This window comes from Barbatula barbatula (assembly GCF_947034865.1).
Source record: "Barbatula barbatula genome assembly, chromosome: 2".
NCBI lineage: Eukaryota > Metazoa > Chordata > Actinopteri > Cypriniformes > Nemacheilidae > Barbatula > Barbatula barbatula.
Window position 1 is genome coordinate 30,883,923 of NC_136767.1, and position 124,358 is coordinate 31,008,280.

The window sequence follows — 124,358 nt, forward strand, 5'->3', positions numbered from 1 at the left end:
ACATTATTTGAGTGAGTGCCTTTTGCTTCCAAATTTTCAACAGCTATTTAGATAAAAGATACAGAGATTTACTTCCCGTTACAGAGCGTGGTTTCTTTCTGTAAATGGAGTGTAATGGAAATAGCGCAAATGTCTGCGGATGCAAAAAGTGAAATACTAAACAAATGCTGCGATAAGAGCTGAGGGGCGAGTGGAAAACTTAAAGAGGTTTTTGGGATCCGTTGGTATGTTTTAGTGACATTCTTCGAAATGATGTTGAAGTTTCAATTGTTTGTCTTGTAATCATTTGTAGCGTCCATGACCCTGACCGCTTATAATGTACATGTTGTCTAACAAGATGGAAAATATGAATATACAGATTTGATTTAAAAGCTTAATTGTAAAACATTAGATATAATGGACTATATTTTATCTCAATAATATTTGAATAATCAAATATTATTTAGATATTAGTTATAATATTTGGACTGATTTAAATGTAAGAATCATTATGTTGTAGGTTTTTAATAACAGTATTGAGAATTATGTTTTAAAAGAAAATCTTAAACATACGGAAGGATTAGAACTTGTGTTTAATTGTCAACATTTTTATAATTGAATGTATTCAATCATATATTATTTATATATCTCTTCTATTTAACTTTTTAATGAATTATAGATCATTTATTTTTAAAAATATATGTTAAATTATTAATAATTATTTCTGTATTAAGTATTTGTATTTTATTTAGATTTCAGATCAAATGTGACCTATGTTTTATTAGATTTTTCTTACACCATCAAGTACATCGAGAGTCTTAGATGTCTTTCGGCCAGAACAATCAGAGTAAAAAGTATGAAAACACAGAACTAGGAGCATAACAAAATAGATTGTATTTCACAGGAATTAAAGGGATGTCGTCCATTTTTTATGCATTTAATATGTTTTAAAAGTATTTTATTTAAATACAATACAAATAAATAATTTACTTTAAAGCAGTCCGAAACATTTCTTCAGAACAGATACAAATTTCTCATATGTATTCACATATCCCCAGTTCCTCTCTCTCTCTCTCTCTCTCTCTCTCTCTCTCTCTTTCTCTCTCTGTGCAGTACATGTAGCTTTAGTGCAACTACAAGATGTTCAGCAGACCATTAAATAAAAAAATAAAAGTAAACAGACCTGTTAAGAAATGTGATCCTATTATTAAGAGCTTAAAGGAAATTCTTCCACACATAATCCACAATTTCAGATTTGCAGTTATCTTTCCTCATTCATTGACCCGCTCTCCTGTACATGATACAACTCAATATGAACTTGTGTGAGAATATAATGTCTAGTGCCAGCAACCAAAGAGCAACAAAGGTGCAAACAAACACTGAACATCTCAAACGAGCACAGACGTTATGAAGAGACGAGTCTTTAATCTCGTTTTGATCTCGATGTGATCCCGGCAGCTTTATGAAAGTCACACCACGATGGGCAAGAAGTGTGTCGCTGTGTTCCTCCTGCGAGTCTTTCTCCCGCGGAGAGGCCTGCCGTGAGCGCTCAGACCCACAAACATCTGGCGCTTCTTGTTCTTCCACTGGGCAGATGCGTATGTGTTATACCCGTTCTCCTCGATCCGCTCTTTCAGACGACAGTTCACACCGTAGTTTCTCTGGAAATATACAGAGCAGACGGGGTTCTCAGTTGAGTTTCATTTACGCAAGTATCAACTTAATCTAACGTGTTTCTCTTAAGAGACACGAGATTGGAATTGTTGAGTATGGAGGTGTAAAATGAACATAACGTAATCTGGATTCGGGTCAGTGTGATTAGAAACGTTTGAGTTGATATTGAGATCTTCAATAATATTGACTTTTTGATCTGAGCTCACATTGTTGACATCTCTTCTCAAACTCTAATGACAGAGACATTTGTGACATTTCTGCTTAATGAAGTTTCCATTGGCTCTCCATTTGTTCATCGATGTCTAGGAGAAATACTCGAGAGATAATATAGAGCTCTCATTTTGTATTATTTCGAGTACTCACCGCCCCATACAGCTCTCCCTTCTTACTGATAGCCAGATAGAGATTACTGCCCAGACCTCGGATGGCGACGATACCGATATCCACTGATGTGATCTGCAGAATACCTGAAACACACCACGAACACATGTAAGAATCGCTTCGTTTTCTAGACATCGATGAGATTAAACAGAGAAAAAAGTCTCATCTGCAGCTCACATATTTCTCTTGAGAAAAATTTTCAGAAGAGATCAACAATGTGTTCAGATTTGTCTACACAAGGCAATATAATTGAAGATCTCAATACGAACTCAAAGTACTCGTTTCTCATCAAGTTTACCCAAATCAAGATTATTCTACCTCTACAGTCTACATTTATTGTACACCGCCGTACTATTGGGTCTCATCGGGTCCTCTTTTCATTTCTCCTAAACAACTTTAGGAGAAACATCTGAGACTGAAAGCACAACTCAAAAATCCATCACGTCTCCAGAGCAATACCATTTTCATCTGGTCTCTCTCTCTCTCTCTCTCTCTCTCTGGACGTCATGTGATGGCTGGTTATCAGAGACCGATAACCCCTTTGGTTGGGGGTGTGAACCCTGGGGCTGGGGGTGGTTTGCTCTTTGATCAGTGTAATGGTGTTGAAAGACATTATCATCATGACAGCTAAAGTTGCTGCTCAGAACAGTTCTGTTGCCCCCTACTTAGGGAAAGACACACTGGATGATGTTTATAAAGCCACACACGCTTCTAAATGACTTCGTTACGCTCTATTTGCTCTTATTTGTGCGACATTATGATAACGTTACATTTGTGTCCACTTGTGATGTTTGACTCAGTTACATTGTAGCGTGCATTGCATTTAAACAGTTTTGTTACATTTTGTAATGGATGCTGTTGTTAAAAAATCATTTTTATCGTATAAGATATCGTAACAATTATAAGGGGTCAACAGGTTTATATACTGTTGAGTCTGTAATGGATGTGGGGATGTGAAAGAGTAAATGTGTGCTTGTGAGCACAGGTAGTGTCGGTGTGTGCGCGTGAAGTCTCGGGTTCCAGGTATCAAGTGAGACTGTAAAACTATCTGACTGTTCTGTGTCCTCTCAGCTCAGGATGAAAGCATGAAAGAGCGAGAAACACAGACAGCGTGACATTGAGATGGATTATAGAAGCTTCAATGATCGGTGATCAAAGAGCAGGGAGACACCAGACTGCAGATGAATGGAGCTCTCCCACACACACACAGAAAGAACGGCTAACAATTTCTAGTGAAAATATGATGTTGACACACACGCCTGCCGTATGTTTAAAACCACACAGGTTCACATCTATAGATCTCATGTTCGGCTCCATTAGACATAGTGTGTGGATACAACTGACCAAAACAGGTTTTATCTGTTCAACATTTTTCAGTCACTAACTTTGGTTATATTTCATAGTTTCCAAAATGTGAAAAAATCAAAACATTAAGTAGGTGTGTCTAAACTTTCAATTACTTGTAATGTATCTACACACAACTTTTCACTTTATGTTCTTCACATCGATGCCATCGCAGAACCGAAGAACCTTTCGTTTGACATAATCTAAAGAAGCTTTTGTAAAGCAAAAATCACGAAACGCCTTTATTTTTAAGTTCGACGTCAATGACGACCCTCAACAAATCCAGAGAGCGCACAGCGAGAGAGAGAAAGCAAGCCAAGTCATTACAGTCAATCTGTTTGTAATCGGCAGTATATTTAACACAATCCAAACACCTGCATGACAGAGAGAGAAAAATCACAGCAGATGTGGAGAAACACGGCGGGAGGTCAACATTAAACGCTCAGTTTTTCTTTGCATGCTGCATGTTTTCTCGAGCATGCCACGCTTGGCTGCACGTCGTTACTCAACGCTGGGTTGGAGTTGTTTTGTGGAGGTGCATTTTCCACAGCGCTCTGCCAAAATCTACTATTCTTTATAGCTATCAGTGTCTGGTGCCTGAAAATGTTGTTTTTGTCATGAAAAACAAAACAAACAGTTGTAGTTTCTGAGCAAAGCAACAGACAATGTTGCATCATGTCTGTCGGTACCGATACACAGGAGTCTGCATTCGTTTTATTGTGTCGGTGGAGACGTGAAGCCATCTGTAGAACACATGGCGGCGGTCTCGCTCTGTACTGGTGGTCTCCTGGACGTCTGGCTCATGCCTGAAGCATCCGTGCTGACAACTACAAAGACGATGTTTGAGGACATGATAATTGAGACGCAACACACGATAACTACATGAGATAAAGATTAGAGTTCCATTTCATTTATTCATTTGGCAGACGCTTTTTAAGAAAGTGACTTACGAGTACGAGAGCATTCAACATTTTGTTGACACATTTTGTTCATTGAATGACATTTAGTGTGTGTACTTCTAAAAACTGTCAAAACATTTGCAGTCTTTCTGAGAAAACAGATCAAATATATTGATGACTTATGATCACGTACAAATATTTGTGTTATCAGATGCTATATATGAGACCACCGCAGAGTTTTGGTCTTGTTTAGTTTGATTCATATATCGAAATTAGCTTTCATTTTTAGATTCAGTTTTTATGTTAATAAGGTTTTAGCTATTTTCTTTTCTGCTTTTGTCATTTAATTTTTTCTTAGTTTTTTTCTATATGCTGATTAGATGAATTAATTTGATGTGTGTATTATTTTATATGAATTTTTGTTTCTTTTTATAATTTTGAGTGCCTTAAACTTATTTCAGTTTATTTCTGATAAATTAAAATGTTTCGTTTTGTTTACGTTTTTCTTTTAGGATATGATTTCATCGAATAGAAACGTTATAACGTTTTTGGACCACCTTGGACCACCCTTCCCCTAACATCACCTTATTTGTGCCTTGGATGACAAAACCAGTCTTAAGGGTCAATTTCTTGAAATTTAGATTTTTACATCATCTGAAAGCTGAATAAATAAGCTTGTCATTGATGTACGATTGGTTTTTAGGTGTGTTCCCGCCCTGTTGAAAAAAACAACATGGGTTAGGTATGTTTTGATGCTAGTTTGTGCTGGTTTAAGACGGTCACATGCTGGTCACCATCAAAACCCACCTAACCCAGCATATGCTCTTATCTGTTCAACGGGGCGGCCATTTTTGTAGCCGATTTTGCTTCATCCACAAAAAAAATACGTTTTTATATATTTATGGTTTACAAAACATCTTCATGGAACATGATCTTGACTTAATATCCTATGATTTTGGGCATAAAAGAAAAACCGATTATTAATTTATGTCAGAAATAACTTTTGCCTGTGTGGTTTAGTTATATTTACACATTATTAACATCAAACGAGGTCTCATTAGTCTCCGACACACAACAGACAGGATCAGGATGTTTTAATCTGGAATTCCAATAAAATGCTATAAGTCTCTCGTGAGGACAGACCAGACGCCGCGTTAAAAGCTCTCGCTGTGTTACAATCATTTGTAAGAAACAAGAACAAGCGGTGAACGCAAAAGCTAATTTCATTTCATAATGAATCCCGCGAAAAGCTATTTCTAAAGTTTTCAGATATCATACATTGTTTAACATTATTGTATATATTAGATTGTGGCTGTAAACCTGTACATGACGTTTTCGTCAGTGGAACACAAAAGAAGATATTTTGAGAAATGTCTCGGGGTTTTGTGTTCATACAATTGAAGTCAATGGGGTTCAGCGTTCTTCTAAATATCTTCGTGTGTGTTCTGCAGAAAGAAAGTCATTCAGGTTTAACATGACATCCGGCCTATAAATGATGAAAGAACTTTCATTTTCGGCTGATTTTTTCCCTTTCAGTTTAGTCGTTCACTAATATTAATATTAATATTAACCAATGCAACCTGTTCGATTTTCGTCTGTTCATTTTGCATCACGGTCATCGGCATGATGTCACACACCTCACAAAACCCTTTGTTTCTCTCGTTCCCAGCCAAAGCCGGGATTTTCAAACGTGTGACATCATTCAGAGGCATGTCAAAGGACTGTCTTTCCCAAAGCATGTCTTGCCTGAGGAGAGCATCACTTCTGCAGTATCCATTTCCATAAACACTGGACCTGCGCTAGAAAGACTCGTGTAATTTCACCCGCTCGCCATTATTCTTCTGTCCGCATCCCATTGGTGATGGTGAATAGCCGCTCACCTTTGATGTGTCTGCGGTGATATTCACATCACGCCATTTATGAAACCTTGTCCGCTAACAGAAGCTTCTCTGTCTCTGGGCGGATGTGTCGATAATGTCAAAGGTAAAATAATCTGGATTTGAGTAAATGTGATGAGAAATGTTTGAGTTCATATTGAGATCTTGACAAGTCTGAGCTCAGTTTGACACATTGTTGACATCTCTTCTCAAACATCGACTCTTTCTCAGGATATATCTGAGACGAAGATGAGACTAAGCAAAAAAAACCTACGAGCATGAATTTTTCTCCCCTGAATCGCCTCAAAATATCTGATGACGATTCGTTTGACTCAAGTATGCCCGTAAAGACCTTCAGCTTAATCTGAGGTTTGTCCTCTCATGAGACGCTTAAAGTGAAATGCAGTTAATTAAGAACACGTGTGTCATCGCTGCCGTTTCTCATATACACAAACAGACGTTTGTACATTCACAGAAGCATGTGTTAACTCCTATAGACATAAGAACAAGCAGCTGTGCTGAACACCACTTCAATAAGAGACATGCTTGTGAATGCTGTAAATGAGTTGTGAAATTGGAAAAGACTCGCTCAGTGTGTGTGTGTGATGTTATCAGACATGAGGATATCAGTAGGAAACTAACACACACTCACACACACACGCACACACAAACACACACAAACACACACAGTATGTGATAGACATTTCCTATGTGTCTCACGGCCTCAGTAACAAACACACACGGTAATAAAACAACTGACTGATACAAACCAAACAAAACTGCACTTTAAAGTGTTACAGTAAAAAAACATTACAGTAAAAAATGTGTTACAGTAAAAAAGTGTTACAGCAGATATCATTGTGTCATATGTTGCTCCTTTTGCATTTGTTATGTGAATATAAACGTCCTCTTTATGATAAACTTTATGATAAACAGTTCCAATGCATAAAATCATTACGATCATTTTATTCTTTTTGTGATCAACATTTTTATTGTTTTCCAAATGAAGGGGGGGAGGGGGGGGACGATCATTTTATTCTCGTATAAAAATCTTTTGAGACTTATCATCACATATCTGAGCAATGTTTGAGACAATCGTAGTTAGACCACTTGTAAGACGTCACTTTTGAATAAAACTGGATGTATGTCAAATTTATTATCCAAAATCCAAAACTATTTGGATAGATTTTACTATATAGTAGCAAGTTGTTTTTACGAGAGAAATATTTGAGGATCAGGAGACTTGAGCAAAAGTCTGAATTTCTTCTCCATTTATCTCATCACTCTATTCTTTCTTATTTATTGTTTTATATCATTTATTAGTAATTCAAGGCACCAGACACAAATACGTGTATCTAAGAGAGATGACCCCCTGCCATGGCCTGGAAATGGAAGGGATGTCACACGCACACGCACAGAGGAAACAGGAAGACTCTTATCTGCACATGGACTCCATATGAGCAAAGCCTAATAAAGTTGTGGTGAAACACATTCTGCATCTATCTCAAATACAAATCACTTCTATAACAGACGCTGTACAATATATTTATAACCCTTGAAACATCAGTCTTTGGGATATGTTTATGATTTGTCACTTATGTTTTCTGTGCTGTATCCGTCTAAAAGGTGTCTGACAGTATTTGGGTTAATGGCTTTCAGATTTCTGGTTGTCAGTCAGGACACCACTAAAGCAGATATTACAGCCAACCGCACAATTCCTCAAACGCTCAATTCATTGTGTGTTTTATTGACGCAGTTCAATATTATTATTCCTGTGTCGCTCCACATATCAACTCACATCCAGACATCATTTAATGCCCAATAAGATCAATAAGTAACACTTACTGTATGAGTCGATCACGATTAAAGTCTGTAATGTAGATTCAGAACGAATTGATGCCATTTTTTTTATTGTCATTAAAAATAGACTTATAGATCTGATAAAAATGTTTGAATGTTTTGTAAATCATTTAAAGTTGTTAAGTGACGTTTTAATATTGCAAAAACATTACGTCTAGAAACTTTTGTATTAGTCTGAAATGAACCTCAAACAAACGTTTAATTAAACATTCAGTTATATATTTTCATATACTGTACATATTTATAAACCTATATTGAATTTTACATTAACTACACATAAAATAATAATTTAAGTGTTTTTGATTAAATTTTATATCATTGTTTCTGCTTATTGAACAAACTTCATAAAAACTTGATATACTCTTATATAACACAAAGTGCTATAGTCCTTTTTTTAAATCTATTTTAATTGAATTGAAAAAGAGGTACATGTACACTTTTATTTGAATCCTGAGCTTCCTTTGAGTTTTAGAAAAAATGTGTGAACTCTCCATACGCATCTCCTAACACCCTTTAAATTCAACATCAGAATGATTTTTCTTCTGACCCTAAACTTTGAAAGACGACTAAACTCATAGGAACTCACTGTAGGGGTCGTCTTTGCTCTTGGTGCCGTTGACTCTCCCGTCTTTCCCGATCGTAAGAAAGAACTTCTGGAAGGAGAAGAGTTTCCTCTGGCGCACGTCGCCCTGCAGGTGAACGTAGCTGCGCACATGCCGCCCGGAGGTGGTGGAGTTGGTGACCCTGGGCGGCCGGTTCGCCCGACACCCGCTGCGATGACACGCGGCGCCGGACGAGAGGACCACAAACACCAGCAGAAGATAAACGACACACACGGTCCTGCATTCAGACACGGCGTTACTCACTGTCCATCTCATGGTATTCCACACGGAAGAACATGCTGCTCATGAAACGTGCATGGATGCCCCAAAAACATGAAGCAAACTAAAACGGTTCTCATTAGACGCCCTTTTTCCATTTGGGAATCATCAAAGTGCTTACTCCTCTCGCAGTTCCAGGTAATTATTCCACGGGCGAATGTCAAAACCAGCCGGTTCCTGGCATGCCTCCTCCTGATGTGATCTTCTACCTCCAGCGAGGTTTCTCACAGCGTTCCTCAGCCCTCCCTAATCTTGCCTGTCATCCTGACTGCCTTCCTCTATTCGCGCACACACCGCTCGCCCCTCCTCGCCGGGCCCCCCCCTCCAGAATTCCCTCCGTCTGTGGTCTGTAGGTACAGGGTTTGTCTGATAGGGCTTTTGTGAATGACTGTTATCTGAAACTCTTTGATAGTGGACTGGAGAAGAAAAGCGCTGAAATTGGCGGACGAACCGAGCCGGAGGGCACCTTTGATCGGTCCCGTCTGAAGATAAGAAGCTTGCTAATCGTCGTGTTTTTAAAATGTGCATTCGCACGATGTTGTGTCCATGGCTGAACACCTTTGCTTGAGAGGAAACGGTGTGATTTACACAGCCGTCCCTTGCATTGATCTCTCAGTTTGTACGGATGAACTGCGGCCGGTCTTCTTCAACGCTGCTCAAACATCACTATCTTATCATCATTTCCTGCGCACTTCATCCTCACAGAATCCTTCAGCGCTCGTGAACGGCTGACAACCCAAAAGAAAGAAACAAAAAACAGATCAGATCGTTTTTCCTAGACATCAATGAAAGTCAACGGAAACTTTACGTCTCGTCTGCGTCTCGGATATTTCTCCTGAGAAACAAGGGTCTGAAATGACGCAAATGTGTCCGTCATTAGAGTTTGAGAAGAGATGTCGACAATCTGAGCTCAGATTTGTCAAGTCTGCAATCAAAAGTCGATATTGTTGACTGAAACATTTCTCATCACATTATACCCCAAACTTCCACAATCTACATTCAATTACGCATTCATACTCTTCATGTGTTTAAACCATTAGACTCTCATTTGTTTCTCTTTTTATTTCATCTTAATAAGACCGAGTTGATACGTAAACGAAACCCAACCCTCCATCAAATCTCTGTGTTTGTGTTTTCTCTGAATGTTCATGCCGCGGTAAACCTGATCTATTCCAAGTCACGTACCGTTCAGACAGCTTCAGCTGTCCGTCTGAGGATTTATTGAGGATAAAACTCAAATAAAGTCAAACGCACGACTGCTCTGTTTGAGATTTAATGGTGGTGGATTTGGTCAGAAGAAAACACCCAGCAGTCGAAGCAATTGAAATGTGGCATTTCCTCCTGTTTGTTCAGGCCACATGTAATATAAGAGAGATTTAGAGTTTGATCTTCTCTCTGTTCTCTGAGTGTTTGGTTTATCTGTACCCATCTGTGTCACTGTGAAATCCAACCAAACAGCCCACAAACGTGACTTAAAACGTGTTTAAAAGCAACTTGATTTATCTCGAAAGAAAATGTGAGATTTGCGTACATGTGGATTTGAGTCAATTTGATGAGAAATGTTTGAGTTCATTTTGAGATCTTCAATAAAATTGACTTTTGATTGCGGACAATTCCGTGAAAATGCCAACTTTACAATGAAAAAACTTCAGTACTATACTAACAGCTCAGAAATCAACATTTGGTGATTCAAATACCCAAGTCAGGCCTCTCTTCAAGTCTTTAAAGCATTTGTTTTATTTTTAGTGCATCATTTTTCATAGCCATTTCAGGAGTGTCACTTCCACGACGGCACATATTCCTCATAAATGGACACGTGAAAATTAAATTAAAGTGACGCTTTATGTTCATCCCTTCTTCAGTTGTTGGGAATTATTGCTTCAGGTTTGTGAATTTGTGAATAAAGTTTGTCGTCTTCCAAAAATGGTGTCCTTTTATGTCACATCCGTAACGCATGTTTATATTTCCCTTTTTTAAAATAGAAAACCTGCGCACATAGACTGATGTCGTTCAGACGTTTAAACTCTATCAACAATGGTTTAGTCAAATACAAACGATGGTTCAGTATATTGGTAACAAACACATTCTCTGAGTGTTGTAATGTCACATCCACAACGCAAAATGTCACATCCGCGCTGGATAAATCTGAGCTCAGTTTTACACATCTCTTCTGAAACTCTGAGGGAGACAAATGGTAGATTATTTTGCTCAAGAGAAATATCTCAGACTGAAGCGGATGTTTCCATTTGATCTCACTGACGTCAAGGAGAAATAATTCAAGAGCTTAAAGCGATCTCTCATCTGTGATTTTTCTTTCTTACAGGATCTATATGGGATTTTTAGATCGGTTAAAACTGGTCAGGCAAAATAAGTCTCATCACTTCGGAAAGAAACATCACACCCGTCCTCAACATGCTTCACAATATGATGTATAATTCACGCTTGTAGCGCACACGGTGGTCATGCTGTCTGATGTTTGATCTTTAAGTGAAGTGTTTCTTTAAAAGCCTACGACCATAACAGTAAGAAACATTGTAGATGGGATCTGTTTTGCCTATTCACAAGGTGTTCTACGCGTCACTAAATGTAAATATTTAATGCCGTGAGTGTGCGCTGAAGGTGTCGCAGGTGTCCGTTTGCAGCGATCGCTTCTTGTTTTGCCTCCTCGGCACACGTTTGCCACACATTCATCCGAACCTGCAGAACACAAAGAATGTTGATAACCAAACAACACTGAACCCCATTGACTTCTGTCGTGTGAACACAAAACCACAGAGACGCTTCACAGAAAAACGGTTCACAACCACATGTGAGGGAATTGTTTTTGGTGAACAATCCCATTTCAGTTTACTCGTGTATTTCTATCGACGTACGGCCATCAACCCCAAGGGTGAAGCTACCCAGTTCCGGTGAACTAATATCTTGGCACGATCTGCTTTTAGTTGAATCTGAACCGTTGAATCAGGTCTCTCTCTCTCTCTCTGACTGAATTATTTAGTGAGACACAGGAAAGGGAAGTCGCCTCGCTGCCATTTAAGAATCGGCCGTCGTATCTGAACCCCCGGTGCTGAAAGAACATGACCGTAATGTGTGATTATATAACCCAGCTGAAATCAAGGTTAGCTAAGGTGCTTTGTCACCAAACGCAGGATATCTATAGGGCATTAAGATGGCGTGACGCCGCTGACAAACCGTGAGCGCTCAGTGACCCAGCGGACATCTCCACGGTGCCAAATGAGTCTCGGGTTATAAGGAACAAATGAACCGGCTGAATCCGGCCTAATTTCACCTGACCTGTGTAACGGAGCCCGAGCTGGCACGGTTTGGATTGCAGAGTCACTTCTTCCTGTTTTACGATGACCTGAAAATGGCAGAACAAGCGATGACTGAGACACATTTTTTACATTTGAGCATTTGACAGCCACTTTCGCACAAAGCAAGATTACGAGCATCAAAACTATGAGTTTTGTCATAAAATTACAAATGAATTGGAAACGCTTTTCAAAAAGGTTGCAATTGTTAACATCAGTTCATTGTTTTGTCATTTACTTACCCAAACCTTCTTCTGCAAAGTGGGAGGAGTTTTGGCTTCTTACAAAGAAATTATTTTTGTATAAAGTTGTGGGGGTCTCTCTTTAAACCATTCATAATTGTTACCCAGTAAATTACAAACTCTCTCATATAGAGTATAATAGTATTTGTCAGAAGTATGAAGAAACAACTATTCATTTATTTTGTGATTGTTTTTACTGTAAAATATTTTGGGGTTGACTTTTCAAACTTTGATAGTAAAAATCCTCGGATGTTTCGAAAAATTATACTATTTGGTGGTTCCATGAAGGTAGACCCCTTTTATAAAAAGTTAATTTAGTACTTTTATTTTTGTTTTATATTCACAAATGTTGATATATATATACATATATACAGTATGATATATAGGCTTAAAGAAACTCTTAAAATTGAATTGCTTGTAAGACTTTTGTGGTGTAGTTCTTATAAGATTGTATAGTATATGAGCTTGTGTGTGTATATATACTGTACATGTGAATATATATTTGTGCTTTTTTACTATCTTTCTTTTATAATTCTAAGCAACCCATCTTGTTGGTTATTTTTTTGTATGTGTAATTGTTATTTGTCTTGTTAATCGGCATTCATATTTAAAAAAAACTCCTGCAGAACACAAAAGAAGATATTTTGAAGAACCAAACAACATTGAACTTCATTAACTTGCATATGGACACAAACCAACTGGGACATTTCTCCAAATATCTTCTTTTGCTACAAACAAGCTTGGTGAACAGAAGAGCAGACACAGATCTCGCTTGCGTCATGACTGTATTTATTAGACATGAAGCACGTTCGGTATAAAACATTCAGAGCTGATCATATAAAAGCTGAAGAGGATTGAACCTGCAACTCCTCCGTCCACAGTGATCTTGTTAGCACCAGATGATGAAACACAAAGCATCACGAGGTTCTCATGAAGCACACAAATACAATATACACAACAAAACACCACATATACAGTGCAGACATCCATTAACACACATATCCCGAGAAAGGATTACACACAGTATGTGTTTGCGTTGGGTTAAGGGGTAAATAAAACATTTGTTTTGCGTTAATAATATTATAGAAGAGTTTATTAAAACTCTTTAGTAACGTTCATGGAATTGGTTGAAGTTTATTCGATAAACATGCAATAGTTAGGGTTAGAGAATAAAGTCACAAAGACACCGATATTGTAATAACGTATAACACTTCACAGTCTTTAACGCAACACACCAAACTGACAGATGTCTACGTAAAGAAAAAGATGCAGTCCTGTCTGACAGTATTCAAAGAAGAAACGTGATGAGACGGAAAACTATATTTAAAAAAGTTTGAAAACGTCAAATGTCCAATGCGTCCAAGATTGCTCCGAATATTAAACATGGAAAAAGAAAACCTCTCAAAAATAGACTATAATATATGTTTGAAAATAACATGTTGGTAGTTCCCAATCTTAAGATCGTCCAACCAAACTTCAATGAAACCAAAATGTAGGTAGAATGGCCCTATTCGAACGAAATAAGCGCATGGTCTAAAGCGAGGGAACTTAGGGGGTCTCCGAGTCCACTCTTGCTAGTTTAAGGATGGAAAAATGGTCGGTGGGTTGTCCGGAATTTGCATAAGCAAAGACATTTATTCATTTGGCAGACACTTTTATCCAAAGCGACTTACAAGTAGTTTTATACAGTGGCACATTACTGCAGAGCAATCAGGGGTAAGGTGTCTTGCTCAAGGGCCCTTCAGTCATGACCTACTGGCACTGAGATTAGAACCGGCAACCTTCTGATCACAAACCCAACGCTCTAACCATTAGGCCATGTTTGTGTGCTGCTGTGTGTTCCCCTGTGTGTAATGAGCAGAATGTAAGTGCGCTGTGCATCCGCCTATATAACTAACGCGATAAGTCTCCTCCAGCACATCCCAAAGATTCACATCGGGGTTAAGGTGTTGACTCTGCGATGGCCAATCCATGTGTGAAAATGATGTTGCATGCTCCCTGAACCAATTTGTGCCCGATGAATCCTGGCATTGTCATCTTGGAATGTGCCCGTGCCATCAGGGAAGAAAAACTCCATTGATGTAATAACCTGGTCGTTCGGCGGTCAGCTGACCTCATTCTTTGGGCACATAACATTGCTTAGACGTCCAAACGTCCAATTGCTTAGTTAAATCCAGGTGGTGACTCTTTTTGGACGGGCAGTGTAGCATCTTTTTTATGCGCTTTTCTTGGTTAACTGACAGTTCCTGACTGGTAAACCAAGTGATATGTTCAGATAACGTATTTAAAAAAAGTGCAGAGAACGACATATAGGCGGGCATACAGTAGGACTTTTAATTTGTCATTTTCTGTGCTGATCTTTAGGGGAAATCTTATTTTGCGAAAAGGAAATAAGCACAGTGTTCATCCGAGCTGATTTCCATGTACTTTATTTTGCTCGCGCAGGCGGTATTCTCGCGTTCAAGTATAAAAATGATGCGTATTGGAGTGGGAGGTATGTGTTTGTAGGGTACCGTGAACCCGTGTGGCAACGTGTCCAGCAGTTTCAGCTTTGGGTCCACGAGCCGAGCGTGAGCCCGCCGTGACCTCCGCATTACATCATACACGTGACGCAACACTGCTTGAGGATAGAACGCAGAGAACATCGACCCAGCAACTTGAGTTTCTCACAGAAACGTGCTGACATGCTGTTCTTCTTACAAACCGGCCCTGCACACAACACAAAAACGAAACCTGAACATCAAATAAATAACTAAATAACAGACAGGGGACGGTAGAGCAAATGAAGCAAATGGCTTTATACGATTCTTTTGGACCGAACAGAATTAAACAAACAAAACTTGAAATAGAAAATGTTCAGATGTAGGACTTTTGTAATGTTTGGAGTATGTGATACTGTGCCATAAAGAATGATGCAAAAGAGGTTTCGTCATACACTGTTCGACAACGATTGAAAATGATGTCATTACATTCACCTGGCTCAGTTGTGCATTGGTCTGTATTGCAGGTCTGAACGCTGTCTGGTTGTTTATTCTGTGCACACAGTGATGTTTTCTCTTCTTCTTCGGTCTCCTGGTTTACACACTTCACAACACGCTTCCGATGTCCTCCACCGCAGCTCCTGGAGCACTGAGATCACACGAGAAGAATATAAGATCTTTTTAATGCTGAACTGTCTTGAAATGAGTCGATGTTAAGAGATGTTTAAGTTGATGTTTAATAGTCATTTCTGGAGTCAGTTACCTGGCTCCAGGTGTCGGACAGCCAGCGGGTACAGGGCTGCAGAGGACACGGTTCGGTGCTGTCGGGTTTGATCGTGATGTTACAGCGATGATACTCAGGACAGTACACAAGCCTCTTCCTCCATCCCTGACCACAGCTTTCAGAACACTGTCAATCGTATTAACACACACACACACACGTCACGGGTTCATGTGAGCAGACTACAATTCATATATGAAACTATGGCACATGCTTTTATTTACTTGCATTTTATAAATATCCTTAATGCGACATTTAAGTTATAACAATAGACTGAAATGTGTCTCCTTAATTCATTTGTCATTTGTTAAATCTGACACAAAAAAAACATCAAATAAAACACAGAAACCGAAATGAATATTATTTGAGAAACTTATTTCAGATTATTCCTTTATCATTTCTTCTGTTTAGTGTTTGTTTTGTTTAGTTGAGGCGCTTAAATCATTTACTGAAAATACGTAAAAACTTAACCAAAACTAAAGTAAAAATACATTTATGTAAACGATAGCGTAAAAATAAACCATAAAAGCACATAAAAAGTCTAAAACATTCAACTCAAATTAATATGTATGAATATATAAAAATAAAAGCTATTTTTAATGTGAATAAAACTACAATAAACCTAAAAATATAACAATAATAACAGCTGTTCCAATAACTCTTATTCATAGAAATGATTGTTACCTGAAACTATATACTATACTGTACATATATATATATATATATATATATATATATATATATATATATATCAAAGCTTACTTAAAAAAACTAAATAAAACTTAGTAATGTTGACTAAGCAACAAACAGAAAAAACGATTATCAGGAAATAAATAAAAACAAACCTAAAACAACAATTGAAAAACCTATAAAAAACTTAAATAGTAGTATATCGAATAAAGTAACAAGCGCAAAACTAAGCAACTAAAACTACGACTAAACGTAAAACTCCTGCAAAGCCCTAAAATAAAATTAATATTAAAACTACAATAAATAAATCAAAATAAACAGTTTTCAAATCCATCATAATAATCATTCCTGAGGTGTAGGAGGTAAAGATCAGGTCAGTACCTCGCCCCAGGGTGACATCTTCCACTGTAGACAGGACTGAGTGCTACAGGGGGCGCTGCTGGACGGTTTGTACGACAGCGCCTGACAGTGAAACGGCCTCAAAGGACATCTGCTCTGTGAATCGATGCACTGCACGTCACGATGCTTCACATCACTGACACATCCTTCAGGACACTACAGAGACAGACAGAAAGCCGTCACATCACATTTCGCGTCAGTCCGAGATTCATTCAGAGATCCGACGTCACCTTGCTCCAGTTTCCAGTCCTCCAGATGGCACACGGCCGCAGGTTGCACCGTTGAGCAGGCTCTGGTTTCTTCACGGCGCCACAAACTTCATCTCGCTCTGAACTGCAGAATACAGACCGCCACATCGCGCCCAAACCACACGTAGCAGAGCACTGGAATGCAAGAGCGTCGTGAGTCCTAAACAAACCTGGCAACCACTTAGAACATCCTTAGCAACCATCCACGCGTTATCACTTTAAAAAATCTAAATTTACTTAGAAATAATAACGTGTGCTTTCTTACATCACTCCAGTTGCCCACTTCCCACGATGCATTTCTCCTGACGGGATCTGGTGCGTTCAGGTTCTCATAATCCCCGGTGCTGTTGAGCCCAGCCGCTTTAGGCTCTTTGAGATCTCTGTTGAGATCTCCCGTGGCGTTTGAGGTCTGTCTCAGTATCTTCACTGTATGGACGCCCTCTCGTTCTGTGACGCGTGATGCTGTCGAGTGTAGTTTTGGATTATATGAGCTCGTCAGACTTGATTCCCACTTAAAAATTGAAGAACTTAACACCGGGGTGACAGTGGTTTGATGTGTTTTGGTCACTTGTTTTGTTGGGTGGAAGTTTGCGTGCACTGGTGATGTAACAGTCGTCATGTGGAGAGACGTTCGAGCGGTTGTTCGGACAGATGATGGCGTACTTGTAGGGATGATATCATCCTCTCGTTCCTCCTCACCAACTATGTAATCATAACCGGGCATGTACGTTTTATCGGGAGTTTGCAGGTCTGTGCTCCCTTCCTCTTCCTCCGTGAGAGCTTTCTCATGACCACCGATGTCTTCCTCAACAACCTTAACCAGAATAAAGCCTTGATCTTCCTCATGGAGAAGGTCAGATGCGGTTGTGGCTGATAGTGGAGTGCTGGTTTGTGTTGTATAGTCGGTGATGGTGGGGTTTGGTGGAGTGGTTGAGATTTTGGGAGGGACTCTTGGACGAAATCGAGGTCGGAAGGGGGAGCCGGTCCATTTGTCATTGGACGAGCAGCTCTGGAGGTTACACAGGATCGTAGAACGCGGTCGATTGGCACGGTCGCACTGTCCCGGCCGCCTGGCGACACACTTGACGATTCTGGTTTTGACGCCTCCTTCACAGGACAGAGAGCACTGGAGGGCCAAAAAAGTTGGTAAATTAAAAAAATGATGCATAAAACATCCATAAAAAAAAACATAACACCCACCTCCGTCCAGTTCGCCACCACCCATTCTGACCCGCACGGCACGTCTCGGTTACAAGGTACCGCGGGTTTGGGTTTGAGCATCTGTCTGCAGTCTCCGGGGTGAAGAACTCGCTCCTCTCCAGCAACCGTACGCACACACAGAACTGTGCGCTTTCTCACTCCGCCTGGGCCGCATGTAGCCGAACACGCCTGCCATCCGCCAACCCACCACCTGAGGGCAGCAGTGAGTCAGTGCTCTTCACTTGAACTATTCACTCTAATTGTCACGTAGCATCATACCTCGCAGGACAATCCATGTTTTTACATTTGCGATGTCGGTCGTCAGGACGCGTACCGGGGTCACAGAGCGTTTCCTCGACCACGCCCGCCTCTGCCTCAAAACAGCGCACGGGTTGATGCTGCACACCTGTTTGAAAGAAATTTGTGCGACAAATTCGTACTGCGCTCATAAATCAAGCGCACAGATCGGATTATGATGGATATATATTTTTCAACAAAACTAACGTCCTTTAAAAGCAGAATTACTGATGTAAATCATAAATCGGTTTAATTATGGATTGAATTGAGATAAATCTTACCAAACCCACAGGTGGCGCTGCAGTCGGACCATGCTCCATGCTTCCAGGTGTACTCGGGTTCAAGAATTTCATTTCCAAGTGGGTGACTTCTCTTGATGGTGTACTCGTACTTTACACCGGGGTTGAGCTCTTGAAACAACAGCTGCACAATTCGCATCCGCATCATTTGACAACGCAATGTTCTCCAAGCACCCTTAATATTCCAAGTCAAATTCTCAAGTAATTTCTCAATTAGATCTTTATCGTCTCCTAATGATTTTTTTTCATTGGCGAGGTAAAACAATGTAATCCTTTACTCTCAAATTTCAGTATATTTGTCAGTACCTGAATCATGATGGGTCTGGTCGTTGGTCCTTCCGACGTCAGGTTCTCCATGTTGCCGCTGCGTTCATAGTAAAACTTGGTACCGGCTACCTCATATTCTCCGTTCCACTGAATGATGTAATTCCCGTTAAGGTAATACACATCCGAATCGGCGTCTCGGATCGCCAGAAAATTCCCAGCCTCTTTCACCTCCCGTATGAGGACATCCCGAGCTGCCTCTGGTATCAAAACCAGGTCCTTATAACCTAAACCATCAAAGCTCACTCATAAACCCAGAATTCAAATAACGCCGCAGATATTGATCTAGTCGTGCATCAGCTTTCTTTTTACGCACCGCACAAAAGGACATTCTTACTAAGTGTCTTTGTCTTGTTTTGTAGTGTAAATATCGAAAATATCAAAATGCAATTACTCGACAAGGAAAGTGACCGAAGATATTTGGTCTTGTTATATGAAAAATAATATAAGAATGAAGTAAGTTTATGGTAAAAACTGGGGTGAGAAAAAATAAACTTGAATTAGGTACTTGAGAAGAAGGTCAAACTAAATTTCAAATTTTTCTCACCCCATGGACAGATTTTTTGCTTGTTTTTAGCCTAAAATATCTTTGGTCACGTTTCTTGCCAAGTATTTGTATATATGATTTAAGACGTTTTAGATAAAACAAGACCAAAATGCTCAGTAAAAATGTTATTTTTTGCAGTGCGGTGTTTCAGTAAGTAGATACGCATGTTGTCAGGTGATATCAGATACCGATCAAATACACACCAAATCCATCTTGTTCCACAAAGGTCTGCTTCACAGTTTCACAGGCGGATCCATCGCCGAGACATACACCACAGCTGTCCTCTTTAGCATTAGAATTGATGCCAAAGTCACATCCCACCTCCTGAAGAAAGATTAGATGCATTCAAACACGTACGTCTGTTTTCTTCACCGCTGCAATAAAAGACCAAACCTTCCCGTACAACGCACGGACACAAAATATATCGTTTATTTATAGCACACGATTCAAAGACGGCCATAAAACATCGAGTAAAAAGCATCATTTATTACTTGGCCTGATACATTTCAAAGTGTGTCCTAAGTATCCAAATACTTAAAGTTATAGTTCACCCAAAAATAACATTCTTTCATCATTTACGTAATCACTTCTTCAGAACACAAAAGAAGACATTTTAAGGAATGTTGATAATAAAACAACACTGAACCCCATTAAAGCCACAATATGGAAGAAATCTGTTATAAAAATATCCAAAAATCACTTGCGCGGTGTGATATATGTCATGCAGTTGTGTACTTACATAATCCCGAATGTTCCCAAGGATGTGCAAATCTAGAGAAATTCCTATTTAATAAAATGGCCCGTCCCTCGTCTCCCTCGCATATCAGTGACTTAATATCCGCTGCTCCGCACGATCCTCAGTTTCCGGTTGTAGAAACTACGGCAACACGCACATGCGGAAGTGGTTATATAGCATCCGGGGCGCAGCATCTGTTGTTGTGTTATAATGGATCACGATTACTCTTTGCGAGTAAAGAAAACCCACCCAAAAAGGCGTAAACGTGGTTTACTTTTAAACGACGACTGTATGACGCTACCAAATCAACTAAAGAAGTACAATATCATTCGCGGGCTATCGTAGCATCACATTCCACGTTTCTTGCAAGCTAATTCATTACGCTGACATAAAACACAATTCATTCATGACCTCGTCCGTGAACATGATGGTGTATCTTCATACGCCTCTGGATGGTGAAAACGACATGTCCCACAATTCCACTCTCTTACATAACGTCCTTTAGCTTCGCTTTTGTTATTGTTTTGAAAGTGCACCATCTAGCGGTCCAAATTGACATATTGTGGCTTTAACTTCCATCGTATGAACACATTTCTCACAATATCTTCTGTTGTGTTCCACTGAAGAAAGACATTTACATTTAGTCATTTAGCAGACGCTTTTATCCAAAGCGACTTACAGATGAGGAAACATTGGAAGCAATTATAACAACATAGGCCACAAAATACATAAGTGCATCAAACTAGTCCATTAAAGCCTAGCACAGTATAAAAAGCTAAGAATAGTGAGGTTAGTAGGTTTTTTTCTTTTTTTTTATTATAAAGAAGGAAAGGGAAGAGAATTAGGACACGTACAGATTTTAAATGACGTGAGGGAGAAGAAATCACGATAGAAAATGAACGGAGGACACAGACAAACACCAAAGGCATGTAAAGGAAGACATACCCAGCCACACTACCTTGCACACACCGTTGATACAGATATTCCTGCTGCGGTTGTTCATGAAGCAGGGTGTGCCGTCTGTGACCGCATCCAACATCTTCTCCGAGAAATCTTCATCCACAGGTTTACACTGCAGCTCACAGGGACGAGCTTTGAGAATTCAAAGAAACAATAAAGAAAAACAGGACATGAGCTTTACTTTATATTTTTGATTCACACTTTTGTTTTGATGTCAGATTATTAAAAGCTTTAGAATCCACTCAAGTGCTCCAAAGTCCTAAAGTCAAGAACGATGACTTAACAATTGCGTTAAGAATCCACACAGCCCGGGTCATTAAAAGTGGAGAATTCTTGGATGTGACCCAACAAACTCTATAAAATTGCGAGCGGCCACGTGTAAGAGTTTCATGTTAATGTCAACACGCCCGGCCCGCCGCAGTGTGAATTTACACACGGAGAGAAGAGCACACTTTAGTGTTTAAAGCCCTATGGTTTAGCAGTCAATTTGCTGTCACGAAGATGTTAATTCATGGTTGCTAGGGTCTCCTGGGTGGTTGCTAAGGTTGGCCGACGGATGCTTTTTCAACTTGTAGTGCCTCAAATCCAGATACTGTTACGGAAAAGTGCCTTCTCTTGACATCTGAATCATATCATGTCGTTGCTGATGCCATGTGTCAGTTATTATAGCTTTTATAGTTCAGTTGCTTGATGTTTGCTTGTGTTATCTAGCTAGTGTTCTGCCAACGAAATAACTTTATCTTCCCGAGTCAAAAATACAGAACAAATCAAATCTATGTCCAATGAAATGAATATTGTAAAATGAATATGTAAACACTTACAGGTGCTAGCGACAGGTATCCACTCATAGAGTTCGTTGTGATAAGGCACTGTGTTAAATTCACTACACTGCATTTCTCTGAAGGACGGCTGCTCTCGGACACATGGCTTTGTGTTGCAAATCCTGTAGCGCTTCCGCTCGCCTGTACAGTACTTCCCTCCAAACTCCGGCCTGGACACGAGGCAAAATAATCATCCCACATATTAACTGTTTAGACAAATGACCAACAAAAAGGAACGTGTAGATGGTTGGACGTATATAAAAGCAAGGCACAAAACTGGTCATAGAAAGGCCTTGAGAATGATGCTTTGACAGTCTCATGACAGAGCACTAACTGGACACCATAAGGTGAAGCTTTGTAAATGGGTGCCATCTAGTGCATGCCATCCAGTAGTACATGGTATGCAGAACAACACAAATTTAACGACACAACAATTAAACAATATTAAATAAACATATTGACACCCAGACAGTGCGCGAAACGCAGTATACCACAATTCATTTTCAAACTTCATCTAATGTATTTATTATTGGATTTAACCGTTACAACCTTTCTTTCTTTTTTTGCGATGCCACATGGTGAATTAACCATGTGACGTGATGAGGATGAAAGCAAAAATGTTGGTATGTTAAAGAAAAAAGTTTAACATCACACAATGTAATACTGTAAACTAAACGACAGTGCCTTATTTCCACAACTTTAAAGGGACGGATGAATAAATGAAAACCGGAGCAGGAAATGAAAGAAAGAATGAACTACTGATGTGGTACTTGGGTTTGTTGCATTCTCTGTCTGCCGATTGGACGCCAGCTCCGCAGGTCCGTGAGCAGTGAGACCAGATGCTCCAGGGTCCCCATCCTCCATTCACTGTTTCCGGTAACTTCCCCACGATGACACACTCACCAGAGATACACCACTGACACACACACAACAATTTGACATGGTGTCTTAAATACGCGGCGCTCATGTGCATGTTACGGTCAAACGCGTGTTCACATAGAAAAACAAAGGAAAAGTAGCGCATAAGAATGGAAAACCGAGTTCTGTGTGAATGTCACCTTCTCGGGTCCACATCTGGTTCCGTCTATAGGCGAGTCCAGTTTGGAGCGACACGATCCATTCACCGAACACCAGAGAATTTGACAGACGTTCTAGAAATGAAAGGAGCTTAGTTAACATTTTAAAGCTGCATCAAGTAAAAACCAACGTATCGGCCATCCCTACATCCACTTCTGAGCATAAGGTCGCGTTAGGGCCGTACTGCAGCTGACACTGATGCTTGGTTGAGTATCTCACTCCAGGTGCCGACACCGGCGTGGTCAGATCTCTCTTAGACGGGCGATCATCCAGACAAAAACCCCAACTACGACTGGGAAGAAAGAAATGAAATGAAATCTACTCCACATGTGAAGTGCGAACGCGTGACGTGTTTCTGTTCTCACTCGAGAAAGCGTGTTATGTACTCCTTGCTGCAGGAGGACCAGGTGAGAGGAGAGGAGTCGTAGTGGAGCTGGCGTGACATGATGAAGGGTTGTTTCCCCACAAGCTCACAATCGTTGCCTTGTCCATCATGAGGGATTCCAAAACTGAAAGACATTTGGGATATTTAAATACACCACAAGTCACTTTTAATGAAAACATATGCCCAATGTGTACATGTCAACAGAGTGATTCACACACACCTGTGTCCGAGCTCATGGGCGATGGTGAAGGCAACGGGTAGCCCTGAATCCTCATTGATGTTGCAGGAGCGGAGCGGCTGACACATGCCAGACAGGTGAGACAGTCCGAGCGTCTCGCAGGGTTGATTCTTGCCTGCGCAGATATCCTTCCTGACACCAGAGATCACATCAGTTCGGACACAACAGAGCTGCTTCCATTCATTTTACAGTTGTTCTTCATCTGAATAAAAGCTATAAGGTCTGGCTTGTTTCCGCATCTGCATTTGTGGTGTCCTGAGGACTTTACGAATTTATTTTTGATGTATAAATGATTTGATGCTGAATGCAAGTGGGGTGGAACCTAAATCCGGCTGCGTGCGTGATGACGTCAGACTCCAAACACCAATGATTTAGTGAGAGCCAGTGGCTTCAAATGTTTTCAGGTAACACTGAGATCTATTCGTATGCAGTACCTTTATTTTGTAAATTTGCCGGCATTCGCTTCCTTCTCGGGTGTGATATAATCTATCCGAACTCCCGGCGAAGTTATCAGAATTCCACCAACAAGTCTTACTATGTTGGCACACACAAGACCCCTATTTGGAATTACAAATATAAAGAAATCCCTAGTTTATGAGGAGCGGGTTAATATAAATATTTGGTCAGTGTTGGATTTAATCATTTCCTTCACTTTAAAACATGGATTTGCCTGTCATCCAAAGCAACTCTGTACCGTTGTTAATGCGATACCCTCGGGTATAAAAATGTTATTGAGAGGTTCCCTTTCCTACTACAAAATTCTTCCCGTATTATCTATTGTTGGTTTGAAATAGAAAACAAACTCTACAGATATACAAGATGGAAAATGCAAAATAGAAAATTTGGGATGATTACATGCGTATATGTTTACATGTGTCGTTTACCGTGTGATGAGTACCGCAACATCGTGGTGTGCAGGATGTCCGTCGCTTTGAGGGTTGATGTTTTTTTGCCAGGTACAGAAGCTGGTGAGAGTCGTATCGGCATGATGAACGATCTTCAGTCCCTTCTGAAAACAGATACAGCCATCTCATGTTGTATCAGCTAGTGTGATATTTTGTGCGTTCAAACAATCTTGACCAAGACTGCCGGTCCTAAACTGACCAAAAGCAGCCTGGCCCTGGACCAACATGGAAAGACTGTCAAATTCAAGTCATGCTCTGTTTGGTTTTTATTTGTACCTCATCTCCATTGAGCAAAATGAGTCGAACTAACACAATATGGATGGCGTTACCAATGCTGGCGTCATGAAAAATTCCAGCCACCTGCCAAGAAGTGACGCAAAATATCAAACGTTATTTTTCAGATGAATAAAGTTCTTTTTACAGTTTAATAATTTGCACAAATCTGTGATGTAATGTTGTCGTAGGCTCACCATGTTCATGACGGTAAAGATGTAAGACTCAATGTTCCCACTCCCGTGGTAGTCCATGAGTTTGGAGTCACCCACCACCATGGTCTCCACCCAGCGCTCTTTGCTGATGGAGCGCCGAGAGATCCGCCGTGGCCGTTCCCATTCTCGATCTGGATCACGGTTACCAACCCCACCCTGCTGGCGCCGCTCCCAGCGCTCTCTCTCCTGATCCACCTGTTGGGAATACCCTGCACCATCTGCTCCAGAACACACGTCACATGATGAACTCAGTAAACCTTAGTTTGACAACTTTCAAGAATAAGTTTTTACAAATATAGTCCTTTATCCAAACCTGTTTCTTTCTTCTGCACAACACGAAAGAAGATATTTGGAAGAACGTTGGTAACCAAACAACATTGACCGCCATTGACTTCCAATGTATGAACGCGACATTTCTCAAAATATCTTCTTTTGTGTTCCACACTTCCTTTGTTTTGATCAACATGAGGGTGAATAAATGATGACAGAATGTTTATTTTTGGATGAACTGTCACTTATATAAGGAATGTGCGGGTATTTATGTCTTGTTTATCTGACCTTTGACCCCGCAGGGACCGTGCTGAACTCTGTGTTCATCTGTGCTGCGCCGGCGTCTGAGTCCGCCCCAGGCTGAGCTCCGGTAGATCACGTGCGGCTGTTGTGGACGAGTGACGTTTGGAACGTGGCCCCGGATGGGTTCGATCAGCAACGGCCCGTCGGGTAGATTTAACAGCCCTCTCTATAACACATCAGATGAAAAGTGCTTGTAATTGTACTATCTATTGTTTAAACAAGACAGATTTGTCTACTTTTACGGGTCAGAACAGGTCACATGATCACCGTCGTGCTTTTCCAGAGCTGGAACGAAAGTCCAGCTGCGATTCTCGAGGGAGGATTAGAGCCAATCCCATAATGCATTGCATGCTGAATGAATCCTGCTCACAGGCTAAAAACAGGTGTGAGCATGTGTGCGTTCAGGAGAAACTAAATAAACCGTGACCAAAAAATAGACATTCCAAATGTGTCCAAACTGGGCTTGCCGTAAAGCAAAACATATAGCGGGATTTGTGGACGTATAGAGGAATACACCGTGAATGCTCGGGGGAGCGCAGTCAAAATATTGACTCAGCAGAATCAATCATCCACAGAGTATAAACTATACAAATGATCTGTGTTATACAGGCATGGCAAAACACGCTAAAACATCCTTGCATATATTTATAGAAAACATTCTCTCTAATATCTCATTTTTCCAATGCATTGTGTTAAGAAATTGAAACTTTTGACGGTCAGATTCTTCTCCCGAAGATCTCAAAGATCCGCGTAGTCTCACAAATATCTTTCATCTATGCTTTTAGTACAAACTCAAAGCGTTCACGTCAAATTATAAGTCAAGCTTTGTACTCTTATACTGTATATGATGAACAACTGCATACAATTCTTTAGTCTGAATGTTGGCAGTCACATCTTAGACAAAGTTTTACAAGAGTTTTGCAGAGCGGGTTTCATTCTTCTGAGCTATAAAAGAGCAATAAAATAAAACCCTCTGGGTCCACGGAAGAAGACAAAGCAAGGGATTGTGATAGCCGAGAGAGCCACTTCTTTAACAAAAATAAACACTTTCAAAAAAACATCTTAAAATGAATGGTATCAATATGTGTTTTGAATGCGTGAGTTTTGAGATGTGTATTGTGGTATTTCTATAGTATTTCTTTAAGGCATTAGGGTTTTTGTTCTTGGCCACCATTGCCTACCATAGTAGGAAATATTTCTTTATTCATTTATATTTACACTTTTATCCAAAGCGACTTAAATTGCATTATCCTATACATTTTACATAGGAGTCTGCAATCCCCTGGGATCCAACCCATGAAATGTATACATTTCTTTGTTCTGTTGAACACAAAAGAAGATATTTTGATGAATGTAGAAAAGCAAACCGTTCTGGCGCCCTTTTGACTACCATTGTAAAAATGTTCCTACCTCAATGGTGGCCAAGAAATGTTCGGTTTCTAGATTTGGAAAAACTTGAGGGTGAGTAAATGAAGGTTGAACTGAACGGTCCCTTTTATAGCGGCATCTAGTGGTGAGGTTGCGCATTGCAACCAATGGCTCACTCTCCCCGCCCTTTCGAAGGACTACGGTGGCTGACACAGAACTAAGATGTCGTCACGATTTCGCTTCTTTGCTGAAGGAGATAACTTATTTACAAAATGAGTTCTGGAGAGCAGTTTGTCCGTTTAGGGCTACTGTAGAAACAACATGGCGAATTCCTTGTAAGGGGACCCGTGGTGTTTGTAGATAGAAATGTCTCATTCTAAGATAATAAAAACCCAACGCTTCATTATGTAAGGTCTTTATACACCTCTGAACACATAGTTATGTATATTATATGGCACTTATCTCAATAGAACCTCCAAAAATTACACACAGCACTTTTAAACATTAGAGTAAGTTAAAGCAAAGATTTAAAAAATGACGTTTATTGGAGGGCTAGTTCTCTCTTCCTCTCTCCTCATCTGTTCCTCAAAGCAGAAACGTGAGCTTTAGTGTCAAGGGGCATTAAAATAACAAAAGTTGAGCTCCTTAATACAGAAGCCATGTGTGTGTGTGCGCGTGTGTATGTGTGTGTGTCAGGGTTCAGAGTCCCTGCTGGCCTTCAAACTGAATATAAAGGACAGCACTATGCCTTCCATCTTCTATATAACAGACGTCGCCGTAAAACCAGTTGTACATCCCACAGAGGTCAAGAATGTATTACTTTAAGTTTTTCATTGAATTATACATCGGTCATTTTCTTTGTTTTGTTGGGGTGTGTACGATGTGGAAACCGTACCACTTGGCGAACAAAACTCTTTCTGACCCTTGGGTTTGTTTTGAGAGGACTGCTAGTTTATCTGTAATGATTCATTTTTGCATTAAAAAAGTTCAGGTCCTTGCTTTCTGGATAGCGAGCGGCTTTCTGTTGACGGAGAAACTTCGATTTTATTTACACAAGGCCTTCGGAGCGTTCACAAGATAGCAAAGCAGAAACACACTGCATTCCACCTTCTTCACAAACCCTCAACTATAAAACAGAGATGCATCACGGTTTCTCCCACATTCGTGAGCCACTTTTCCACTTTTCTAGGGTCTCTGCGTTGCTTTGGGTCCTACATTCTGACTTTCAATCCCACTACTTAAAGCACTGCACAGAACATTCGTTTTTATTCATTTTTTTCATGCTTTTATTTGTGCATCATTTTGCACAGATCCACACAAGTCCAGACACCCAAAACAGCAACCGTGTTGCTAACCGCAGATGCATGCAATAAACGTTTGAAGGGTTAAAATATGATTTGAATGCATAATGACATGGGAGCGAGACGCTTAGAGATGTATTTAAGTCAAGATAATATGACAAGAATGAAGCCAAAGTGATTGACATTAAACATGACCTTACAGGAGGGGCAAACATGCTCGGGCAGAGAGAGAGAGAGAGACGAAGCAATTTCTGCAAGTACTGCATGCATGCGCCTCGGAAGTCAAAGCTCATTTCGACCTTAAAATCTCTTTTCAAAAACCAAAACTTTCATCTGTGTTTCAACCGCTCGTTTTCTTCTCTTTCAGTGGTCAGCTGGAGTGAGTCATGTTGTGTGTCGACCCACTGACCTGAATACAGTTCTTCTCAAATTTCCTCTGTTTCCCCCCCGAGCATCCACGCTGACTAACAGACTCCTATTGGCTCCTGTTACACGACTTTCTGGAATACTTCATTGTGATCGGCCAATATCTGCATTTTGTGGTTAAATATTTTTGTACAATTATAGCTAAACTGTGTCATTTGTGCTGCACAACCGGTTTCTGACATACAGTAGAGGTTCGTGTAAAAGTCTGAGAATAAATCGGAGATATAGTCATAGATGAAAAGTTTGAACATGTGAAATAACAAGAAATATGTAAGATTGTGTTTCTAAGTGACTTAATAAACTGCCGACTTCCATCGAAGCACACAAGATGCTTTTTGGAACATCGTTTAAACGGGCAATTAAGATGACATCATTTATTCATCTTTATGTTGTTCAAAACCTCTAAACGAGTCTATGAAACACAAAGAAACATGTTTAAAGAGATGTCTCAGTGGTTTTGTGTTCAGTGTTGTTCGGTAACTAACATTCTTCAAAATATCTTCTTTTGTGTTCTGCAGAATAAAAGCAATACAGGTTTGGAATGACATGAGGATAAATGATCCTGAACTATCCCTTTAATGTTAGAAGCGAGGTTTTTTTTCGCATTGTGTATTTGGTTCCTGTAAACCGATTTGTAATGACAAACTGTCAGTCTGCGATCATGTAGCCTGTCCACGTATTGCTGTGTCTTCGTAAAGTCTTTCCGGGGTCGACCACAAAGTTTGATTCGCAAACAATACAGAGGTCAAAGAGTGTGAGGCCGGGGCCGCCAGCTTTCTGAAAATGTGTTGCTGGGGTCCTTGTGGAGAAACGTGGTGAGATTTGTGAGGGATGTTGTCTGCACGTGATGTGTCCCACGATATGCATCCGTCAGGAACTCATTAGAGCATGAAAAGTTGTTTGACAGCGTCTATTCCAAAGTTAAAGGAACAGTTCACCCAAAAACGAAAATTCTGTCGTCATTTGAAATCTGTAGGACTTTCTTCGGCAGAACACGAAATATATTTTGACGGACGTTGGTAATCAAACAACATCGAAACCCATTGACAAAACCACTGAGACATTTCTCAAAATATCTTCTTTTGTGTTAGAAGGAGTCACGTACAGGTTGTATATTACAATGTATATAGTATACAAATGTATATTATTAAGTATTAGCTTTGGATAAAAGCGTCTCTGCCAAATGCATAAATGTAAATATAATGTAAATGTAAGTAAATGATGATCTTCATTTTATTTCTCCTAGACATCAATAATATGAAATGGAGATTAGACGAAACCCTTTGCTTAAGTCTCATCTGTGTCTCTCCTGAAAAAGAGTCAGAATTGTCTTCTCTTTGATAAGAGATGTCAACATTGTGTCACACTGAGGTCTGCAATCAAAAGTCAATGTTATTGAACATTTCTCATCAACCTACATTCATTGAACACCTCCATACACTTCACGCCTTTCAACCATTACACTCTCAATGCATGTTAAACAAATGACTTATGAGCTCACCAGTCCCTCACAGGTGCTGACGGCGGCCGTCCCGCTCATGTTGTCATGGGTTACTGTGCCGATCAGGTGACAGGTGTCTTTCCCAGACGTTTGTGTCCGTGTCTCCATTACACCGCTGTTCCGTCTCTCCAACACGTAATCACGGGACAGCAGATTGTTGTTGGTGGTTAGATTGAGAGTTAATTCCCGATCTTTGTATTTGAGTTTGTAATACACCCGCGTCTCTGCAGGACTCAGGTGTCTCTTGTGTCGCCTGTCGGTGAAGTGGTGTGATAAAGTGTGCGAGAGAAATGTTCCATCCTCGTTCACTCTTTCAGGGCGATCGATGCAAAAGTCGGAGTGCTGTTTGACGAAGAGCTCTGTGAATGAATACAAAACACAATTCAATTGATGATTTTTATATACTTGTATTTGTTAAAGTGATGTCCACACGAAGGAGCATGTAGGATCTTCGATCAGGAGTTTTTCTTTCTTCTGCAGAACGCAAAAGGAGATATTTTGAAGAACGTCGGTAACCAAACAACATCGAACACCATTACTTCGATTGAACAGACACACACCACCGAGACATTTCTCAAAATATCTTCTATTGCGTTCCAGAAGAATCACAAATATTGAAGAAAACAATAACATGGTATAGACCTCCTTATACCATTGTCTGTGTAAAGCATTACATGTTGTGCATTAAATACGTAAACCATTTGAACAATTCTCAAGTGGTGATGTACCAGTGCCTATTAAATAGTTTTGAGTATATAAAAATGCACAATAATTGTTTTGGAATTTAAATCAACAATGTTTTCCTTTCGAGATTTATCAGGTAATGCATTCAATTAATAAGTCAAACAACTCTTTGGTCAACCTTGGTTTGTTTTTCTAAATGTGCTTTATAAATAAAGAATGAATGACTAAAGTGGCAGCTCCCATTTGTGCAAAGTTGAGCCATGCAACTTATTTTACGCACGATTACGCGACAGAGTTGCGCAAAATATGCTTTAACCCATGCGTGTGATTTTGTGCATGGAAACACAAACCTTGCTCGGCGTCTGGGAAGAGGTCGTCCGCTTCAGAGGTCTCGACGTGGCTCGCAGCCAGAAGGAAAACGCAGTTTAAACGCAAAAGCGCGACGCTGACGCGGTTCGTCATGTTTCTGCAGCGGTTAAAGCGCGTGAAGCTGATACCGAGGGTCCCGGTGGGTGAAAGCAGGAGACATCTGAGCTCACAGAGACTTACAGACGTGGAGAATGAAGGAATATGATGTGGAGTGGGAGGAGAGATTCCCTCGACTGTCCTCCTCTTTCCACGCGCACATGGGGAGGAGAGGAACCCAAAAACAGGCAAAAATGTAAAGGAGTGCAGAATGAGATACAGCAGACATAAATGACAGTTTCCACGAATATAAAGTATAAAATAGGTCATGTTCATCCAACTAGTTAAATAAAGAAAACATTACATGGATTTATATTTCATATTTCCTGACTATAGGCTTTAATAGCTAATGTCAATAATTTATGCACACTTAAGTCACTTGCACTAGTGTTTAGTCTAAATCTGCTCATATTCACCTGTACATTAATGTTCATAGTATATAGCCATGTTGTTCATAGTACATACTGTCATATTTTCATAGAACATACCTACTGTAAAGTATTTTTATAGTCCATGCCCACTGTATAATATTCTCCTAATATTGTATTCTGTATTTATTCACTGTATATCCTGCACTTCTGGTTTGACCTAAACTACATTTCGTTACACTGTACTCGTACATGTGTAATGACAATAAAGTTAAATCTAATCTAAAAAAATCTAATCTATATGTCCTGTAGTGACAGGAGAAGATAATATTGTATTGTGTTCTTTTCTGTATGGTAAACGCATTCAGTAATTTACACTTAATCCTATCTTGTGATTTCTTTTCTTTCACGTAAAACTCCTTGCATGTAAAAATCTATGTATAAATAAACTTGGTTTTAATGCAAACCATAATGTATCTGTGGGTCTTTCTTTACTGGGATCGTGTTGGGTTCTGTTGGTGGGATGTTGTGTTGCAGATGGGAACAAACCATTCAATTATACTGGAATACGACTCAATTTCGTGCTGGTTTTAATAGCAATGGTTCATAATGGTATATTTGTGATGGAAAATGTGTAAAGCATGGAAGATTTTATTATTATCTGCTCTTTTCATTTTTTATTATTTTCCTTGTTTAACGACAGTTTGTACCCTTGTTAAGGTGGATTGAACACAGAAAAAAAGTGTACAGTACTTTTATCTTCACTTTATTACCCGTCACATCAAACCGCATGTGCACATTCACAATGGTCAGAATTGGTGATAGATTAGGCCTATACGTTTCCCTTTAAAATGTCTCTTTACATGACAAACAAAGTCCTATAGAAAAGTACACATATCGGGTGGTAAATATGTTGGAATAGTTGCTTTATATGATTCTTATAAAATCCTTTAATTGAATATCATGTCTAATTTGAGATATTTCATCACCACGTGGATCACACATGCTATTTAAAAACATGATTTACTTCTCTCCAAAAGAAAGGTATGGTCAGAATTGTCTTCTTTAAATAGAGCTTAAAGTAAACCCACTGAAATGTACTAAAATAATCAAACTCTTTATGCAACATTCCCCAAAACCAGTCATTTATATTTCTATTTTCAAGCGCTGTGCAGATCATGTCCTCACGATGGCGCTGTTCTCATATGTTCATATCAGATGAACTTTATTCTACATTTCACAGGTCTGGGCGTCTGTTCATTGTTGTTTTCGCAATCTCTCTCTCTCTCTCTCTCTCTCTCTCTCTCTCTCACCCTCTCAGTTCCTCAAGTGAACTTTAACACTTCTGTAACTCCAGGAACCTCCACAGGACGATGAATGTGTGGAATATCATCAGCTTTTTGTCTTTCAGTGCTTCTGTCATTCAATGAAATCTGGTGAGAGTTTATTTCATTTCTCTTGATGGAGATAAAAAGAAGAAAGTCTGGTGTGCTTCATTGTTTCACGACTCAACTTCATGTTGCCGACATAAGAAGTCCATAAGAGATGTATATGCTGTTTATTTTGTGTTTGACTGTTTCTTCAGTGTCCAAGGGGTCTGTTAAGGTGACATGATGGAGGGCTTTTGGGCTACCGTCTTCCCCGTCCTCAGTATTTGGTTTAAGTGTTTGGTGCTCTTGATCATGTTACCGGCCATGTTCGGCATCTCTCTTGGCATCACAGAGACATACATGAAGCTTCTCATCAAAAGCCTGGAGGTACATACAGACGACAAACAGCACATGTCCATGTGTCCATCTTTATCCAACATTTAAGGTTAAAATAGATTTGTGTGTATAAGGGAAAGGTCGTAGTGTTTAAGGTTCTGTAAGTGATCAGTTAGTCTTATGTTGATTGTGTGTGTGTGTGTGTTTTACAGTGGGCAACACATAGAATCCAGCGGGCAAGCAGAGCAGAAGAAATACTCAAACGTTCTGCATCCAATGGTGGTACACACACACTGTACATAATAATTGATGACATGTTTTGTTTTCTTTACCGTTTGTGCATTGACAAGTTGTGCTTAAATATTACAATCCCTAAATAATAATAATTTTTCACAGTGAAATCGGACATGTTCTTCAGGGTTCTTGAGAGAATCGCCCCTCTTAGACAAGATAAATGATGTCGTTTTGATGTGATGATGTGACTCTCATCTTATCTTTCTTGTGCGGTAATAATGTGTTACACAGTGCCTCTCACTCACACTGACAGTGGACTTTAACCCCGTTCCGCCCTCTTTTGAACGTTGATCAATACCTGAAGGATCAGAAGTGATTATTTAATCTAGCCCGATGAAAGCATTAATGATTTTAAAGGGAATGAGGAGCACATTCACGGTGCTTGTGTCATATTAAAGGGACAACATGTCCATTTATGGTATTATAGTTTATACATTTCTGTTTATTGAAACAATATTGGATTAGTAAAGCTTTTACAAATGAAAATAAATGAAAACTACAAATGTTGTCTCAGGAATAAACTAAAGAACGTTTAGGTTTAGGCACTGAAGTTAATTTAAATGAAATATGTTTTAAATAAGGTTATTCAAATAATAATAAATATAGTTAAACTAGCAACGTAAAGATAAACAAAAAATGACGAAACGCATAACTAATTTGCTAAAAATCGTATCAAAATTTCCATAAAAACAAAAATACAAAATAAAAGCTAATTCATCAAATCGGAATAAAGAATACAATAAAATTATAATGATTTTGGATTTTAGTGACTAATGCATAATATTTTCATCTTTGTTCCCACAATACATTTTATATTCCACGTGTGTTGTACACAAATCATACGGTGCGTCTTTCTTTATAAATAAAATTCCTCTCCAACCTGGAAAAGGTTTGGGGTGTGACTACATGTTTTTGATAGAAGATGTGGATAGATCAGAAACAATGCTCGGTAAATCAACGTGCCTCGTTGTGTGTGTGTTTTATTCCAGGTTTAATCCAGAGAGATGATTCCTCATTAGAGCAGGAGATCGAGGAGTTGAGAAGGAACAGACCGAGGTCGGCGGAGCACGGAGACTTCACTCTGAGCGACGTGCTTTACTTTACCAGGAAAGGCATTGAAAGCATCGTGGAAGATGACGTCACGCAGAGATTCACTTCGGAGGAGCTGGTGTCCTGGAATCTTCTCACCCGAACCAACAACAACTTTCAGTACATCTCGGTCAGACTCACTATACTGTGGGGAGTCGGTGTGATCGTGAGATACTGCATACTTCTTCCTCTGAGGTACTTGCATATTCATATTCATTGTGTATTGGTAAGATTGTTTATTGTTTTCTTTGTTATCTGTTAATGAGGCATTTCATTTCTTCCCTGTAAGAATACCAAACATGCTCTTAAAGGAATAGTTCACACAATAGTTCATTTACTCACTCGAACCTTTATGACTTTCTTTCCTCCGCAGAACACAAGAGAAGATATTTTGAAGAATGTTGTTAACTGGACCCCATTCACTTGCGTTGGTTGTGTGTCCGTTACAATATAATTGAAGTGAATGGGGTCCAGTGCGGTTCGGTTGCCAAATATCTTCTAAAAGCCTCTATTGTGTTCTGCGGAACAACGTACGTCATAAAGGTTCCAGTGAGTAAATGACGACAGAATTTTCATTTGTGGGTGAACTTTCCCTTTAAGAGACTCTTTAAGCATTTTTTAGTACATTCTGAAAAAAATTAGTTTTAAAGGACGATTACTCACGGTTTCATCATCGTAAAATCATAAATATTCTTTAAAAAAAAAAAGGCATGACATATCATGATAAAAAAGTGAGATATGTATTGTTGAATAACCATTGGTTGAGACTATGTTTAATCGTTTTTATTTTGTACTTTTACTTTTTTATGAAATTTCATTCATTTCTAAATTCAGTTTTTTTTCCATTTGTATTAATACAAAATATTTAATGAAAACCCTGAATGATGATTTAAGAAATTGTACGTACAACAAAAGAATATCTTTGATAATTGATCATTTTTGGGGGCAATCTGTTTCGTTTTTAAATGTTGTTCAAAAATATGTTCATAATATCATATTTGTGAACCTAGTATCATAATTTGTATTGAATCGTGAGATTATTGTTACTTAAATGCATGTAAACGTTGACAGATTGGGTGAACTATAAAACAATATTATAAATATTTGTATTATGTTATTTCTCTAGACTCACATTGGCAGGTATAGGCATAAGTTGGCTGGTGATCGGCACGACTCTGGTGGGTTTTCTCCCTCACAGCAGGTAAATACACCAAGCTTTACAAGCGCATGACGTCACAATAGCACACTTTATTTACAATCATATTCATTGTAATGTTGCGTTGTTTTAGGGTGAAGGGTTGGCTGAGTGAACTCGTCCACTTGATGTGCTACCGAATCTGTGCGCGATCGCTTTCAGCAACCATTCATTACCACAACAAGTGAGTCTGATGGGATTATTAATGAACAATAATGTGATAATCTTCCAAAACCTTCCGAACGCCGTGATGCCAACGGTGTGATCTTTTTCAGAAAGAACAGACCAAAGAAGGGAGGAATTTGTGTGGCCAATCACACTTCACCCATCGATGTCGTCATTCTGGCTAATGATGGCTGTTATGCCATGGTACGGGAGATAAACGTAACACTTCGGTCACAATAGTCATATAAAAATGAACTTCACGTGAAATGTCGTTTTCCGATCAGGTCGGGCAGGTTCACGGTGGTTTAATGGGTGTCATCCAGCGGGCCATGGAGCGCTCGTGTCCTCACATCTGGTTTGAGAGGGCCGAGATGAGGGACCGCCACCTGGTGACGCAGAGGTACATTGACATCTGTTCTATTGTATAATACAACAAAACATTTCAGATTATGATATTGGGTTTTTTTTAAGATCAGAATTGTTATACTGTCCCAGAAAGCTTGTAAATTCATTGAATGCTTTGTTCGACAGATTAGCTCTCTGTTACATGCTCGGTCATGTTTCTCTGAGTCAACTGCATGCATAAAACATGTTTACTTAAAACAGCACGCCCCTGTTCTGACATGCATTGTGTTTTATATTTAAAAGCATTAGAAAATACAAGAATATATAGACAACATTCATTTATTCTTTATTTATAGGGTGTAATGGAAAGAAATTAAGTTAAAGTATCTTATACCCATAGAATCTGACAAAATGGTATCATGAATTTGTCAAATGCCAAGAAATGTATTCTACTTAAAACCCCATTGTTTACCTTATCGAATAGATGTACAACTCAAAAAAATTATAATATGCATTTATGTGCAGGCCCAGACTGGTTAGTACTGGTTTTTGGTAATATCTTGCACGTCTAGTTTTAGTGTTAAATTAAAGTTAAGACGACCTTTGTGTGGTTGGAAGCGCACTGCACCGGTGGTTAGAATAGTCTCAGAAATAACCAATGGACTTAACATGCGGTGCTTTTAATAGCTTTCATTCTAAACGTGTATTTCTTTTTCATTCTATCCCTTACAAACAAGTATACTTCAAGCTCATTATACAGTTTAAATGTATTTTTAAGTATACAAAGTATAGTAATATCAATGAACTAGTAGTATACTTGTTAGTGTACCATTTCAATACTACGTAGGAATGATTTGGCCTTAAGTTTTATCTTATGACAGTGTGCTTCTAAGTGTAGCAGAAGTAAACTTCTAGTGCATAAATAGTCAAATTTTTGTTTGTACTGCCGCTGTACTACAAGTACACTTGTAGGTCGACTGTGTTTGTTCAATACTTGACGCATGATTTTTAGTTTTTGAAAGTACACTTTTAAGTATACTTTAAGGGTTTCTTTAAGTGAACTTAACATCGTACAATAGTTTACTATTTCTTATTTTTAAGTATACAATGCTCCCATTTGGGCATTATTTTGATTTATTTTAATAATGTACATAAGTCTAGTTTTGAGTATGTAAGTATACTTCCAATCATTTCTTTGGTATTTGTAAATATTTGATGAGTTTGCAAGTAACTACACACTGTATATTGTGCATATGTATTATATTGTGTACGGTATATTATAAATGACTACAGATCAATAGCTTTGATTATGAATCATTTTATTATGCCATTAACAATAGTTTACAGAATCAGTAATTCTTGCCTAAAATACATCAAGTACGCATTCTTGTTTTAAATCCCAGTTAATAATGTGCTTCCAGTCCACTTCAGATGACTGTAAACGCCCACCGTTGTGCTTCATAATATAACAATTTCTTTCCGTTTCCTCTGAAAAGTGGTATTATGATCTGTTCATACTTATATTCTCTCCTTCGCAGGTTAAGAGATCATGTAAATGACAAAACAAAACTCCCAATCCTTATATTTCCTGAAGGTAAGAGCGTAAAAACAGCGTGAGACACACATAGAGATTGTGTTTCAGTCGTATCACCCGTCCTGCTATACCGCATTCTGTTTCTGACGCAAATTTAAAGAAGTCATAAAAGAACCTCGTAACGTTTGCACCTGGTTGTCCCCGCAGGAACATGCATCAACAATACCTCAGTAATGATGTTTAAAAAGGGAAGCTTCGAAATCGGAGGAACTATTTACCCCCTGGCCATAAAGGTAATACATCTGTGGATGTATTTAAAGTGCAGCATGCGTTGTCCGTGTTGCCGTGACCTCGTGTCTGTTTGTGTGATTTGCAGTACGACCCTCAGTTTGGAGATGCGTTCTGGAACAGCAGCAAGTATAACATGGTGAGTTATCTGCTGCGGATGATGACCAGCTGGGCCATCGTGTGTAACGTCTGGTACATGCCTCCCATGGAACAGGAGGTAAGAACATCATTTACAACAAAACCGCTGTCCTGTAGTTCTGTTTGTTCACAATGTATATCAAACTGATTGAGAAACAGACCGACCGCGATGGACTATGTTGACACTTTCTTATTTTCCGTGTGCACAGGAGGGAGAGAATGCCGTTGAGTTTGCCAACAGAGTGAAATCTGCCATTGCCCACCAAGGCGGTTTAGTGGACTTGGCCTGGTGTGTACTTTACACTTGAAAACTCTTTTCTTGAATCAAAAGTGATGAAGAGAATAATGCCCGTTCTTTTTCTGGGGCTGTCCTGCTCCAAAGTTACTAAATAATACCTTTTGTATATCATGAAATTGCTGAACAACTGAAAGCATTCTACTGTCAAAGTGTGTTGATAAAACGCTTTACTGTGTGTGTTTGTGTCACAGGGACGGAGCTCTGAAGCGAGCGCGGGTGAAGGATTCATTTAAAGAGCAACAGCAGAAGATGTACAGTCACATGGTGGTGGGAGAGGACAGTAGCGACTAACACAGAACACAGAAGGTTGGAGGTTCTCATCCATCAGAGACTTTGACTGAACACCAACACCAATGATATTTTCATCGGCCAATCAGAGACTTGGAAATCAAGTGACCTTTTATTCCAGAAAACATTCGAACGTCTGTACTACTGCTGCAAAATGAATTTTGTTTGAATGGGAAAATATGTGCATTAAAACTGAGGCTGTAAAATATCAGCTCAACCGGTTTCTTGTGAAATTGAGATTTGTTTTGGTCGGATGTTATTATCCTTTAGAAACCATCTTTGTTCTGCACACTGTACTGAATCAAAGAACCTAGAAGCCGAAGCACTGATGTCAAGAACCTACAGTTTTATAACATCAAGAAGTCCTTGGATGAAAAACATGGGTGAAAAACACAGGAATGAATGAATAAAGCGTTTTTTTTAAGAAAAGCTGTTTTTTGGTCTGCTCAGCTTTTGAATGAAGAGTTTTATTTACCAGTGCATGTGTTGGGTGAATAAACTAAAAAACGTAAGAAAAAAACTTCAATCATAAAGCATATTATTATGAGTGTTTTACTTTAAGTGTTTTACATTTATTTCTCTGATCAATTAAGCTTTTTCAGAGTTTCGTTTTTGCCTGATGTGTCCATGATGTGATGTCTCTTAATGATTTTTGTTTGATTTGTTTGAACAAGGAATGGGAGGATTCGTCTTTTGCAATGTAACCTCCATTGTGCCGTTGAGATATTGATCTTTTTCTCTATTTGACCATCCTACAAAAAACATCAATGTTTAAGAGATTGTATCGACAGTGACCAATGAACTCCGGCGCTGGTTTGTTGCGTTCTCATTATGGGTGAAATATTTCACTACAGATCACACATTTCTGCTTTAATAAAACCCTGCTTCAATCTTAAATTTGACATAAAAAAACACCTTCCTCATATACAATTATTATTACTAAAGCTGGACTTTGGAGGTGATATTGAGTTGTAATTTCTTTATGATCTATTGTACCACAAAAACAATAAAAGTCTTTTAATAAGAGTATTTTAAATCATTCGACTCAAATATTCGATTGCAAAAAAACTTAACACTGATAATCAAAAACGATACTGCTGCATACAATATGGCATTTACATTTGCATTTTCCAAAAAGTCCAGAAAACAAACAAAAATTATTATGACCGCATTCAGTCATGTGAGGAAGAAAGTAGGCATACGCCCTCGTGAATTGTATGGTTTTACTAATGAGATAATAAGATCATCTCCATTTTGGCCTCTTTTCAATAACTGTGTAATTTATCATGTGTTATTGTCATGTGAGGTTTTATTTACCTCACTTTACGATCTAAAACCATAGAATTCAAAGAGTATTGTCTTTATCACATGACTTTATGCGTATTATCAGTGTGGTCAATCTGTGTATGTGTAATGTATTATAACATAATGCACAAGGAGGATTTTTTGGCTGACGGTTCGCTGGCTCCGCTGTCTTCGGAATCCTCACCATCACCTTTATTCCTCTCCGTTGCAGGAACTATACACAGAAACATCCCAATTATCTTTTTATGGTTCTTTTTTTATTTTATTTGAATTATCCAAAAATGTTTTTGAGGTCTTACCTTGTGAAGGAACGTCCCCGTGGCCCTCTTCACATTTGTGTGTTTGGTCATTATTTGCACTCTGGAAATAATCCTGTTGTTAGAATTGTCATCTGGGTTTACTAGTAATATTTTCTTTTTTAATTATCAAAAATAAAATTCAATAATAGTACATTTCAGTATAATATAAAATAGGTCTTATAAAATAGAACTTGTGTTCTGGTTGGAACAACATGAGTGTCGATAAATGATTATAAAATACTAATTTTGGATGAACCATTCCTTTAATATATCTTACCGTCGGTGACTTTCTCATCATCTTTCTTTTCTCCTCAGGAAGGGTTCTGTAATACCTGCAAATGGGTTGATTACATCATTTAACACATACAAATATAATGTACAAATGTTAATGAAAAATATATAAATACTTATAGGCCCATGTTTACAGACAAGATTTAGCTTAATCCAGTACTATGTCTTAGTTAAATTGCTTTTAATGAAATGCCTTATAGATAAATACATTACTGAGATAAAACAATAGCAATGACAGCTCATACATTCATTTTAGTCTTGGACTGGTCTTCAAAGTCCTGTTTGTGAAACCGGCCGATGTGTTTTAGACATTGGTTAACATAAAAATTGAACAATATTCCATTAATGATTTAACACGACATAATCTGACATCATTTTATATCAAATAATGTAATATATATCGTAGCCTATTTAGCATAAGGGCTTCAACTGTGTGCTATAGTGCTCTTCAGCTTCAATTGAGGTTTAACAAAAGCATTAAACGAGTATTAAACCTAAAAGTTTAATAATAGTGATAATTTATTCATTTTGAGAGTGTTCAAACTTGTATAAATGTTATGTTTTCATACATAGATTGTAAAGAGGGATTACCTCTTCAGATAGGAATCTTCTCCATCCTTCACTTTAGCTCCGGATGAAATGGGCATCTCTCCAGGTACATATTAAAACATGTAAAATACTAGACAAAGTTTTGAGATTACTTTACCAACCAGCCAAGTACAAGGAAAGTTGCTTTTAACCAAAATAATTACTTTTAAATACTGTCATTTCATTTCACCCCAACATCCGGAGGTCCTGCGGAACCATGGGGTGTTTTTTGTTGTTGTCTCCATAGCAACGGGTAAATATAATAGTTTTTTTGGTCAGCGAGCACAACTTGATTTCTAAAAATATCTCGTGTAGGTCCAAATAATACTTTAGTTCGTTTCATGCTGCAATTTAATCGAGATATAAATAGGCTTAATAAATTATTCATGCGCAAATGTGCCAGAAAATAACTAAAATACAAGATAATCAGACACAAACACTGTAAACTAATTCAAAAGATAATGTACAACAAACACATTCGCGAAAATAATAAATGAGTGAAATTTCTTCCACTGCCACAAAACCGGAAGTCTCCTCGCCCTTAGCGGAAGTGCAGCAGCTCCAGCTGTTATTGTTGACAGACGGAGCATCGGGGGGAAAATGGCGGTGTCCCGTCGATCCTCTCAGCATCAACAAAGCACCCTGCACCCGTCTCCACGCAACGCCGCGATCGTTTCTCCGCCTCCCGAATCGCCCTCCGCGATTATTCCCGATTCGACGAGTTTACTGAGCCCATCCGCGACCGGCGCAGCGGAATGCGGCGGAGCGACGACGGAGACCGCAGCGGCCTCCGCCTCTACTCCTCCAGACCGGCCCTCCACATCGGCGACCGACGCAGCGCTCGGCAGCTGCAGCAGCGTTAGCCCCAGCGCGACCGCGGGCGGCCAGAGCCCCGGTTCGGGGTCCACCAGTCCCGGCGAGGGAGTGTGCGGAGCCGGCGGGGCGTTCAGGGAGCTTTTCGAGGCCTGTCGGAACGGAGACGTGTCTCGCGTGAAGCGGTTGGTGGACTCGGTGAATGTGAACGCTAAAGACATGGCCGGCCGAAAATCAACACCGCTTCATTTCGCAGCAGGTCTGTGTGTTTTATTCTCGTCGTGTTTGTTTTCTTCGCGGTCATTCGGTTACTTAGATTTGTAGGGCTGTCGCGATAGTACGGTTTCACTACGCGGTTAATGCGACCAAATCGCGATAACGATACCTCCGCGGTATGTATCAAAACGTTTATAAAATGAATAAACTATGCCATCATGAAATTCTTTTTTTATTTTTTTTCCTAAAGTTTGTTACTGTTGTGTGCGAAATGTTTTATTTTGTGAACAGAGTAGTTTACAATATTACGATATGTGAAGAATTAACACGTTTTTGTGGTGTTAATATCGCGGTTATCGCCAATGGCGATATACCGTGACACCCCTAGCTGTAACATTTTGATTTGCCCTTTATAAAAGTAAAAAAGTATTTTTATGTATTATTTGTCTTTGTTGAATTTTTACAGAGAAATAAACCCCTTGAAAACACTCATATAATATAATATTTAATATACTTAGTACTGTAATATAACACTTTATTGTTTTTAACTATACTATAGCAGTTTTTACTACAAGTAAACACCCGTAAATTTAACTACACTTTATAGATTCACGGTAGCTGTAGCATACATGCTACCATTTACTATAGTAAATATTAAAGTATACTACCTTGGAGTGTAATATTGTATAAAACAATAACGATATTAATATAAGGACGCATTGTAGTTATATGGTGATATCTGTTGGAAATTGTGTAATTGATGGGACTGCCTTCCAAAAAATGAAAGAAATAACGTTTCCTGAGATGGTAATGAGATCTGTAAGACATTCGTATTTCATCATTGTTAGGCGTGTGACGCAACACTTATCTCACGAGAACGAGACAAGATTTTTAGACTTTAAAAAAAAAAAAGAAATCCACAATGATTCAATATATAAGCTATATTCAATATAAAGAGATGTGGTTGTCTTCTCGATATGCTTTTGCGTGGTGCTGGTGTAAGCCAATCCTCCTTCCGTCACTTACTGAACCCTTATAGCCTTCAGAGAAACGGTTAAAACTACATAAAAACATGATGTTTTATACTTACATTGCACATATGTAAGAGACCGATCACACCCCTAATAATTGTCATGTAATTGTTTTGTTTTCCATTTTTCTTCTGTAATAACATTTAGCTGGATTGTATCTATACACATTAAACTGTAGTTAGCAGTAATGTAGTACTGTTAAAATATCCTGTGTGGTGGTGGTTTTTTATCATGAATTATGAACTACTGACATTAGTTATGTGAATAGAAATACCCTGGTAATGAGATTTTTCAGCATTCGTAAGCAAATTAAGCGTGACCTCATATCGATTAACTCAAAGCAACGCTTTTTTTAAACTTTTAATGTGTTTGTGCCACACCACAGGACATTCTAACAACCTAGTGAGTTATGACTAGAAAAACATCATCAAAATAAAATGCAGTTGACGGCCTGGAAACTTGTAAAAATCTAGCAAACATTGGGCCATTGGGTTTGTTTAGTGATTATCGTATATGATATGTCAATCTTTTATGTAAATAGTTATTCTATACATTTTTAACTGGATTATCATGGTTGTTGTTTGTCAGGCTTTGGAAGGAAAGACGTGGTGGATCATCTCCTGCAGACCGGCGCAAACGTTCACTCGCGTGATGACGGCGGTCTCATCCCGCTTCACAACGCCTGTTCGTTCGGACATGCGGAGGTCGTGAGTCTGCTGCTGTGTAGCGGTGCGGACCCCAACGCACGAGACAATTGGAACTACACACCTCTGCACGAGGCGGCCATCAAGGGAAAGATAGATGTTTGCATTGGTAAGACTGAGCACGAGAAGTGCTTCTCTCCTCATAGGGATCCTGAAAGAGCATTTACATTTAATCAGACTTAATATTATCTACTTTAACCAACAGCCTGATCATTTAAAAATGCTTTAGTTATGAAACACAGCGATGGTCACGAGCGAATCATCATGACGATTGTGTGCGTTTGACAGCTCGTGTTGTGTCCTGCTGCAGTATTTTGTGGTGATTGTAATTTTGTTGCTCTGCAGTATTTTCTCTCCTGACTCCTGATGTCATAGTTCTGCTAAAATAAGCACTCTGGCTCGTCTGTGTAAGAGAGGAAAACTGGCATCTGTGAGGTTTATAATAGATATTGTCATTCAGAGTGTGTAGGGACCTTTAGGGATAGTGATCATCTGAAGATATCAGCATCTGTCAGCAGTGAAACCAATTGGCAGAAATCAAATATAAGTGTTTTTTTCTCTAATTCAGAGACAGAATACTTCATGGCAAAATTCAGGCAGACACAACTCTAGTGAAAATACTTTTTACAAAGTGAGCAAAACAATAAACATGCATAATTTAGGGCAGTCAATCCAGAACAAAAGTTTGTGTTGAAATAATATCTGTGCATATTCAATTTGTATTTATAAATAGAAAAACACGCGCATGCATATTTAGGAAACATTCAGATGTATTTTTACCGGTAATTGAAAATGTACATAAACGTTATTATGTCTTTTAAATGTATGCATGCATATATGTTATTATATATATATATATATGCATGCATGCATAATGTGTTTATAAACACAAACTAAATATGCACAGTACACAGACATTAATTATGTAAACACAAACCTTTATTCTGGATGTGATTCATTGTTGGCAGCCTTTTAATATATGTTTCTAGCTGTTTTCATAACAATATGTACTTGGAATATATGGGGATGTATAATATCTGTCACTGTGTGACACACACACACACGCTTATTATACCTACATTACATATATATATATATATATATATATATATATATATATATATATATATATATATACACAGTTGAAAGAAAAAGTATGTGAACCCTTTGGGCTTACTTGGATTTCTTCATAAATTGGTCATAAAATGTGTTCTGATCTTCATCTAAGTCACAACAATAGAGAAACACAGTCTGCTTAAACTAATACCGCACAAACATTATACGTTTTCATGTTTTTTATTGAACACAACATGTAAACATTCATAATGCAGGGTGGAAAAAGTATGTGAACCTTTGGGTTTAATAACTGGTTGACCCTCCTTTGGCAGCAACAACCTCAACCAAACGTTTCCTATAGTTGCAGATCAGACCTGCACAACGGTCAGGAGAAATTTTGGACCATTCCTCTTTACAAAAGTGTTTCAGTTCAGCAATATTCTTGGGATGTCTGGTGTGAATCGCTCTCTTGAGGTCATGCCACAGCATCTCAATCGGGTTGAGGTCAGGACTCTGACTGGGCCACTCCAGAAGGCGTATTCTCTTCTGTTGAAGCCATTCTGTTGTTGATTTACTTCTATGCTTTGGGTCGTTGTCCTGTTGCATCGTCCATCCTCTGGTTAGCTTCAGTTGGCGGACAGATGGTCTTAAGTTTTCCTGCAAAATGTCTTGATAAACTTTGGAATTCATTTTTCCATCAATGACAGTAATCCGTCCAGGGCCTGAGGCAGCAAAGCAGGCCCAAACCATGATGCCCCCTCCACCATATTTCACAGTTGGGATGAGGTTTTGATACTCAATTTTGGTTTCATCTGTCCACAGAATGTTTTGCCAGTAGTGCTGTGGAACATCCAGGTGCTCTTTTGCAAACTTCAAACGTGCGGCAATGTTTTTTTTGGACAGCAGTGGCTTCCTCCGTGGTGTCCTCCCATGAAGTCCATTCTTGTTTAATGTTTTCCTTATTGTAGATTTGTCAACAAAAATGTTAGCATCTGCCAGAGATTTCAGTAAGTCTTTAGCTGACACTCTAGGATTCTTCTTCACCTCATTGAGCATTCTGCGCTGTGCTCTTGCAGTCATCTTTACAGGACGACCACGCCTAGGGAGTGTAGCAACAGTGCTGAACTTTCTCCATTTGTAGACAATCTGTCTTACCGTGGACACATGGACATCAAGGCTTTTAGATATACTTTTGTAGCCCTTTCCAGCTTTATGTAAGTCAACAATTCTTGATCGTAGGTCTTCTGAGAGCTCTTTTGAGCGAGGCATGGTTCACATCAGACAATGCTTCTTCAGAACAGCAAACTCAAAACTGGTGTGTGTTTTTTATTGGACAGGGCAGTTTTAATGAACACATCCAATCTCATCACATTGATTGGACCCCAGGTTGGCTGACTCCTGGCTCCAATGAGCTCTTGGAGAAGTCATTAGCCTAGGGTTTCACATACTTTTTCCACCCTGCACTATGAATGTTTACATGTTGTGTTCAATAAAAACATGAAAACGTATAATGTTTGTGCGGTATTAGTTTAAGCAGACTGTGTTTCTCTATTGTTGTGACTTAGATGAAGATCAGAACACATTTTATGACCAATTTATGAAGAAATCCAAGTAAGCCCAAAGGGTTCACATACTTTTTCTTTCAACTGTATATATATATATATATAGGCAGACACTTTTATCCATAGATTCTAGTCATTGCGACTAATAAAGAAATGCAACTAAAACTGTGTTTGTATATACAATAATATATGCTTAGAATACACACTTCTAGGCCTTTATGTGACCTTTGGACCACAAAACCAGTCTTAAGTAGCACGGGAACATTTTAGGTAAAAGCCAAAAATACATTGTATGGGTCAAATTTTTTTATTTTTCTTTGATGCCAAAAGCCATTAGTATATTTAGTAAAGATCATGTTCCATGATTTTGTCAATTTCCTACCCTAAAAAATCTTTATTTTTGTGAGTGGATGGCCTGCTACATTGTCTCTGAATATCAACTTCAAAGCCAATATTGATATATATTTTGCACTCTCATATTCCAGAGCTTTAAACTGTTGTATCTCTGTTGTCATATCCTAACAACCCATACATCAGTAGAAAGCTTTATTATTCAGCTTTCAGATTATGTAAAAATCTCAATTTTGAAAATGTACCTATAAGGCCTATTTGTTGTCCAGGGTCACGTATAGTAATGTCTAATATCTGTAAGGTTTGCAGTAACTCAGCATGGTACTAGCAATGCTCGTGAGCTTGATTCCAAGCTAATACATGTATAGTTTGAATGCACTCTTTAGTACCTTTAGGTGTCTTCCGAATGCATCAATTGTAAATATCTGAATACTTTTGGTTGGCATTCATAACACAATAGTCTCTCACCGAGCATCTCTGCTGACTGTATTGCTTGATTCTGTTTTTTAAGTGTTGCTCCAGCACGGTGCCGATCCAAACATCAGAAACACTGACGGCAAATCAGCTCTGGATCTGGCGGACCCATCTGCCAAGACTGTTCTCACTGGTGAGCCAAACATAATCTACTAATCTATCCAAAGATGAAAAATCAGTCATTGTTTACTCACACTCATGTAACTTCATACCTATATAAATGTCTTTGTTACAATGAACACAGAGAAAGATATTTGAAAGAATGTTAGCACTTTTCTGTTCTGTGCCATCATCCACTCCAAATATTGTATTTTGTTGTTCTGTTGAACACTTAATGAGATATTTTGAAGAATTTAGGAAAACAAAGAGTTCTCATTTAAATAGATGCACAGATATGTAAGTTTTGGTTGATAATCGATCTTTAACATTGGAAGCCAAAAACTGATATATCGGCCGATATACAGTCTCTAGATATTAATATAAAATTCCTTAGACTGAAACAAACTGCTTTTATATGAAAACAAGGTAATCATTAGTTCTCTATTATTCCCCTGAAAATCATGTACCAAGCCTACTTTACACTAGTTAAAGATTATGTACCTTCAAACTTTTCTGGTATGTTTTTTATTCGACGAACAAATTAAAGGGCAAAGACAAAATTCTTCCAAATATATATTTTTTGTGTTAATTGGAGCAAATGTATACAGGGATGAAGTTACATGAGCGTGAGAAAATGACAAATTTCATGTATGCAAGCACACACATTTATATCGCATGTATGCAAGCACACACATTTATATCGCATGTATGCAAGCACACACATTTATATCGCATGTATGCAAGCACACACATTTATATCGCATGTATGCAAGCACACACATTTATATCGCATGTATGCAAGCACACACATTTATATCGCATGTATGCAAACACACACATTTATATCGCATGTATATGTTAACTATTCTATGTTAACAGTCGATTTGACTGTTAAGTTCTTTGTCTTTAACCTTCAGGTGAATACAAGAAGGACGAACTGCTCGAGGCAGCAAGGTAATTCAATTAAATTGTAAAGTAATGAATTCTATAATTAAATATGAATACTTTCATTAATATTTACCTTAATATTTGTCAAGCATTTTGTCAAAAATCTTTATAATATTAAACGTCTGTAGTGTATAAATCTGTCCATGTGTGAAGAGAATGTGAGTGTCGCATTGAATGTTGTGAGTGTTAACGTGTCCTGACTCTTTTAGTTGGTTGTCAAGCTTAGTTCGAGATATGGCTCGGATCATTACATCATTGAACAAATGGTCATGGGTTAGGGAATTTCTAGGCTTTTTTGCTAATGTTTCTTTAAAAGCTGGTGTAAATGTGCTCTGCTCCCATGCAAAATGAGAACGCTTGCATACAAATTTGTGTGTTGAATCAATTCAGTTTATCTCCTTTGTGATGTCTTTGCAAAGATTCACAAATAACGTTTTATTCATAGCAAAGAATAGACACCATTTGTAATCTAACACAAAAGTTAATTGGGTGGCATTCTATTTGTTGCTGTTTGATCCTTTAACTGTAAAAATAATACAATGATATTTTATGCAGAAATGCAGTCGTCTTAGCACCACCCTTGAACACCTCCTTAAATAGTTTTCAATGACCTGAAATAAAAAAAGAATTTGCTCACCAATTTTGAACCTTAAGATTTAAGAAGGCGTCCTTTTGGATTATGAATTCAATTATGTACGTGTAAACAAAGGTCTTTTCAAGGGAAACTCCGATTTACATGATACCATCCTATAATGATGACACATATATGGGGATTTTCTCTGAATGACACTTGTTTCTAATGAAGAATGAGTGTGTAAGCTGATATTCCTGTCTGTGTCTGTTTGTAAACCTTTCGTCCTCTCAGGAGTGGAAATGAGGAGAAGCTGATGGCTCTTCTGACTCCACTAAACGTCAACTGTCACGCCAGCGATGGACGCAAGGTAATACTGATTTAAATCTTTATTTATTCAGTGCGTAGTTGTTACCGGTAATGTTTAATAAATACAAAACAATGTCAACAATAATTTGTTATTAATGTGATATATAAAATATAGATGCTCAGCGTAGTAAGACATCTTATGTTTAATGTTCCAACACTCCTCATCTGTAAGAGTAACATGCTCAGTATGAAATAAAGGAAGTGACATCATCATTATTTTCTGTGGTTGTGTAAATGAATTAGATGTAGGTCAAGTCGATGCTAAATTCCCTTGTTTAGTTTTGTTGTCCTGTATTTCTGTGTGTTTTTTTTAGGTCAGCAGCTCTGAACTAGCTTCATCCATAATGAGTTCACGTCTGGACGTGGTCGTTCTTGTTATTTTAACATCTAGGCCCTCTTGTTTTTTCTGAGCTTGTTTTTCTTAGATCTTCTGTCATCCTCGATCCTCTGTCAGGTCGATCCTGAGCGCATTAGAAGGGGTCGTACTTTAGACTACAGTCTCTTGGTTTAGTGTAGTGCTGTTGATGTTGCGTAACAATTAATCGCTAATTATAATTTTAACCGATTAATCGATCGATTGCCGATTAATCATCTTAAACACAAATGCGCCTGGTAATCATGTAAAACTGCATTTCTGATCTGATGCTAAATTCAGAAATGATTCTAGGGCTGTCGAATGATTTATCGCGATTAATCGCACCCAAAATCTCAGTTTACATGATATATTTCTGTGCACTGTGCATATTAAATTTGTATTTATAAACACTTACACATACAAATATATGTATGCAAATTTAGAAAATAGCTACATGTATATGTTTTTTTATTTAGCAATATTTTGAGATTGGATTGATACATTTATAAAAAAGTGTTTATATTTCTGTTAAATATATGCATTAATGTGTGTTTGTTTATAAATAGAAATTAAAATGCACAGTACACAGATACATTATGTTAACACTTGGGATGCGAATAATCGTTTGTCAGCCCTAAATGATTCTTCGCATAATTATTTTGATAGTTTCGATTTTTGATTAAGACTTAATAACGTTATTAATAATTGATTAATAGTATTCTTGAAGATGTATGTCTAGTATAGTGTGAAGCATTTATGCAGTAATTGTACATGCGTCACACTGTTTTTGGTGTCTTAACCTCTTACAATTTCAGGCGCACAGAAAATTTTGAGGCGATTTTTGTGTAAAATGAGCATTTATTTGAATGTGTAAAACATGTGTACATTTCTGTGTTAGCTGATTCTTTTTGTCCATTGAGATAAAGTACTATTACAGTATGACTTTTTTACATTATTAAGATGTTTAAGGTTGTTGATTTAAATAGACTACAAACGCCAGAGTCGGCTCAGATGAAAACAATGTTAGTTCATAGCTAATATTTTGTTTTGTTTTGTTTTTTGATCTGGCGACATTCAGTCAACATCACAAAAAATGCTGGTAAGTTTATCTTGTGAAACAGAAAACTGTTTTATTTGGTCTTCCTGTGACTTTTATTTTCTTTATTTCGACCGTAAAAAAAACCATCCATATGCTGGTTTACACCTCAAGCGCACAGAAACCTGCTTTACCGTCTGCTGGTCACAATCCATCAATCAACCAATAGCGCTGCCAACATTCGGTTGACTTCTGCAGTCCTTGTAATTGACTTCTTCAGTTAGTTTTCACAGTATTTCTGGGAATGATCTTCCTTTGCTAGATCTCCACCTCTAAACCCCACATCCGCACTTCATCTCTCACTCTTTTGATTCAGTTTGTTTGATATGTTGTGATCAGCACGCATGCTTTTCGAGATGCCGGAATGCTCCGAGTGTTTAACTCCTGACTTCTCTAGCATAAACACACAATGGATGCAAACAGAAGTCAGGTTGCTTGTGCCGCACTCGACTACAGTCTTCATTTATATTTATAACGTTACCTCTCCATTCTGCATTAAATAATAATATTATTCCAGCTCGGAATGCATCATTTGATTGAGATCACTAAACAGTTGTGTTCAGATGGGTTGTTTTGCTGTTGTCGAACCTTTAAAAGCATGTCACTTTTATATATCTCACTGCATGGAAATACATTTCTAACTTTAGCGCTCCGACTCCAATAAGTTATTGATTTATCGAATCACCTGCGGTTAGCTTTTCTCACACCAGCCATCTAGATTCATCCGTTATTTTCAGAATAAACGTGGGTAGGGCTACTAACACCAATAATATTAAAATACGCCATGAATAAATTCACGAATATAAAGATCCATTCCAGTCCACCATAGATTCTTCCAAAATGTTTGATGATGTGATCAGAATAGGTGTCGATATTTATATTAGAGGTTTGGGGTGATGAGCACCTATCTGAATTGTGCTTTGCTGTGTCCCAATTCGCCTACATATGCCCTTAAAGGATGTCCTGCTTTTATTATGGGAAAGTATATACATTTTAGTGCGTAGCAAAACTGTACGCACGCACTGGAACCAACTAACACGAAACGGAAGTGGCCGTTGTTTTACAATTCTTTTTATTAAGATTAAAGTAGAACTCTTCTTTGCATTTAGGTTTTTATTAATTCATTATTTCGTATGTAATGTTTACTGTATACTTACATTTATTCATGTATTGAAGCATCTTTTATTTAAATGTATTAATGCATTGTAACTCGCGGTGAGTTAAGTATACATGGATTCACACTTTGAATTTCGCCGGAAACAGTAGATCATACGGATACTTTGAGAATACTCATTTCAGCATACTACGATCTGGGACATACATCTATTTTCGAATACTATTTAGGACGGATAGTATGCCAATTGGGTCGCAGCATTTAATTTTGAAATAGTTTAGTTTTAAATATGTTACTGATATTTTTCATGTTGTCTTTTACAGTCGACCCCTCTTCATCTGGCCGCCGGTTATAATCGCGTTCGTATCGTGCAGTTACTGCTGCAGTACGGCGCTGATGTACACGCCAAAGACAAAGGGTGAGCGGCGCTTACGGCTTTCGCCTCTAAATCGAATGCGCGTCAAGTCGCGAGTCATCAAGAATTCGTAATTCGTGATCTTTAAATGATCTTGCGCTCTTTTTCTCTGTCTCTCAGGGGTCTTGTTCCTCTCCATAACGCCTGTTCTTATGGTCACTATGAGGTCACAGAGCTCCTGTTGAAGGTAAACTTTATTCAAGATTATATTTGTGACGTCTATAAGAATTTGTCCCACGTTTTTAGAGATCTTTGAGATTTACTGTATAGTTCTAATTGTTTTCCTGTATTTTTCTAGCACGGGGCGTGTGTTAACGCTATGGACCTATGGCAGTTCACCCCGCTGCACGAGGCAGCCAGTAAGAATCGAGTGGAGGTGTGTTCACTGCTGCTGGCTCACGGTGCCGACCCCACGCTACTCAACTGTCACGGCAAGAGCGCCGTGGACGTAGCGCCCACACCTGAACTCAAAGAGAGACTCACCTGTACGTAGCGTTTGCGTTGTATTCCTACATGATCTTCGGTTTGTTATGCATGTTTGACCTTTCACACTTTCCATCATCCAGATGAGTTCAAAGGTCACACGCTGCTTCAAGCAGCCCGGGAAGCGGACATGGCGAAGGTCAAGAAGACGGCGCAGGAGATCATCAGTTTTAAGCATCCTCACTCACACGACTCGGCTCTGGTGAGCACAGCGCCTTGGTTAACTTTGAGATTTAAAGATGCAATGAACTCAGATCTTTTATGACGGGTTGTGTTTTTTCCACAGCACTGCGCCGTGGCGTCTCCTCATCCCAAACGCAAACAGGTCACAGAGATGCTGTTGAGGAAAGGTGCCAACATTCACGAGAAGAACAAAGAGTGAGTGCTCGGACTTGTTTCAAGACACATGTTTAAATCCTTTAGATATAAGACGAGGGAATGGAGCCCAGGGATTGGAGAGCGGATCTGTTTCTTGATCTCCATCCATCTCACATTTCCTCTTTTCTCTTTCTAGCTTTATGACTCCGTTTCACGTAGCGGCCGAACGGGGTCACAACGACGTGCTTGAAGTCCTGCAGAAACATGGCGCAAAGGTAAAAACAACTTTTACGCACCTTTTTGTTAGTCCGTTTATTGTAAATAGTTTATCGATGTGGGTTCTCTTTTTAAAATATGTTTGCCTTCATTATCTTCATTAATAATAAGAGGGCATTACAAGGTTTCAGTTTTACGACCTGCGATCTCATGTGTTCGTGTAGGTGAACGCTGTTGACACTCTTGGACAGACGGCTCTGCACAGGGCGGCCCTCGCCGGACACATCCAGACGTGCCGACTGTTGCTGAGTTACGGAGCCGACCCGTCCATCATCTCTCTGCAGGGCTTCACCGCCTCACAGATGGGCAATGAAGCTGTTCAACAGATACTCAACGGTAGTAAGGCATTGAAATCGAGAATATATGTCATCATTCAAAAGAAATGCTGAGTAAATGTGATGTATTTATTTCTCCAGAGAACATTCCTCCTCGTAATTCAGATGTGGATTATCGGTTTCTAGAGGCGGCTAAAGCCGGAGACCTCGACACGGTGAAGGTAAACATGGAGGTTTTATTCGTGTCCTAATGAAACGGCATAAGAAAGATTGTAAAGTGAAAACCTTTCAAATAGAAATAAAATGATTTGTAGATTTCAGAATAGATTTGAGAAAGCTCATTGTGTCTCCCGCAGCAACTGTGCTCACCACAGAACGTGAACTGCCGTGATCTGGAAGGACGTCACTCCACCCCGCTACACTTCGCTGCCGGTTACAACCGCGTGGCCGTTGTGGAATACCTGCTGCATCACGGGGCCGATGTTCACGCTAAGGATAAAGGGTACACGCTTCTTCTGTCTAAATGGTCTGTTGTGATCGGACAGTCTGGTATGATCTGACTTTTCTGTTTCTTCAGGGGTCTCGTCCCTCTGCACAACGCCTGTTCATACGGACACTATGAGGTGGCGGAGCTGCTGGTGAGACACGGAGCGTCAGTGAACGTGGCAGATCTTTGGAAGTTCACACCACTGCACGAGGCCGCAGCCAAGGGCAAATACGAGATCTGTAAACTACTGCTGAAGGTTAGAAACATCATCTCACCTGGAGAGAGCATGCATGACAGCACGTCAGGATTACTTTGGAGTTCGGTTTTATTCTCTGATGAATTGGCGACTGTTGTTGTAAACAAAATGACTATGTCTGTGCAGCACGGTGCAGACCCGTCGAAGAAGAATCGTGATGGTAATATGGCTTTAGACATGGTGAAGGACGGCGATACAGACATCCAGGACCTACTGCGTGGAGACGCCGCCCTGCTGGACGCAGCCAAGAAAGGGTGTCTGGCCCGCGTACAGAAACTCTGCAGTCCGGAGAACATCAACTGTAGAGACACGCAGGGCAGAAACTCCACGCCACTGCATCTCGCTGGTAACGCATCTCAAAAATATCAAAAAATGGATCTCAACCTTCAGTCGTTTGATGTATTCACGTGTTTTTTATTTGTCAGCTGGTTATAATAACCTGGAGGTGGCCGAGTATCTCCTGGAGCACGGAGCAGATGTTAATGCGCAAGATAAAGGAGGTTTGATTCCTCTGCATAACGCCGCTTCATATGGGGTGAGAGAAAGACAGAAGATCTTTGTCTTTGTTATGAAAGATGCGTTTCCTGGAATTAAACCGTATGAACCATGCCACAGAATAATTTATTTATTTCAATTATTAATTACAATACAGCAAAAATTAAGGCATTTTACACAATCTGTGCTATTTTATTCTGTGTATTTGAAACAAAATAATGTGCACTTTGTCCTGCGTAACATTCCCATTCATCTCACTTACGAGTCAAAATCTGGGGTAATAATGCAAGAACAGTTTTACAGTGTTTAGTCACTATTATGTACAACAGGATTTACGTTTTGGTGCGATTAATGCTGGGTTCACACCAAACGCTCAATTGCTCGAAGGAAAAGTTGTTTTATTTTCGTGTGAGTGACATGATCTGACAAATATTCAGCCTGCGGCGAGTTAGCGTCTTTCCACGTCTTTGCATTGACTTTGTATGTAATTTACTTGCACAAAACGTTTAATTCGCGTTTGGTGTAAACCCAGCGTAAATAAGAATTGTTATTTGAGGCAATAAAAACAAGTTGTGCACCATGACCACTCATTTTCTTTCCCTGTAAAATGTGAATTTGATGTCAAAGCATTGTCTACTTTGTCCAGCATGTGGATATTGCCGCCTTGTTGATCAAGTTCAACACGTGTGTAAATGCGACGGATAAGTGGGCGTTCACGCCGCTGCATGAAGCTGCACAGAAGGGCCGGACGCAGCTGTGTGCGCTTCTGCTGGCTCACGGTGCCGACCCCACCATGAAGAACCAGGAGGGACAGACGGCACTGGATCTGGCCACGGTACACAACCCAAACCAAAGAAATCTAAACATGCAGACGTGTGAAATTAACAGCAGACCTTTCTTTTACTTGATCAGAAAACAACATCTAGTGCATCACAATCTAGATTAAATTGATGCAACAGAAAATGAACCAATGAATGTTGGTTTAGACGATGTTTTCTAAGCAGAGAAGGATATTCCATGAGTGCTGTCAGCGAATGAGGATTTTGGTTTCTGTTTGAATAGTTTTATTGATTATAACCCTGGTTGGTGGTTATTGATGTTTGTTAGGCCGATGACATCCGAGCGCTGCTGATGGACGCGATGCCCCCTGACGCTCTGCCCAGCTGTTTTAAACCGCAGGCCACCGTGCTCAGTGCTACTCTGATATCACCCGCCTCCACCCCCTCCTGTCTGTCAGCCGCGTCCAGCATCGATAACCTGTCGGGACCGCTCTGCGACGGGGCCAGCGGAGGAGCCACGGGACCTGCTGACGGAGCTTCTGGAACAGAGAGGAAGGAAGGAGATGGTGAGATGAAGATAAGAAATTAGGGATAAGAGTTAAAGCAAGCGATTGTGCGTTTGTGATCTATCACAACTAAGGAATCTTTTCAGACATTGCAAAAAAAGAAATGACGTTAATTGTTTTTACAACTTGACAGATTCACGTCATATTGCTATATACATAGTGTTTAGTTTATGTGATCTGCTTCTAGGTTTTGTTTTCTTGTAAATATGCATTTATATTTTCTTCTGAAACGTATTCTTTTGTCCCGAAGCTGTCCTGGATATGAATATCTCACAGTTCCTGAAGAGTTTAGGTCTCGAGCACCTCCGGGACATCTTTGAGAGAGAACAGGTAAGAGAGCTTCTGGGTCTCATGTGGTATGATGTTGATATCTTTCATCACGTGTTTGATGGTGTCTGTCCTCCGTTAGATCACTCTGGACGTGTTAGCCGATATGGGCCACGAGGAACTCAAGGAGATCGGCGTCAACGCTTACGGACACCGACATAAACTCATCAAAGGCATCGAAAGGCTGCTGGGAGGACAGCAGGGTGAGGAACATCAAACCAATTCAACTTGTTAAAGATATTTTTTTATCGCTTTTGTATTTATTTATATAACTAGATGTGCGATAACTAACCAAAGCTCGAGGATGAAATTAGGAGCTAGAAAACTATGGTTTATGGAGTAACTGCAATAGTATGCTTTTAAGATTTAAGTCTTGAATTTTGCTGTTTTTATTAGATGAGTTGAAAGGGCCCCAATGCATACACAGCGATATACGTTTGTAAAAAGTTTTATGAGGAAAGTATGCGCTTTAATCCCACAGGCGCAAATCCATACCTGACGTTCCACTGCACCAACCAGGGCACGGTGCTGATCGATCTGGCCATGGATGATAAAGAGTTTCAGTCTGTGGAGGAAGAGGTGAGACTCATCGAGTTCTCTGTTGCTCCATACAGCCTCTGCTTTAGATGTGTGTGTGTGAGGGATTTTGATTTTGTACCCACAGTTGCAGAGCACAATCCGAGAGCACAGAGACGGAGGAAACGCAGGCGGGGTTTTCAGTCGATACAATATCATCAAGGTAAATCGCACCGATTCGCCTCAACAGATATCGAATATGAGGTCTTTTATAGAACTCCGCCGCGAGTGTTTCATTGAGGTCGACGCATTAATGTCACGCATATTTGTTTCCAAGTCTCTTTTGGATGCACTTTCGAACTGAACTGTCTTGTGCATGCAGATCTCGAAGGTGGTGAATAAGAAACTGAGGGAGAGATATGCACACAGACAGAAAGAGATCTCCGACGAAAATCACAACCACCACAACGAGCGCATGCTCTTTCACGGTAAATCTCACACCAACAATCTGATACTGTTATAAGATCTGTCTAGGCGAAAAGCTTTTTTCCTTCTGTAAATGTAGATGTTACTACATAAAATCGTTCAATATGAAACGTTGGATAAATTCCTTGGTCTATTTAACACATTTTCGTTTCAGGATCTCCGTTTATTAACGCCATCATCCATAAAGGCTTCGATGAGCGTCATGCTTATATCGGTGGCATGTTTGGAGCCGGTATATATTTTGCAGAGAATTCCTCTAAAAGCAACCAGTATGTGTATGGAATCGGGGGTGGGACCGGCTGCCCCACTCACAAAGACAGATCCTGTTACCTGTGCCATAGGTAAACAGGCACACCCATTTAACCCCTTGTGGTTTTTGTAAAAAAGAATTGTGAAAGTGGCATATTTAGATATTCTGTTTCGTGTTTTACCACAGGCAGATGTTGTTTTGTCGCGTAACGCTGGGAAAGTCCTTCCTGCAGTTTAGTGCCATGAAGATGGCCCACGCACCCCCGGGACATCACTCGGTGATCGGCCGTCCCAGCGTCAACGGCCTGGCCTACGCGGAATATGTGATCTATCGCGGAGAACAGGTAAACGAGACCTTGAACATCATCATACATGTTCATTTTTGTTATCTTAAGTACAGTGAGATATTGCATTTAAGGTAACTCTGTCATGTAAACGCGGCATTGTGAGATGAAGGGTTTGCAGGGGGTGTTAATGCGTTCGTTCACTTTTTTTTCAGGCCTACCCAGAGTATCTCATTACTTACCAAATAGTGAAGCCGGACAGCACGCCTCAGTCCTCCACAGGAGCAGAACAGAAGTCATAGTCAACACACTGTTTCTACACTCGCTCGCTCACTCTCGCTCACTCTGTTGTTGCACAAAGGAAATGTGAACTGTACCATTTAGCCACGTCTTACCCATGGAATTCCCATGTATGAATTATGAATTTGCACTTTTAAGAACAAGTTACTTAAGTTATTTGAAAATAGTTGCATTGTGAAGTCTAATGTACAGGTAGTATAAAGTAAACATGTAAAACTGACTGTGTTTAACGATGCTGTTTGAGTTGTATTTTGTTGTGATCTAAGCTTTGTGTTTTTATTATTTAGCCCTGATACTCTCATAAGTAAAGTATACTTAACATGTACGCGATGTTGAATCAGTAGTCATTTTGGACACGCTTATAAAGGTATCATTTCTGTTTGACAAAAGCTTTTTTGTTGAGGAGAAAGGGTCTGTAGACTATAAAAAGGTAGGGGAAATATTATCTTATAAGCCCTTTGACCGAGTTTCAAAAAATGTTATGGTATCGCTATGAAAGACTATTTGTAGCAGACTTTTTGAAGAGTGAATGCTTTTCTTTAAAGATCCACTTCAGACCGTCGTTCCTATGCATCAAGGACATCTGCTAAAGGTAGACAATAAAACATCCCCTTTTTACATGAAGCGTTCTTCTTCCCTTTAGTAGTAATGGACCATATCATTACTCTTAGACTTTTACTTTGAAATATGCCTGACATTTTTACTGAAATCAGAAAATACAGAAATTAATTTAAATTAAAAGAATTAAATTTACAAAATAGACATTCAACATGCAACACAAAAGGCTCAACACATTGCAAATATCATGATAAATAATAAACAATCGCAAAGTAAAGAATTTTTTTCTGTGTGTTTTATTTTTATTAACACAATATACATAAGATGTACATCAAGTATACATACTCTATAAATATACATATTCTATGACAGTCACAAAAAGCCAGAGTCCAATGTCCATTATTAAACAATTTGATATTTATAAAAAATATTTCAAGTCTTTGCTTTATTATTAACCGTGCTTTCCAGACTTAACCTCCTGAAGAAAATAAGGGACATTCGGCATAGAACCTGTCCATTTTTCCTTATGTATGTGAAATCTTCCCAAAATGATTGACAGTTGTACAAGATAATTGAAGTTATTGTTATTTTCACTGGAAAAATATATAAACAACAATCAAAAACATTTTAACTTGCATATAATGTCTGTTTTCTTTCTAATAAAGTTTTCCATATCCACCCAAAAAATCTTAAAATGCAATTATGAGACGATATTGTTCTCTATTAAACACACTTTTAGCTGGATATATACCATGTCAAATTTTAAATGTAACCTCTTTAAACGTATTTTAACAATATTTATCACTAATACTCCAAACTTTATTCCAGTTTATATTTCTAAACATATTTACATTTCTATTTCTCCTTATATAACATTGAATAATAAATATAAAAAGAGTTACACTTTGTTACGACATCTGTCTGCGACACAACAGCGGTCGCGAGTCGATGACGTCAGCGCGCGTCAACAGGAGACTTTTTTTAATCTTCTGAAGCAACAAGCATGTCGCAACATTCAGGCGAATGTGCTTTTACTTTAAGCGAACTCATACCTTTACATAACATGTCTAATAAATGATTCACACGTGTTATCGAGCGTGTACAGGTGACGTCAGCACCATGCACAGATGTAAACAGAGCTCGTCCATGTGGACGGTGCTTCTAACTCTCGTGCCTGTGATCTCGTGTTCGTCTGTGGAAGTTCAGGTGAGGGCCGACACGCCACTGGGACACCTGAGGCACTTCTGGAGAAGCACCGGATTCTGGTGCGGTTATATCGCGTACCGTGATATTTGCACGCTGCGGTGATATCGCGCATATGTCTAAAAACCGTGGTTACGCTTGTTTTTCAGTCCTCCGCAGCCTCACGCTGATGCACACCTGTATGATCTGAGTAAAGATCAGCAGATGAATCTGGCTCTCATCGGCTCTGTGCCACACAGAGGAATCCAGCAGGTGCGCATACACTGGATGCTGGAGCTGGTGTCTGCGCAGTAAGATCAGAACATCACTCTTCTCATAGGGCTTTCAAACTGGCTGAGTTACAGTAAATAACACACACAAAAGGGTTTAGTCCATTTTATTACTAGCGACAACAAGGGTTAAACAAGGAACATAAAACAACGGTGTATTTCCCCCCACGCTTTAAGACCACACCTGTCCAGGTGGGTCCTGGAATGGAAACGTTTGAGGACCCCTGAAATAGACCGTATGGCTGTGGTCTACTGTAGTACTAAAAGGTTTTCTCTGTTTTCCAATAAGAGTGTCAAGGGGAGAATATCATTATAACTTCACTCACTTAGACCACTTGATGGATCTTCTCTGGCAGAATGGACTTCAGCCAGGTATGATACTGTAGTCTGTATGTGACAAACAGACTTTATCTGCACCGCTTTACCTTGATATTGTGTTAAAGACGCGTCTTGGCTTTTGTGAAGGCTTTGAACTGATGGGAAGCGTTTCTAACACCTTCAGCAACTTTGAAGATAAAAGACAAGTCACAGAATGGAGGAATTTGGTGTATTTGATTGCTAAACGATACACGCGTGAGTATGAGAGATTGGATTTGCCGCGACTTCGCAGTTATGACTAAGCGACAACGAGTCGTGACTGGGGTTTTGTATGTGAGCAGTGAAGTACGGCCTCGGCTCGGTTTCTCAGTGGAACTTTGAGACGTGGAACGAGCCAAATAACCACGACTTTGACAACATCTCCGTGTCACTACAAGGTATCATTTTAGTGAAATGTTTCTTGTGTTATATTACCATTGTATAGAACACATAATTTACAACATAAATGGTGTTTTGTTCCACCCGCTCACAAAATAAAATCAGTTTTATAAAATAACACTGTATAAGAGTAAATAACGACAGCTTGTGTGTCATCATGTTTGTGTGAGCTGTTGCTTTACATGATTTGCTCCTAAATTGATTTCTAGCCGTTTGCCATGTTTTTGTTTTTTATTTTGGATTCCTAAACTTGATCTGTGTTGTGGTTTGGTCAAAACAAGAACGTCTCATTGCGCTGAAAGTAAATTTGTCTGTTTCCTCCTCCAGGTTTTCTCAACTATTATGACGCCTGCTCTGAGGGGCTTCGTGCAGCGAGTCCACTGTTGAAGTTCGGGGGTCCAGGAGACTCGTGTCATTCTCCCCCCCGCTCACCGTACTGCTGGGAAATGATACAGCACTGTTACAACGGCACAAACTACTTTACGGGAGAGACCGGAGTACGGCTCGACTACATCGCGCTGCACAAAAAGGTTTCTGTTATGGCTCCTAATCATCTTTTGTCATCCTTCAGTTTTGGCGTAGGCTTTAAAGATCTGTGTTGTCATCAAAATGCTGTTGTCAAGCCTTCTTATAGGGTCAAGACACAACATTTTCATTTGTGCCTCTTGAAGACAGCTTTCCTTTTTGGATGATGTCATCAATCCCACCACCTTATATGCTATATTGTTTATAGGGCGGGGGAAGCACGTTACCCATCCTGCAAGAGGAAGTTGCTACAGTGCAGGAAATCCAGCAGCGGTTTCCACGGTTACGCTCTGCGCCCGTCTACAACGACGAGGCAGATCCGCTGGTTGGCTGGAATAAAGCGCTCGTCTGGAGAGCAGACGTTACCTATGCAGCCATGGTAGTTGAGGTAGAGAGAGAGTGCTATGTTACATAAAAAACCAAGATGTACACGTGTGAATATACAGCATTCTGGTACTTACAATTGCTTGAGAATTTCGCTGGTCGGATAGATTTGGTAATACTAAAGTCTTTGTCTGATCTCTGTTCTGCCATCAGGTCATCTCGCAGCATCAGAACCTGCTCATCGCTGACCAAAACAATACAGTCAACTACACGCTGCTCAGCAACGACAATGCTTTCCTCAGTTACCACCCGCACCCGTTTACCCAACGCACCCTGACTGCCCGATTCCAGATCAACAACACCAACCCGCCCCACGTGCAGTTACTACGGAAACCAGTCCTGACTGTGATGGGGCTGTTAGCGTTGTTGGGTGAGGTGATCTTGTTGGTTTGGTGTGATTAACCATCCGTTCTTCTGTTTCAGTTCAGTTTGTTTGTTGGTCACAAGTAAACACAGGATAGGCCTGGTCAGTTTTTCTTAGACTGTGTACATAATTAATGTAATAAAACAAAGATTCATATAGATAAGATTTATGATTAGTTATTAAAATTTGTTATTTATAATTAGCTATTATAATTTAGTTCTTTTTATTGTATTTTTTATATTTTGAATGAGGTTTTATTTAATGTTTTTGGTTTTCATGTTAATTTTAGATGAATTTTTAGCAATTTTGTTATGGAATTTTGTCCATTAGTTAATTGTCTTTTATTATGCTATGTAACTTTTTTGTATAAAAATATTGAAACAAGTTTATTTTTTATTTGTTTTCAGTTAATAGTTTAAGTGCCTCCAATTCAACTTTTTTAATTGATTGCTAATGCAAATAATGTTTAGGCTTGTATTTGATTGGATTTCAATTACCAGACATGTTTTGATGGTATTCATTTAAATAAACAATTATTATTTTGGTAAACAGAATGTAAGCAGATGTAAACAGAATATTGTCCCGAGGTGAGGTTGGCAAAACACGATAAAAAAATGGCATAACCTTTAGTAAGAAAATCCCTGATAAATCCCATTCAGAATAAAAGTTTGTGTTAACATAATATATGTCTGTGTACTGTGCATACATATTTTGTATTCATAAAAACACATACATGCATTTATTTAAGAAAAATATTAAATATAAAAAATGTTTTAACATTTATGTATAATTTAAATGATTGGTAATACATGCAAATATTTCCTATATATTCAAAAATGTATATGCAGAGTACACAGACATTTATTATGTAAACAAACTTTTATTCTGGATCAGGTTTAATCCTGCCGAATAATAGAAAACATGATTTGCATTGATCACACCAGTACTGATGGGAGTTTGTGTTTCAGGTGAGACTCAGGTGCAGGCAGAGGTTTTGATTGACAGCTCTGAAATGAATACATCAGTGGGTGTGTTGGCCAGCGTTCACCTTCCTCAGGTGTCATACACAGCCGACAGCTGGCAGACCACAATCATGCTGTATAACAGCAAAGACAACCAGACCTCCAACACCACTGACATCATCACTCTGCGTCTCACCGGAATCCCAAAACACACGGGTCAGTAAACACACACTGTATGATCAGATATATTCCGTTGTCTGTAGTCAAACGCTTGTTGATTTATTTATGTCCTGTGTGTTTTTTAGGTCTGATGTATGTGACACACTATATGGATAATAATGTGACAAACCCATTTAAGCTGTGGGACAGCATGGGACGCCCCGACTACCCCACTACACAACAGTTTACACAACTGCGGAATCAAGAGGTTCAACTCACGCACACACACGCACAGGGAATCATACTCAATACAGAGGGAATAATGTCCATATTTAAATGCCGCAGGATCCACAAACAGCCGGACCGCTGCCAGTTCATCCTGATGGATCTCTGACACTAAAGACGGGTCTCGCTGTTCCATCTTTGCTGCTAGTACATGTGTGTGCCAAATCTAAAGAACAACCTGACCAGGTCAGTGACCGTATTAAGTTGACAATGTACTTAATTTTGTTTTCTCAATATTGATCCAAGTTGGCTCGTTGACGAATAAATCGGACATGTGTCCTATGGTGTGACAGCAAAATTTTGAAAACAAACAGTTATTATTACATGTTTAATATTATTTATATTTATCATATACAATAGCATAATTGATCTTCCTTGTTATTTTTTTCTTAATGCTTGCCATCACACCGTAGGACAAAATGTATTAGTCTTTCAACTATCCATCTCCATATTTAAATGTGTATGTGTTTACATGTCAATATTTTTATTTCTTTTTATGAAATGAACACATGTACATGTTGTTTAAGGTGATAAAAGACATTGTTTAGTGTCCAAATCACAAGCATCATCATCTTTTCCGGTTCTCTTTCCACACTTGTCACTTCTGACTCCGTTTTAATAATGGCAAGTTAGGTTTTGTGCTACTTCTGAGTCTTAAAGAGAGAGTGAAATGACCTGTTGGTGTCATCTTTGGCACATTCATTGTATTTAAATTTTCAACGATGTTCTTCAGTAGAACGATCTCAAACATATTCATTAATACATTTATCAGCCAACCAATGATACCACAGGAAGTGCCCTCGTGTGCTTTGGTTTTATTCCCTTCACAGGTGAACGGGCTTCGTTTCATCGCTGTCACCAAAGGCCAAGTTCTCATCGTGTGGAAGGATCACTGCATCGGTACCAAGTACGAACTCTTTTATTACATCACACTTGCTTATCACCGAGCGCTTCTAAAACCAGCTGCGTTTTATAATTCAGGTGTATAAAGACGTACGAGGTGGAGTTTTCCAAAGACAAGAGTATTTTCAAGAGGATCAATCATAGAGACACTATCTTCACCCATTTCGCTTATTCTCCAGGTATGAATTTAGCTCGATTCTGAATAAGTCATGGCTTTAGGCACTTATACATGTTCATGCGCGTGTGTGTTTTTCCACAGATGATCTGAATGTCAGCGGATACTATAGAGTGAGGGCTGTGGATTACTGGGACAGATCTGGGGAGTATTCTCTCATAGAGAACTATTCAGAGAAACACTAGTATTACAGATGTTCTCTGCGACCACAGAATACATTCTTTCATTGTCTCGTAAAGTGACCAATGAAAACACAGCTGTGTGGGTTTGCACCGGTTTCCTTGTTGAGATTGATTTGGCTAGTTATCAAGATCCTGAACACATAACAGTGTCTTAATGAACCTGCCTTGATGCAGGAAAGTCCTGTTAGTAGTTTATAATTTACTGATTAAACCAACTTTTATACTCGTATACTATTACTGACTGTATAGTAAAAGCATCATTCGGTGTCAAATCAACAAAATTTTACAAACATCCCAGGCTGAAATGTTAACATTTGATCTTTTACTGGAGAAAGAAAAAGAAATACATAAATGATGATTCAGTGCATGACACTAAACAATCTGTACTAGCCTTTCAACATTCCTTCCTATTACACTATGTATTGAATAGATGTTATATGTATAATGTATTTTCTATTGTAAGTGCACCATGATTTCATAAACTTGACTTGTTTTTTTACCGATGCCAATAAGATTTTTTTTATGCAGAAAATTTAAGTCCATAGGTTTAGGGCATCATTTCAGATATTAACCAACCTAGACATGTCAAAGAAAACCAGGTACTAGATTAATAAATATCTAAGCGCTTGTGTTTCAAATGACTTTTAATGTAGTTTATTGCCGTCACTGATTAAAGAACACTCTAGGGTCAGAAAGGCTGAACACACGCATACACAGTGGTCAACATTTGAAGTGTATCAAAAAGGTTCATCTAAGACGAGAACAATACCCATTCTTGTGTTAGGCCAACTTTAATTCACTTTTTTGATCCACTTCAAATGTCGACTACTGTATTTGAACACATTCAGGGAATATTTCAGAAAAGGAGGTATTACTCTGGTATGATCAAATGGAGCGGAACGGCATAAGGTGCAAAAAAGGCAACATGAAACCAAAAAGAGCAAAGTACAAATGCCACTCTTTATCCAGGGAGATAAAAAGATCTTCACAATGGCAACAAAACAGTCATCTTTCCAGGCAGCTCATTTCAGAATTGTGTCCTCATTAGCTGTTAGACGAAGAGAAAAGCAGATAATTACTCATCTATTCAAAGACAGAATACGAATGACTCTTTGAATGTACGGTCAGTTTTTGTCTAAAATGACATTGGTCTTGAAACTGTACTGATCCTCTGCAGAATCAGAGCAACATTTAACTTATAATGGGATCTTCATTCCTCAAGAGAGGACCCACCGCATGTAAAATTAAATGACCTTACGTGAGCGTATATCATTTAAAAACTATTTAAATGAATCCTTACAAGTCAAATTCTGACAGCAATTTGAAATCGATCAAGTTCAACTATAAAGAGAAACAAACCTTCGGCCTCCAGTTTAGCAAGACGCTCCTTCTCCTCTCTGACCTTCTTTTCCTCTTCTTCGATTGTCCTCTCCTGCTCTGCGATTGGCTTCAGGTGATCTGAAAGTAAAGAGTCTTTTAATACAAATAAAAAACAGATTCATTATGCAAATGTTATTGTGATCACTGAAGTCTGACTGAAATAGGTTTTATTATTATATTTGACATAGTACTGAACTTCATGCTTTACCCCAAAAAAGTACAAAGTTACGATGAACATTACAACACAACTGCAATGTGGATCTTAACAGGATATTAAATATATAAAATTTAATAAATATTTGAAGAGTTTATTTCCAAAATTAGATTAATTTTTTAAATTGTGCATTTCAACTAGTATAATTCAAACTGCAGTTGGTTTGTTTTGAGCCATAATAACAAAATAATACAGCAAACATACATAATTTACATAATAAAAGCATGGTTTTTGACTCTCATTTGTTTCCGAGCAGCCAAACAAGAATGACTTTGACCGTCCAGAAACATTTTTAACATGACATGACACTCAGCAATGAATTACAATTCTGTCCAACACATATATATATACGTGATTTACTAGATCTCAAAACCATAGAAACAATGACATCTGAACACCTGCCACAGTTTCATACCATATCGTAGCTTTCCATAGACGATCCCAACCAGCAGCGCAGACCACCTGGCTGTCTGAAAGACACAATAAACATCGTTATTTTTTAACATAACACATAAAACACTTCTGGTTTGATTAACAGAGAAGAAGAATCGATGCGCTTGTTGTAACGTGCCCCTTACAACAAGAGTCAACGCGACACACGCAGCTCCGACTTTCGATTAAAACACGATAGTAAATTAAAATATAGGACGTGATTGGTCATTTATATTGAAATGATATGTTTGTAATGTCTAACCTTAATCAGAGGTGATACTTGTACTGGAGGAACCATTTTCGCCTGATTTCGTTACCGCAGCAGAGGTCAGCGACGAGAAAGACGTCAGCGTGACGTTTAAGAGCGCGTTCTCGAGCACAGCGCCACCTGCCGATCAGGAGCGTGATCGCGGTCATTGCGCCGCCTGGCGCTCCGAACTCTATAAATAAGACTTTATTATAAGCATATATGATTAATGTCTCAAGTGTTGTTCAATGTAAAAATAAACTGTGCTCGAATGCGTTGAAAGACGTAATTTATAAAATATTTTCTATTTACTCATATTTTACCCATGCAATCCCACATGCCTTTCATTTTTTAAATAAAAATGTTCACCACTTTATGTACATAAATATGAAATTATAATTGTGATAAAATCATATCTATCTATCTCTCTCTCTTGCATGGTCTCTCTCTCTCTCTCTCTCTCTCTCTCTCTCATCATCTGTTTCTTTTTAATTTATTATTTAATGTCTGTCAACATTGATTAACATTTTATATTAATATTTATTCCTGCAACCACTTTATAAAGGGTCTTCAACAGGGAGAAGATCAGGTAAAATGTTTCATTGTTCTTCCCACGATAAAAAATGTGTTCAGTAAAATGAAAATGCAATGCACAATGTATGTATAGAAGATTATGTACAACCACATTTATTCTTTTAATAGCTTTGCAGTGTAAATATCATGAAGTATTTAAATACTTTAACATGCCATATTATTCCAGGGATAGTTTTTTATGAATTAAATTAACTCTGTCGCCCCATGAGAACGAAATACTCGACTAAGCAGTCTGATCTATTTTGAATGGTGGCTATTTGAAAAGCCACATTAGATTAATCTGCTTTTGCACTTGTAAGTGAGGTCAAGTACAAGAGGTTAGTTAAGGTAAAGTCCATTGTGTAGATTATTCAATGTAATGTGCTTAAATAACCACAATCCAAGAACAGTTATCTTTTGTGTTCAGTTAAGGAAAACACGTTTTGTGATGTGTTCTTACATGAACACATCTGTGTTATTTCTGGGACAACACATTTTGTGTTACTTATAACTCAACTTGTGTTATACCCTTTATTTATTTTATACAAAATCAACACAAAATGTGACACCAATGTGTTAAAAAGAATAACACATAGCGTGTTATTAATTGACACATGGTTTATGTGAGTGTAGACAAAACACAGTAGTTCAGAACTGCAAATACTGCTGAAGTTCGATTTAATTATTTACACCAGTAAAACAGCCATAACAACTTATTGCGTACAAGTTTGGCACTGTTCGACAAGGCTTTTAAAAAACAATACAAATCATGCAACTTGCATGTTTTTTGGCATTAAAGTCCCAGTGAAATAAAAAATGACAATGCCTATTTTTTCATGAAACAATGCAGCGTTTATTGTAAATAGTTTATCAATGTGGGTCATTTTCCTTTTTAAGTTATTGTACCCTCATAATCTTCAGTTAATATCTGAAAATAGACTTCCTTCCTGTAATGACTATGCATCTTAAATGACGTATGTTAGAAGCATTGGGGGGAGCATCCGTTAGCTCCTCCCCTTCAACTGTCAGTCTGCTGCCAGTTCCATTTCAGAATGCCACAGCCGTTTTATACATCCAATGAAATCGCAGAGAAAGACAAAAGCCCCGCCCACCATTTTTCTCTTTAGAAATTCCGGAAATGCATTAAAATACGGAGGCAAAAACATTGCAACTTCCGAGTTTATAGGTCACTATTGACTATGAAATGGCTATAATGCCGCCACAGTCAAATTTCTCCTTTGCTCTCTGAAAGAAGTTCACCTTCCCTCGGTTCTTCATGATAGACGTGTACTCGTGAGATTTCAGTTTGGCGTAGTAATCCGAGAATTTATTGAAGAGAATCGAGATGGGAAGCCCGTTCAAAATGATCCCGAAGGAAATGCAACCGAAGGCAAATATTCGTCCCAGAAGAGTCTCGGGGTACATGTCACCGTAGCCTACAGTAGAGATGCTGACCTGCAAACACAAGTTGTTGTTTACACATGCACAATGTCACGCATATCCAATTATGATACTAAATAAAGTCGTGTTTTTACTCACAGAGGCCCACCACCATGACACAGGAATGCTAGTGAACTTGGTGTGAGGGACGTCATGCTCAACACTGTAAACCATAGCGGAGAACGTGGAGATTCCCATGGCGATGAAGAGAAACAGACATCCCACCTGTTGATAGCACTGCCTCAATGTGAAGCCAAACGCTCTCATGCCCGTGGAGTGACGCGCAAGTTTCAGAATTCGGAAAATACGCATGAGCCGCATGACACGCAGCACTTGTCCCACTTTGCTGACTTGTCCAACCGCCTCCATGTCAGAGTTTTGTTTAGCAGAACCGCCCGTCTCGAAACTCTCGATGACAAACTGCAAAAACTGCGGCAGGATGGCAATGAGGTCGACGGCGTTGAGCATGCTCTTACCGAAGCATCTGAGGTCAGGGGTGGACACCAGACGCAGCAGATACTCCACGGTGAAGACAGTTATACACAACGTCTCTACCAACTCGCCGTACGTCTTTCCGCTGAAGCGGTTAACGGACGACACGTTCTCCATCTCATCCACCGTGCTCAAAGTCATGTTTACCAGGGACACAATCACGAACACACTCGACGCCAAGGCCATGAGTTTAGCTCGCACTGAAGAGAAAGGGTTCTCCATCAGGTTCCACAGCGCCCTTTGTCTCTTCCCGAGGAACATTCCCTGGAAGGCCTCCTCGTTTTCCTCTATTTTCACCTCCTCCTCCAGCTCCTCTTGAACTTTGAGCTCCTCCCGTAACTCTTCCTGTTTCTCCTCCAGCAGGATCCGGCAGCAGCGCTGCGTGTATTTCATCCGGACGCCCCAGTAGTTGATCTCCTCCAGGAAGTTTCGGGGACAGAGCTCGTCTTTGATCCACAGCACCCCCGTCCTGTAGAAGTTGAAGATGCTGTTGAACACGTCCGGATCTCGGTCGAAGAAAAACTCGTTGTCCTTCACCACGTAGTCGTCGCAGAGGTCCAGCTTTGAGCTGAGGTCCGTGGAGGTGGCCAGAAGGCCGATTCGAGTCTGCGGGTACCTCTCTGCCATTTTGTAGGTGATGCGGTAGGACTTTCCTCCAACGTTCAGGTTGAGCGCACGGTTCCTGTTGGCCCACGCGAACCACAACGACGGCTCAGAATGTTTCACCACCTCCTCGCCGTCGTCGTCTGCAAAAATGTCATAAATGTCCTTCTGTAGTTCACTTAAGGAACTCCACTGTTTCAGGGAGCACTCTTTAGCAAATGGAACGACGTCATCTGTCGACTCTGAGGATGTTAGTTTAAAGTTGGGAAAGAGACTCTTTCTCCTGGTTTTCTGATGTCTGAACATCACACCGGCCCTCAGCTCTGCTTCTTTACCTCTATCATACTCGGTGTCTGTAATTGTCAGAGCTTTACTCAAAGTAAATCTAGCCTAATGAGGAAGGAAGCTTCGTCTGATGTTGTCTATAAGAAGCTAAGAGTTCAAGCTAATTGCTTTAATCCTTTAATCTTTTGTTTGCTTGTGACGTCTGCTTTGAACCCTTTTAAAATGTTGAAATGGCAAAAATGTGTCTCTTCTTCTTTTACAGGTCAGGTGGTAGAGAGAGGAGCCACTTTAACATCCAAACACTTTCAAGTCTCTTCTTTGCGAGAAGATAATGACATCAGCTAAAAAACAAATTGCATGAAGGACGGACACTTGCTGGATAGTCCTCATATCATTTATTCTCCCTCATGTGGTTGTTAAACTGTATGTGAGTCTTTCCTCGGTTGAACACACAAGAAGATATTTTGAGAAATGTTTCTCTCAGTGGTTTTGTGTTCATTTAACAGAAGTCAATGTAGTTCTGTGTTGTTTGTTGTCAACACTCTTCAAAATATCTTTTGTGTTCTTCAGAAGAAGGAAAGTCATACAGGTTTAGATTGACGTGAGGGTGAATAGATGATGTTATTTTTGGGTGAGCTGTCCCTTTAAAAGCAGGTCTGATGTGTAAAACTCGGGCACCCAGGGTATTTGGGTCATTGGAACCTTTAAGCAGGGTTGCCAGATCTGCATAACAAAACCAGCCAAATAGTGCATCAAAACTAGCCCAATCAATGCCACTTCTAAACCTAAAACTTCTAAACCTATATGAAGAGTTTGGTTCCAAAATGAGATTACTCAAAATCATGTTTTTATTGTGTTTTATTGTGTTAGCTGTTTTTTCTTAGTTATTATGGCTCAAATCAAATAAACCAACTGCAGTTTCATTGATATTACAGTAATTGGACTGCACTATACAAAAACTGGATTTTTTTTTTGAAAAAGTGATCTCATTTTGGAACCAAACTCTTCATATCTCTCTCTCTCTCTCTCTCTCTCTCTCTCTCTCTCTCTATATATATATATATATATATATATATGTATATATATATATATATATATTATATATGTATATAAGACAACCCTTAAAGACTTGGCAACCCTCAAGCTGTGTTTTGTAGCTGTGGATCTACAAGTTTAGTTTTAGAGGTAATTCCTATGAACGCATTTTACTATTACACCAAATACAATACAATATAATTGAGACTGTATTGTTCTGCATTGTTTTGAAACTGTTTTGATCTTGAAATTGTACTGACACTTCATCTAAGTTTGTGTCCACACATGCAAAACATTAATTTCTGACATAGTATTTTTGTCTTGTTTTGCCGTGCAAACATCTAAAATGTTTTCAAATCAAGATGCATTTACTTGAGAAGCAAGATGACTTAACACATCAAGTCTTGTTTTTAAAACATGTATATATTATAGCAAGTTTATGCTTGAAACAAGACAGAGAGAAGAATAAAGAACAATACATTTCATTTAAAGACAAAAGAATATTATTTTTGTCACCAAATTGTATCATTTTACACTCGATATTATACTGAAATAAATAAATAATACTTAATATCTTATTTCGTTTCTTAACCAAACATATCTTCTTAATATAAGAACTCATAGTTATTTACTGGAAACCAAACCAATACCGAATGTATTTAGGTTGTAAATAAAAATTTTAACATCATCATATTTTTTGTCTTTACACCATTTTTTTGCATTTTTTTTATATATTTATTTTAAAACTTTAAAAATGCCAAAGGTTTAACTTATATTTATATTATTAGTATGTATATTATTCTGTGTATCATTTTATTTAATTAAAACTGCATATAGGAATTTATAGTCTGTCTGATATCTAATCTGTATTTTGACCTTTGCTTAGATTCTCTGTCGGCTTTAAAGTGGAGAATCAAATACAAGACAATAACTGATATACAAAGTATTATCATAGGATAAATGGGACTAGTTTTGAGGTTCCTTTGGGTACCAGCACATGTGGGGGTTCAAGGCAATGAAATAGTGGATAAATGAAACAAAAGAATGTGGAAGCGCTTAGTAAAGCAGAACCGAAAGGAAGAATAACAGAGCATATATATAAAAAATGGCCAGGCATGTGGGATAGAGAAACTAAGGGCAGACACCTCTATAATATTCAGAAACAAGTTGGTGAAGGGAGAGTATGTTTCAAGAGGAGGAGAGAAGACATTGTTTTTAGGACACTCTGGATTAAATCGTTCATTTTTTATAAAAAGAAAACATTAAAACGGCGTATGTGTTTTATGTGGTAAAGCAGAGACAGTTGAGCATATACTTCTACACTGTGCAGGATAAAGCGAAGAAAGAGACAAATTATTTAAGAGATCAAAAGACCTATTAATACAGCAATATTTATATGATTTAGATATCTCAAGAGTACAGGTTTGGACAACAGAATTTAAGAATCTAATTAATTTGTATATTATTAGTTTATTATTCATATTTTCTATGGTTTGTGCTGATTTTCCCCATGACTGCTTCGCTCTCCAGTCCAGTTGGTGGCGCTAATACACCATAACATATCTTGTCAACCGCCAATAAACGAAACAAGAAGAAGAATGAAACATGGCCGCCACGGAAGCTGGATGTGAGCATTATGTTCGCAGTTGTTTGTTAAAAGTGAGCAACTTTATTTACATTGAATTTCTTCTTTGCTTTTCACATTATCTTACTAATATATTAATATATAAATGATCGGTTATTCATTGTTCAAGCATAACCTTGCGATAACGATAATGTGTCTCACGACCCAACTGCTTAGTCTGTTTCACGTGTATTTAGGAAGAAGAAGAAGAGTAACATTTACATTTTGTAGTTGATGCTTATAAACGGTAGACTTGCTCGCTATTTGTATAATAAAAGAACGTTTTATGGCATTCATAAATGGTGTAGGGTTGTTAGTTTGTTCCTGCAAAATGTTGATCACACTGGTGTTGAGTATATAATGGGCTATTGCATTACTGCATGAATTACGATTGATAACAACAGAAATCATCCAATTCTAATGTATTTAACTGTTGCAAATTGGATCGTATAGGTTGTAATGGAACTATAAAGGTCTCTACTTGGTGGAATGTTATCTGGCATATGGGAACCAATTGAATGTTATTAAATCCTACTGGAAAAAAGCCCTTGTAAATAAAGACATGTTTTGTTTTATGGTTCATAACTTGAGGAGTGAGTACATTTATGATCCGTCTCTTTCTGCAGGCACCCTGCTGTGGGAAGTTTTATGTGTGTCGACTTTGTCACGATGCTGAAGAGAATCATCAAATGGACCGATTTAAGGTCCGAGAGGTCAAATGTGCGGCGTGCAATACTATTCAAGTGGTAAGCTCTTTTATTTAAGCAATTATACTTTAGTCTGCATTTTTTGTGAGCATGTATTGGGCGAATCGCTGGAAAAGAGTACAAATTCGGTATAATCTAAACATTTATTTCCTGTTTGACTTCTGTGCACAGCAGCATGACATAAATATTCTTAGATCTTTATTTATTTTTGAACTTCTTTAGGCTCAACAAACATGTAAGGAGTGCGGAGTAAAGTTTGGGGAGTATTACTGTGACATTTGCCATCTCTTTGACAAAGATAAGAAGCAATACCACTGCCAGCCGTGTGGAATATGCAGGTTTGCATTACATTTACATACATTCAGTTAACACATGCTTATATGCAAAATGACTTGCATCACCATTGATTAATTTATAGCTTTTTTGTGTGTGCAAATGTACTCATTCACGTCTGTTTTATTGCTTTGTGACCCTCAGAATTGGTCCAAGAGAGAAATACTTCCATTGTACGAAGTGCAATTTATGTTTAGCAACTGATCTTAAAGATAATCACAAGGTATGGAAGGTTTAGCGCACTCTTGTTTAATTCGTTCTTGAATGTTGAAATAACACCATGGTTTGTGTTTATTCGTGAATATTAAAGTATTACCTTGATGTTTTAGTGTGTTGAGAATGTGTCCAGACAGAACTGTCCTGTATGTATGGAAGACATCCACACGTCTAGAGTAGGAGCTCATGTTCTCCCCTGTGGTCATCTTTTGCACAAGTACGTGAGTGTTTGATGAGGAAATTTGCTGGAAATGAAAATCCTTTCATTGTTTTCTCTCCTGTAAGATGGTTTAGCTAAAAAAAAGAAGTGATATTGGGTGAATTATATTTTTAGGTCCTAAAGAAGTTTTAACGTTTTATATTCACCCTGTTGAAACATTTTGTTTTGTAATGTATGTTATATGGTTTGTAAACATTGTTATAAATAATTGGTTATTTAACTGGTAAGGAAACACATGATCTGTGTCATGGTTAATTGACTCAGTTGTGATACAAGTCTCTTATCTTGATGGAAAGTTTTTAGCTGAAATGATACTTTATTCTTATTTACAGAACATGCTTTGAAGACATGTACAGAACCGGGTAAGAAACGTTCATTTTTTACTGTTTTAATATTACCGTGGACTGAAATGCTCATATTTGGTTGCAATTATACTTCAGGTGTTTATGATATGTACAGTGCCAGCTGATCTACGTAAAAGTTTCTGTCCGTCTGTGTGTCCTGCAGGGCTTATCGTTGTCCTCTGTGTATGCACTCAGCGTTTGACATGAAGGAGTTTTGGGAAGAAAGAGATCAGGAGATTGCAAAGACACTCATGCCTGCAGAATATCAAGACACTACAGTCAAGGTAAAACTGTCTAAAACCCCATTCACACAGACCGCTGATCCCAGAGAATTGTCAGAGTGCCTTGATGTGAACGCAAACGCACCCCGGATTGATCGGACAAGTGATTCCAGAAAGGGGACCTAGTAACATTAACAGGATCTGTCGTGGAAAGCACCCTGTGTGAACAAAAGGCAGAAACAAAGCTGTGTACTGATGATGACGCATCATAAATAATTTGGCTATGACAACAGATATAGTTAAGGGAGTAATTTATGCTGTTAGTTAATCGAAAACGATTCTTCTTTTTGTGTTTTTATGCAGATGCCGGCTCGACTTTCACCCGAACAAGATTGTTTTTCTCGACAAAAACATTGTAAACAATATTGCCACGATGATTATATACCGACCTAAGTGTTTATTTACAAAAGATGCATCTAAAAGCGAATGTTCACACAGACCTGCCTGAAACGCCTCGTGTAACCACAACCCCACAAAACTACGTCAGTTTGTGGTATGATTGACTTAAGACCACATGTAAACGCAAGTAAGGTGGGCGTACCTGTCAGTACAATTGCTTTGGAACCTGATGTTCCGTCACACGCTTGCAGTATTTGACCAATCACTATGCACTGGTTAACTGGCCAATCACAGCACACCTCGCTTTTCAGAACGATGCGCTTTGTAAAAAATCAGACATACAAACATGTTCGGTATGTGGAAAATACAGCGTTTTTTCTTAAACTTAAATCGTGTACACATCTAAAACAAACACTAATATTCGTTTTAGCTGTGTCATACGACCCCTTTAAAAACCGATAAACTTACTTTTAAACTCACATTTTTGTACATCATATTACTGCTCAAATAATATACCGTCCATTGTGTATTATTAGGCTATGTTGCAAAAACACTGTCTTATTTTTAATTCACGGCGTTCCATTATATTTGTTCATTAAGGCTGTGTAAATTTGCACAGAACAAACCTCAACAATTTGCTTTATTTATTTTCATCTTATATTTAGCATAATGTCACTTTAGCCTACCTTGCGTGCTAGTGTCTCAAGGCGTTGTTCTGCATTAAGGCTACCAATAGAAAAATATAAATAAAAAAGTTTGTTTCCTTTGCAAAAAGCAACAATATACAGAATACATTTTTCTTCTTTTGGTTTTGTTTAGTCACTTTTATGGCGGTTGGAATAATTTGGATACTTGTGTTTATGTTTGCAGATAATATGCAACGACTGTCAGGCTCATTGTATCGTCTCTTTCCACGTGTTGGGAATGAAATGCAGTAGCTGTGGATCTTATAACACAGCGCAGGACGGAGGCCTGATCTCACAGGCAGCTGCACAAGTGCTCGCGGAACAGCCGCAGGATGAAGAACCCGAGACCGAACCGAACGATGTTTAGATTTACAGATGGATATACAGACTAATAATCTTTCCCTTTTCTTATCTACATGACAATTCTGCTTCTCCTGCATAATGGACATGTCTGTCCCATAACCAAGGCCTGAGTCTAATACAGTCAGATACAGTATCGTTGTTTTCCTCAAAATTATTTATCATGTTGCTCAGAAACATGTTTCTAATAGCTTCTGTTCATTTGAAATGACTATTCACTGTCCTGGAATAACTGCTGATGATAAAAAAGGAAACTGTAATACAACAAAAACAACACTGCATTGCCCAATCAGTTATTAGTATTGTTGTTTATTTGTCTGTTTAAATGTTATGCAAAAGACATTAAAATTAGTGTCTAAATCATTTGTCTGTGCCCTTGATTTGTCAAGATAATACAGATTGGTTAGATCCTCAGAATGCCCTTCATTGTTAGTCGGGTTATTAAATGTTATCTCAGACGGTCGTGATGTTTGAGCAGACACATCTAGTGACGGGTTGATCTTCATGTCCTCCTCCAGCATTTGTCCTGTGAAGTGTTGATGGCGTTTGATCATTGACCCACTTTAGATTCTCATTTATGCTCCGTGATTGAGTTTGAGTCTCTTCTGAAGACAGACTAAACTCAGAACTGATGTGTGATACACACTAACCTGTAAAAGACCGTTTAAAACGGTCAAGGTTTACATTTCATACACGGATGCTAATGCATCCTCTTCAGTGATTTACAAAGATATAAAGCATAAATTCAGCAATGCTAGGTCACGGATTCAGAAGACAAAAATGTATTTTATGATTTTAAGTGACAGAAATAACGCTATAAAGTACATTGAAATATAATTTTGTTGAATCAAGTATAGTGCATCTTTTAAACATGTTTCTCGTACTGGCTTACAAAAGCTGAAAGTCACTTAAATGGATCCAAATAGTGCCAGTCTCAAACAGTCCATCTATTAAATGACCTTCCCTGTCAAAGAGCGAAAAATGACTTTAAAATCATTAATCAATACAACAATTATGGTCTGACACTTGGCAAAGAGACTCACCATGTGTTTAAACTCCTCAGAAAGATGTGAAAACAGCCTAATGCTCTAAAGATCAAATGTTAGCTGTAGACCAACAGTAAAGACATCGAACACATTGTTTACTTGAACCAAAACACATTTACGTTAGATTGCGTGAAACAAAACATGTTTTACAAAGTCATCTTTAAAAAGCTAGCGTGTTCAGCCGCTATAAATTCATCGAAACCCTCAGTCACAAACATTGTTTTAGGTGACTGCTTACATGCTTTGACCATGTTAACAATTCATAAAATATCTAGGCTATAGTCAACAAATGAAAGACTCGGCCTTTTAAATGTAATATCCTCAAGCAATACAGTTAACCTTTACTTCATAAACAACTTTACTTTTGTTAGGCATGGCTAGACAAGATTTTCAATTTTAAAACCTTTACAGTATATCTTCAGTTTTCAAGCCCTCAACTACGCAGTGAACTTAAATGTGGTAAAATTAGGGGCTTCTGACCAGTTCCGATCAAGTCTCGCCTACAAAATACAGATTTGTTTTCTTCAAACTAAACCTCACAGTGTTATCAATATTAGATATGATATTTAAGAGCAAGCTGATATAAAATATAGGTGGCGTGGGTCGAATGTCCCAGTGTATGTAGAAAAGAAACATCTTTGTCATTTTTTTAAATCAGACCTCTCTTTTTTGTATCTATACTTTTTTTACCTTTACTCATTTGACAGATGCTTTCGTTCTAAATGACTCGGATTTCCAGAGATCACACGTATTTCTTAAATGTGTAGCTTGAATGCAAACGCATGTGAAACCAATTGAGCTACACCATGAAATCCATCTAATAATATAAAAGCTATTCTTTCCTCCCAAACCTTAATGCATAGGACAGTGTTCTTAATGCACTTTGATCATTTTGACCGATTGAGGGCTGTGGCCTAATATCTGATGTAATGATATGACTGACATCTTAAGTTTACCAAAACACTCACGTGATAGTCACCCAAAAATGAAAATTCGGGCATCATTTGCCCACCCTCAGATTATTCCAAACCTCTATACATTTCTTTGTTCTGCTAAACACAAAGATATTTGGAAGAATGTCAGTAACAAGATCTCATACCCCGGAGATCATTCTTACAAATATATTTGTATTTGTTGATGAATTACATTTGAATGTGACATTTGAAACAATAGATAGGAGGAGAGTAAGAACAGACTGTGAATGTTATTTACTTTCAAATAGTTTTAATTCATATCAAGACATACAGCGAAGCAGTGAAGCTAGTCCACAGATGTGACATTCTCCTGTAAGAGACACAGAAAATGTACAATGTAAAAACTCAAAATTTCTACATCCATGATTATAAGAGTTCACCCCACAATGCTTTTATTTACCAGCACACACCCCAACACGACGGCAAATGACAATGAAATGAAAGGAGTTTGCCTAAAAATCACTTCTATCTTGATCATTTGGTACCTCTGAGAATTCCGTGTCTTTTCCTTCAGGTTTTGTCGAAGACGCCTCAGATTTTTGCTGTAGTTCCTTCATGCCCGTTTCAGGCTGAATCACGGCCTGCGATGCGTTCCTAAACACACACAATCTGCTTTACACGTCCGCTCTGTGCGTTACACATCTGACCTTAAACACCAATATAGGTTTTAGAGTAAAGAAAAGCAAATGTACCTCTGATTGGTCCTTTTCTTCTGTATGACCCCGATGGTAACACCCAGAACGATCACAGCGACACACAGCCCGACCGCTCCGTACAGAACCGGTCCCTGCGTGACTCCACCCAACATGTCCAGACAGCGCTCTCCGCTATAACCCGTATCACAAACACACACCGTCTCTCCGTCCCGCGTCACGCATCTTCCATTCCCGTTACACAGTTTAACTCCGCACGCCTCGGTCCCCACGTTCTCCGGTATGATGTTCTCTCTCAAACCTGGATTAAATGATTTGGGACGGAGTCCGATCTTTCTCTCTTCGGCGTCATGGAGACCTGAGAAGTCGAGAAACAGTTCCTAACATTTTATTTGACCTCCTCAAGAAGGAAATCTCACAAATACATTTCACTCGAAAATATATTTTTCTTCGACATCCTTCAAATTCATCTTCATTTCAATGATTTTAGCTGAAAACACACGTTCTCATTACCATAAAGCATCTTGACTTTTTAATTTAAGACAATACTTTCTTATGGATTCTCAATGAATGTTCAGTTCTGTGATGCAGTCATTCCTACTGAAGTACAGTTGAAAAACAAATCCAATGACTACGCAATAGGCCATCGAGAAGTTTCTCACAGTTCTCATCAGAATGATCCGGACAGTCGGCGACTCCGTTGCAGAATTGATTCAGCGGTAGACAGATCTCTTGACTCAAGCAGGGTTTGGTGCCTTCAGGACACAGAGGATCCGGGACGCAGTCTTTGCCGTTGACCAGCCGCTGACCGTGGCCGCATTGACACGTCATTCCGCCGGGAAACGGCAGACAGATGTGACTGCAGCCTCCGTTCGCATTAGAACAAAGATTTGTGCCTTAAAACATGAAGGGGACGCTTTTTAGAGAGCTCTTCTGAATATGATCTATTACGAAATATTTTGGTTCTAGTTTGTGAATGTTTATCGTTCACCTTTTTGGTTTGATTTAGCCAGACCTTTCATTCCAGTGATCTCGGTTTTCACTTCAAACCACAGCTTACCAGTGTCCTGATCGTCACTGAACCAACACTTACTGCGGTCTAAACAAAAGACAAAGTGTGTATTACTGAACAAAACAGAAGGTCTTTTAACTAAAACACATTTATGATGACCTTTACGACATACAGTAAATAAAAGTTGCAAATCCAGCTTTAGGTAGTATAACGTGGTTTCTAGCTGGTCCAAGATGACCTTTTAGTTCAACCCAAAAATGAAAGCTCTCTCATTCTCATTTCACTTTCTTCTGCAGAACACAAAAGATGATATTTCGAAGAACGTTGATAACCAAATAACATACCATTGACTTTCATCGTATGAACACAAAACCACAGAGACATTTCTTAAGTCATCTTTTATGTTGCACTGAAGAAAGAATCATATCAGGTTTTCAATGACATGAATGTAAATATAAAAGTGACATTTTTGGTTAAACTTTTACTTCTAATAAATTTGCTTCAATCTGAATTCACAACCTTGGACCAGCAAAACAACAACAAAAATCACTTTAAGATGACATAACCTGGACTTTCCAGCCGTGACAGCAGATAAATGTTTACCTGTTTTAGTAACCCAAACCAGCACATTGTTGACTAAAGCAAACGCTTTCAATCCTCCTTCTGTTTTTTTTTCTGTGTATCCTGAACCGTCGGTTCCAACTGAAGCGATTACAGCAAGACCTGGAGAGACGGCATAAAAATGTTGTATGGTGAAGATTCAAGTCCAACGATTACAATGTACTGGCACTGCAAACAGCCCTTTATTTCAAGCTGCAATCTTTAGTTAAAACTGTATTTAGTTATTGAAAACGAAAAGAATCCGTCTCCTAGATTTACGTACAAGTTAAGCTGTAAGGTATGATTTAGTGGGAAACGTCACTTAGATGTCACTTGACTTCAGCACACGTAAAGAAAAGTACATAAGATGCATGTTTTAAACCAAGACTTCAATAGAGGCAAACGTAACAAAGCTTTAAAAAGAAGTTTCTAAACAACAATACCAGCATCAGCCCAGTAGACTTTATTCCCCTCATCAGACAGCAGAAGTAAAGAAGGCCGGACCGCTTTCCTCCACACCACGCTTCTGTTCTGTCCGTTCATGTTGGCACACTCCACCGTGATCCCGTCACCTTCCTGAACTTTATTTGTGAAGCAGAGACGTCCGCTGGGTGGGTGCAAGGCGATGGATTCGATCCCCCCGACACCGTCTTGAATTAACACGCTGGTCTGCGTGCCGTCCGGTGACGTGACCTGCAGGCCGGGGAGCTTCTCGCTGCTCCAGTACACGTTTAATGAGATCCAGTCCACTGCAAACGTGCTGATGGAGTCCTTGTGCAGCTCGAGAAGTTTTCCACGCGGCACCAGTCCGGCGTCTTTCATCTTGAACAGTTCCACGACGGGCTGGTTAGCATCCGACACGTACATGGTGAGGTCTCGCAGAACCAAGTCAAACATGGTGGGCTTCATCTCCTTTGGGAGGTCAAACTGACGATGCTCAGGCCATTCCCGGAGACCAGAGCTGCTGTGTCTGCTCTGCAAAAAGACCTGAGAGAGAGAGAGAGAGAGGCACCAACAGATACGAATGAATGAATGTAGAGCAGGTGAAACGAACTGATGTCATGACCTGTCTACCTGTGTGATGGCACGTGGAGAGAGAAACAGCACAAATGACAAATCTTTGGGTTTCAAGCAGGTCTGTCCATCTTCATTCAGCAGAAACTGTGATGGACACTTGCAGACGCTCTTCAGACCCGGGGCTAACACACACAGATGAGAGCAGCGTTTGGACACACACGGGTTTGAAATGCTCGCTTGTAACACAGGATGAGTCACCTGCAGGCAAACACAATTGTACAATGTTTTTAATTCTGCAATGTGACGTTATTGTTTTTATTGATCTAAATGTCTTTTGTGTTCAGCATGAATGGAACGATCGCACTCGCCTTTAAGCCGAACGGCTGTCCGGGCCGTTTGAGCAGGACTTGGTGTTTTTTGCCGCTGGTTTTGTGAGCTCTCTGAATGGTTCCTCTATTGGTATCAGACCAGTACATCATATCATTGAACACAGACACGGAGAACGGACTGGGTGTCTCCATCAACTGCAGCAACTGAAGAAATACCATTAAACATTATCAAAATAATCTAAATGTAATTTTTGGTTGTATTGAAAATATACAGTCAACTGTAAACTGAGGCAATTCATTTTCACAGCCCTACGGATTTAAAAAAGTACTTTCTACAATAGACCTTTTCATCAGACACGCGCCTGACCCTATGTGTTTGGCTAGTGTCTAATTATATAACCATTTATATTTAATTTAAGTTCGTATTAATTTATATTATTTTATTGTATAATAATTGTATTAATTAAACGATTTGTTGAATGTGTGCTGTAGTTCGGTACATTGACATCTAGTGGTTTAGGGTGGTATCGCAGTCTAAATTCAAAATATTGGAGACTATATTTTTTGTTCAGACGCTTAAATTTGTGCAATTTTACATAATAATATATGTATCTAATACATGACAGAAAAACGCATATTTGCAACCCGTTTATGATTAAACAGTCTATAAATACAGAAAGGAGATAATCATCTGATAGGTGAACATGTTCTCACCTTAATATTTCCTCCATCCAGATCGGCCGATCCAATGCACTTGAGTTTTTCATCCGTCCAGAAAATTCTGTTGTGCAGAGTGTCCACGGTCAGACTGACCGGCCAACGAAGAGATCGACTGATCAACACTTGTCTCTCTGATCCATCCATTCCGGCACATTCGATCTGAGCCTCATCTCCCGTTTCAGACCAGAACATCAGACTGAGAAGAGAATGACAAATGATGTCAACTCCGATCTAAAACCATCAAGGAACGCACAGCTTCAAGATGTTTAAGAAAAACAATAAATGCAGATTCAAACCCTTTCTGTGGCATCAGAGCTAAAGAGCGAATCTGCCCGAGATCTCGGTCCAGAATCACCACACGATCTGAGGTTCTTGTGCTGTTGCTGTCCAATCCCACTGCGTTTATCTGTCCGTTCACACTGTCGGCCCAGTAAAGGTTCCTCGCCACCCAATCCACTGCCAGACTCTCTGCATATATACCTTTAGAAACAAGTGTACACTATATTATCCGTCTCTCTTATATAGTGCACTACCCAGCTTCTTATTGTCTACGTAACCTTAACTTCATATTTTTTTAATACATTTGAATGGAAACGTTATTAATTCTCGGTCCACTTAATTCACCACATTCATTCACTCTTATCCACAATGCACCGATGATTTTACTTCTAAATATAATTTGGACTGTTAAGCGATGCATTGCAATTGCGTACAACGTAAAAGTGTGTTTACATAATATTTGTCTGTTTAATAATACAAAATGAATATGCACAGTACACGTGCATGCATGCATTTAAGAAAAATATAAAAACCAATTCATCTTAATATAGAATTTAACTTATAATTATACATATGTGCATATTTCCTTAATGCATACTTGTATGTGTGTGTGTGTGTGTGTGTGTGTGTGTGTGTGTAGAATAAATATTAAGTAATATGCACAGTAAACAGACATGTATTATGTTATAAACTTATTTTGTACACTATTAATGTAAATATCAAACACCAAATATTTAAATACATTTATATATATATATATATTATATTTTCTCCACATAGTGTGCTCAAATGATATTCGCAATATAGGGAACACCGCAGTTAACTGTTTTCAAACACGAGCGCACAAAACTTGCCTACATCTATTCTCTCTCTACTTTACTCTGTAGGCTTGTTTCATCTTAACATTATACCCGACACTTTGCATTTACTGGCACTTTTATGCATGTTGCCAAACGTAGACTAATCGTTTGTTAACCTCACCGTGTGACAGACGCGTCTGGTGTGGAGTCACTTTAAACAGAAGCGTCTGCCAAATAAATAAAGGTTCTCACCTTTAATAACAGTTCCTCTGCTCTTCTGATCCAGTGACAGCCATCTGATGTTGTCCGTGTCCAGACCGATCCAGTACACTCTCTGATTCTGCTTGTCGTAGTCGAGGGAGAGTACAGGACGCTTCTCGGAGGACAGAAGGATGTCCAGACTTGAGCTCCTCAGACCCAACAGAAAGACTTCGGACTGCACAGCAGCTAGAAGGTACGGCTCGCCTGATGAAAGTACACGGAGAACATTAACGCAGTCAAATTCAAATCATCACGAGTTTACTTTATTCTATACCTAACCTGTGATTTTACAGCGGTGGCCGTCAGACTCCAGAACGTAACCATGACTACAGGTGCACTGGAATGACCCGTCTGTGTTGTTACAGTAGTGTGAACAGACGGATGGACCAGTCGCACACTCGTCAACATCAACACACACCAGACCGCCGTCTACGGGCTTATAGCCCATCTTACACCAACAGCGCTACAGGGACACAAAACACCCAATGACTGCAAACTGAACAGTTAGTGAAGTGATAACATCATTTCCTGAACAACGCCGCTGGTCAAAATCAACCAACAGAACTGATTTGTAACTCGGGATATCAAAATTTCAATAATTTTAGCAATAACTGGATGAGTTTAATACTTTAAAAGGTTTATATTATTGCCTGAACTATTGGGCAAGTTATCACGCATCACGTTTTTCAATATCGTGCTGCACTAGAATGAATTCATGGCCACAGATTCATGCCTTGTGTTCCTTTATGTCTGAAATAGGGAACACGCATACGGATAAAATATATAGCTTGTAATGCACCGCATGTCACTTTGGATAAAAGCATCCCACCATCTCAGTTCAACACAAAATGACATTTTACTTTTTGTTAAACTACATAAAATAAGTTGCAGATCGAAGCATTTGAAGTGACGCTGTACCGGGCCTGTGGGTGTGCTGTGACAATCCTGAGCACACTTCAACTCCTGTGAACATTTCTCTTTCAGACACTCTCCACCTTCATCAGAAGCATCCACACAGTTAGTGACTCCATTACAGAGCTGAGACGGATCCACGCATTCAGAACTTCCACACTGGAACAGATGAGGAGGACACAACACGGGTGCACCTGACAAAACACATACACTCACTGTGTGACCATCTCTTGCAATAATATGCAAATATGCGAAAAATTACAGGGAGAAAACTGATATATATAAACATTTTAAATGATTGTTTATTCTCCAAGTAACAATCAAACTTGTTGTTGTTGTGATTGAGTAATAATAGCGCAGAATAATACAGCTAACAAATACACTAAAAACACAACAAAACTGTGTTTTTGCAAATAAATTCTCAATTCAATTATAGTGACTTTTGATCGTAATACAGACACACAATTTCTGTGAAGCTGCTTTCAGACCATGTGCTCTGTGACAAGATCGAATTCAATTGAATTAAATCTCAATTCGCGTTTCAGACTTACAGCCAGACTCATCGCTTCCATCCCTGCAGTCTTTAGATCCGTCACAGCGCCAGTCGAGTGGAATACATTGAGTCTTGGAAGAGCAGGACCACTGGAATACTCCACACGTCACTGGAGATTCTGTACAGTTCTGTCTCAAATCAAACAAGGCAGCGCGTCAGCAATGCAACATCTGACGTAGAGATCGTTTTAAAACACAGATTGAAATCCGTTTATTTTAAATCCTAAACATGATCGTCAACATGAACGAGTATAAACCATTAAAAAAGCAATGGTACTTGAAAAACATTTCTGTCGTTCGAGTCCCATGGGTCAATGTCTGGCTTGACCAACTGCATAATTGTAAACGGGTTTTGAAGTAAATGTTTGGGTGAAGCATCCCTTTGAAGGCCTGTTATTTCTAGCATAATTATTTGCATAGTCGGACAACTATGAAAATATCTGAATTTGAGTTATTTTGTAACAGATTTTTCACATATCTAAAAAAACTAATTTCAGGAAATGTTACCGTTTTACAGATGTTTCACACATCAAAATCCGTCAATTTAAGACTGCAAATTTACAAATGTACACTTATTTCAGTGTGTTGAATCCTCATTTCACCTTCTCATCCGTCCCATCCTTACAGTCCATTTCTCCATCACATATCCACTCGTCCAGCAGACACTCATGGCTGTGTGGACAGCGGTGTTCTGTGCTGCACGGTGGAGGTTCAGCGCAGTTCTCCTCATCTGAATGATCTTTACAGTCCCGATGACCATCACAGCGCATGCTGACTGACACACACTGACCGCTGCCGCATCTCCATTCTGCAGCACTGCAGCTCTCCTCACCTGGAGTTATTGTTCAAAATACTTTTGATCTAGATTCCTTTTTCGCTTTTCTTAAACAAAACACTAAACTGAATTGGTGAAAGAGAAACAAGTGCCCATAAAAGTTACCACAGCTGGCCTCATCGCTGCCGTCGGCACAGTCGGCTTCGCCATCACAGACGAAGGATTCTGGGATGCAGCGGTTTTCGCCGCAGCGATGATCGCAGGAGTCATCCTGTTTATAGCAGTTGATTTCATCCGAGCGATCCTGACATTGAGCCACGCCGTCACACACCTGCCTCCGCTCAATACACTTCTTACCATGTGCACACTGAAACTGACCTGGGAACAGATGGGGAAGAAAAGGAACACTTTTTGAAGAGGTTGCTACCGGACTCAGGTCCAGTACAGGTCTCCGCATCATTCCTAACCAGATTCACACTCGACGGAGCACTCTTCCTCATCCGATCCATCGTTGCAGTCCTCCTCTCCATCACACACGTGATTATGCAAAACACAATCCAGCCCGTCTCCACATAACCTCGAGCCAAACGAACAGCGCAGGGGGGCTTCCTCTGAACCATCAGACTCATCCGTCTCTTCCTCCTCTGTGCTTCTGTCATCATCATCATCTTCAGCTTCATAATCATAATCCTCATAATCAGGGCTAACATCTGAGAAAAATCAAGAAAAAGGATCAGATAAAGATTGAAAGATCTGCTTTTTACAGAGTCATGCTGGAATCGACCCCTTACCACAGCTGGCCTCATCGCTGCTGTCCGCACAGTCGGCGTCTCCGTCGCAGACAAAGGATTTTGGGATGCAGCGGTTTTCGTCACAGCGATGATCGCAGCCGTCGTCCACGTTGAAGCAGTTGACTTCATCAGAGCGATCCTGACATTGAGCCACACCGTCACACACCTGCCTCTGTTCTATACACTTCTTACCATGTGCACACTGAAACTGACCTGGGACCAGAAACGCAATGAGACGTAAGGGGAGGGATGTTGAAATTGCAGACTTGCAGTTAAAGGAATAGTTCAAAATTAAAAATGATGTCATCATTTACATGCCCTCATTTTAAGCCTGAATGACTTTCTTCTGCAGAACACAAATGACGATAGTTTGAAAATGTTGGTAACAGAAAACCATTGGTCCCCATTGACCCCATTGGTTTTGTGTCCATACAATAGAAGTCAAGGGTACCGACAGTTTTTGGTTTCTGACATTCAAAATATGTTCTTTTGTGTTTTGCAGCAGAAAGATAACCGATGATGATGAAAGAATTCTCATTTTGAAGACCAACTATTCTACGAAAGCTGAAGTTTAGCACACCCATGGTGCAGAAAGCAGCACAGTCTTGTTCGTCAGAGCCGTCAGTACAGTCTTCTTCCCCGTCGCACACATGACTGTAGAGAACGCAGTCAGATCCATCCTTACAGGGGATAAACCCGAACCTGCAGCGCAGGGAAGCCACCTCAGATCCCACCGTTGTCATCGTACATTCAGCTGGAGGAGACGAGCACAGTCATGCATCACAAACAACCACATGTTCAGCTCAATGACACCACGTAAACTTTGCATAGAGCTAATGGGTCACAACATTACTACATGCGTCCAATTTATAGGAGAGAACACAGTGTGATGTATGACTTCTAATGCAAAGTCAGAAGCAGCTGGTCTGCTTAAGATCTGGAAAACATCTGCTTTTTAAAAACACATCAGAAAAAGATGTTAGAAATCATAAACATCTCGCAGACATATTCTAGATGTTTATATGACGTTTCAGAGACATTGCAGATGAGCAAACAACAAAAACATGTCTTTAGGATGGGCGTTAGGACAATGTCTTTAACATGTCAAAACCGAGACAAAATATACAAACTTTGCACATAAAATCACGTGTTTAAGAAGCCTACATGATAGTTTTTCAACTTTAAATAGTAGAAGATTTTAACAGAACAAATTACAGCTTCCCAAACACAACGGGCAACTGAAAACTGGGTTGCTTTCTTTCTCTCTCTCTCTCCCGCTTTCTCTCTCTCCCGCTTTCTCTCTCTCCCGCTTTCTCTCTCTCCCGCTTTCTCTCTCTCCCGCTTTCTCTCTCTCCCGCTTTCTCTCTCTCCCGCTTTCTCTCTCTCCCGCTTTCTCTCTCTCCCGCTTTCTCTCTCTCCCGCTTTCTCTCTCTCCCGCTTTCTCTCTCTCCCGCTTTCTCTCTCTCCCGCTTTCTCTCTCTCCCGCTTTCTCTCTCTCCCGCTTTCTCTCTCTCCCGCTTTCTCTCTCTCCCGCTTTCTCTCTCTCCCGCTTTCTCTCTCTCCCGCTTTCTCTCTCTCCCGCTTTCTCTCTCCCCCGCTTTCTCTCTCCCCCGCTTTCTCTCTCCCCCGCTTTCTCTCTCCCCCTCTTTCTCTCTCCCCCTCTTTCTCTCTCCCCCTCTTTCTCTCTCCCCCTCTTTCTCTCTCCCCCTCTTTCTCTCTCCCCCTCTTTCTCTCTCCCCCTCTTTCTCTCTCCCCCTCTTCCTCTCTCTCCCTCTTCCTCTCTCTCCCTCTTCCTCTCTCTCCCTCTTCCTCTCTCTCCCTCTTCCTCTCCCTCCCTCTTTCTCTCTCTCCCTCTTTCTCTCTCTCCCTCTTTCTCTCTCTCCCTCTTTCTCTCTCTCCCTCTTTCTCTCCCTCTCTCTCCCTCTTTCTCTCCCTCTCTCTCTCCCTCTCTCTCTCCCTCTTTCTCTCCCTCTCTCTCTCCCTCTTTCTCTCCCTCTTTCTCTCCCTCTTTCTCTCCCTCTTCCTCTTTCTCTTTCTCTCTCCCCCTCTTTCTCTCCATCTTCCTCTTTCTCTCTCCCCCTCTTTCTCTCCATCTTCCTCTTTCTCTCTCCCCCTCTTTCTCTCTCCCCCTCTTTCTCTCTCCCCCGCTTTCTCTCTCCCCCGCTTTCTCTCTCCCCCTCTTTCTCTCTCCCCCTCTTTCTCTCTCCCCCTCTTTCTCTCTCCCCCTCTTTCTCTCTCCCCCTCTTTCTCTCTCCCCCTCTTTCTCTCTCCCCCTCTTTCTCTCTCCCCCTCTTCCTCTCTCTCCCTCTTCCTCTCTCTCCCTCTTCCTCTCTCTCCCTCTTCCTCTCCCTCCCTCTTTCTCTCTCTCCCTCTTTCTCTCTCTCCCTCTTTCTCTCTCTCCCTCTTTCTCTCTCTCCCTCTTTCTCTCTCTCCCTCTTTCTCTCCCTCTCTCTCCCTCTTTCTCTCCCTCTCTCTCTCCCTCTCTCTCTCCCTCTTTCTCTCCCTCTCTCTCTCCCTCTTTCTCTCCCTCTTTCTCTCCCTCTTTCTCTCCCTCTTCCTCTTTCTCTTTCTCTCTCCCCCTCTTTCTCTCCATCTTCCTCTTTCTCTCTCCCCCTCTTTCTCTCCATCTTCCTCTTTCTCTCTCCCCCTCTTTCTCTCTCCCCCTCTTTCTCTCTCCCCCTCTTTCTCTCTCCCCCTCTTTCTCTCTCTCCCTCTTTCTCTCAATTTAAAACATTACCAAATGAAAACAAGATATTTGTTGCACTTTAAGAGTTCAATCTCACCTCCAAGCAGCATTAAAATCAAACAAACAGCGCCATTGAACACAGCAAACAGGTTCATGACTGCAGAAGAAAATGAATCAAACCAGCTAAACTGGTGCCGTGGCGCTTTAAGCTGGGAACCAGCTGAGATCAATACGTCTTAATTGATCAGATCAAGACCAGTGCATTTTGTGTGCAATAAAATGACTATATAACAGTTCGGTGTACGTGTGCAATTCAAATAGTCTACAATTGTATTGTCCACGCTGTATTGTTATTTCCGTGCGTAAATGTATTTAACAGTTATAATTGATCTTTTAATTAATAATAATTTCAATAGTCTCTTCTCGGGTACGTCCGTCTGCGTGCAGCGCTGCGCAAACTGGTCGCCGTTTTAAATAATAAGTCTGCTCTCGCGATATTTTGATGTCTCGGCGTCAATGTGCTTTTTTAAACGCTTTTATCTTACTTATAGATATACAGATTATATATATTTTATAATGTGTTGTATCTCTTGCTTGAAATATATAATTACTCAACTTATACTTCTGTAATTACCCTTGGCAATAAAAAAAGTTTCTTTTCTCATCGTTAGAGGGCAGTAAAGAGCGTCGGTCGTTTTTAAATCGACGTCGCTACACTAACAGAAGAAACGCACATTAAAACACACACGTGGCTTTGAACTTTGAACGATTTGGTCTCAGCCTGCTCAAATGTTCTCTTATTAACGTCAACAGTATGAAGAGTTACAGCACAGCTTTTGCTGTCGTGTCAGCCGCAACCGTGTTTTATTTCTCTCATTCGCTTTACTCTTCTCACACGTTGTTTACAACAAGCACCGTGTTTGACAGCAGACGAGCTTTGCCGGGATCTGTTTACCTCGTGATCCGATTCATTCATCAATCTCTCCGCAAAAAGCGAGGACACGCGAGACAAAACAAACACAACGAGCTTGTTTTCACTTTGATCAACTGTAGGCAAGTCAACTTGAACTGATGTCTGTACTTATTCTTCTTAAGTATCCAAACTCTGCACAACCACATTAAACCTGTTGTTTACTTTTATATTGACTATGATGATAAGGTCCAAAAACACTTGAGGAACTTTTCTGCGGTTTTCTATAGTAAAATAGTATTATGGTACAGTTATCATGTTACTATAGTATAGTTAAAAGTACAGAATACTAATAGTATACATTATTAAAGAGTATGCATTACCATAGTGTACTAGAATTAACTGGTACAAATAAAATATCTGAGCAAAAGTGACAAATAATCTTGAAGAAGTTCACATCTATTCTGACCTTTAATTGGCTGCTTTTTCTGTATTATTCTGTCCATCTCACCCATATACAATTTAATATTGTACATACGCCGCTCAAGAAAATAAAGGGAACACCTAATTCACACTACATTAGATCTCAACGAACAAAATATCCAGGTTAAATCTCTTCACTTACATGCTTTGCATAACTTGCGAGAACAAAATAATGCCAGAACTATAAACACATTCAGGGCAGGAGTTACAGTAAAATCACTGGCTCATTCAGCGTTTAAAGTCAGAGCATCAGTGAGCTCCTGGCCAGTCTATGGCGCTACTTAATGGCTTTGGATACGCGAGATCCCAGAGGTTCTCAACTGGATTTAGGTGTGGGGAACGTGAGGGCCAGTCAATGTCATCGATGCCTTCATCATCCAGAAACAGCCTAGAGACTCTGGCCACATAAGGTCGGGTATAATCATGCACCGCACTCGCATAAGATCTGACAATAGAGTTGAGGATTTCCTCCCAATACTTCATAGCACGGGGAGGTCCCTCTGAGAATGGTCCTCCCCAGACCACCCCAGCTGTTTCCTCTCCAGTGTACCTGTTGTCACTTTTATTTGCAGCAAAACAAGTGAAAATGGTCCACTATCACTTCTGCTTACTTACCGGGTTGATTGATAGTCCTGAGGGTTAACTGATTGGTGTTGAGCTGTGATGATCAGGTGTTCCCTTTATTTTTTTCAGCAGTGTATATATAATAACATGTGTAACGAAGAGTCTGTTGGATAAACAGGTGTTGTTGTTTTGTTTTCTTTTGCAGGTATGACGTGATGTCTCTGAGAAGGTTCTGCGATGTTGGAGGATATGGTTGGGATTATCCCGACGCTGTGTTCAGAGATATACCCTTGTGCTACCCCGAGATTCTCTTCAGAAGATTGATCACAATGATAATGTGCTCGGAGAAGTTCAAACTCAGCCCAATGGGTGAGAGCGTTAACCTCGATCCATATCAAAATGATATGATTTATTGAATTAGAATCTTATTTTCGTTTTATTGTGTCTGCAGATATTACTTGCATGTCGAAACTTGTTTGATGTATATTCCGCAGGTCTGTTGAGTGTGGGTGAAACGGTGCACGTGTATGATGCTGTGGATGAGCTGAAGAGAGGAGCGTTCTCCCTGCAGGCTCGTGTGATGGAGTACAGGACCGTTAGCACAGGAGTGGAGGTGGATCTCTCTTTATCTGCATCCAGAGATGAACAGATCATATGGAACAACACATTGACTCTTCTGTCTCCTAACAGCACACACACACCTGATGCTCATTCTGACACAGACATCACGCACGGTAAGAGACGGGACGCTGCCTGACATTATGGTTCATGCTCTCTTAATAAATGTAATAAAATAATAAACTTTATTTTTCTATAGGGTCTTTAAAAAGTGCACCTCAAAGCGCTTTACAAGTAGAATTCAGAACAAAACAATCCACAATGATAAAATTATACAATAAACATAAGACTTGGTATATAACGTGTCCACTCAAATCTATTGCCATGGCCAGTTTATCCCTGTAACCCCTCTATTATTGGACACTTGGTTGGCAAATAAATGAATTTAAAAGTATTATTATTAATTATTAGATTAGAATAAATGTGAATAAATAATTTCAGCTACAAAATCATTGCAAATATTTTATTTTTGTAACGCAGCAAAGTAAAAATCAAATCAAATTTGTGTATCTTTAAATTTAACAAGATTTGTTTGAATTGTTGCTGTGTTCATTGGACACTCTCCAAGCAAGAAGACACATGTCCTCGCATTATCTCTCATCGTCTCGCTTAGTTATTGAAAAGTGTACATATAATAAAGAAAAGTGGTAATTGGTTTTATTTTGGTATGTCATACAGTTTATTTCTGTTGCTCTGTGTCTGTCTGTATCAGATCTGTCCTCTTTGAGGAGTATCCAGCTTACTGTCCCCTGGACCACAGGTGTGAGGTGTGCTCGGGTGTTTGGAGACCTCTGCCCTCTGTCTGCATCTCTTTTGGGGTTCACGCAGACTTCCGCCCCTTCGCTGTGGATGTTCTCCAGGTGCATGGCAGAGATAGAGAAGCACAAAGGTACAGCTTGACCTGTTTTCATGGAAATTCACACCCTGAAATGAAGAAGCAGAGCATTTCATGTCTTTTTAAGGGTGGAAAATCTGTGCCCTGTGAAAATAATTGTCTTGAGCAAAAGCAACAGAATCTCAAATCTTATCTCCACCTTATTCGCTCATATGTATTTACAAAACATGTCACTTGTCAACAGTCCATGTTTGTAATGTAGTTGTACCTTTAGGAGCTGAAGTGGTACGACCTCCTCTGACTGCGTCGGTTCGATACGTGAAGCCTCTGTCTTTACCCAATCAAGTCACCATCAGAATCAGTGAGCACACTGACACGGATACTGATGCTGAAGTATCAACAACGGCAGCGTTTTCACTGGAGGACCATCAGACCGGAAGCCTGTACATCTCAGGACAGATTCAAAGACATTCACATGAGAAGATGTAAAGGTAGAGATTTGTCTCAGACATTTTAACAGAAAGGAAAGTCATCTGTGTATGAACCAGTCCACAGTCAGAAATATTCATGTAATGAATGCACTTATTTTTTATGCAACAGTACCGTGTTTATTTTAATATCAATACAGTTGATTATATTTTCTAATCCATGTGCCCTCAAAATCTTTTTAAAAAAATCTGAAAATGTGTTTCTTATGAATATTTCACATCTCTTTCCCCGTGTATCTGTCTACCCACACGTGCGCAAGTGCTTCATGTGTATTATTTATTATTGAGGGTCCAGCGGTGCGTGGTGAGGGGGTTCCTCACAAAAGTGAATGTTGAGATGACATCCGCACACTTCTGCAAATGTTTTCCAGATAAACAGACTGCTTTATTTGGTTTTTTAGTGGTACAAATTGAAATGGTTCACATACATATATATATATATATATATATAATTTGGATGGGTCGGCAATTGAGGTTATATGTGCTATTTTTGAGTGTAGTAGCCATTGATGATGATTTATTTATAAAGGCCTGATTCTGTCGTGTGCAGTCATGAGTAATCCGTGTAGAAATGCTGCCGTGTTCACAAAAGAAAACATTCTGCTTGTTCATGATTGCTTGTGTTAAATTTGGTAAAACTTCAATATTTGTTTTTTATGTGTTAGATTGCGTTTTATTTTAAGGCATGGAAAGAATGGTTTGTACCCGAACTCTTCTTTGTCAGTTTTTGTGTTCCTCAGAAGTGTTCCACACAGAATGTCTCTTGGGGATTTTGAGTTATTTTTGCTGCTTTTAACCCGGCTTCTATCTTTATACATCTCTGTACGCTGACCAGCTTCCAGTTTTCTTCCTCCTGCACAGTTTCTCTGTTCTTGTCGTTGCATCTCATTTTACTGATGGAACACGTTGCATTATTTCAGTTGTTAAAGTCTGGCTTTGCGTGCGGCATCTGGAGCATTAGTGTTCGGTGAGGGTGGATGCTGCATGTGAAATGATGTCGATGTTTTGTGCTGATATCTTAAGAGCGAAAGGTTAATCCTGAGAGGATTTGGAGGAGATTTTATCTGTGGTACAGATGTGACCCGTCTCTTTTAGCAACGCTATCAAAGGCTTGCGATGGTCTCCAAAGACAACGCTAACACTGGTGAGTACTGTATGAGATGACCTTACGACTAAATCTAAAATACCTCACGGTTTAAAAAGAATTTCAAACTTTCACGAACAGAAGATTGTGCATTTCTTATACATTTTATATAAGTGGTGTTATTGTAGGCATCACGGTAACTGTTCAAATTTACTGTAATACTTTTTTCAAGAGCAAGTACACCCAAAAATTTAATTGTGTTATTGTTTATTCACCCTTTTGTTCTTCAAAAGACATTTTGAGAAATGTCTCGGTGGTTTTGTACTCATACAGGGGAAGTCAATGGGTCTATGTTATTTGGTTATCAACGTTCTTCAAAATATCTTCTGTTGTGTTCTGCAGAAGAAAGTAAGTCATACAGGTTTGGGATGACACAAGTGAATAAATGATCAAGAATTTTCCTTTTTGGGTGAAATATCACTTTCAAATATGCCTCCACATTGTTTTTATTAAATCACAATAACAACTTATTGTGAAAATGGTTAAACTAAAACATGTTTTAATAACATTTTCTCATTTTGACTGTACTAGACTATGGCGGCAAGACAACTTGTATGAAGAAACAAAAGTGTATATTGAACAATTCTCAAGGCTATACAGGGAACCCGAGCTGACCTTAGAGGTCACGTCTGACAGCCATTCACACCCACTGAGTTACAACGATGTCCGAATGAAAACAAATCCATCGGAGATGACCGAGAACGGTATCATTAAAACTGCTATCAATGAACAAACACACAACATATGGAGTGCTTCCAATCTAAAAGAGATGCAATATCTGCACCACGAGGACAGTCTGATCGACGCGTCGCTGGATGTGGATAAATCATCTCTGATGGGTTTTATCGACTCCAGTAATCTGGAGAGCTCCGAGGACGTTCAGACCCTCCCGTGTATCCAGGTGGACGTTCGGACGGATGTGGTGCTGATCGATGAGGATGATGATGACGTGTCGTTACGGGAGAGGACGGTGACCGATGTGTCTGCTTCGGATGGTAACGCGGCCGAGCTGGTGTGCGGGCATCTCCTGTCCGTCTCCTCTGGCTCCTCCTTCTCGATGTGTCAGGAGGCGAGTGGAGGGCGGGCCTCTGTCATAGACACGCCTCATGATGCAAAGGAACCGCCCAAAAACCACAAACGCTCATGTTGCCTCTGTGTCATTATTTGAGTTTCAGAAGTGTTTCCAGAGGTCTTCTTCTACACTTCTTTTTTACATGATATTTTCCACATTTAGCATCAAAAGCTTTTTACCATGCAACAAAATGCTCTGCTACTGTACCTTTTAAAAGTCAATATGAAACCACATTTGCAACCCAGTGAACTTCTAAATTCTGCTGTATATAAGTGTTAAACAGGATGTTTAGCAAGCACAATGTTGGGTGGGACCTGAACGAGATTGCGGTCAACCGTGGAGGATCTGCAAAAAAACACAGCTGCCACCCTTGACAACATCCACCAAAAAAGGGAAGTTGGTTTAGCGATTACACATCAATGAAAAAGAAACAAATAAAATGCTTTAATAAATCATACGGAGTAAACAGGTTAGTTTCGATTTCATGTTGACTTTGGACATCACCTGTCAAAGTTATTTGTTGCAAAAATCCATAACTGCATCTTTATGACATTCATATGTAAATGACCTGTGTGGTGTATTCATGTTGTTCACGCAGGGATGAGGGTGCACCATGTTGATAAATACCGAATAGATGTTGTTTGTGTATTTGTGGGTGGTCATACTGTTTGCTTGCGATTTTCTAACTATTATTTCTCAATTTCCCATTTACAGCTTAGTTTCATACAATAGCCTGATTAAGGATCTTTGTGTTGTGAATATTTGGGTATATCTTCAAACTTCTCGAAAGAGGAAGTACTTTTCTATTATTACAATCCTTTCTGACACATTTGTGATAATTTGGCTTAAATCTAGTAAGTAACAAGGACGCTTATGAGTATGGTGTATCCCACAATGCATTGCGCTCGACTTTCAATGTTATGGTAAACGTCAAGAAATATTAGCTTCAGTCTCATTTAGGGCCGACACAATTTAAAACTTTCACTACACGGTATCATGACCAGAAAAATTCACAATGACGGTATTATCGAGATATACATTTTGACGATAAAAACGTAATAAACAATACTCCCAATCAAATTCATCTTTACTTTTTTCGCCAAATCATACTCAAAATACAAGTAAAGTGGAGAGAGAGTTTTTATCCATCGTGGCTCTTAAGGCAAAACATTTGAGATGCGCTCTATTATTTATGAAATCATATCTCTGGTGTCCTAAAATATTATATCTTTATTTTATGATTTATTACTTTTGCCATTATTGTTGATTTACAAACAATGATTGGTTTTACAAAATTATTTAACCAAAAAGTGTTTTCCATTTCCTGAAAATCTGTGAATTAGGACATACAATGTTTCAGAAGGACGGGGGTAATATGCAAAATGTTTTTTCACATCACGATTATTGAGACTATATAGTGATACCGCAAGTTTTATTTATACTGTATATGGTATATGTAAAAATACATTTAAGTAAACTTTAATGCTAAATAATTATTTGTAGGGTACTGTATTTGGAAATAGTATTGACAATACACACACCATACTATCAATACACACACAAGCACTATCATTGAAAAAGTGTGTATTGTTTTGCATACTACTTTTAAAAGTAAGGCAGTATTCACGCTGTACTGTACATTATGACAGCAGCAGTTTGTTTGTGCATTGCTCATGAACTCTTCATATGGAGACAATGTTCTTTTGTATGATTGAATAAAAGCGGTGCGTATGTTCCCAGAAACATGTTTGCGTTGTAATTGATGGTCACTTGTTGTGCAGTCAGGAGGAGGAAATGACTGCGGAGGTTTCCGGAAGCGTTTGGGTGTGTGTTGTGATGGGAGGGGTTCCAGGGTGTGTGTGGGGTGGGTGATAGGGTAGAAAACTCTTATCTGTCCCACCCAAACTGGGTTAACTCGCCCCCTGCCAGAGCTGATGATACAAGAGTGCGATGCAGATGATGGTGCAATTTATGACCCTCGGAATGAAGAGTTCTCACACAGAGAGACATTTAACTGAATGTGTCAGAACTGATGATGACAGACAGACCACACAGACCGCCGTGTCCTTCAGAAAATATTTGTTTGACTAACTCATTCACTATCAGCACACTTCAGCAGGAGGAGGAGGAGGGTTTTTAGGGGGAAATTTGGAGAAATGTGGATCACAAACGTGTGATATTTGAAGTTGGTGGGAACAGAGACGAAGGCGATGACAGTCACACGAGTGATCTGGTGCTTTCTGATGATTCAAGGTGCCATTAAAGGTGAGTATCAGATATTTGCAGGTAAATATAGTCTAATCTCTTTTCTTGACACGTGATTAAACATTAATATTATTCATCTATTATACATTACACATAAAGGATACTGTTTGGCAACGGTTCAAAGAGCATCTATAAAGAAAGCATAGCCTTCTCAATGTCACACATTTGCTTGTTGTTCCTTTATAACGTATCTTTATTTGAAAATGTTGCAACTTTATTTTGATCGGATGTAATAGAATAGGGGTGTAGCTCTCAATTCGACAGATACACAGATAGAGTTATATTACAATGTTTTGAACAAAATGCAGGAAAAGAAAATGAATTTAACGAATAATATATTTTTCCCCAAAACTTTGACTATTTAGATAAGATTTCTTATTTTTGACAGTTAGAATTGGCAAGATTCAGGACGTAGTTTAACTTTTTAATTGAACCTTTAAACTGGAAAATTTAGTAGAGCTGTCAATAAAAAAAGATTATCTGAATTTTGACATACAATTTAAACGAAGGAAGGGATTAAAAAAAGCTGAACACTCACTGCCTAAAGGAGTAAAAGAATAAACAAAGAACATTAAAGTCCCAGTGAAATCTTTTTCAAGAAATGGAGCATTTATTGTAAATAGCTTATCAATGTTGGTCATTCTCTTCTTGAAATCATGTGCTCCATAATCTTTAGTTAATATCTGAAAATGCACTTTTGTCCTGTAGTGACATCTTAAATGACGTAAGATAGTTCCATTTTAAAATGCAACGGTTGTTTTTATAAATCAAATCGCAGAGAAAAATTAAGCCACGGCCAAATTTTTTTCTCATTCCAAATTTCGTTTCACTTGGAAATGCGTCGGAATACTGAAGCAAAGACGATCGCAACTTCCGGTTTATTGGGACTTTAAAACATACATGATATGTATGTAAAAGATACATGTCTCAGGTCACGTGTTGACAACTCAACCATTAGAATTTAATCATAACTCTATGATGCATATTTTACTTTTATCATCATGCAATATATACTATATATATATGTGTTACCCTGGACCATAAAACCAGTCATAAGTCGCGTTATATTTGTAGCAATATCCAACAAAACATTCAATGTGTCAAAATTATCAATGTTAAGTAACGATGATGTTACAACAAGATATTTTGTAAATTTCCAACCCTAAAGATGTTGAAACTTTTTTTCTACTTCCAAAAATGACCAGAAACATGTCTATAAACTTTCTGTATGTTTCTTCGTAGCAACAGCCTGCCACAGCGCTTCTGATTAGCAACATACACATTTTCTCAATATTTCGATTTCTTTGCACCCTCAGATTCCAGATTTTCAAATAGTTGTATCTCTGCTGAATATTTTCCTAACCTAACAAACCACACATAAATGGAAGGCTTACTTATTCAGCTTTCATGTGATGTTTACAACTCAATTTAAAAAAATAGATCCAGTTTTGTGGTCCAGGGTCACATATTTATAATGAAACACATCTTAAAACAATAAAGTCCCTGTTTCTGGTTCTAGTCTCGTATACAGCAGTTGAAGCTGACCCAGTGAATGTATGTGCGTCTTGCCATCGAAACGCCACCTGTGATGACAAAACCGACGGATCAGGACGAAAAGTGTGTAACTGCATGTATGGATTTGTTGGCAACGGGAGAACTTACTGTCAAGGTTTGATAATAAACCACCTTCACGCTGTTACTGCTGTTTTATTAACTGACTAAAACTTTACTTTGTATGTTTCAAATCTATTTTTACTGCCATCAGTAGGTATGCTATATAAATTACTATTAATACTGTATATCAAGTGATAACTGTGTTGTGCTGATGTCACAGATAAAGATGAGTGCCAGCTGGGCAGAATATGTGGAGATCATACTGTATGTCATAACACATACGGCAGCTATTACTGTACATGTCTCACCGGCTACAGCCCATCCAATCAAATGACCACATTCATACCCAATGATGGAACATACTGCCATGGTGAGATTTTGCTGCCATCGTCTGTTAAATAATTTCATGAAACAGCTATGTACAGTGCATATATTAGTGTGTATGTCAATTTGATTTATATAGCACCATTTAAAAAAACACACGTTGAACGATGTGCTTTACATCATTCTCGTATTAAAAAACAACACCTATAACAGAAAGGGTTTCAGGCTATTTCCATGTGTTAACGGAAGATTTACTTGCAAGTCAAATTACGTAGCAATCAAATGCAATATCATGTTTCCTAAAGATGTCCGCTAACGGGAGCATATAAAGTGACAAAGGTATGGGGGCCAAGATAGCACCTTGAGGCACACCGCATATTAGCGATGTCGATCTTGATGTATGTGTGCCAAAACTAACTGCCATATTTCTAGCAGTGAGGTATAACTTAAGTCTGGAATCCCTACATACTCTATTGTCTATGATCTATTGTATTGTATGTAGGCTGCCATTAAGTCTCATAAAACTTACACCGCTGTGTCACCAGCATCCACAGTAATCAATAGTTAATTGAAAACTTTTAAAAGGGCAGTCCCCTTTGAATAATAATTCCAGAAACCATCTTATTCTGCTCTAAAAAAAACATGTAGTTGACTAACCACAACCTTTTCTATAATTTTGGACAGAAATGAGAGATGAGAAACCGGTCTAAAATAAGTCGGGTCATTTGTTTCTAAATTCGTTTTTTTAATACGGGCTGCACAAAGGCCTGTTTCAACATACTAGGAAAAAAACCTGTATCAAAATTTTTATTTACAATCTGAAGAATACTAGGTCCAATTATTATAACATATATGATGGTACAAAGATTTAGCAGGATGGGTATGAACGCGATGCAGCAAGTGAAAAGCTTTCACAAGTTCAGTGTTTCATAACACTGATTGAGTAACCGTTGATAAACACTGTGAAAAGAAACAGAGAAGCTCAATAAAAGATCAACACATTTTCTTCATGGTTTAAACTACAACATTAACATAACAAGTTAACCTTTTAAAGTAGAAACTTAATAAACAGAAAAATGAGGTTATTAAGATCATAACTTGATGATTTAACAAGCAGCAGTTGTAAGAAGATTAAAGATGCGGTTGTTTTGTTTTCAGATATAGACGAGTGCAGTGTGCAGGGAATCTGTGGTGAAGGATCTCTTTGTCACAACACTGAGGGAGATTTCACCTGCTCCTGTCACACCGGTTACACCGTCCAGAACGGAACTCAACCATTTAATCCACTGCGGGATAAAGTGAACTGCAAAGGTATAAATACAGCCGTCTTGAGTTTAACACAAGCAAACACCACTTTTTTAGTGGTTTTTAACAATTGTATTGAGCAAGCAAGCATCAGACTAAAAAAATCAAGTTCTTATGTTGTTATTGGGTTTCTCATTGTGTTTGAGTTATTATTACTTATTCAAAACAACCCAACAACAGTTTGATTGACATTATTTGGAATGCACAATAAAAAAACAAAGCTATCTGTTTTTGCAAATGAACTCTTCAAATATTTATTCCATATATATATATATAATGGGAATAATATTAATATAGAAAAGGGAAGGAAAAAATAAATAAATAGAATGAAAATAAAGCTATATAGTAATATTTATAAAATTTAAAACAAAAATTATAAAACACATTGTATTATAGAATATATACAGTGTAATGCATTATGGCAAATCTTCTTTAAGATGTACATTAGCATTAATGTCAGTACGAATAAATTCCTCAGGGGGAAACCAGGCCTAACCAGGGGATTCCAGTCCCCCTCTGGCAAAAGCTGCAGCCTCTGCACACTCCGTGTAGTTATAAAGCTGTGTGTGTGTTTATATAGTTATAGACTGTGGATCTCCTCCATCAGTCCCTCACGCTGAGCAGATCTCTCCAACCATCACCCATTACACCAGTGAACTCCAATACAGGTGTGTGGAGGGATTCCAGTGGAAGAAAGGAAAGAATTCTTCGGTCTGTGGTCTGGACGGACGTTGGGATGGACCCAGTCTGGTGTGTGAAGGTATTGTGTACATCTATGCAGATCTTGTATTACACTGCATTCACCGGTCATTGAAACACTATTCTTGTGGGCATTTTGTTTTGATTTTCCAGTCAAACAGAACGTAACGATTTCTAGTCTATTTATTTTCACTGTCGTGTGATGGATTTATAGAAGTGGAGCCTCTGTTTCTTCCTCATTCACAAATGATTTGGAATAACAAATCAGGAATTTGATCGGTGGTGCTGTATGTGTGTGACTCACAGTTTTCTAACAGCGGACATGAGAATGTGTCAGTATGTTCTTCTTACGGCACATGGACGAATCCTGACTTTCTGTGTCAAGGTATCTGTGCTTGTTTAATGGTCATTTAATTTCTGTGGTATCGTGATGAAAGGATGTGTTGTTGTGTTTGTGTGTGTTTAGAAATAAAATGCGGTTCTCCTCCGGTTCTGCCTCACTCAGTGTTGTTTTGGACCCGTGTCAGTAAAATCGGTTCTGTGGTTCTGTATCAATGTGAAGTTGGATATCACAGTTTGCATTCAGAAAATGTGTCTGTGTGTAAAAGTGACGGTCAGTGGAGTAAACCCAGATTTTCTTGTGAAGGTACCAATTCTTCAAACTCCTTTTAAATGGTAATGAATGTCTCAAAAGGCTTAACCCAAAAATGACTGTTCTTTTCACCCTTATACTTTTCCATCCGCCGTTTTCTTTCCCTAAACACAAAGTAGATGACTTCTGTTTTTTCCTTTCTTTTCGTGTGCCATGGAAGAAATGAATCGAAGTAAATGGGAACAGAATATGATTTGTATTTAGATTCTTGAATGCAATGCATATTTTATGTTTTAATTTTGAAAATGGTAAAGGTCTTAAAGGAATAGTTCACCCAAAAATGAAAAGTCTGTTATCATTTATTGACCTTCATGTTGTTCCAAACGGACTTTCTTTTAATCCCCATGACTCAAAATATCTCTTGTCTTTTTTCGTTGAAGGAAAAATGGTATCCAAGCTGTTCACTTTTCTTTTATTCTTTTCTTTGTGTGTAAGTTTCCAAGTCAATGATAACAGAATATGATTTTTAATTCATATTGTTAAATGCAACGAATTTAAGATTGAATTATTTTGACATTTTTTAAATGGTAAAGGGGTTCAAGGGATAAAGTTCACCCAAAAGTGAAAAATATGTTATCATTTATTTACGTGCATGTTGTTCTTCTTGTTGACTTTCTTTTTATTCCTGTTACACCAAATAAGTCATTTTTCTTTTCTATTTTCTCATGTTTGATGGAAGAAATACTAATGTTTCCAATATGATTTTGGATTATGAGGACAATTTAAGCAAATAATATGTTATTCATACATAAGAAAGGTTCAAATCGTTGACACATTTGTTGCTTTTATTATTTGTTGTTCTGTTATTATCATCACCTTGAGCAACATTGCACACAGTGAAAAGTCATTTGCTTCTCAACAGAGGTTGTATGTGGAAACCCCCCCACACGTCCCCACACTGTACAAATCTGGAATGGAAGAGTGACGTTAAACAGCACAGTAACATACAGCTGTGAACACGGTTACTACGCTAAACACGGAAATAATAAATCTGTGTGCGCTGAAAACAGTTCCTGGACAAAACCAACTCTGTCGTGTGAAGGTAATATTATAAAACTACATTTACATTTAGTCATTTAGCAGACGCTTTTATCCAAAGCGACTTACAAAGAGTTCAGGGAGCAATAAGCGATATGTCATACAAGAGCAACAGTACAACAGGTGCTAATACAAGGTTACTAGTTTCAACAAAAGCTAGACCACTACCTGTTGAGAGAAGAGGGTTAGTGTACGATTTTCATTTGTCTGTCAAAACTAAACAATAAACAAATGATGCTTTACTTGATCGTTGAGATGTTGTGTTGTTTCTCAGAGGTGGACTGCGGAGCCCCTCGCTCTCTTCCTCTCTCAGTTATGGTGTGGAGAGGAGACAGCGCCGTCACCTCCAGCGTGATTTATAAATGCATTGAAGGGTTTTATAATGTGAGAAATGAAGATACATCGGTCTGTGATTCAGAGGGAATCTGGAGTCAGCCTGATTTTCTCTGTAAAGGTATATCTCATTTGCTTCATTTCTCATTATGTATTACAATGTGGCCTCCATACAAACGTTTTAGTGTCAGTACATCAATTTAAAGTTTAATATCCTGTAATGTTTTGATTGAAATGTTGTTAACGTTTTACATAACATGCCATACTTGATATTTTGTTATTGAGTGCAATGATTTTCATACGTTTAAGTGATGCACGGTAGCCACTAGCACTCTCTTCTTTGAATGCATGTGTGTACGCTACGCATGTACAGTTTGTGTGTATGTGTGTTTATTCAGAAGTAGACTGTGGCTGGCCTCCTTCTCGGCGTCACTCAGTTGTGATGTGGAATAACAGCTCAAGTCTGGGTTCTGTTGCTCTCTATGTGTGTGAAGATGGATATCGGCGTGTCGGCGAAGGAAATGTGTCGATCTGTAACTCAAACGCAATGTGGAGCAAAATTGACATGCGATGTGAAGGTACAAGCAGCATGGACCACTTGTGATACATTCATCCAAAATCACCGCTGTCAGTGGACGGTTCACACAAAAATTTCATTTCCTCATATTGTTCCAGACCTGTATGATTTTTATTCCTTCGCGAAGCACAAGAGCGGTTTATTTAAGGCCTTCAGTGTGTGAAATTTAAGTTGCTAAAATCAACTCCGTGAAAACCAATGGTATTTGATCTGATATTTGAATATGCATTGCGATGAGGACTTTTGCAGGCCTAAACTTTGCTCTGGTCTTTTCCGTACACAACTGTCGCATGACTTTATGGTGCTGTTGAGATTTACAGTCGCCGGTCACTTTTGACCTTAGTTGTATGGATTGAAAATGTCTTCATTTGTGTTTCACAGAAGAAATAAAGTCATACGGGTTTGGATTGACATGAGGGTGAGTGAATACTAATAGAAATGAAATTGTTGGGTGAACTTTTCCTCTTATACATAAGCACGGTCAGAATACACGAATAAGCCGCAAGTTATGATGTCCGTACACAAAGGATCATTTTTCTTCTCTAATGCCCTTTACTGGTCTCAATGAACAGAGATAAACTGTGGTGCTCCCCCAGTATTCCCACTAACAGATAGAAACTGGAACGAAACCTCTACACTGGGTAGCGTTGTTAAGTACACATGTAAAAATGGACTCAAACAGGAGGGAAACAAAAACACGTCGACATGTTTATCAGATGGAACATGGGAAAAAATATCTGTAACATGTACAGGTAAACCCCTGAATCTTCACAACTATAAATACAGAGATGTTTACGTTTGAAAGGGTATGACTTTGAAATGTTGACTGCAGCGTTTTTTCAGTTGTTGTGTGTTCACAAATGTGCTTGTTGAATGCAAATACATGGAATGCATATTTAACCGTGGTATTGTGTTTTTGTCCGTGTAGCTGACTGTGGCCCGGCACCAGACGTACCTCACACAGAGGTGATGTGGGACAACAGTACTGTGGTCATCCATCGCTGTGTAAAAGGATATTACAGCCGCACAGGAAGTGACATATCAATGTGTGACATCAGAGGAAAGTGGCAGGTGGCTACTTTACGCTGCAAAGGTGAACATCCTTTGTTTTTGTGCTAGTCTCCTAAAAATTTAAATAAATAATCTTTAATACATGTTTTTGTTTAATAAAAACGTTCGAACTTAGAAACTAGTTCAAAGTAAGCGTTTAAAAACATGATTTATTTTGTCTCAGAAAAAGGTTTATTGGCCAATATACACCACTTCACCCAAAAATAAAACATCTGTCATCGTTTACTTGCCCTCGTGTCATTTCAAAGCTGTATGACTTTCTTCCTCGGAACACAAAAGAAGATATTTTGAAGAACGCTAGTAATCGAACGGTGCCGGCACCCATTCACTTCTATCGTCAACTTTAACATCTTTCAAATCTAAAGAATTATCGCTTATCCTTATTGGCCAACATTTCCATTTCAGTGCTCTTCTAGTCCTCATCAGTGTTTGGTCAATTCTAAATCAGTTGACCTGACATTCATTATGATTCTAACCCGAACTAAAAGTCAGAAGGTTATTTTGTGTGTTTCAGAGGTCAAGCTGTTCATTCGTGATGTGACGGTGGTTAACGAAAGATGTTTAGGCTGGAATGCTGAAAATGAGGATCATTTAGAGACGTACACTGTGAGCATTCTTTCAGTCAAACAATTTATAATTATAGCCAAGGAAGAAAATAAAGAGACCATTCCAAATTTCCATCGTTTCTAGACGTATTTTGGTCATTCCAGTTCAGTGTCTGTTATATGCATGTAGGAATATGACTGTGTTGCTTAAAAGTGAATATAAACTTGATTTCATGGCAATAATACACAGCATCTTTTCTGTTATTTTCACCTGTTTTCATTTTCTGCAAATGGAAACAATATATTTTTTATTATTTTTGGAGAAACAATGAAATTAGTTCACAGAATGAAACAGAAATTGTCATTTGACCAAAACACACCTAGAAATTGTTTGACAAAAAAGTTGAAATGGTCTCTACATTTCTTCTGCAGCTGTACACAGTCGATTCAAGTAATGTCATTAAAACTCAAAACACAAAAACAACAATGCATTACTTTAAGCATAAACCATTCAATGAGTTGCTTTTTAGGGGTAAAGCAATGCATACTACACCAGTTTTTGTATAAACACCGGCATAGCTTCATAGTTTGATGTATTGTCTTGCACAGGTGACGTACGTTGGATTGCGAGACTTTGAGCGAGTGTTCAGCGACAGGAGAACAAAGCTTTTCAGCTCTTCCGCCCTGCGGCCTGTTCTCTGTTTAAATCTTCTGCCTGCCACAAACTACACAATAACCATCACAGCCCATTCAACACGAGCCACCTCTACAGTTACAACAAATACAAGCATACCAGGTACAAAACCAACTTCGTAACCATATTCACAGCCTTCTTTTGCTTCTGTAATGTTAAGTATTTTGTTAAGAGGGAAACTACGTATGAAGGGATCCAATGGATTGGGAAACCGGGTGTGCTATAAAGTTTCTGTGTTCTGTCAGTCCCCTCCACACCAGAGGTCAAATACATCGAAGCGGACGCTCCGTTGCCCGCTCTGAGACTACAGAGATCGACCGATTCACTTGACTCGATATGGTGAGATCGTCTAACTTCTCGTGCTTGTCTTGCGTTGAACTCATCATTCGTCGTGTATTTATTTGGGTGAATGTTTTGGATGCGTTTAGTATGTACCAGGTGTTTGTGTTCCCCGTGGAAGGCGTGTTGCTGTTTGACTGCAGCTCTTCTGATAGTCCGCGGTTCTTCGCACAGCAGAGATGCGACGGTGGATACGTCACAGCTCAGATTGACCTCAGAGGTCTGGCCACGGAAATAAACTTCACTGTAGGGGACCAGCGGCTCTACGGGGACTTTTTCAACGCACCTCTGGAGAACGGAAAGGATTATTATATTATTCTGCGCAACGTCTGTCAGTGGGGAGAGGTGAGAGTACTATGCTGTTTCCATATTGACGGATGGAGTTTTCTTATACACAAGCTTTGTAAATCTGTGTCTCTGCGTTTTCTTTCATAGACTAGAACACAGTCTTGTATAGTCTGGGCCAAAGCCAGAGGTAAAGGCCGATGATAGATCACGTCGCTCAAATCGCTCATTTTAAAAGTGTTGATGTAGAAAATGAATTTCTCTCTTTTTGTTTGTTCTCTAAGGAACGTCATACATCATGAAGGTTTCTGCTCTTGTTACTGTTGGATTCATAAGTGTTGTCGGCTCAGTCATTATTTTGGGATACTGGTACAGCTGGTAAGATTACAGTACACCGTATTAACATTCACGTGTCTTTGTGTTTCTTTCAAGCACACTTTATGATTATTTTTCTGTTTTGCAGGTACTGTAAATAGTCCAGTCCCAGATTTTCTCCTGTTTTATAAACCAACTTTATATCAATTGTGGTGTTTTGAAATAAAGCTTTTTTTGTAGTACTGATGAGTATGATGTTTGACGTGTCATCAGAACCAGCCTATAACAGAGGTCCAAATGAAAGCCAGAACAATGCAAAGATATAGAATTTATTTTAAGGAAACAAATCTAATTTAATTCACAAACAAATAGAGAAAATCATCATTCAGGCGTAAATCACGATAAATATTTTGTTTTTAATTTAAGAACATATTTTCAAAAGGTATTCATTATGTATAACTTGTTGCACATAAATACAAAGATAATATAATATCTAATAAGTTATTAAATATCACTGTAATGCAAATAAATAGCTAAGCACATCACATACAATCATTAGAACGCAAGTTTGTTTGGAAAAAACAATTCACTTGTTCACCATCAGGGGGAACCAGAGGCTCAAATAAAAGCTCAGTCAATGAATAATAATAACGTTTATCATTTTAAGTGCTATTTCATACCATTTCTGTAACAAAAAGATATTTATTTAAAACAAAGATTATAGTGGGTGAAATATTGATGAAAACATATGTAACCAAGGTCCATAAGGGGTTTTCCGATAATAAACAAGAGAAATAATCTGTTATGAACTTCAAACAATTACATTTTTATTAAAATTCTTTTTTACATTTTTCTGTACCTGGCCGTAGGGCGTGGTCTGGTTGCTCCTTCCTGTCAATCAACCAACGTGGTTTCGACGGGTTTCTTTCTTTCTTTCTCTCTCTCTTTCTTTCTTTCTTTTTAATTAATTTTCATTGTTGTGAATCATTTGTTAATGTTATTAAAACGCATCATCTGATTTCTTTGGATTTTCTTGTGGTTTTTATTCATCCTGTCAATCACTCAATGACATCATGTTGTAGGCGGAGCAGTTAAACAAGGCGTGGTTTAACGCCTGGCTCGTCAGTGTCGCCTCAGAAAGTTTTTAATGTAAATTTATTTACCAGTCAAGACGTTATTAAGTGTATGATAAGCCATCGATTATATCAAAACCGCCATCAAAGAGCGATATTTATCGTGTATTGGTTTCGATATGAACGCGTCTTCTTATTCCTGTGGTCAAACACGACGAAGCATCAGTTTCAAAACCGTCAGGTTTAAGAGTATTGATTATATATCTGAGGTGCGTTCATACATACACCTTTATTCTACAAACACTGCCTCAGTTCGGTGAGTTTACACCGTTTTCATTCTGCTTCAGGCCTCGGCCAGACGGCGGCTGACGAGGAACTTATTAGAACTTCCGGTTCCGCTCCAGCTGCACGGTAACACGTTTCCTCACAATGGACAGCTGCAGGACAACGCGTACAGGACGCCATGGAGTCAGTGTGACACTATTTCTGTTTTAAAATGAGTGTGTGTGTGTAGTGTGGTCAAAACAATCTGCCAATTACAGTAATACAAATTCTGATGGTTTCCATTGCACATCATCATGAGCCATCAGCTGTTTCCCAGTTAAACCACTACTAAATTCCTTATTCCAGTAGGATAGAATGGTGTTGTATTTAGTGATGCACGATAAATTATCGGCCATATCGGTATCGACAGATAAACGGTCATTTTTAGTGTTATCGTCATCGGCCAATAAACGGTCATTTTTAGTCTTAACGGTATCGACAGATAAAAGGTCATTTTTAGTCTTAACGGTATCGACAGATAAACGGTCATTTTTAGTGTTATCGTCATCGGCCGATAAACGGTCATTTTTAGTGTTATCGTCATCGGCCAATAAACGGTCATTTTTAGTCTTAACGGTATCGACAGATAAACGGTCATTTTTAGTGTTATCGTCATCGGCCGATAAACGGTCATTTTTAGTGTTATCGTCATCGGCCAATAAACGGTCATGTTTAGTGTTATCGTCATCGGCCGATAAACGGTCATGTTTAGTGTTATCGTCATCGGCCGATAAACGGTCATGTTTAGTGTTATCGTCATCGGCCGATAAACGGTCATGTTTAGTGTTATCGTCATCGGCCGATAAACGGTCATGTTTAGTGTTATCGTCATCGGCCGATAAACGGTCATTTTTAGTGTTATCGTCATCGGCCGATAAACGGTCATGTTTAGTGTTATCGTCATCGGCCGATAAACGGTCATGTTTAGTGTTATCGTCATCGGCCGATAAACGGTCATGTTTAGTGTTATCGTCATCGACAGATAAACGGTCATGTTTAGTGTTATCGTCATCGGCCGATAAACGGTCATGTTTAGTGTTATCGTCATCGGCCGATAAACGGTCATGTTTAGTGTTATCGTCATCGGCCGATAAACGGTCATGTTTAGTGTTATCGTCATCGGCCGATAAACGGTCATGTTTAGTGTTATCGTCATCGGCCGATAAACGGTCATGTTTAGTGTTATCGTCATCGGCCGATAAACGGTCATGTTTAGTGTTATCGTCATCGACAGATAAACGATCATGTTTAGTGTCATCGTCATCGGCCGATAAACGGTCATTTTTAGTGTTATCGTCATCGGCCGATAAACGGTCATGTTTAGTGTTATCGTCATCGACAGATAAACGATCATGTTTAGTGTTATCGTCATCGGCCGATAAACGGTCATGTTTAGTGTTATCGTCATCGGCCGATAAACGGTCATGTTTAGTGTTATCGTCATCGGCCGATAAACGGTCATGTTTAGTGTTATCGTCATCGGCCGATAAACGGTCATGTTTAGTGTTATCGTCATCGGCCGATAAACGGTCATGTTTAGTGTTATCGTCATCGGCCGATAAACGGTCATGTTTAGTGTTATCGTCATCGGCCGATAAACGGTCATGTTTAGTGTTATCGTCATCGGCCGATAAACGGTCATGTTTAGTGTTATCGTCATCGGCCGATAAACGGTCATGTTTAGTGTTATCGTCATCGGCCGATAAACGGTCATGTTTAGTGTTATCGTCATCGGCCGATAAACGGTCATGTTTAGTGTTATCGTCATCGGCCGATAAACGGTCATGTTTAGTGTTATCGTCATCGGCCGATAAACGGTCATGTTTAGTGTTATCGTCATCGACAGATAAACGATCATGTTTAGTGTCATCGTCATCGGCCGATAAACGGTCATTTTTAGTGTTATCGTCATCGGCCGATAAACGGTCATGTTTAGTGTTATCGTCATCGACAGATAAACGATCATGTTTAGTGTTATCGTCATCGGCCGATAAACGGTCATGTTTAGTGTTATCGTCATCGGCCGATAAACGGTCATGTTTAGTGTTATCGTCATCGGCCGATAAACGGTCATGTTTAGTGTTATCGTCATCGGCCGATAAACGGTCATGTTTAGTGTTATCGTCATCGGCCGATAAACGGTCATGTTTAGTGTTATCGTCATCGGCCGATAAACGGTCATGTTTAGTGTTATCGTCATCGGCCGATAAACGGTCATGTTTAGTGTTATCGTCATCGGCCGATAAACGGTCATGTTTAGTGTTATCGTCATCGGCCGATAAACGGTCATGTTTAGTGTTATCGTCATCGGCCGATAAACGGTCATTTTTAGTGTTATCGTCATCGGCCGATAAACGGTCATGTTTAGTGTTATCGTCATCGACAGATAAACGATCATGTTTAGTGTTATCGTCATCGGCCGATAAACGGTCATGTTTAGTGTTATCGTCATCGGCCGATAAACGGTCATGTTTAGTGTTATCGTCATCGGCCGATAAACGGTCATGTTTAGTGTTATCGTCATCGGCCGATAAACGGTCATGTTTAGTGTTATCGTCATCGGCCGATAAACGGTCATGTTTAGTGTTATCGTCATCGGCCGATAAACGGTCATGTTTAGTGTTATCGTCATCGGCCGATAAACGGTAATTTTTAGTGTTATCGTCATCGGCCGATAAACGGTCATGTTTAGTGTTATCGTCATCGGCCGATAAACGGTCATTTTTAGTGTTATCGTCATCGGCCGATAAACGGTCATTTTTAGTGTTATCGTCATCGGCCAATAAACGGTCATTTTTAGTCTTAACGGTATCGACAGATAAACGGTCATTTTTAGTGTTATCGTCATCGGCCGATAAACGGTCATTTTTAGTGTTATCGTCATCGGCCGATAAACGGTCATGTTTAGTGTTATCGTCATCGGCCGATAAACGGTCATGTTTAGTGTTATCGTCATCGGCCGATAAACGGTCATGTTTAGTGTTATCGTCATCGGCCGATAAACGGTCATGTTTAGTGTTATCGTCATCGGCCGATAAACGGTCATGTTTAGTGTTATCGTCATCGGCCGATAAACGGTCATTTTTAGTGTTATCGTCATCGGCCGATAAACGGTCATGTTTAGTGTTATCGTCATCGGCCGATAAACGGTCATGTTTAGTGTTATCGTCATCGGCCGATAAACGGTCATGTTTAGTGTTATCGTCATCGGCCGATAAACGGTCATGTTTAGTGTTATCGTCATCGGCCGATAAACGGTCATGTTTAGTGTTATCGTCATCGGCCGATAAACGGTCATGTTTAGTGTTATCGTCATCGGCCGATAAACGGTCATGTTTAGTGTTATCGTCATCGACAGATAAACGATCATGTTTAGTGTCATCGTCATCGGCCGATAAACGGTCATGTTTAGTGTTATCGTCATCGGCCGATAAACGGTCATTTTTAGTGTTATCGTCATCGGCCGATAAACGGTCATTTTTAGTGTTATCGTCATCGGCCAATAAACGGTCATTTTTAGTCTTAACGGTATCGACAGATAAACGGTCATTTTTAGTGTTATCGTCATCGGCCGATAAACGGTCATTTTTAGTGTTATCGTCATCGGCCAATAAACGGTCATGTTTAGTGTTATCGTCATCGGCCGATAAACGGTCATGTTTAGTGTTATCGTCATCGGCCGATAAACGGTCATGTTTAGTGTTATCGTCATCGGCCGATAAACGGTCATGTTTAGTGTTATCGTCATCGGCCGATAAACGGTCATGTTTAGTGTTATCGTCATCGGCCGATAAACGGTCATGTTTAGTGTTATCGTCATCGGCCGATAAACGGTCATGTTTAGTGTTATCGTCATCGGCCGATAAACGGTCATGTTTAGTGTTATCGTCATCGGCCGATAAACGGTCATGTTTAGTGTTATCGTCATCGACAGATAAACGATCATGTTTAGTGTTATCGTCATTGGCCGATAAACGGTCATGTTTAGTGTTATCGTCATCGGCCGATAAACGGTCATGTTTAGTGTTATCGTCATCGGCCGATAAACGGTCATGTTTAGTGTTATCGTCATCGGCCGATAAACGGTCATGTTTAGTGTTATCGTCATCGGCCGATAAACGGTCATGTTTAGTGTTATCGTCATCGACAGATAAACGATCATGTTTAGTGTTATCGTCATCGGCCGATAAACGGTCATGTTTAGTGTTATCGTCATCGGCCGATAAACGGTCATGTTTAGTGTTATCGTCATCGGCCGATAAACGGTCATGTTTAGTGTTATCGTCATCGGCCGATAAACGGTCATGTTTAGTGTTATCGTCATCGGCCGATAAACGGTCATGTTTAGTGTTATCGTCATCGGCCGATAAACGGTAATTTTTAGTGTTATCGTCATCGGCCGATAAACGGTCATGTTTAGTGTTATCGTCATCGGCCGATAAACGGTCATTTTTAGTGTTATCGTCATCGGCCGATAAACGGTCATTTTTAGTGTTATCGTCATCGGCCAATAAACGGTCATTTTTAGTCTTAACGGTATCGACAGATAAACGGTCATGTTTAGTGTTATCGTCATCGGCCGATAAACGGTCATGTTTAGTGTTATCGTCATCGGCCGATAAACGGTCATGTTTAGTGTTATCGTCATCGGCCGATAAACGGTCATGTTTAGTGTTATCGTCATCGGCCGATAAACGGTCATGTTTAGTGTTATCGTCATCGGCCGATAAACGGTCATGTTTAGTGTTATCGTCATCGGCCGATAAACGGTAATTTTTAGTGTTATCGTCATCGGCCGATAAACGGTCATGTTTAGTGTTATCGTCATCGGCCGATAAACGGTCATTTTTAGTGTTATCGTCATCGGCCGATAAACGGTCATTTTTAGTGTTATCGTCATCGGCCAATAAACGGTCATTTTTAGTCTTAACGGTATCGACAGATAAACGGTCATTTTTAGTGTTATCGTCATCGGCCGATAAACGGTCATTTTTAGTGTTATCGTCATCGGCCGATAAACGGTCATGTTTAGTGTTATCGTCATCGGCCGATAAACGGTCATGTTTAGTGTTATCGTCATCGGCCGATAAACGGTCATGTTTAGTGTTATCGTCATCGGCCGATAAACGGTCATGTTTAGTGTTATCGTCATCGGCCGATAAACGGTCATGTTTAGTGTTATCGTCATCGGCCGATAAACGGTCATTTTTAGTGTTATCGTCATCGGCCGATAAACGGTCATGTTTAGTGTTATCGTCATCGGCCGATAAACGGTCATGTTTAGTGTTATCGTCATCGGCCGATAAACGGTCATGTTTAGTGTTATCGTCATCGGCCGATAAACGGTCATGTTTAGTGTTATCGTCATCGGCCGATAAACGGTCATGTTTAGTGTTATCGTCATCGGCCGATAAACGGTCATGTTTAGTGTTATCGTCATCGACAGATAAACGATCATGTTTAGTGTCATCGTCATCGGCCGATAAACGGTCATTTTTAGTGTTATCGTCATCGGCCGATAAACGGTCATGTTTAGTGTTATCGTCATCGACAGATAAACGATCATGTTTAGTGTTATCGTCATCGGCCGATAAACGGTCATGTTTAGTGTTATCGTCATCGGCCGATAAACGGTCATTTTTAGTGTTATCGTCATCGGCCAATAAACGGTCATTTTTAGTCTTAACGGTATCGACAGATAAACGGTCATTTTTAGTGTTATCGTCATCGGCCGATAAACGGTCATTTTTAGTGTTATCGTCATCGGCCGATAAACGGTCATGTTTAGTGTTATCGTCATCGGCCGATAAACGGTCATGTTTAGTGTTATCGTCATCGGCCGATAAACGGTCATGTTTAGTGTTATCGTCATCGGCCGATAAACGGTCATGTTTAGTGTTATCGTCATCGGCCGATAAACGGTCATGTTTAGTGTTATCGTCATCGGCCGATAAACGGTCATGTTTAGTGTTATCGTCATCGGCCGATAAACGGTAATTTTTAGTGTTATCGTCATCGGCCGATAAACGGTCATGTTTAGTGTTATCGTCATCGGCCGATAAACGGTCATTTTTAGTGTTATCGTCATCGGCCGATAAACGGTCATTTTTAGTGTTATCGTCATCGGCCAATAAACGGTCATTTTTAGTCTTAACGGTATCGACAGATAAACGGTCATTTTTAGTGTTATCGTCATCGGCCGATAAACGGTCATTTTTAGTGTTATCGTCATCGGCCAATAAACGGTCATGTTTAGTGTTATCGTCATCGGCCGATAAACGGTCATGTTTAGTGTTATCGTCATCGGCCGATAAACGGTCATGTTTAGTGTTATCGTCATCGGCCGATAAACGGTCATGTTTAGTGTTATCGTCATCGGCCGATAAACGGTCATGTTTAGTGTTATCGTCATCGGCCGATAAACGGTCATGTTTAGTGTTATCGTCATCGGCCGATAAACGGTCATGTTTAGTGTTATCGTCATCGGCCGATAAACGGTCATGTTTAGTGTTATCGTCATCGGCCGATAAACGGTCATGTTTAGTGTTATCGTCATCGACAGATAAACGATCATGTTTAGTGTTATCGTCATTGGCCGATAAACGGTCATGTTTAGTGTTATCGTCATCGGCCGATAAACGGTCATGTTTAGTGTTATCGTCATCGGCCGATAAACGGTCATGTTTAGTGTTATCGTCATCGGCCGATAAACGGTCATGTTTAGTGTTATCGTCATCGGCCGATAAACGGTCATGTTTAGTGTTATCGTCATCGACAGATAAACGATCATGTTTAGTGTTATCGTCATCGGCCGATAAACGGTCATGTTTAGTGTTATCGTCATCGGCCGATAAACGGTCATGTTTAGTGTTATCGTCATCGGCCGATAAACGGTCATGTTTAGTGTTATCGTCATCGGCCGATAAACGGTCATGTTTAGTGTTATCGTCATCGGCCGATAAACGGTCATGTTTAGTGTTATCGTCATCGGCCGATAAACGGTAATTTTTAGTGTTATCGTCATCGGCCGATAAACGGTCATGTTTAGTGTTATCGTCATCGGCCGATAAACGGTCATTTTTAGTGTTATCGTCATCGGCCGATAAACGGTCATTTTTAGTGTTATCGTCATCGGCCAATAAACGGTCATTTTTAGTCTTAACGGTATCGACAGATAAACGGTCATTTTTAGTGTTATCGTCATCGGCCGATAAACGGTCATTTTTAGTGTTATCGTCATCGGCCAATAAACGGTCATGTTTAGTGTTATCGTCATCGGCCGATAAACGGTCATGTTTAGTGTTATCGTCATCGGCCGATAAACGGTCATGTTTAGTGTTATCGTCATCGGCCGATAAACGGTCATGTTTAGTGTTATCGTCATCGGCCGATAAACGGTCATGTTTAGTGTTATCGTCATCGGCCGATAAACGGTCATGTTTAGTGTTATCGTCATCGGCCGATAAACGGTAATTTTTAGTGTTATCGTCATCGGCCGATAAACGGTCATGTTTAGTGTTATCGTCATCGGCCGATAAACGGTCATTTTTAGTGTTATCGTCATCGGCCGATAAACGGTCATTTTTAGTGTTATCGTCATCGGCCAATAAACGGTCATTTTTAGTCTTAACGGTATCGACAGATAAACGGTCATTTTTAGTGTTATCGTCATCGGCCGATAAACGGTCATTTTTAGTGTTATCGTCATCGGCCGATAAACGGTCATGTTTAGTGTTATCGTCATCGGCCGATAAACGGTCATGTTTAGTGTTATCGTCATCGGCCGATAAACGGTCATGTTTAGTGTTATCGTCATCGGCCGATAAACGGTCATGTTTAGTGTTATCGTCATCGGCCGATAAACGGTCATGTTTAGTGTTATCGTCATCGGCCGATAAACGGTCATTTTTAGTGTTATCGTCATCGGCCGATAAACGGTCATGTTTAGTGTTATCGTCATCGGCCGATAAACGGTCATGTTTAGTGTTATCGTCATCGGCCGATAAACGGTCATGTTTAGTGTTATCGTCATCGGCCGATAAACGGTCATGTTTAGTGTTATCGTCATCGGCCGATAAACGGTCATGTTTAGTGTTATCGTCATCGGCCGATAAACGGTCATGTTTAGTGTTATCGTCATCGACAGATAAACGATCATGTTTAGTGTCATCGTCATCGGCCGATAAACGGTCATTTTTAGTGTTATCGTCATCGGCCGATAAACGGTCATGTTTAGTGTTATCGTCATCGACAGATAAACGATCATGTTTAGTGTTATCGTCATCGGCCGATAAACGGTCATGTTTAGTGTTATCGTCATCGGCCGATAAACGGTCATTTTTAGTGTTATCGTCATCGGCCAATAAACGGTCATTTTTAGTCTTAACGGTATCGACAGATAAACGGTCATTTTTAGTGTTATCGTCATCGGCCGATAAACGGTCATTTTTAGTGTTATCGTCATCGGCCGATAAACGGTCATGTTTAGTGTTATCGTCATCGGCCGATAAACGGTCATGTTTAGTGTTATCGTCATCGGCCGATAAACGGTCATGTTTAGTGTTATCGTCATCGGCCGATAAACGGTCATGTTTAGTGTTATCGTCATCGGCCGATAAACGGTCATGTTTAGTGTTATCGTCATCGGCCGATAAACGGTCATGTTTAGTGTTATCGTCATCGGCCGATAAACGGTAATTTTTAGTGTTATCGTCATCGGCCGATAAACGGTCATGTTTAGTGTTATCGTCATCGGCCGATAAACGGTCATTTTTAGTGTTATCGTCATCGGCCGATAAACGGTCATTTTTAGTGTTATCGTCATCGGCCAATAAACGGTCATTTTTAGTCTTAACGGTATCGACAGATAAACGGTCATTTTTAGTGTTATCGTCATCGGCCGATAAACGGTCATTTTTAGTGTTATCGTCATCGGCCAATAAACGGTCATGTTTAGTGTTATCGTCATCGGCCGATAAACGGTCATGTTTAGTGTTATCGTCATCGGCCGATAAACGGTCATGTTTAGTGTTATCGTCATCGGCCGATAAACGGTCATGTTTAGTGTTATCGTCATCGGCCGATAAACGGTCATGTTTAGTGTTATCGTCATCGGCCGATAAACGGTCATGTTTAGTGTTATCGTCATCGGCCGATAAACGGTCATGTTTAGTGTTATCGTCATCGGCCGATAAACGGTCATGTTTAGTGTTATCGTCATCGGCCGATAAACGGTCATGTTTAGTGTTATCGTCATCGACAGATAAACGATCATGTTTAGTGTTATCGTCATTGGCCGATAAACGGTCATGTTTAGTGTTATCGTCATCGGCCGATAAACGGTCATGTTTAGTGTTATCGTCATCGGCCGATAAACGGTCATGTTTAGTGTTATCGTCATCGGCCGATAAACGGTCATGTTTAGTGTTATCGTCATCGGCCGATAAACGGTCATGTTTAGTGTTATCGTCATCGACAGATAAACGATCATGTTTAGTGTTATCGTCATCGGCCGATAAACGGTCATGTTTAGTGTTATCGTCATCGGCCGATAAACGGTCATGTTTAGTGTTATCGTCATCGGCCGATAAACGGTCATGTTTAGTGTTATCGTCATCGGCCGATAAACGGTCATGTTTAGTGTTATCGTCATCGGCCGATAAACGGTCATGTTTAGTGTTATCGTCATCGGCCGATAAACGGTAATTTTTAGTGTTATCGTCATCGGCCGATAAACGGTCATGTTTAGTGTTATCGTCATCGGCCGATAAACGGTCATTTTTAGTGTTATCGTCATCGGCCGATAAACGGTCATTTTTAGTGTTATCGTCATCGGCCAATAAACGGTCATTTTTAGTCTTAACGGTATCGACAGATAAACGGTCATTTTTAGTGTTATCGTCATCGGCCGATAAACGGTCATTTTTAGTGTTATCGTCATCGGCCAATAAACGGTCATGTTTAGTGTTATCGTCATCGGCCGATAAACGGTCATGTTTAGTGTTATCGTCATCGGCCGATAAACGGTCATGTTTAGTGTTATCGTCATCGACAGATAAACGATCATGTTTAGTGTCATCGTCATCGGCCGATAAACGGTCATTTTTAGTGTTATCGTCATCGGCCGATAAACGGTCATGTTTAGTGTTATCGTCATCGACAGATAAACGATCATGTTTAGTGTTATCGTCATCGGCCGATAAACGGTCATGTTTAGTGTTATCGTCATCGGCCGATAAACGGTCATGTTTAGTGTTATCGTCATCGGCCGATAAACGGTCATGTTTAGTGTTATCGTCATCGGCCGATAAACGGTCATGTTTAGTGTTATCGTCATCGGCCGATAAACGGTCATGTTTAGTGTTATCGTCATCGGCCGATAAACGGTCATGTTTAGTGTTATCGTCATCGGCCGATAAACGGTCATTTTTAGTGTTATCGTCATCGGCCGATAAACGGTCATGTTTAGTGTTATCGTCATTGGCCGATAAACGATCATGTTTAGTGTTATCGTCATTGGCCGATAAACGGTCATGTTTAGTGTTATCGTCATCGGCCGATAAACGGTCATGTTTAGTGTTATCGTCATCGGCCGATAAACGGTCATGTTTAGTGTTATCGTCATCGGCCGATAAACGGTCATGTTTAGTGTTATCGTCATCGGCCGATAAACGGTCATGTTTAGTGTTATCGTCATCGGCCGATAAACGGTCATGTTTAGTGTTATCGTCATCGGCCGATAAACGGTAATTTTTAGTGTTATCGTCATCGGCCGATAAACGGTCATGTTTAGTGTTATCGTCATCGGCCGATAAACGGTCATTTTTAGTGTTATCGTCATCGGCCGATAAACGGTCATTTTTAGTGTTATCGTCATCGGCCAATAAACGGTCATTTTTAGTCTTAACGGTATCGACAGATAAACGGTCATTTTTAGTGTTATCGTCATCGGCCGATAAACGGTCATTTTTAGTGTTATCGTCATCGGCCAATAAACGGTCATGTTTAGTGTTATCGTCATCGGCCGATAAACGGTCATGTTTAGTGTTATCGTCATCGGCCGATAAACGGTCATGTTTAGTGTTATCGTCATCGGCCGATAAACGGTCATGTTTAGTGTTATCGTCATCGGCCGATAAACGGTCATGTTTAGTGTTATCGTCATCGGCCGATAAACGGTCATGTTTAGTGTTATCGTCATCGGCCGATAAACGGTCATGTTTAGTGTTATCGTCATCGGCCGATAAACGGTCATGTTTAGTGTTATCGTCATCGGCCGATAAACGGTCATGTTTAGTGTTATCGTCATCGACAGATAAACGATCATGTTTAGTGTTATCGTCATTGGCCGATAAACGGTCATGTTTAGTGTTATCGTCATCGGCCGATAAACGGTCATGTTTAGTGTTATCGTCATCGGCCGATAAACGGTCATGTTTAGTGTTATCGTCATCGGCCGATAAACGGTCATGTTTAGTGTTATCGTCATCGGCCGATAAACGGTCATGTTTAGTGTTATCGTCATCGACAGATAAACGATCATGTTTAGTGTTATCGTCATCGGCCGATAAACGGTCATGTTTAGTGTTATCGTCATCGGCCGATAAACGGTCATGTTTAGTGTTATCGTCATCGGCCGATAAACGGTCATGTTTAGTGTTATCGTCATCGGCCGATAAACGGTCATGTTTAGTGTTATCGTCATCGGCCGATAAACGGTCATGTTTAGTGTTATCGTCATCGGCCGATAAACGGTAATTTTTAGTGTTATCGTCATCGGCCGATAAACGGTCATGTTTAGTGTTATCGTCATCGGCCGATAAACGGTCATTTTTAGTGTTATCGTCATCGGCCGATAAACGGTCATTTTTAGTGTTATCGTCATCGGCCAATAAACGGTCATTTTTAGTCTTAACGGTATCGACAGATAAACGGTCATGTTTAGTGTTATCGTCATCGGCCGATAAACGGTCATGTTTAGTGTTATCGTCATCGGCCGATAAACGGTCATGTTTAGTGTTATCGTCATCGGCCGATAAACGGTCATGTTTAGTGTTATCGTCATCGGCCGATAAACGGTCATGTTTAGTGTTATCGTCATCGGCCGATAAACGGTCATGTTTAGTGTTATCGTCATCGGCCGATAAACGGTAATTTTTAGTGTTATCGTCATCGGCCGATAAACGGTCATGTTTAGTGTTATCGTCATCGGCCGATAAACGGTCATTTTTAGTGTTATCGTCATCGGCCGATAAACGGTCATTTTTAGTGTTATCGTCATCGGCCAATAAACGGTCATTTTTAGTCTTAACGGTATCGACAGATAAACGGTCATTTTTAGTGTTATCGTCATCGGCCGATAAACGGTCATTTTTAGTGTTATCGTCATCGGCCGATAAACGGTCATGTTTAGTGTTATCGTCATCGGCCGATAAACGGTCATGTTTAGTGTTATCGTCATCGGCCGATAAACGGTCATGTTTAGTGTTATCGTCATCGGCCGATAAACGGTCATGTTTAGTGTTATCGTCATCGGCCGATAAACGGTCATGTTTAGTGTTATCGTCATCGGCCGATAAACGGTCATTTTTAGTGTTATCGTCATCGGCCGATAAACGGTCATGTTTAGTGTTATCGTCATCGGCCGATAAACGGTCATGTTTAGTGTTATCGTCATCGGCCGATAAACGGTCATGTTTAGTGTTATCGTCATCGGCCGATAAACGGTCATGTTTAGTGTTATCGTCATCGGCCGATAAACGGTCATGTTTAGTGTTATCGTCATCGGCCGATAAACGGTCATGTTTAGTGTTATCGTCATCGACAGATAAACGATCATGTTTAGTGTCATCGTCATCGGCCGATAAACGGTCATTTTTAGTGTTATCGTCATCGGCCGATAAACGGTCATGTTTAGTGTTATCGTCATCGACAGATAAACGATCATGTTTAGTGTTATCGTCATCGGCCGATAAACGGTCATGTTTAGTGTTATCGTCATCGGCCGATAAACGGTCATTTTTAGTGTTATCGTCATCGGCCAATAAACGGTCATTTTTAGTCTTAACGGTATCGACAGATAAACGGTCATTTTTAGTGTTATCGTCATCGGCCGATAAACGGTCATTTTTAGTGTTATCGTCATCGGCCGATAAACGGTCATGTTTAGTGTTATCGTCATCGGCCGATAAACGGTCATGTTTAGTGTTATCGTCATCGGCCGATAAACGGTCATGTTTAGTGTTATCGTCATCGGCCGATAAACGGTCATGTTTAGTGTTATCGTCATCGGCCGATAAACGGTCATGTTTAGTGTTATCGTCATCGGCCGATAAACGGTCATGTTTAGTGTTATCGTCATCGGCCGATAAACGGTAATTTTTAGTGTTATCGTCATCGGCCGATAAACGGTCATGTTTAGTGTTATCGTCATCGGCCGATAAACGGTCATTTTTAGTGTTATCGTCATCGGCCGATAAACGGTCATTTTTAGTGTTATCGTCATCGGCCAATAAACGGTCATTTTTAGTCTTAACGGTATCGACAGATAAACGGTCATTTTTAGTGTTATCGTCATCGGCCGATAAACGGTCATTTTTAGTGTTATCGTCATCGGCCAATAAACGGTCATGTTTAGTGTTATCGTCATCGGCCGATAAACGGTCATGTTTAGTGTTATCGTCATCGGCCGATAAACGGTCATGTTTAGTGTTATCGTCATCGGCCGATAAACGGTCATGTTTAGT

General features: G+C 39.4%; 11 protein-coding genes across 19 annotated transcripts; 7 read left to right on the forward strand and 4 right to left on the reverse strand.

The window, feature by feature from the left end:
- Positions 1-851: 851 nt before the first annotated feature.
- Positions 852-9,133, reverse strand: fgf10b (fibroblast growth factor 10b). Its single transcript, XM_079481783.1, has 3 exons — positions 8,601-9,133; positions 2,017-2,120; positions 852-1,640 (listed from the first exon to the last, which is right to left on the reverse strand). Exons 1-3 carry the CDS (start codon positions 8,890-8,892, stop codon positions 1,449-1,451), a joined length of 588 nt encoding a protein of 195 aa, XP_079337909.1. The 5' UTR covers positions 8,893-9,133; the 3' UTR covers positions 852-1,448.
- Positions 9,134-13,228: 4,095 nt separating this feature from the next.
- LOC306903304 (A disintegrin and metalloproteinase with thrombospondin motifs 12-like) lies at positions 13,229-31,638 on the reverse strand (the record flags this gene model as incomplete). The annotated part of the gene is made up of 24 exons (XM_079472362.1): positions 13,229-15,157; positions 15,424-15,577; positions 15,692-15,838; positions 16,781-16,954; positions 17,029-17,181; positions 17,312-18,172; positions 18,247-18,457; positions 18,526-18,652; positions 18,825-18,966; positions 19,149-19,393; positions 19,917-20,037; positions 21,408-21,541; positions 22,231-22,400; positions 23,001-23,146; positions 23,289-23,381; positions 23,455-23,599; positions 23,673-23,816; positions 23,913-24,062; positions 24,815-24,939; positions 25,112-25,195; positions 25,306-25,541; positions 25,882-26,062; positions 30,493-30,851; positions 31,527-31,638. The coding sequence occupies 24 exons, from the start codon at positions 31,636-31,638 to the stop codon at positions 15,042-15,044; spliced, it is 4,530 nt and encodes a 1,509-aa protein (XP_079328488.1). The 3' UTR covers positions 13,229-15,041.
- Positions 31,639-33,248: 1,610 nt separating this feature from the next.
- agpat9l (1-acylglycerol-3-phosphate O-acyltransferase 9, like) lies at positions 33,249-40,375 on the forward strand. 2 transcript variants are annotated; one of them, XM_079448896.1, is made up of 13 exons: positions 33,249-33,445; positions 33,595-33,766; positions 33,928-33,997; positions 34,999-35,293; positions 36,225-36,299; positions 36,388-36,477; positions 36,569-36,662; positions 36,743-36,858; positions 38,342-38,397; positions 38,545-38,630; positions 38,714-38,842; positions 38,973-39,052; positions 39,253-40,375. In XM_079448896.1, exons 2-13 carry the CDS (start codon positions 33,620-33,622, stop codon positions 39,350-39,352), a joined length of 1,338 nt encoding a protein of 445 aa, XP_079305022.1. In that variant the 5' UTR covers positions 33,249-33,445; positions 33,595-33,619; the 3' UTR covers positions 39,353-40,375. The 2 variants fall into 2 exon arrangements, with proteins under 2 accessions (XP_079305022.1, XP_079305023.1); XM_079448897.1 differs by having other exon boundaries at positions 33,312-33,445; positions 33,928-33,994.
- A 2,009-nt stretch (positions 40,376-42,384) lies between these two features.
- tnksb (tankyrase, TRF1-interacting ankyrin-related ADP-ribose polymerase b) lies at positions 42,385-59,945 on the forward strand. Its single transcript, XM_079448885.1, has 28 exons — positions 42,385-42,904; positions 44,481-44,705; positions 48,077-48,172; positions 49,056-49,092; positions 49,952-50,027; positions 51,460-51,480; positions 52,915-53,009; positions 53,127-53,193; positions 53,305-53,491; positions 53,573-53,691; positions 53,776-53,867; positions 54,004-54,082; positions 54,248-54,419; positions 54,500-54,579; positions 54,715-54,860; positions 54,936-55,101; positions 55,228-55,447; positions 55,527-55,636; positions 56,243-56,431; positions 56,704-56,941; positions 57,192-57,271; positions 57,351-57,471; positions 57,750-57,847; positions 57,933-58,007; positions 58,167-58,272; positions 58,425-58,611; positions 58,707-58,863; positions 59,019-59,945. The coding sequence occupies exons 1-28, from the start codon at positions 42,433-42,435 to the stop codon at positions 59,103-59,105; spliced, it is 3,798 nt and encodes a 1,265-aa protein (XP_079305011.1). The 5' UTR covers positions 42,385-42,432; the 3' UTR covers positions 59,106-59,945.
- A 635-nt stretch (positions 59,946-60,580) lies between these two features.
- idua (alpha-L-iduronidase) lies at positions 60,581-66,463 on the forward strand. Of its 3 annotated transcripts, none has more exons than XM_079479745.1 (14): positions 60,581-60,926; positions 61,014-61,154; positions 61,423-61,505; positions 61,599-61,706; positions 61,793-61,888; positions 62,217-62,419; positions 62,623-62,802; positions 62,952-63,168; positions 64,131-64,340; positions 64,430-64,551; positions 64,629-64,754; positions 65,399-65,475; positions 65,550-65,650; positions 65,731-66,463. In XM_079479745.1, exons 1-14 carry the CDS (start codon positions 60,736-60,738, stop codon positions 65,829-65,831), a joined length of 1,956 nt encoding a protein of 651 aa, XP_079335871.1. In that variant the 5' UTR covers positions 60,581-60,735; the 3' UTR covers positions 65,832-66,463. The 3 variants fall into 3 exon arrangements, with proteins under 3 accessions (XP_079335871.1, XP_079335872.1, XP_079335873.1); XM_079479746.1 differs by having other exon boundaries at positions 60,670-60,926; positions 61,014-61,325; XM_079479747.1 differs by having other exon boundaries at positions 60,670-60,926; positions 61,014-61,116.
- A 2,867-nt stretch (positions 66,464-69,330) lies between these two features.
- On the reverse strand, positions 69,331-71,584 carry kcnv2b (potassium channel, subfamily V, member 2b). The gene is made up of 2 exons (XM_079476466.1): positions 70,214-71,584; positions 69,331-70,129 (listed from the first exon to the last, which is right to left on the reverse strand). The coding sequence occupies exons 1-2, from the start codon at positions 71,513-71,515 to the stop codon at positions 69,872-69,874; spliced, it is 1,560 nt and encodes a 519-aa protein (XP_079332592.1). The 5' UTR covers positions 71,516-71,584; the 3' UTR covers positions 69,331-69,871.
- Positions 71,585-74,102: 2,518 nt separating this feature from the next.
- Positions 74,103-78,092, forward strand: rchy1 (ring finger and CHY zinc finger domain containing 1). The gene is made up of 8 exons (XM_079487507.1): positions 74,103-74,188; positions 74,780-74,899; positions 75,083-75,198; positions 75,338-75,416; positions 75,523-75,626; positions 75,962-75,991; positions 76,137-76,257; positions 77,464-78,092. Exons 1-8 carry the CDS (start codon positions 74,135-74,137, stop codon positions 77,644-77,646), a joined length of 807 nt encoding a protein of 268 aa, XP_079343633.1. The 5' UTR covers positions 74,103-74,134; the 3' UTR covers positions 77,647-78,092.
- A 1,781-nt stretch (positions 78,093-79,873) lies between these two features.
- On the reverse strand, positions 79,874-91,494 carry lrp13 (low-density lipoprotein receptor related-protein 13). The gene is made up of 21 exons (XM_079451353.1): positions 91,144-91,494; positions 88,941-89,114; positions 88,361-88,573; positions 88,037-88,279; positions 87,735-87,947; positions 87,397-87,626; positions 86,794-86,923; positions 86,249-86,436; positions 85,610-85,793; positions 85,322-85,534; positions 84,287-84,470; positions 83,985-84,186; positions 83,310-83,474; positions 82,999-83,199; positions 82,368-82,911; positions 81,928-82,047; positions 81,304-81,411; positions 80,975-81,208; positions 80,352-80,670; positions 80,145-80,253; positions 79,874-79,969 (listed from the first exon to the last, which is right to left on the reverse strand). Exons 1-21 carry the CDS (start codon positions 91,199-91,201, stop codon positions 79,946-79,948), a joined length of 4,056 nt encoding a protein of 1,351 aa, XP_079307479.1. The 5' UTR covers positions 91,202-91,494; the 3' UTR covers positions 79,874-79,945.
- A 236-nt stretch (positions 91,495-91,730) lies between these two features.
- LOC306903803 (uncharacterized protein) lies at positions 91,731-96,092 on the forward strand. 2 transcript variants are annotated; one of them, XM_079473296.1, is made up of 6 exons: positions 91,731-92,099; positions 93,209-93,372; positions 93,498-93,737; positions 94,334-94,510; positions 94,731-94,947; positions 95,968-96,092. In XM_079473296.1, exons 1-5 carry the CDS (start codon positions 91,861-91,863, stop codon positions 94,943-94,945), a joined length of 1,035 nt encoding a protein of 344 aa, XP_079329422.1. In that variant the 5' UTR covers positions 91,731-91,860; the 3' UTR covers positions 94,946-94,947; positions 95,968-96,092. The 2 variants fall into 2 exon arrangements, with proteins under 2 accessions (XP_079329422.1, XP_079329421.1); XM_079473295.1 differs by lacking the exon at positions 95,968-96,092 and having other exon boundaries at positions 94,731-95,340.
- Positions 95,683-98,900, forward strand: LOC306903816 (uncharacterized protein). The gene is made up of 2 exons (XM_079473315.1): positions 95,683-96,088; positions 96,620-98,900. The coding sequence occupies exon 2, from the start codon at positions 96,759-96,761 to the stop codon at positions 97,254-97,256; it is 498 nt and encodes a 165-aa protein (XP_079329441.1). The 5' UTR covers positions 95,683-96,088; positions 96,620-96,758; the 3' UTR covers positions 97,257-98,900.
- Positions 98,901-99,077: 177 nt separating this feature from the next.
- Positions 99,078-109,458, forward strand: susd1 (sushi domain containing 1). Of its 5 annotated transcripts, none has more exons than XM_079473249.1 (18): positions 99,088-99,425; positions 100,945-101,094; positions 101,260-101,409; positions 102,522-102,674; positions 103,249-103,428; positions 103,834-104,013; positions 104,882-105,061; positions 105,332-105,511; positions 105,789-105,968; positions 106,540-106,719; positions 106,896-107,060; positions 107,553-107,644; positions 108,193-108,379; positions 108,523-108,616; positions 108,706-108,961; positions 109,052-109,091; positions 109,186-109,279; positions 109,365-109,458. In XM_079473249.1, the coding sequence occupies exons 1-18, from the start codon at positions 99,371-99,373 to the stop codon at positions 109,375-109,377; spliced, it is 2,529 nt and encodes an 842-aa protein (XP_079329375.1). In that variant the 5' UTR covers positions 99,088-99,370; the 3' UTR covers positions 109,378-109,458. The 5 variants fall into 5 exon arrangements, 4 of the variants coding, with proteins under 4 accessions (XP_079329378.1, XP_079329375.1, XP_079329376.1 ...); XR_013787583.1 differs by having other exon boundaries at positions 99,115-99,425; positions 108,450-108,616; XM_079473250.1 differs by lacking the exon at positions 103,834-104,013.
- Positions 109,459-124,358: the final 14,900 nt, after the last annotated feature.

What these genes read in the sequence shown, in the direction of transcription:
- idua (XM_079479745.1), top strand. Translation starts at nt 60,736, where the DNA reads ATGATTCACACGTGTTATCGAGCGTGTACAGGTGACGTCAGCACCATG. An exon ending in CTGGAGCTGGTGTCTGCGCA is followed by an intron (nt 61,155 to 61,422) that starts GTAAGATCAGAA and finishes TTTTCCAATAAG; the next exon opens with AGTGTCAAGGGGAGAATATC. An exon ending in CTAAAGAACAACCTGACCAG is followed by an intron (nt 64,755 to 65,398) that starts GTCAGTGACCGT and finishes TTCCCTTCACAG; the next exon opens with GTGAACGGGCTTCGTTTCAT.
- lrp13 (XM_079451353.1), bottom strand. Translation starts at nt 91,201, where the DNA reads ATGAACCTGTTTGCTGTGTTCAATGGCGCTGTTTGTTTGATTTTAATG. An exon ending in TGGAAGCGATGAGTCTGGCT is followed by an intron (nt 86,437 to 86,793) that starts GTAAGTCTGAAA and finishes GTGTTTTGTCAG; the next exon opens with GTGCACCCGTGTTGTGTCCT. An exon ending in AAGAAAAGGACCAATCAGAG is followed by an intron (nt 80,254 to 80,351) that starts GTACATTTGCTT and finishes GTGTGTGTTTAG; the next exon opens with GAACGCATCGCAGGCCGTGA.
- tnksb (XM_079448885.1), top strand. Translation starts at nt 42,433, where the DNA reads ATGGCGGTGTCCCGTCGATCCTCTCAGCATCAACAAAGCACCCTGCAC. An exon ending in TGTTCAACAGATACTCAACG is followed by an intron (nt 54,420 to 54,499) that starts GTAGTAAGGCAT and finishes TTATTTCTCCAG; the next exon opens with AGAACATTCCTCCTCGTAAT. An exon ending in GCTGCTGGGAGGACAGCAGG is followed by an intron (nt 57,472 to 57,749) that starts GTGAGGAACATC and finishes TTAATCCCACAG; the next exon opens with GCGCAAATCCATACCTGACG.
- kcnv2b (XM_079476466.1), bottom strand. Translation starts at nt 71,515, where the DNA reads ATGTTCAGACATCAGAAAACCAGGAGAAAGAGTCTCTTTCCCAACTTT. An exon ending in TGTCATGGTGGTGGGCCTCT is followed by an intron (nt 70,130 to 70,213) that starts GTGAGTAAAAAC and finishes TTGTGTTTGCAG; the next exon opens with GTCAGCATCTCTACTGTAGG.
- LOC306903816 (XM_079473315.1), top strand. Translation starts at nt 96,759, where the DNA reads ATGAAAACAAATCCATCGGAGATGACCGAGAACGGTATCATTAAAACT.
- LOC306903803 (XM_079473296.1), top strand. Translation starts at nt 91,861, where the DNA reads ATGAAGAGTTACAGCACAGCTTTTGCTGTCGTGTCAGCCGCAACCGTG. An exon ending in TTCACTTTGATCAACTGTAG is followed by an intron (nt 92,100 to 93,208) that starts GCAAGTCAACTT and finishes TTTCTTTTGCAG; the next exon opens with GTATGACGTGATGTCTCTGA. An exon ending in AGAGATAGAGAAGCACAAAG is followed by an intron (nt 94,511 to 94,730) that starts GTACAGCTTGAC and finishes TTGTACCTTTAG; the next exon opens with GAGCTGAAGTGGTACGACCT.
- rchy1 (XM_079487507.1), top strand. Translation starts at nt 74,135, where the DNA reads ATGGCCGCCACGGAAGCTGGATGTGAGCATTATGTTCGCAGTTGTTTG. An exon ending in CAGCCGTGTGGAATATGCAG is followed by an intron (nt 75,199 to 75,337) that starts GTTTGCATTACA and finishes TGTGACCCTCAG; the next exon opens with AATTGGTCCAAGAGAGAAAT. An exon ending in ATCAAGACACTACAGTCAAG is followed by an intron (nt 76,258 to 77,463) that starts GTAAAACTGTCT and finishes TTATGTTTGCAG; the next exon opens with ATAATATGCAACGACTGTCA.
- agpat9l (XM_079448896.1), top strand. Translation starts at nt 33,620, where the DNA reads ATGATGGAGGGCTTTTGGGCTACCGTCTTCCCCGTCCTCAGTATTTGG. An exon ending in TGCATACTTCTTCCTCTGAG is followed by an intron (nt 35,294 to 36,224) that starts GTACTTGCATAT and finishes TTATTTCTCTAG; the next exon opens with ACTCACATTGGCAGGTATAG. An exon ending in TTTACCCCCTGGCCATAAAG is followed by an intron (nt 38,631 to 38,713) that starts GTAATACATCTG and finishes TGTGATTTGCAG; the next exon opens with TACGACCCTCAGTTTGGAGA.
- susd1 (XM_079473249.1), top strand. Translation starts at nt 99,371, where the DNA reads ATGACAGTCACACGAGTGATCTGGTGCTTTCTGATGATTCAAGGTGCC. An exon ending in ACCAACTCTGTCGTGTGAAG is followed by an intron (nt 105,062 to 105,331) that starts GTAATATTATAA and finishes GTTGTTTCTCAG; the next exon opens with AGGTGGACTGCGGAGCCCCT. An exon ending in GCCTGATTTTCTCTGTAAAG is followed by an intron (nt 105,512 to 105,788) that starts GTATATCTCATT and finishes GTGTTTATTCAG; the next exon opens with AAGTAGACTGTGGCTGGCCT.
- fgf10b (XM_079481783.1), bottom strand. Translation starts at nt 8,892, where the DNA reads ATGAGATGGACAGTGAGTAACGCCGTGTCTGAATGCAGGACCGTGTGT. An exon ending in GAGCAAAGACGACCCCTACA is followed by an intron (nt 2,121 to 8,600) that starts GTGAGTTCCTAT and finishes GGTGTGTTTCAG; the next exon opens with GTATTCTGCAGATCACATCA. An exon ending in AGGGAGAGCTGTATGGGGCG is followed by an intron (nt 1,641 to 2,016) that starts GTGAGTACTCGA and finishes GTATATTTCCAG; the next exon opens with AGAAACTACGGTGTGAACTG.